The 144,179-nt window shown below is 35.7% G+C and overlaps 1 long non-coding RNA gene across 1 annotated transcript; it reads left to right on the top strand.

Annotated features, from left to right (window-relative positions):
* The first annotated feature begins 47,654 nt into the window (after window positions 1–47,654).
* Window positions 47,655–138,114, top strand: LOC112678636 (uncharacterized). Its single transcript, XR_007407202.1, has 3 exons — window positions 47,655–47,881; window positions 82,676–82,826; window positions 137,665–138,114. It is a non-coding gene; the product is annotated as an uncharacterized LOC112678636 (long non-coding RNA).
* The last annotated feature ends 6,065 nt before the right edge of the window (window positions 138,115–144,179 follow it).

The following is a 144,179-nucleotide window of genomic DNA, read 5'->3' as shown; positions in this document are numbered from 1 at the left end:
CAGAATTCTCAGGAGTAAGTAAAATTCCATTTCCATGTAGTTAAATCTACTTATAGCAGACCAGAAAAAAACATTAAAAGTAAGGGTAGGTTAGAGGAAAAAAGTGAGAACTAGTAGTGGGAGGAACATTCATTCAGACTCATGGAATTAAAATGATTTGAAATGCTTATCTTCAGATGTGCGGATCACTATTGTGATTCAGCTGGATAGTCCAAAGTAGTAAATTATTTTGTTTCACTTTTTCCCTTCATCTTGAAGTCAGTAATCACCCTGCACATCTTGTTGTGTATTGAGACTGGAGTTCAACAGGCTGTGGATTCGAAGAGATCACATAGGCAAACAATGTCTAACTGTAGAGAGGTGGCAAAAAAAATGGTACCTAAGAATTGGTGCAGCTGTTCATCATGCTTATGGAGATGATCTCTTACAGCTCTACCAATACCTCACTGGGTGGAGTGGAAATGAAGGTATTTTTATTACTTATGGTCATACTAACGTGCACAGATGTACTTATTAAGAGAAATGACTAACAATACGTTGTTAATGATGGAAGTAATGGGCGCATCCAAAATATCACAGTAATGGTGAGTCCACCCCTGTGCTCTCACTCCCAGAGTAACCACACCTTGACAATTTACCTCACTGCTCCCTTGCTCCTACTACCCAAATATCTAATAGTCCCCTCACAATTAAACAAATTAGCATGACCCCGGATTCCCTAAACTCTACCCATTCCATAATTTTACCAGCTCATTAAAAGTCAACCCCTTCTTCCCAGATACACAAAACCGTTGAAGTTTTCTACAACTTCCGTCACTCATACCCACTTCCAGTCTGTGAACAAGCACTATTGGCTCTGTTCCCAAAGCCTAGACACCCAGAATGCAAATTCTTTCTTCATCATCATCATTTCTTGACTGAATTTTTGCAAGAGCTTTCTAATTACATCGGCTCTTGCTCTCTTTCAATCTATTTGCAACACACAAAAGACTTTTTTTTTTTTTGGTAAACTATGTTTTGATTATCCCCTTCTTGACTCCACCCTTCAAAGGTTTCATACTGCCCTGAGAGTGAAAGCCACATTTCTTAAACAGAGCTGCATGATCTCATCTCTTTTCTTCCCTCAATTTACCTCAGATACATTGACTTCTATGATTATCCATCCAGCAAGCATGATCCTGCTGCAGGGTATTTGTACCTACTGTCAGTTTCCCCTCAAATACTCAGGTCAAATATCCTCCTGGAGTATTCACTCTCTTCCTGTAGGTCTTTGCTCAAATGTCACCTGATTGAAGAACTGACACTCCCCAGCATGATTTTTCTCCATAACATGTATCTCCATCTGATATAGCACTCATGTGTCCAGAGTGTCTAGGAGAGTATCAGGCACACTGTGTTTATTCAATATTGAATGAACGATTCTCTTCATGGAGAGTGAAGAAAAATAAAAATCTAGAAATGTTATCAGGTCTCAACTTGGCAAAGAAAATCACAGATTTAAAGAGGTAGAAAGTGGATAAAGGCAGAAGAAACACCAAAAAGAGAAGCTTTAATCATGTGCTCTCAGGTATGTCCAGAATCTTTTGAGGCTGCTGAATGGAAAGATTGACATCAGAGATCCATCACATATGATTATGTGTTATGGATATCTTTTTCTAAGCACATTGAGTATCTTAACCCTAGGAGGCAAAGACCATAGTCACCCCCCCCCCCCTTTTTTTTTTCCAAAAGTGAGGACATCAAGGTACAGAGACATTAAATTTGACTTGTCCAGTTTGCTTGGGTAGGAAGTGTCAGAGCTGGGGTTGAAACTAAGGCAAGCTGGCTCAGAACCTTCTCTCTTAAATAATATAATGTATTGCCTTGAATACTGTTGTGGCCAAGAAGACCCATGCCGGTCTCACTCCCGGCTTAATAGAATTTCTGGGCTTTCCAACCCAAGTAATTAATTCTGGAATTATTGTGATTGCTGGCCAAGCCCTGGCACCACTTGAGATTCTCTAACTCTATAAAACTCAGAGTAGATGATGGGTAGGCGCCTCTATAGCTTACCTTTCTATAAATGCAACATACATCAAGTCATGGATACTCAACTTTAAAAAGATACTATTCACAATGAGGATGGCTACACTCTTCAGTTATAAGCCTGTCTTTACTTAATCCATCTATTATAGAGTAAGACCAGGCCAATTTTGCATGTATCTTTAACCACCTTCAAATGAGAACTGCTGTATCTTGATGAGTTCTGAGATTTATATCTTAATACATTTTGCAAATCCAGTAGGATATCCCATAGAATTATAATGTTTAATATTCGTATAAGGTATAGATTTTATACTCATATCGTATTCAATATGCTATCCCATTAGTTTATACCTGTGTGTAAGTAGATATAGACAAATACCACAGATGTACACACACTCCCCCAAACATACATTCACATTTCTCCTGGGAGATACTTAGCAATGCATACAAGATTAGATACTGCTTTTGATGTTGGAATTTGGCCTTTTTTCTTGAAAGTTTATTAGCTAGGAGGAGAAAAATCTCTGAATTCAACTTGAGAAACTAAAAGTCTCTTTAAATTCAGTCTATGTTTTCTGAGTCTTAGAGATAGTAGAAAACTAAAAGTTTATAATATAATATGTTGATTTTCCATATGGCTAACCTGAGGCATGAGAAAGTTCAGTGACCGTGCAGAAGGCACACTGGTATTAAACAGCAAAAAAAAAAAAAAAAAAAAAAGAAGAAGAAGAAAGAAAAGAAACCAAACAAACAAAACACACATACACACACAAACTGCAAAAAACAAAACACATACACACACACAATATTGTGTTGCTTCCCAGTCTATTGCTTCATGTATGTGCATGGAAGAAGCAAAGACAAGTATTTATCTTAACTAAGCTGTAGCCTTTAGATAGATAAAGATTCTACATGGCTCCCTGGGGTCTTCTGTGTCACTATTATTGTGTGACATTGTTTCTGACCCCCTATTTTTATTCCGTTAATTTTTTTTTGTGTTTCTCTCTCTCTAAAATAAAACATTGACATTTAAAAAAATGAATATATCCAATGATAGTATGTTTTGAATGTAATGCAAATCCATATATACCGATAAATAGATAATCTCATTATCTCTACTACACCAATAGACGTTAATATTAAAACTCAGAATTGACCTACTTGGGGAAAGGTAAGTCAGGGGTTAATAGATGAAGATGAGCAGCATTTCCTCTTTTTCCACATCAAAAGTGGAAATATCCACTGTTTTCTCATTTTTTTCTTGCTTTTTGACAACAGTTTGTTTTGTGTTATTTCATTTTTTATATTTCTAAACTCCATCTTTATACTTTTCTCATGGAAAACACTTCACTTCCTTTGTGGATTAATAAATATTTTTAAAACCGAAGATGAACAAAGTAGTAAGTAAGCCCATTTATATGCCATCTGCCATAGTGTATTGGTGAGTATTCCAAGCTCTGAGGAGCTTTTAAGAAATATAAGCCCTTAATGCTAAGGTTGTTACTGTGTTAATAAATACTTTTCTATAAACTCAAACTCTGCAGCTGTATGAAACATCTTTTTATTTATTTTTAGTTTGAAAATTTTACTGCTGCCAAGAATCTATCTTTTATGATCATTCATTTTGAAAACATAGTTGGGTTAAGTCTTACTGCTTTGGTCTAATAAACAGAGATGAAAATGGAGTAGCTGAATGAAGCCCTAAAATCCTGACTTTTGTGTCACTTGACTCAGCCACCTGGTTGCTTACAAAGAGATCTTGACCTATGTCACAAAAGCATTGCGTGGAGATTAAATAATGCATAGCTGCAAGTGATTTGGAAGGGCACCTCTGGATGACTTTTGGGTGTTCATTTACCGTAGTTGCCTGTGAGAGGCCACTTGTACTGTGGTGTCAGACTTGACTACTGGCAGATAACCAATATACCTTATTTTGAGTCCAGTAGGAGGCCAGGGTTAAAAACAAAATCTCACTTAGAGATTGAATTATATTCAGTCTAAATAACAGTTGATTTTACAATTCTCGGATTTCCTTATTTGTTTCCTTCAAGGCAAAAAGAAGTTGGATAAAGTCAATAGATCTTCCTTATTTTTTTTAACTTATAATTTCACAAAATACTGAGGTAAAAGATAATCTTGTTGGCCTAAAGTTTTTTTTTTTTAAAGATTTATTTATTTATTTATTCATGATAGACGTAGAGAGAAAGAGGGAGAGGCAGAAACACAGGAGGAGGGAGAAGCAGGCTCCATGCCGGGAGCCCGACGTGGGACTCGATCCCGGGACTCCAGGATCAGGCCCTGGGCCAAAGGCAGGCTCTAAACCGCTGAGCCACCCAGGGATCCCGGCCTGAAGTTTTATTAGCATTTTTTTCTTCAAATGGGAAGAGGAAGTGCTTTGTTAACTTAATTGAAGTCAAATGCCCTTTTTCAGTGTAGACTCTTAAGATTTTGTCAGCAGATCATGTTAGCGTATATGTAAAAGCATATGGACAGGTAACAAAATGACTGATAAATGTTAATCAAACAATACAGCTACTTTAAAATTTATTTAGTAAAATCTAAATAAATTCATCTTACTACCAGTATTTTTTTTCTTCATCTTGAATTATGAGAAAAATTTGTTAATAGGGATATATTTATTTTATTGGAATATATTTGTCATACTTATTCTTGAAATAGGTTTTCAGTATTTAACAGGAAAAATTATTATTTTCATTTCACTCTGCCAATCCAGGCCCAGATACTCTTTATCTCATACCTGGGCTAATGTCACTGACCAATCTTTCCCTTCCAATCCCTTCTAGACAACATATCCACTCTGTCTTTTATTACCTGCTTATGTCACCTCCCCATTTTGAGGGGGTGAGGTTGAAAAATCCATAGTCTCACAGTGAAATCATTCTACAAGCTCCCTTTATGTCTCTGGTCAATTTTATCTTTTTCTGTGTAAAACCTTTCCTTCAGCCAAATTGTTTTATTAATTAACCTTTATACTTGTTAATTCAACAGCTATTTATCATCCACTATATATAAGAGCTTATTTCATGTGTCTGTGATGATTCAAAGGAAGGCAATAGCTCTCCATCCTCCTCTATTGTGAGTGTGCTCTTCCCCTAGCTAGGAGTTTCTTGCCTGCTCCTTTCATAGCTTCACTTGAAGACTTTGCTGGAAAGTTCAAATCTTGATCAGCAACTCTTCTACATGTATGAAGATTATATCATCATATTAGCAAATTTGCTGTTAATCCACAGGAAGCAGGGACCTTATGTTTATTTGTAGCTTACATAGGATCTTCCCAGCATCCTTTGTAAGAAACAATTTTAATAATTATTAATTGGAAGAAAACATAAGGAAGTAAAAGCACACATTTTTAGTCAGATACAAGTATGAATCCTGTTTGCACTGTCTAGCTATGTGTCCTTAGGCAATTTATTTAATCTTTCTTAGTGTTTTTTCCTCCTTTTATAATGGGAATGATAATAACTACTCCATAGAGAGCTGTGAGTGCTAAATATTTCATCACTTTTCCTCTTGATGATGAAGAGGTACTAAAATTAGAACTTGTGAATTTATTATTTGGATAATCATTTTTTCAAAAAAAGATGATAGAAGATTGCTAATCTATTCTGGCTTAAATCAAACATGAAGTGTCTTTCTGGTTTATATATATGCTTAACATTTACATATGTGTAACTGTATTATGGCTGATTTTCTTTGGACTGAAGTTATTGCCTCCTATAAGAAGATCTGATTTTGATATTTGGTGATAAATGGAAAAGCCAAATTTCACTTGGAAGTGTCATTAAGCAGTTTTCATGAGGCTGAAGATTCACTCATTTTAATCATAATTGCCTAGCAACAAACTTCTTAGCACAATATTAATGAGTTCAAATAATATCCAATTTTTTAATGGTCCCATCTGTGTTATACACTTCTAAAGTTTCTCAGGAAGGAGTGGCTCCACCTTTCTTTGCTGTAGAGCAACACTTGCCCGCCATATGCCATAGTCCAGGCAGTCAGCTTTTATAAACTGTATGTCCGTGACTCATCGTTGGAAACCATCATCATAGGAAATTAAGGTGCCAAACACTCAACCAGAGAAAGCCACGATGGTGGTTAGTTCTCCAAGTTACCTATTTCCTGAACTTTAACAAGAAATGACACTTTCAAAAAAAAAAAAAAAGAAAGAAATGACACTTTCAAGACTGGCAAACTGGTACAGACTGCATCTTTGTCAAGGGCCTAAAGCATCACAGTGCCAGAATCTTGTGCATCCACTTTAGGGCCTTATACGTGGTTTTCATAAAATCAGAAAAGATAGAAGCCTATGAGATAGAAAGCATCAGCAAATTATTTTGGCTAAGTAGGGTGATCAAATTATTTTGGTTAAGTAGGGTGATCAACCTATGGAGGGTGATCAACCTGAACAATTATGAAAAAAAAAAAAGAATAACATTTTTTTATTTTTATGCAATGAAAATTTAGCAGTTGATTGAGTGGGGTCATTATGGCTACCCATTATTTGCTTTTGTTAAACAAATGAGTTTTTTTTTTATTGTGGCAAAATATACATAAAATTTACCATTTTTAAGTATACAGTTCAACACAATTAGGTATATTCACATTGTTGTGCAATGATCACCATTGTCCATCTCTAGGATACTTTCATCATCCCATCCTGTGCCCCTGAAGCAGTAATTCCCCAAACCTCCATCCCTCCATCTCTCCATCCCTCTATCCCTCCCTTGCAACTCCAACTCCTGGTGAGCACTGTCCACTTTCTGTCTCTGCAAGTTCGACTACTCTAGGTACCTCATGTATTTGCTTTCTTTCTTCACTTTTCATCTCCTAAAGATCTAAATTCTTAACTTTGTTGTTTTTGGAAAGGTGGACTTGATTATGAACAATTAGCTGAGAGGCGGCCCAGCCCAATGAGAGCTCACGTGCCAGTCGATGGATCTGATTCCACCTTGAGCAGCAGGCCTGCGGCTGCCCTGGCTGGGTTGAGCTCAGTGAACCACGCCTCCCGAGGGGTGCTCCATGGGTTTACTTTAAGAGACTGTTAAGTGACCCTGCTGAGGAAACCTTTGGATCACAGATGCCCAAGCGAAAACATTTACCATTATGGTGTAATGGAAAGCAGATTTTAACATTCAGGGAAAATGTGATTTCAGAAATATTAAAGATCTTTATGTGGAAAAGGCATCTTTTTAACTGAGTCCCTGCAGGAAACAAATTTCCCCCTGGGTGTTATGTAACATAAGCATGGTTCAGGCTTTGAGGTAGGGTTCAGGCAATTTAGTGGGGGCGGGGCGGGGGGGACAAGCAACAAACTCATGATATCCAGGCTTGAACTTGAAAGAAGTACAGATGGAAAAAATATAGAATGATCAAAATTTATACAACATTGCTCTGATCAGGAAATAAGTTTATCAGAAGAAATGGTTTGCAAAGTATTTATAACTCAATAATTTAAAATATTCCCTTCTCCATAAGTTGCCTTTTAATGCTTCATTGCATGATAGATGCAAGGTACAATACTATACATAATAAATTCCTACAAAAGCCTTATCCTTTCATAATTATTTGAGTGTATAAAGAATAATGTGCTGCTCTGTAGAGAATACCGGGTTTTAATTTACTTAAGTGACTTTATCAACATATAAATTAGAAAAACATGTATTTATTTGTCCCTGGATCATCTCTCGGTGTTATTATCACTAGCAATAATAATCATAATATTGTATACACTATTTATAATTAAATAATTTTTTTCTTTTCATTTATAAAATGCGGAAGGTTTTCAACACCCATTTCTAAACATCCAGATGTCAATGCTAAGGTACTGAAAAGGCATTAAAGTTGAATTTTTATGCATTGATCTAACAGGAAGCAGTTTCCACTGATGTCAGTGAGGGAGAATTACTGGTTTATTCTCTGTGACTCTTCCCAGAGAAATAAACTGGCATTTATATGTTATAAACAGTCAAACAGCATCCTTTAAGTATAAAACTTTACAGTCAAATGCTAGTGTTTAGATCTGATATGAATTCTCTGATGAGCATTATGGTATAATGAGTAAAATGCCAGGAAAACAAAGACTTATAGGAAGAGAATTCCTCAAGGGAAACCAAGCTCAAAACCTTTCAATCAAAGCATCAGTCACATTTCTATCCTTATATTCAGCCAGTGGTATTGATACTGACTCATATTCGGAGTGAGAAAGAATATAACATTTGAATAACTGCAGGACAGACAATAAACCTTTGTTATGACATCTGGCTTTGAGTGTAGACTATGTCTTCGTGGTGGAGAAATCATCGGTTTGCAGGCAAAAAGGATTTGAAGAAACATCTTTGTCAAACGTTTGCCTGTATCTATTTCCCATCATTCCCCACACATCCTGCACTGTCTTAGAGTTTACAATATCAATTAACTCCTGTAGTTCCCACTTGGTACATCATATCCATTATCAAGCAAAAATGGCTCATTACTTTTAATCTGTTTCCTTATTTTTCTTTCTCTTTGAATTGAATTTTGACTGTAATGATCATTGGTAAAAATATCATCAATAATGTTTGCATGAAACATTAAAGAGACCTATGCCTTTCTCACAGACAGGCCAACATTCCAGTTCCTGTTAGTAAGAAATTTGAGTCCTGTTGGCAATAACAACCAAGCAGGGTGTGCAAATGTCTGTCGTCTCGCTTTTCAGCTATTCTGATTTTCTCATTGTTCCAAACACAACAATCTATTTTCTGTTTCCCACTCTCTGCTTTTTCATATTCCATTCTTTTCTCTAACGTGTTCTTTCTCCTCTTTTCTTCAGCGACAATCCTAGAAGTCTTTTATATCTGAACTCCTCTAAGAAGCTTTCTTTAATCATTTCAGACAAGTGTAATAGCACTTGAAAGATACATCACTACTTCTGATCTCAACTAGCTTGTGTGTTTGCATGAATAAACATACTTTTAAAAAATCAAATATAAACTGATTGAGGCTCAGGGATCCATCTTATTTTATCTCTCATAATATCTTTAATACTAACTTTTAGTATAGGATAATGAGGATTCCTCTTTCCCGAGGATACATCCTTCTTAAATTATAAGGAGTCTCTCTAAAGTAAGTATTCGGTTCATGTTGATTAAAATCCCAAATCCTTGTTAGCAATGATAGAAACTTCCATGATCTTATCTCTCTTCCCTCTCCAACTTCATCCTGAACCCACCATTGCTTTTTATGCTCTTGTGGTAAGGAATTGCATGTTGTAGAACACACACTGTTGTTTTGTTCTTTTCTTTCTTTTCTTTGGGGGCTATCGGTTTGCCATCTCCTTGTCCTGTCATTCTCTTCCCACTCACCTATTAATTCCTCATCCTTTTTTAAGGTTCAAGTCAAGCATCACCTCCTCATGAAGGACTCCATCCGCAAAGCCACACATAGCCCCCCCCCCCCCATCTGCAACATCTGTCCTCTGAGAGGAGTGCCTACAGTCTCCCTCTGTCAGGTGAGGTTTCATATGACACAGTATTCAAAAGCACTCTCAATGTCTCTTTTTTTCTTCTCTGGTGGACTGTAAACTCTTCAAGGAGAGGGGCTGACTTTTTACCATCCCAAACCCCTTGCATGTGCCACAGAACTGTCATGTGATAAAACAGGTAACAAATCCGAGCAGGAGTGAGGGAATAAGGGTCGAATGCTTATTTCTCAGGTAAATGATGATTTGCTGCCTACACCTGAACTTTTGCAGCATCTTTAAGTAGGTTAATAACTATGACCCATGAAGCACCTGGGTGCCTCAGTGGTTGAGCATTTGCCTTTGGCTCAGGTCTTGATCCTGGGGTCCTGGGATTGAGTCCCACATCAGGCTCCCAGCAGGAAGCCTGCTTCTCCCTCTGCTTATGTCTCTGTCTGTCTCTCTCTCTCTCTCTCTTTGTGTCTCTCATGAGTAAATAAATACAATCTTAAAAAAAATAACTATGACCCACATAATAAAGAAATGTGTTTTGAAAACTGTAAAGCACCGTCAAGTGGTGGTTAATATTTATTATGCAAGAGGATTTAGCAGTGGGGATTGATTTTTAGATTTACTTGATTATGAATATGCAAATCTTTAGGACAATTAGTGATGAACCCATCAGATTGTTTTTTGCTTAGTCAGACAAGTGGCCACAGACCTAGGCAAACCCAGATAGTCCTGAGCTATTTGGCTTTCTATTCTCCTGAGCAAGGAGATGAATGTTGTCACCTTCTTCAGCTGGCTGCATGTGGAATAGTTCAGGTTTCAGTCCCTTACCCCATGACAACTCCATGGGAGCGAGGAGAAACATGGTGGAGGAGCCCTGGAAAGGGAGATAATTGTAGGGTGAAGGCACCAACAGGGGATCCTGAGGCAGGGAGCTAAGATGTGGGTGTTGAAGAAAGATGGATGTATACCCAGAGATTGTTTTGCATCTCAAAATGTGCCACAGTATTCTACATTCTCCTTGAAACATTTCATGTATTACATTTTTTATTCCCTTTCACTTCCTGTTCTCCATCTCATTGGAGTTACATATAAATCTACAGACCGTTGCCCCTTTCTCCTTCTACCACTTCATTAAATTAAAAATTGGGAGTAGAGGTTTGCCATAGTGTTTTCCTGTTTGCCTAACGTCTTTTAAATCTATCGTATTTTTGTAAAAAGGTCTCAAATATTTGCACCAATAGGGATGGAAGGGGGTGCCTGGGTGGCTCAGTCGTGTAAGTATTAGATTCTTGATTTTGGACTAAGTCGTGATCTTGGGGTTGTGGGATCCAGCCCTGTATCCTTGGGCTCCATGCTCAGTGGGGATTCTGCTTGAGGTTCCTTCCCTCTCCCTCTCCCCCTCCCTCCACTCATATGTGCTCTCTCAAATAAATAATCGATCTTTAAAAAAAAGAAAAAAAGGAATGGAAGTAAACTTGCACGGATGGACATCTACACTCTAGAAGTGCCCCCAAAGACACTTGGACATGCATTGTTTCAGTGATTACAGTAAACCTACCAAAAGCAGTTGCAAGGACTCTTCTTTAGTACTATTTTCACATTAATTCTATTATTGTTTAAAAATAATTATAGTTCTCTAGTTATTTTAAACAGTTTGCTTAAAATAGTTTTTTTTAAATTGCTATTGTTAATTTCTACTCTGAAATGGGTATATGAAAAATATACATTTTATTTGGCCTAACAATTAAAATGCATGAATTTGCCCCTTAGGTTGTTCAAATGCAAAACCATTACTGTCCTTAACAATGTATAATTCTAACAAATTAGTGGTATTTTTGAAAGAAAATTGATCATGAGAAGTTTTTTTTTTTTTTTTAATCTGAGAATTTCCATTGGTCTTTGGCACATTTAACATCCATCTATTGGACAAGGGTCATCTTCTGTTTCACACCCAGCTCTCTCAAGTGGGTATCTTACCTTATCTTACCTTTCCTCCATGTATCTTAAAGAAAAAAGATGCAAAAAGAGAATGGAGTGACTGAGCATTCTTACCCTTCTTTGGTCTTACCATTAATTTTTGCAGGGGATGGTATGATAGCTTGTATTTACTCTCCTTTTTTTGTTTCTAGTTTTATTGAGATATAACATATAACATTCTGTAAGTTTAAAGTATATAACATAATTATTTGATATACGTATAAATTAGGAAATGATTACCACAATAAATTTAGTTAACATATATTATCTAAACACAGTTAAAATTTTTATTACTTATAATGAGAACTTTTATGATTGGTCTCTTGGCAACTTTCAAAAATACAAAAGTGTTATTAATTGGAGTTACCATGCTATGCATTACATCCCCAGAACTTATGTATCTTATAACTGGAAGTTTGAGCACCTTTACCCGTTTTTCTCACCTCTTACCCCTGCCTCTGGCAACCGTGAATTTGATCTCTTTGTTCATGAGTTTGGTTTCTTCAGATTCTACGTGTAAGTGAGATCATACAGTATTTGTCTTTCTCTGACTTATTCCACTTAATATAATGCCTTCCTGGGGATCCCTGGGTGGCTCAGTGGTTTAGCGCCTGCCTTTGGCCAAGGGTGTGATCCTGGAGTCCCCGGATCGAGTCCCGCATTGGGCTCCCGGCATGAAGCCTGCTTCTCCCTCCTCCTGTGTCTCTGCCTCTCTCTCTCTCTATGTCTATCATAAATAAATAAATCTTTAAAAAATATATAATGCCTCCTTTCCTTACTTGCTGATTTTGTTGTTTGCCCTGATTTAACAATGATGAAATGTTTATTGAAGATCAGTGAGAAAATCAAGACTAAATTTACAGATTGTCTCGCACACTTACAGTATGTCTCACAGAGCCACTTAACTAATCTATCTACTGCTCACACAATCCTAATGACACATTTGAATTCCAGTTGATTTGCAGTTGTATTTACTGAATTTGCTGGCTACCTGGACTTCAGAGTTAACAAAAATAATTTGTAAGCATTGAAAAAATAGTTGTCAGTCTTTTCTGCTTTTTATTTTTGCCAAATATGTTCTGTCCACCATGCCTCAGACGTTATATTTATTTATAGTTTATCCGTGGTGGTTAAAGTATCTGTGTGCTTTCCACTACTGGTTCAACCACCGCCTTGTTACAGGATTATCTTTATCTTTAATTCTGCTGTGATTAAATGTGATACAGCAGGAATGACTAGTCTTTTACTCTGTTCACAAGCGAATGTATGAACGACAAATGCAAAGAAAACAGGCTAAATTGTTATTGTGACTAAAACAATTTATTGTGTGGATACATGCATATTGTAATATTTTCTATGCCTGGGATTCCATCTACTTTCCTTCCTTTTTTCTTTTATGCATTATATGTCTCTATTTAGAGCCAATAGAAGATGGAAAAAGTTAGGGAAACATCAGTTAAAACTTAGGTCACTGACTGCAACAGAAGATTGGAACTATAAAAAATGATCATGAATTGGGGAATATACCTTATATTAAGTGAGTCAGAAAAGATCTGGAATTTTCCCAAAGACTTATAAGAGGCTGAGAATGTAGCCTGATTATAGGTGAAAAGAACTCTAAGAAGACAAACTTTTAGTTAAGCCAAAATGAAAATAGCTAAAGAATAATATTTTAGCCAAATAAATATAAAAATATTTTAAGAGTATCAGTTTCAAAAATAGATTTTTAATACATAAACTTGCTTGCTCAACATCTTCTTCCTTTAATGATATGGAATTTTATCTTACTTTTATTATTCTTCGCAAGAAAGTAAAACTAAAATAGATATTAAAAAACTAGTATCTTTTCTTGAGTTCATAACATGCAAATTAAAATATCTTAAAACTCAGCATTCTTAATTTTAAAGTACCATCAATAAATCAAACATTTATGTTTATTCTCTTATTTATATAAATTATCTTTTGAAACTAGTGTAAGCAAAATGTAGAGTCAAGCTTATTTTTTTCATAATAAGGTTCAAATCTGTCAATAAAAATATACAAATTATGCCTATTCTCTTTTAAGAAAATGATTTCATTCGAACAATAAATCAGAGTTATGCAATGCATTTATTAGCACTTGAAATATTCTAGTGTAATAATTAGCTAAGAAAAGCAATAGAAAAAAGAACAAGAACTAGTGAATATTTCAGACTGAGATAAGGTTAAAATAGCCTTAGTCCACTAACTCTTGTGATGCCTTCTTCTATTTTTCTTTTAAAATATGTATTAGTGATTCACAAAAACTAAAAATTCATATACGAAACATCCTTATTATAGAGTAGTGTATTGTAGTACACTGGATTTTCAAAAACACTGTCCTACTGATTGAAAGTATTCGCAAAATACAGGAATTTTTCCTAGCTACAAGATTAAGGAATTGGAGTTAAAACAAAACAAAAAGAAAAAAGCCTACCTACCAGCACTAGACAGTCAGAGGCAAAGGAGACCTTTATGAAAGGAGCTGTCTGTCTCACTCCACAGAAGACCAGGGTCAGAGGTCATCAGCATAGCACATGCTATGCTGTGTCATAATATAACAGTGCTTTGTTAATGGAAACATACCAATAGTCACAAATAATTTCCAACTTCATTAAATGGCAAAATTTCTCAGAGATTATCAGAGGATACTTATAGATATGGGAACATGACCTATGTCAGGTGTCCTCTTATAAGAGGGATCAGCAGCAATATATTTCAACGTGGAGTCTTTGGGATAACTGAGAAATTATTTTTCTGAAATCCTGCTGTATCGCTCATGAATGCTCTAGCTGCTGTTCCTGGCTCCCACTCTTATTCTTTTTCATGCAGAGCTGAAAAACAAATCACAACAGAAAATTTTTAGCAAAATGGACTTAATATTTCAATAAAAAGTTTGTAGAGTGGTATGGGCTTGAAGAAGATGAAAAGAGAGTTTTCATATGCAGGCCAGAAATAAGAAGAGTAGTTATCAATAAATGCAGCATCTGAATCTAGTCCAACACTGAGTTTTGAGTGTGATACCAGTTTATAAGTCTTCAAAGAGGTGGGGGGAAGTACATGAGTTGACCAGTCCTAAAAGTAATGCTTTTTTTTTTTTTTAAGATTTTATTTATTTATTCATGAGAGACAGAGAGAGGCAGAGACATAGGCAGAGGGAGAAGGAGAAGCAGGTTCCCTGTGAGAGCCTGATATGGGACTCGATCCCAGGTCCCGGGGGATCATGACCTAGGCCAAAGGCAGATGCTTAACCACTGAGCTACCCAGGTGCTCCAGCATAAAGCATTTTGTATAGAAACCTCAAATGTGCATTTCAGTCTAAATATGAAGACTCAGAGTCAGTATTTTATTCATTATTTGTTATCACATACTTTTTTAAATTACAAAAACAATTATATATTCGTTTAAGACAATTTTCCCAAAAAGTATTATATGATTTAAGTGAAGAATTCCTTTAAGAAACTAAAGAACAATAAGAGATCTTTATAAAACCCAAGACATGTAGCCAAATGATACATCTTGGAAAATATATAGCTTGAATGAATTTCTTATCTGAAAATTTATATCAGTATCGACTCACGGAAATGTATTTTATCCTACAGGATAAAATCCAATATCATCATATTATTACAATTAATTTTGTTCCAGTCTTGGTCATTAAGCGCTCCTACTCTAAATTTCAATGAATATTTTAGGAACAAAAATAAATAAATTAATTAGTTGAATGATTCATTCAAGTAACTAGAAAAAGAGCAAGAAAGCCATGAAAAATGTTTAAAGGAATTAATAACAAAATAGTAATAACAAAATAAAAACAAAATGAACAAAACTAAACACAGTACTTTAAAGAGACAGATACATTCCATGTTAACTAATTTTTAAAAATAACATATAGGTTTAAGATAGAGAAGAGATTGAAAAATCATGTGACTACTAATTATAGTCTGTATCAGTAAATTTTAAATACAATACCATATGAAAATTTTTCAGATACATATTATCACATGAAATTAGGTCAAACTGAGAAACCAGAAGAAACCCGTAATAATAGCAAATGTGTTAGAAATCGTACATTATGCTTATACAAAAACGTCTCCTTCTCCATGAGATCTAACCTGACCACCATATTTAAAATTGTAGCCCACTTTCTCACTCCCTCTTTCTCAATCTCTTAGACGTTATCCTACTTTTTATCCATTACTTTTATCAACTTCTTACATACCATATTTCTTACTTATTTATTATGCTTATTGTTCACGGTTTCCCTTGCTAAAGTGTAGTCTCAAAAGTTCAAAGCTCTTTGTCTATATTGTGCACTGATATATCCCAAGAGCCTAGGCCATTTTTCAGTATACAATAAATATTCAAAAGTCTTTTCTGACTAAAAAAAAAAAAAGATGAAACATCAAAAATATTCCCATTAAAATGGAAAAAAGATAAGAAGAATATTATGCTACTATTATTACATATTACTCTGTAAGTTCTAGACAATTGAGATAAGACTAGAAAAATATGCATATATACATCTATAAAGCAATTCATATATATATTTATTAACTTAAAAATATAGTTAAAATGTTATATTTAAAATAGTATTATTCTGTATGTTGGCAAATTGAACACCAATAAAAAATAAATTTATTATTATAAAAAGAAAAAAAAAGAAATAACAATACCAATAGACTACAGAATTATGCCCAATGTGAAGAAAAATACAAAGCTTTGGTGAAATACATGTGAGTAAAGTCTTTAATAAAATGTTCAACTGTTTCTGGATCAGAAGATAAAATTTGGTAAAAGTTTCACTTCTCTCCAAATTAAAGACATTAAAGAAAATTCCAATTAAAATCACAGTATGATATTTCATGAGAATTAGCAAGATTATTGTCAAATTCATCCAGAAGAGTAGGTAATAGAAAATGTATTAAAAGGTAAAGATACTAAGATGAATGAAACTACCTAATATTTGAAAAAACACACCTGAAATCAAATTTAGAGGATTTGAAATGAAAGTACATACTGATATTTAACATGCAAGTGTAAACAAGTAAAAAGACTCACAGACAAACCAAGCCTCAAAATGACTGTCTCACTTTGAATTTCCTCCTAAGTAGCCATGTTCACCACACAGCCCTTCTTAAAGAGGTGGCCAGATTTGGAACTGCATGAACTCACCACCCCTTCCCCGTTGCTGGTTAAGCCAAAGGTGCACCTTTAATTCAAGGACAGTCAATTCTTAGGCAAACCTGTGCCCTATGTATGACACGAGCATAGTAAAATTATGCATGAGGTCAATCAAATTCTCTCTCCTGGTATATGGAACTAGAAAAAAAAATGAGTTAATGGGGGCAATAGAGGGCGGCAACTGAAGCTAATTAGATTCTGGGAAGAAAAGTCATTTGACATCGTCAAAATGAAAACTGTCCTGTGTGTGTGACATGAAGGGGCAGAAATCGAGAAATTAATAAAGAAGTTGTGGGGAAGAGAAAAGATATTTTGAGGAGGGGATAAGGAGGCTGGAAAGTAGATAGTAACAGGAAATGAAAATCAGAGAACAGCAGGGGCACCATGAAAAAATAGCAAATGACCCATGAGAGATTGAAAAATACGCATTCATTAGAAATTCCTTTCTTTCCAATAGAGAGAGATCAGTAAACAATAGCCCATGAGCCAAAAACAGCCATCTTCCTATTTTTGTATTATTTACAAAGAAAGAATTGTTTTTGCAATTTTCAGTGATTTAAAAATCTAAATAAGAATAATATTTAGTCATAAAAATGAATTATACGAATTTCCAATTTCAGTGTTCATAAATAAAGTTATTAGAACATAGGCACACACATTTCTTTATGGACTGTGTAAGATTGTTTTTATGGTACGATGGCAGAGTTGAATATTTTGGAATATTTGTATGTGGTGATTACACCCCTGTGCACTGATGTACTACAAATAGATGCGATGCAGTTAAAACTCACAGTATTTTAAGCCATGGTGTGTGATAGGACACCAAATATTCAAAGATTAAATATACAAAATCTCATAACAGACCATTATTAACAGATAAATATTTGTCATTTGCAATTGATTTTGATGATAGGGAACACTAACTCTGAATCTCAACTAAATGCAATGCTACCCCTTCAGAAAACAATTCCATTCTTCTCATTAGCCAACTAGTGTTACAAACAGTTGTATTCCAGAATTGTTAAATTTTACATTTTGTGGAAATTTGTTTTCCCTGTTATGTAAGTACCCAAATATTTTCAATTTTGACTTGTGTCTACACAACCCTAAATATTGAACAAAAAAAAAAGAGCTTTTTGTGCCCCTCTTCCTGAAAAACTTTGTGAATGTCTGATCTAAAGGATTCTCAGCTTGGATTTCCATGCACACGTATCCTTACAAGGTGTCTGTGATGGTGAATTTTACGTGTCACCTTGTCTGGGATGCCCAGATAGTTGATCAAACATCATTTCTGTGTATGATTGTGAAGATGTTTCCACCTTTAGTTCAATTTAGAGGGAAGGGACACATATTGATTCTATTTCTCTGGAGAATCCTAAGACAACATCCTCCTTCATCTGAGACAAATTTAGAAAATTTTCTTCTTGAGAAAAATAAACCAGTAGGGGGTGCCAAAAATGTTTAAAATGTTAAAATTTGAAGCAAAATTTATTAAATGAAATTAAATGGATAAGTTCATATTAAAAAGCAGTAGTTACTAATGAGTACTGGTCCACACATTCTGAGTTCCAAAGATCATAAATCGACTCTTTCTGAATGCTTTGGAGATACCCTTTGGTGTGCACCGTGATCTTCCTTGCAAAACATGTGCTTCTCTCACAAGGTACCACAACCACTATCTCCAAGGGATTCTGCTCTAGAAATTTCTTCCACCCTTGTCACTGCATGATAGTGATGAGCAGCAGAGATAAGAACACGTTTTATAATTTGTTACCATGTCCATGTCAGTCTTAACATCACATTTAAAGATGTAAATATTCTTGACAATTATATTATTTTCTTCTTGTGTGCCTAGTTGAGACAGAGACTGATTTTCATATTTTACTTGTCAGAAGTTTCAATATGATCTTGTCTTCTACTTTCCTAGTTGATATCTTCATATTTTTCTGGTCAACTAAGAGGTACTTTTCTTGTTTTTCTGCACAGCTTGTAAAGTGATTTCATTGATTTTATCAATGATTTCTAGGGATCTAGAACAGACCTGGAAGACTAGCAGCACGGACTCAAGTCTATCTTAAAATGGAAATTTTGGGGTGGATTTTTTTGCTCATGGAGTATGTTAGTTTACCCACCAGACCTCTACCTCTCCATAAAACGTACAGTGGTCTTTATGGAGTTCGTATTATATGCCAGACACTCTTTCCATGGTCTAATGATTGAGGAAATTGAAAAATATCAGAGATATAGGTAGAGCAATAGAGATGCAGATTTATATATATTATTAATATTTCAATAAGAGAATTAATAAAATAATCTGGAATCACAGAACAAGGAATAGCAAAAGGCATGGATGAATGTCTGCGTGTGAGCAGTATGAAATGTTAGGCTCAGTACCTTCCCTAGACATTACTTTTTACCTCTTGACACTTGGTCATGGGTCAAGTGTTCATCCAAATCATTTTATTTCCAGTTGAATCAGAATTCTGGAAGCACTGCCAAGTTTGGAAAGCTGCCATAACTTGAAGCTGTCAGAGTCAGAGATATAGATTCCCTTTTAGCTATGGCAGTGAAACCTGCTGCCATGTGGCATTCTCATATTTTCAGATGGTCATTCAAGACATTAAGTGAAGACCTTGGTGTTCGGTTTATCTGCTAAAGAACCAGACGTCTTAAAACCATAAGTCACTTACACTTTCTTTGTCCCTGAGCATTCTGCAAAATTTCTGGATCATTTTCCTTTTCCAGTTGGTCCTATGTTATGCTTTGTTGTGCTGGCACTATCTCAGTCTTATATAACGGGTGATGTGATATCTACTGGACTGTCGTGCTTCCTACCATATTATCATGTTATACACAGAGAGGCTGCCCAATTAATTCATAGTGATTCATTAAAAAAATATTGCTGACTTGTCTGTGCATTTGAGAACACTTCTGAGAGATAGTGTAAAGGCAAGAAGTAAGGCAGAAATTGGATCCCCAGAAACTCCTTTTTTTCCCCTAGATTTCTTTTCTAAATAGAAAATAAACTTTAGTAGTGACTCAGCTTCATCTATGTACTTAGAAGTGGGAAATAATCCTCACCTTTACCAGTCTGACAGCTATAATCAACTGCCAGGTGCCTGTACTAGGGAAAGTTGGTATGTACGGACCTACATGTCAGGGAGGGCCCAAAGAAACCACTTACTCATACCTGGAACAGGGGCACTCCAGGAAAGCTGGTGAGTGGCTATTTCCAATTCTAAGTTTCTTTTCATGTAAAAACAATAATGATAGCACTAAATTAAGCATCCCAAGTCCCCATGCTATAGTGTTGAATTGCAATGAACCTGGTCTCAGTGCCTGCGGAGTGATGGCATTCCCCAATCTCATTACTGGAATCTCTGCCTTGTCATTTAACATTTAGCGAAGCATGCGATGTTGCAGGTGGAATTTTCTTTCAGTTTAAATACATGACTGTAGCAGCAAATGGGAGTCCTCTTTACCTGTATGAGGATGGATAGAGATATTCATTTATTTTTTTGCATATATTGGGCAAATTTCCTTAAGTACCTGTTTTATGCCAACATGATGCCATTTGCTAAGGGAGACAAGAGAAGTGTCATTTGTGATCCCAAGTCTAGAGATGTTAACATTGAAATCTTCAATTTTATCTGAAGTCTCCCTTAGCCTAACTTCTTATTGAGCAATAATAATAACATGACATTTTTTTTTATCACTTTTCATGTTCCAGGCATGATGCTAAGCATCTTCTAAAACCAGGGCATTGATCATATTATTATCTTTAAAAAGAAATAGAATTTAACACATTCAGAATCCGAGTCTGGGAGAAGTTGTCCTTGTCCAAAGTAACCCAGCCAGTGAGTAAAATAATACCATAGTAAGTAAAGTGATAGAGCCACAGCCTCAATTCAGGTCTGTTTTACTCAGTGTCATTTGTTTTCACTTCTCTACTGCCTCCCAAGCACTAAATTAAAACCGAAGTTCCTGCATCTCCAAAGTAAACCGTAAGTCAAAGCAAGTAAGGGAAAAGATCAATTAGAAACACCACAATGCCGGCCTCTTCTACATCAGAGGCTAAGGAGACATAGATTATTCTCTCCTCATTTTTTCACATATAAATCTTTTTCAAGTGTCTTTCCTCTTTATTTTGACTATGCTGTCCTATTACAACAGCTTCCTGACTTGTTTCTCTGCCTCAGATTTCGTCCCCTAACCTATCCTGTGAATTACCACATAATGATCAATCTAATATACTAATCTGACCATGTCACCATTATGTAAAGAACTTATAAATGGTTTTCCATCATCTGATCCAGTGTCCTGCAAATGGCATGGGATTTAGCCTGAATACTTCATCTCCTGCCACTCTCCTTCCTCCTCCCAGAGGCCCTGGTGGTACAAAAACGTATATTTTCCACACACATCATTCTCTTCGGTACGTCTTTTCCTTATTTTCTCCTGAGATGCAGTTCCTTTCTCCTTAGATGTTTAAGGAACTCCATATATTTCTAATACATACAGGGCACATCACTATCTTAGCACTTCCCACGTGGGAATAAATAGACCTATTTTTGTTGGGGGTTCTCTCTCCCAGCAAACTTGAGGCCATGTCTTTTTCATATTTGAATCTTCAGTGCCTTGTCAAAGGCCTAACAATAAATGTCCATTAAACAGAATTAAAGCAAGCCGACAGCAAAAGTAATCAATCAACCTAAGAAAAACAGAAACAAAGCTATTCCTAGTTTTTCTGGTAGAACATTAAAAATGGCTTTGACAAGTAAATTTGGTGAGAATTCAAAAGATCTGGGTTTACCACATCTTTGCATTCACTTGTTATGTGATCACTGACCAACCACTTAATTTTATCTGAGGTGAATCTCAATTCTCTAATTAATTACATATTTGCAATGGATCATCCTTAGATGTTCTTTCAGGCATGAATTCTCTGGCTATCGTTCTAACTACCCTGCACACCAGAAATGACCCTTCAGGAGCTATTATTATTTAGAGGCTACATATATGAATCAATATAAGATCTACACATCAAGACAAAGTGAAACATAATAAAAATTCTGTTTTACAGACCAGAAGTGCTCCCCTGACTCAATTATTTACCCTAAAATGACATGCCACTAGGTAGAAAGAACTAAGTAAGAAAATGTGGGTAGAAAATTGCAACCCAGCACCCTAGCTAGAAAGCAAATCCTAAACATTGGGGCTATATCATAGTCTTAATGCATTTTTAATGTCTTATCTCTGTTAAATTACAAAATTCAACTGAGCAAATTTAAAGATCAAATTGGCTCTATTCAATGATTCATGAATCAAGTAGCATCCCATCTAGCAAATAGAAAGGAGCTCCACTGAACTGTAGAAAGAGAAATATTTTTTAAAGTCAGAAAAGGGGTGGAAAAAGGAAATTATAAGCAAAGAATTGAAAGCATTGTTTCAGGCAAGGTCGCCCTCCTAAGGAGACCTGGGAGTAGGGGGGGTGGGGAGGTTACCTCACTTGTGCTGACCAAATAATTCCATGTTGACTGGTTAAAGGTTATATTCCTGGGGGTGAGGGGTGTGCAACTGGAGTTAGGTTAAGTATTAAGTCTTGTCCTGCTGTCCTGGGGTTGAGCACAAGCGACTCCATTTTGGGTCTGCTGTCTTCTTTTGAACATCTTACTCTACATGCAAAGTGTTCAGAATGGTCCTATGTTCTACCTTTCTACCCAATGAGCCTACTGAAAGCTTATGGAGGTGAAGATTCTGGAGCAGCCATCCTTGGCTCCAAGAAGCTCTGCTTCCTCAGTGAAAACAAAGGGTTAGCTTGAGAAACAACATTAGCTATGGCACTGGACTCCACATAAAAAGATCCCTCATTAGTGTGGCTGGGCTGTTGGTTTTTCTGGGGCTGGCACAGCATTAATCTCTTTAGCTATACCATACTCAAGTTACTGGTGTTGGAAAGCTGTCCAAGCAGTTTACAAAAATAGCAACACGTAGCCTGCAAGAGTCATACATACTGTATTTCAGTCAATTCCCTTTACTAAGCAGTCTAAAATTGTAGTCATAGAATTTGGGGACTTTATGGGTCGGTTGAACAAAGGAAATAAAAATTCGTTGTCGATTTTTACATTGTTAAAGGTTTAAGGCTTTGGTAAAGTGGGATTTGGTCACAGTCAGCTGGCTCCTGAAACTAGAATCCTTTTGACGTTATTAAGAATCAATTAAGCATTGTTCCCCTAGGTATTGCCTTGGCCCCTTGGCAATTTATCCAGGGTTTGTACATTCAGAGTCTCTTTGTAGGTGCAGTATAAATGGGTCTGATTTAGATCAAGGATAGTTTTAAAACTAATGAGTGGATCTCAGGGACAGACTAATGAAAAGCTTTACAAGAAATTTTCTCAACTGTCCTCTCTGCGTGTGCTCAACTTTAAAGCATTTAGCGGTTTCCACCAACCTTCTTTAGAACAAAGTGACAAAATTAAGGGCTGTATTTATTAAAGGCCCAATAAAAATTACACTACATTATACAAGTGTAACTAAAAATACACAATTTATGGTAGCATTGAGTCTCAAATCTATCTTCAGAAAAGGAGACACTTGGTTTTGCTCTAAGAAATTATAAAAGTCATAATTAAAAAATCCATTGTTGAGGGATGTGTTAAAAGCAGATCATGGGTCTCAGCTTGTAGTGAATTTATTTTGAACCTCCTGAAGCAGACACTGCAAATTTTTACATTCTAATGAGTGAACTAAAAACATATATTTCAAAGCAAATAGCACTCATAAATTACATTTATGACACATGAGGTTGCTGACTGCTGTGCAGGGAGCACAGAGTAATGGTGCTAATATGCACTCTAGCTTGATTTTCTCAGTTCCCAACATGCTCTAATTCCACACTACAAATCTTTAAATGGCAGTTATATTTTAATTAATGTGATTATGTGCTGCCATTAGCAAACCCTCCCCCAGCACATTTCTCCTGCCAGGCCCATGAATGCCAGTAAACCATTAACATAAAAGGGCTGTTTGCTTATTAAATTCATCTACACAAATAGGCAAGGGTTGCAATTGTTGATTTGCCACTGAAAGAACAGAATGAGAAGGAGTTGCTCGGTGCCTGGCAGTTGCAATTATCTGGTGTAATTAAGTCTAATTTATAAAGCCCCCCTCAAATGAGAAAGTAACAATTTTTGTTAATTAACAAGAGCATTTGTAAAGCTCGTTAACTCCATCATTCACAGTCCGCCTGGAAAAATGGGAGCATATGGCTATTAGGATGGGACATGTTGCATATGTGTATTTGTGCATTAATCTGTTTGGAAGGTCTAATGATTGAAATGGGAGCTAGAAATGGATGTTATATTACTGAGGAAAGAAGATCTACTGTTTTCATTTATCTTTACAGCAATGTGAGTGCTTTGTCATTATCTTCTGCATACGGTTTCATTATTCTGATACAGCACTCTACATTGCCTCATACCCTCGTGCCCATAAGCCTGCAGGGTACAAGAGCACTTATCTTTCCTGATGACTGTTGAATCATTTAAAACAAGTTATTAGTGAAACAATTAAAATGATATTGGTTCACAATTGTATTTATAGCTGGCAGGCATAATGGAACATTCTGAATAGCAGTTGGGGGTTCTCAGAATGGATGGAAAATGCTGTTAATCAGAGACAAGAGAAACCTCTAAAGAAAACCTAAATTGCAAGAGCACATTAATTGTATTGGAGCATTTCATTTAATTGAGAACAAAGGGAAGGTAAAAATCATATTATCAATGTTTTATGAACATGAAGAAATAGGAAAATTACTATGTCATTTGTCACATATCTTCTATTGGAAGTGAAAATTAAAAAGGCAGTATTTAACTTTAAACAGAGCGGGCCAAATGTATCATGTTGTTACACATTTTTAAAGGGAGCTCCAAAATAAAATATAATGAACAAATTAATAAACTAATAAACACAGAGGAAGCCATTGGGCAGTACACCCTCCACACACGGGAAGATTCCAATGAAATTAGAGATTGTTAAATGGCTATAAAAGACCATGAAGGTGGTCTCTGCTCATTTCCATTCAGAATTCTGAAGAAATTGCTGTGATCGGATGATCTGCAAGAAGTCTATAAGTGTATTAGTTCATTCTTGCCTTTAGTGGTAGAAGTTCCCCGAATCTATCAGAGACGATGACAATATATAGGTAGGTGAATAGCGAACTTCTCCTCTCATATAAACTAATTCATTTTAAACATGCCTTGACTGGCACCATGGGTGGGAACAGTCAATCACACCAGGCGGTGTGCTTATATGCTTGAAGGAAGCAGAAGTGGAAGGCTAGAGTTGGGGTAGGGGACAATGAGAATGAAGTTGCTTGGACTAAACAAATCGCAGATTATAGTTTTCTTCTAATCAACCAACGCATTTGGGAATTTCGATTTCTTCAGTGAAGGGCAAGTTCATTAAGCCAGAGTGAGCTAGCCTCTAGTAGAAATGAGTTTATTCTTAGGTTGTATTCCAAAGTAGATCGCTTTACTGCTATCAACAAATAAAATCCTTGCTTGGGCAGAACATAAATATAGAAATTTCAAATAGCGTAAATATAGCGCTAACCATGGACCTAACCACTGTGGCTCCAAGATGGCCATTGTGTGGCTAAGCACACCACAGATAGGGAACAGAAAATAAGGTTTTATATACAGGGAGAACTTAAAGTGAATATTAAAAGAGGAAGTTGAGTTGTTAAACGAGGAAACATTTTATTGCCTGGGAAGGCCTGAACTTGTTATAATGATTACATCACAAAATCACAATTTAAGGAGACATGAAGGAATGTGGATCTTAAGAAATACATCATAATAGTAACGACTAGTGCTTACAGAGTTCTTACTGCACACCCAATGTTGCTCTGAATTCATGAATGGACTTTTAAAAATTATGCAACTGTCCTTCAAGCAATTCTATGAACTATGAATATCCTCATTTAACAGATGGGGACCTTGGGTGTAGGAGGTTGATGTAACTTACCTTATGACACATGGGCTAGTCACTGGAGAAAATCCTTTGTCCATTGATTAGACAGATTGTAGTCCATTACATTGAATATTTGAACTTCCATATCGCTTCTACTCACATATCCTCTTCCACTGAGAAAAAAAAAATTAAAACATTCCTATGAAGATTACCCCATACTTGTTTTTCCACTTCTGAAATGACAAGGCAAATATAAATATGTTGACTTTTCTAAAGATAGAATAATTTGGTGTCTTAGATCACATCAACAGTTAAAATAGCATTGTTCTGGCTCCTCTGTCTGCTGACTTGCAGAGTGAGCCTGGTGGCCCCTGGAGAAAGGGCGGTGGGAAGGTGATGGAGTGTAGGACTGGACTGTCCCTCAGCTTTTTTTCTTTTGTGGTTTTCTTCAATTTCCACCCCTGGCCCCCCAGTTACACAGAGATGCCTGGTCCCCTTGTAAAATTCCAGTTTATGGGGAAAAGAACAAAAACATGACTGGTTTCAGGAACTACTTGTTATCCTATAGTAGATTGGAACCGGTCTAAGACTATTACTATTGCAAGTCTTCTGACAGCATTATGTGTCCACTTGACTCTTACAGTAAGTACAGTTTATGAACGGTGGTTGTTGGCCTCAGTATTTCTAAACTGCAACTCATTGTACCAAATAATAAAGAATTGATAGTGAAGGACAATAATTAATCATTTTATTCTAAAAGCCTACAGAAAAGATCTAATTATTACATTTTGTTTAGTTTTCTTTTTTAAAAACAGTTTTATTTATTTATTTGAGAGAAAGAGAGGATGCATGTGTGTGTGTGTGTGTGTGTGAGAGAGAGAGAGAGAGAGAGAGAGAGCATGAGCGGGGGGAGGGGCAGAGGGAGAAGCAGCCCCCCCCCCCCCGCCCCCGCCAAGCAAGGAGCCTGACTGGTCATGATCCCAAGATTCTGCCCTAGAAGGCAGACACTTAACCGACTGAGCCACCAAGGTGCCCTGTTTAATTAAGTTTTCAACAAAGATCCCATTACATTTTTATTTTATACACAAGAAGGTAGGGAAACTTTTTCATACACTTCATGTAAATCCATGATAACAGAATAAACCTTAAAGACCTTCTTTATAAAGTTTATGTAAGAAAACAAAATTGAATATGAAATTATGGCCAATCTATTCATTTTGCAAGTTTATCCCACTTTGAAGTTCTGAGGCCCAATGTTTGATGAAGAAAGGCAAATTAGGGATGCCTGGGTGGTTCAGTGGTTGAGCACCTGCCTTTGGCTCAGGGTGTGATCCCAGGGTCCCAGATCGAGTCCCACGTCGGGCTTCCTACATGGAGCCTGCTTGTGTCTCTGCTTCTCTCTCTCTGTGTGTTTCTCATGAATAAGGAAATAAAATCTTAAAAAAAAAAGACAAATTAGTTATACATAAGTTTCTTATCTATGTGTGCCATTTCATTCCATTTCTTTTACTTAAATTATATATAGTAATATATGTAATTTAAGATTATATATTATACATATTGTCTTCCCAATCTCAAATTACAAAGAATCATTACAAAAGATTTAATGACACGAAAGTGTGAAGTTCAGAGATGAAAGGAAAGGAAGGACTAGTTTTGCATGATTGTCTTGTTAATCATAATATCCATAGTGACACAAGCAACAAGATACGGATTTAGTTAAAAATGCTGACTAAAGAAAGCAGTGAAAACTCTCAATACATGTGTTGTTAAACACTGAAGTGTGTTATCCTCAGAACTTGTTAAATTTCTTAGTCTCAGAATTTTAGTAATAGTGTAGAATTACTTGTATAGTCTTTTATGAATCCCAGAAGAGGAAATTAAATAAAGGAGACCTCCTCTACTCCGAAGAGTTTAAGAAATATTTATTAAACTCTACATATAAAAGTCATCAGATAAAATGGAGTAAATTCAAATGCATAGTTCAGCACCTACTCACACGTTAAAAGTTCCCTAAATATCATACTCCATTGCAGCTTAAAATACATTTTAACTCTTAAAAGCCTATCATTATAATTGCTCCATCACTGGACAAAAGCTTCTGGCATCGAAAAGTAAAATCATATGCCATTGATTTTCTCACTGTATAAAGATCAGTTTACACAAAATGATTAACAAAACAAATAATAGCCCACAGATAGACATTTCTCTTCTATATAATAAAACTCAGTGTTTTAGTTTAATGGAAAATTGTAGTCACTGCTTTGTGACAGTATCATAAAAATATGACTTGCAAAGTGTATAGCAAAACCCCCATCAACTCTTCTGTACCCACAAATATACCCGTATATGTACACAGTTACTATAAAACCTATTTCAGGCTAATTAAAAGTTTAGCAAAAATTATATTTCTCGAGATAGTTAATGAACATAAGCTGAATCTATCATTGCCCTCCAGCATCTTTTCAGCTAGTGGTACTAGATGCTCAGGACTAAATTCTGGTTAACACAATGTTTTGTTGTTGTCGTCGTTGTTGTTTGTTTGTTTTTAAGGATTTTAATTTATTTATTCATGGGATACACAGACAGAGAGGCAGAGACATAGGCAGAGGAAGAAGCAGGCTCCCTCCAGGGAGCCTGATGAGGGACTTGATCCCAGGACCCTGGCTGGGATCATGACCTGAGACGAAGGCAGATGCTCAACCACATGAGCAGGTCATGTGCTGAATTTTAGGTCCCTCTAGTTCAGAATTACTGAATAAGGAGAATGGAGGGAGTTAAGAAGACTTACCTTTCTTAAGAATAAGCTTTATTCTGCTAATTTAGAGAGACAGGGAAGAGCAAAGGATGGGAGGCTGGAGTAGAGTCAAGTCGGAACCAGAACTGCAGGACTCCCTTACTCTTTACAATCTGAACATTCCTGAATATTTCTCTGGCTTCTCCATGGCCAGAAAAAGCAGGAACAAATGAGGAAGTCAGGAAAATTATTGTCTGGTTATATCAGTAAGGGGTCTTTCCTAATTGATAGTGGAATTCAGGGAGGTTTCATAATGAGTCCAGTTCAATTAAATTTCTGGATTTTTAGTCATGTGAAAGCAATGTCAGACTCTACTCTCTGTCTTGAGAAAGGTCTTTCAAGTTTCTCTGGCCTGTTCACATGCTCCCGGAGCAGTTGGTTACCAAGTGGGACATTCTTTTTGGCAAAACTCCCTGAATTCCTTTGTTCCGCTAACTTCAAACATCATTTTCTAATTGCATTTAATCCAATTACACCCCATCTCATGTTCCTACAATCCTTGGGCACTACCTAAACTTCTAGCCCTCCAGTTCCTGCCTGCTGTTTTCTTTCCCATGCCCGCTGTTTCTTTGCTTCGTTTCCCCCTGCTTCTGCTTTCCTCCCTCTCCAACCTTCACAAGGAGCTTTATACAATACAAAATAGTCCTAGACTCATCCAGAACTAGGTATTTATCACAGGATCCAAAGGTTGGAGAGGCATTCTGTCACTTCCCAATTGCCAGTTTCAGGCACACATGCAGTCGCAGGTGCCTACCTTCCCAGCAGTCTACCTGCCTTCCCTCCCGGCTACCATCTTCTATTTTCCTGCTAACTGCTGTGAAATCCTGTTAAGAATTTACATGGCCTTTTTCAATACCCAGGCACCATGCCCTATGACAATATTCTTCATGCAGGTTATCCATCCAGCTATCCGTAGTCATGGCTCTTAACTTTTGATCTCCCCTGCTATCCCCACCCACCCCATCCACCCATGCACTCACAGATGCTGGGATTACACACTCAGTTCAGCTTTCCATTTCCACGGGTATATCAGGGATTTGTCATGTAGAGATGCCATCAGATCAAAAAACTTGAACTCTAATTCCTTAATCTTTATTCAAAGCTGCTCATCATCGAAATCATTCTGACTTTCTTATGCTCTCACTTACATGGTGCCATTAACCATCTCTGTTTCCCATTTTTCCTCCCCACAATTTCTCTACACACCACAACCCACTCATCAGCAACCTCTCATTCTCACATCTCTACAAGGTTAGACGGTGGTGCTCAGGGGTATAGGGATTATAAACTACCCTTTTCTTGGTTTATGCAAAGTGTGCCGGAAGGTAGTATAATGAGGCAGAGATCGTCATTGATCACCATAAAAACTTAACACACTTTATGCAACTTCTTTGCTCTTATTTCCAGCTCCAACACATGTTCGAGTTTGTCCCTGGTGCAAACTAATGGAACCGTGTACCTATCATTCCCCCACGTCTACAGGATCTCCTCTTCTGAACTGCACTTATAAAACACTGTTCTAGATCAAGTACCCAGGCACCCTTTTCATCTTACATATCTCTGCTACTGAGTGAGCTGTTGGAAGAACACCATAGCTCTGAAGATTGCCCCCCTACAAATTCACATTTCCTAACCTTCTCTCTGACCTTTTAACTCTAACACTTAACTCTGTTAGTGTATTGTAACAGCAGGTTGTTATTTATTTATTTATTTATTTATTTATTTATTTATTTATTTATTTATTTATTTTGAAAATAAAGGTACTTAGATTTTGACTGGAAAATGCCCATCTCTCTGCCTACATCCTTGTCTCTGCCGTCCAGGGCCAAAGGACAAGATGCCGTGCTTTCTGTGTAAAGCTAAGTCTTCTAGCTTCCCTGCTCTTCCATCTTCAGCAAGAACAGGGTTACTTTGCTGTCTCTCTGTCTTATCTTCTTCCCATATGTTATACACACAACCCTGTCAAAGTGATTTTCCTAAAACAGAAATCTTATCCTGTCACCACTCTCCTAAAATCCTCTCCAACAGCCCCCTTTACTCTTAGACTGAAGTCTAAATACTTCAACTTCACTTTCAAGACTCTGCATTGCTTGATTCCAGATGTCTCATCTCTTACATACTGACCCTTGCGGTTGTTTCCTCCTGCCGTAGGACCTTTGCGTGGAATCTTTTGCCTAGAGCAACCTCCATATCATCTACCCAGTTCTTTACTTGATAAAACAGCCACTTCACCCTCCCATGAGCCAATCCACTTTCACCCTTACCTCAGGTTTCATTTGATCCTTCAGATTTCAATTTAGACTTCTACTTTCTTTAAGAAGACATTGCTGAACCTCCAGATTTGGATTAGGTAACATGCTTCCTTGAAATCCTATATTATCCCTAACATAGACTTTATCACAGTGTGTTCTGATTTTTTTTTTTTTTTTTTTTTTTTTTTTTTTTTTTTTTGCTTACTTGTCTATGTTTCTCACTGGACACCAAGCACTATAAGGTCAAGTACAACATCCATTTTTTTCACTGATTCTTCTTAGAGGCCAAGTGTTACTATCTGAAACATAAATATTTTATGAGCTGAACAGCAATAGAATTGGTAAGATTATAGATCTAAGAGCATACGTAGATAAGCAAGTGAAATCTGAAATGATGCACAAGAACATATGATTTGCTTTACAAAGACAACCAGGAATGATACACATGTGATCTGAAAAAAATTGAGGTCATTTAGAATTTTCTCCCAAAATAAACAAAAAACAAAAGACATTACAGAATCAAGGCAAATGCTACCAAAATTCCTGATTCCTTTGGAATTACTTACTGGTTCTGGACACCTGGATGGATCAGCGGTTGAGCATCTGCCTTCGGCTCAGGTCCTGATCCCAGGATCCGGAATTGAGTACCGCATCAGGTTCCTTGTGGGGAGCCTGCTTTTCCCTCTGACTATGTCTCTTCCTCTCTCTCTCTCTGTGTCTCTCAGGAATAAATAGATAAAATCTTTAAAAAAAAAAAAAGGAATTACTTACTGGTTTATTTGCAGAGAAAGTAAAGAGTGCTCAGATTAAGAGGACAGCATTTGTTTCCATAAGTTTACCACAGCTTGACATGAATTCAGGCCAAGTTAAGGGTTTTCTAAAGAAAATATTCTTAGTGTCTGTAGATGATGAGAATCCAGCATACCTATAGGCTGCGTAAGAATTCAGAAGCATGGAATGAAGATATTTCCAAGTATGGTTAACCATCACAAATATGTCCCTATTAGTTTCTACGAGGTATAAGGGAGGTGGAAAATGCATATTATTATTATTATTATTATTTTTAAGATTTTATTTATTTATTCATTAGAGACACAGAAAGAGGCAGAGACATAGACAGAGGGAGAAGCAGGCTCCATGCAGGGAGCCCGATGTGGGACTCGATCCTGGCTCTCTAGGATGACGCCCTGGGCCGAAGGCGGTGCTAAACCGCTGAGGCACCCAGGAATCCCCTGTGTATTATTATTTTTGACTGCTTGACTGTGTTTATTGACTACATAGACTAGTTGAACAAATTTTTCTTCTGTTTTTGTTCAACACATTTATGTTGTTTATGTAAAGTGATCCTTCTGTATTCTTTCTAACTATATATTTTACTTATTAAGTAGCAACTATACTAGACCCAAGGTCTGAGGCAGAGAAGACATAAAGAGCCAAACTTGCTTTTGGACTGATTTCCTTCAGATAGAATGAGCTAGCAATCTGGTAGAGGGCCCAGAACTGTTTTTGCAAGAGAGAATCACAGGTAAAGCTAGTGCTCTCTTGAGGGTGTTTGAGAAATACCTATTTAGTTGTATAGGTTAACTAGTGGTCACCAAAAGCTTTTATTTCACGTCAAGCATTTTAGTTACTTGGTGCTTCTCAAACTGCATTAGGACTGAAGAGGCAGGATACAAACCTATCTGTATCCCAGGTTATAAAGTAAATGAAACATTTGGGCATGATGTCCATTATCTGCCAGAAAATACACTAAAAGGATTGGATTTACAAGGATTTCTGTTTAAGTTCTGTAGAAAAAATAATCCTGAAAAACTTCCAGTGTTTAGCAAATAAAACAATTAATTATAAATATTTCAAAGTGCCTAACTCCTCATAGCCCTTCTCTTTAGTTAACTCTTTCCTGTTTTCTTTTCTCTTTTTTTTTATATATTATTTATTTATTTATTCATGAGAGACACACACAGAGAGAGGCAGAGACATAGGCAGAGGGAGAAACAGGCTCCCCATGGGAAGCCTGATACGGGACTCGATCCCAGGATCCTGGGATCAGGACTTGAGCCAAAGGCAGACACTCAACCACTGAACCACCGAGGCGTCCCAACTCTTTCCTGTTTTCATTTAAGAATCATCCAATACTTATGTGTAGGTTTTTCCTGCGCATACATCCCTGATTGCAAACTTTTGAGTTCTATGTTTTTTAGAAAGTCGCAAATATTTTGAGATTTTATTATCACTATCATGTCTCTTTTAGTAGCATTATCCTGACAGTTGGAGAGGTCACAAGTATTTTGTATTTATTAACAATTTTTTTCATTTCAGGTCAGGATTCAAAAATTTAAAGACCACTATCTCTTTTTATCTTATGCTTAATTATTTTGATAGAGTGTATTATTGGTAAAATTACACACACACACACACACACACACACACACACACAAAAGAGTCAGCTTAGCCAGTGTGGGAACAAAGATCTGCAGTATTTAATTCAATAGTGAAGCCCTAGATCAGGGTAATAATTATATCTATGAAATTATGCTGTGTGGTTGGCAGCCACAAGAAAACAGTAACACACCCTTACCCTTAGATAGCCCGGAATAGAATGTCCTTAGTGTCTGTATTTTAAGTGAAATGTATGGGCAAAGGCAGAGGCGTAAATATGGACTTGCAGCTTCTAGTAAGTTCTGTCTCTCCCCAAATTATTAACATAAAACAAGTGACTTAAATATCAGCCAATATAGCACACGATTAGTGGGAATGGAAATTCACCCACTGTCTTTCTGAAATGGCTATTTCCTCCGGCACGACCCTTAAATCCACAGTTCTCCAAAATGTTGCTTGCATCAGGCACTAGAAGTTTGAATTACTGGCTGAGTCATCAGGTCACAGAGACCTCAGATAGAAATTTCTGTTGTTTATTTAGAAAATGAAAGAGATTTGTTGAAATATGGAAATTACAGTCTGTCATTTGCAGGAAAGTCTCTTTGTTTTAGGCATTCTGAAGAAATATGCAAGTGCTATAAACAACCTAACACTAAAATTTTTGCAATGCCACAATTCAGAGAAATAATAAAATGTAATTGATAGGCTCAGCGATTGTGAAGGAGCTGTTGTTTGTGGAGGGGCGTTTGCACCACAAGGTTCTATTACTGAAATAATTTACTTTTATATCTGGTGCTGATGTTGGAATCTGTACATTTCTGGTATAAAATAACTTTAGGCTTTTTAAATATATTTTATGTTCAAGTAAAAACCAGAGAAGGAAGCTTTGGTGTTCCTAAACCACTCTGGATGTCTTATATTTCCTTCTGTTCGAAGAGTGCACCACAGTCTTTCAATGCACAAGGAAAGACATCTTGTGCTCGAATACTCTTAGGCGGTGGTGAGAGCACACAGCCAGCCAGGACTTCCCAGATCTGAGTAGTATGTTGCACTGCTTGGCTGATGGATGCCAACACACACAGCTCCCTAAATCACCCCTACTTTTAATATCCAGGCTCTGCTGAAGGGACTGGGCTGATGTGAGCCTGAATCCAAGTCTGCCCCTGTTGGATTCCATTCAGCTGCAAAAACGAACATGTAACAGCCACTGGGGATGGGCTTTGCTTATATGGGAAGTCCTCCCAGCCGCTGCTTTAACTCCAGTGACCTTTTCTCCAACACTTAAGACTGCAAGGAACTTGAGCGATGTGGGAGAGGGGGGAAAAACAGTTTTTAGAATTTTGGTTGGCAGGGCTGCAAGCTACTGAGACCATATGAATTTTGCAACAAGAGGCCAACTCTGATTGCTGAGGCTTACTCCTCGTTTCTGCATAGAGAGCCTACACGATGATACTTTTTTTTTTTAAAAGGATATTTCTGATCACGGTGGTACACCTGTTCACATGCCTTTTTCTCCCCTAAATTAACAAGTTCCTCCAGCACTTCTACTCCAGTAGAGACAAGACCTAACTCCCCTTTAAGATGCCTTCGTGTTACTGAAGACTGGATGCTTACTTTTGGTTAGCTAATTGTTGGTCTGTAAACTTCCAACATTTCTCATCTTACCCGTAGTGAAAAATAAAACCTCCATGGGAAGCTAGCACATACTTAGGAGAATGATTGGTTTCTGGCTTGTCAGCACTTTAGCGGGTGGGGTGCAAACAAAGCTTTCCCTTTCACTGGAATTGAGTTCTTGTTTGGCTTCTGGCCCACTCTACAGATAACCAAATAGAGGCAAGCACACCACATCCCAGCACAAATCTGGATATGGGAGGTCTGCAATAGGAGGCAAGGATATGTAGCGTTCCCTATCACAACTCTGGAATGCTCGTTATTTTCAGCTTTCCTGGCTGAGTATATATAAGCACCGGTTAAAGAGTATCCTGTGTATTTAGTTCTCTTGAAAAGTCACTAAATAGAATTGAACGCCACTTTTAGTAAAGTAAGTACTCTCATAATTGTTTACACCACAAACTAAAATTCACAACCCTGAAAAAATATGAAAGCTGTGGCTGCTGTTTTCTTTGGAAGGAAATTCTTTATTTCTCAACCTTAATTTATTACAAAATAAGTTTGGATCGTTAGAGAGAACCAGGAATTATTTTAAATCCCAAGAGGAAACATTTCTTAAAAGAAGTTTGTTCTTTTGTCAGTTTGCTACATAAATGACTTCTAACCCTGCTTTGTAAGATTTAAAACATCTTTTTTTTTTCTCTTTTTGTATGATGTTTTGAAGAAAACAGAGGTTCGCTTCCCTATTATTCAGTCTGATGGCTCTATTCATGTGCATTTAACTTGCATTTAGCAGATAAAAATGGAACACATTGGTCCTAATTTATTTCAGGTACAAATAAGTTAACAAGTTTATAAAAGAGCAGTCTTGATCCTACTGTTAGATGAAGCAGTCTTCAATTAGGATGTACACAATGTCTCGTGAGACACTTTTATATAAGCAAAACACCTACTATTTGGTGTCTACTGAGTGCTACGGCTCTCTTATGTGGTGGCTAATCAGTTATTACAAAGTGAATTGAATCCTCATACACTGCAGAAATATTTTGCTGCAGAAAACTTCCTAATCTCTAGAGTCTACTGGTTCTTGATACTCCTGAAACATAGTGACCTATTAACCTCCAATAGATGGGGTAATTTTTACTCAAGTAGGGGAAAATAGGATCCTCTCAGCCAATATAGTAATCGACACTGGTAAACAAGCAGATAGGAAAATGAAAAGATTGGCTCAGAATATAATAGCCCCACGCTCTGTGTATAAATCCTATATAGATGTTGATGGCTTGATTTACTTCCCATATCAAAAGCAGTATCATTCCTAAAACAGTTTTTGAGTCTTTAATGAGTGGACTGAGCTAAGATGATGACTTAAAAAAAAAAAAAAGAAATTTAATGATTTTTACCTTAGGTCTGTTATGTGAAAACCTACATGAAACCAGATGAATGTTCGGTAAACACTCTTTACCAGAGGAGAGTTGAACTAAAAAGTGATGATGTCTTAATTGCCAACACTGCGGTCTTAAAAAATAGCAGTGACGAGTTTAAGAGAGAATAACATTTCAGGATTAATGCTTTAAATTAACAACTCACAACTTGGTAGACTGCATTGCAATCTATCATGTTGAAGATAGGTGAGGCTTATATTCAGGGATACCTCTTACATTTTCTAGGATTTCTTGGCCTTATTAATTCAAATCTTACTCTCAATGCATGCATGCAGCCAAGATAATTATGAGAAGGCAAGATCAAAGCCAGCATATTATAGTCCTATTCCATTTTCTGCTGATGTGAGTGATCTGCTTCTCCTTTGATGTTGTATGCTTCTACAGCGAAAGTACAGAGGATAAAAATACTACACCATGTAATCTGGCATTTATCCCATGAGAGCAGAATTCCAAATTGTGACACATGTCAAGAAGTTAAAAAAAAATAACTTAAAAGAGTCCTATGCTTTATAAAGTGACATACTCTGCATTTAAACACCATCGAACATCATTTTCCATTACAAATTTAGTCCCTGATATAAAATTCAAAGAATTTTTGTAACTTTAGTAGAAGAAAATAGTTACCATATTTACTAGCAATTACATTAAATGTGTGCCTGAGCCTTTATCCCACCTAATGAGGGCAGTTGAGAGGAAGCAGACGCACAGCGTGCACACGCATATTTGTGTTTGTACATCCACTCCAGGACTCAGAGTCAGTTAGTGTGTACTCTACACATATATCCAGCTGGTTTTAGTTTGCTATGAGTCTTCTATCACCTTAGGTCATGAGGTTGAGCAACTGGCAGATCTCTGAACTAGTTGTTGTTGATTAGAGAAACGGAGTTCTTGGTCTATAACATTATATTTAACTTAAATATTCTTCCTTATGTTCTTTTGGGTACTAACTGTTGCCAGTCGGATCGTACTGTTTCTGACAGTGTCCTTTCCTGTCCTAGTTCACTCTTTGGAAATATGTTAAATGTGTGTGTGTATGTGTGTGTGCACACACATGCGCACACATGTGTTTGGTTTGCTTACATGTACATGAACATAGAGACAGCAGTATTACTTCTAAATTACCTTTCCTAGAAAATTAAATTGAATTCTTGCCCTTCTGGAGGAAAATAACATTTTCCAGTCATTCCTAAGTTACTAGTTGATTCTGGTCCATTCCATTTTGGACTCTGGCCCTTTGAGCTACCATGATCAGACATAAATGTTTTGTCAGGAAAATGGAAAATTGTTTTTTAGAGGCTGTCACCTCTAAAACACAATGTTCAATACTTAGAAAACCAGTTTGATAGAATACCACTTAACATGCACACTTCACCTGCAATCAAAATCAAAACTATTTTTTATTTTGAAAAATAACGGCTTTCATCTTTCCCATGAACTAAATATTCAAGTACTTCGAATGCTAGAATGATTGTAAGAATCGCTATGTAAGAAGACCAAACAAGTCTATTATATATATATAATTTCTTGCTTCTGCCTTCTCCATTATTGGAATGAGCTCCGAATAATGTTGAATACAATAAAATAAAGATAATGAAGTATAGTAGAATATGTCATGGAGAAATACCGCTGGAGATCTTTGACATGATATAGAATGTGACGGTGCTAGAGTACTAAATATGAACATATGTCATGATGACTTTTGGAGATCTTGACATAGATCTCTGACAAAATTTTAAAGTACATTTTTAAATAAATTCTTCTGAGATGATGTGAAATAAGTGGTGAGAATCACATTTTGTCAAAAAGGGTTCAGTTAGAGCCAATTATGTCTGTGCATTCTCAATTCCTTTGAGTGCTACAATAAGAAAATACCATTTTTCTCCATTAATTAATTTAATCCTGCTCATTTTTGGCCCATTGGGTGTCAAAGAGGAAACATGAAGTTTTACTTTTCATTCACTGGGATCGCCCCTTCCCTCACTGGTTCCTTCTTTTCAGTTTCCTTATCCAGGTCTTCCTCATTTTTCCTCGCCTCCAAACACTGGATTTCTCAGATGATAAGTGTCTGAGCTCTTTAGTTTTCTATCTGCAATCAATCCCCAGGTCATCTCCCTTACTCCTACAGCTTTAATTATCACCCAGATGCAAAAGCCCATAAGTTTCTACCCCTAGCCCCAGCCCCCACTCTCCAAACCTAGAATCATATACTCAACTTCCTTCTTAATTGTTTCTCTTTGGCATTTATATTTCCCTGTCATGTAACTGTTGCGCCATCATTATGTTTTTGTCCCTGTTCTAAAGTTTAGATAAGAATGTCTTAACTAACTTAATCCTCATAATAACTTCATGAAGTTAACGATATTATTATTTTCAAATCATAGGTAGGAAATCTGGGATGTAGTTATTTGCTCAGGTTTACACAGTTAGAAATAAATAACTCGAATTTCACATACCCCAGATATAACTCCTGATTTCTTCTCTCCACTGCTTATTCTTTGCCAGTTGCCCTCCATCCATTCTGCCAATTGCTTCAAAGTGCTTGGATAAATCTAGATTTTTCTTACTGTTTAGCCCACCTCATCCAAATCATCAGCAAACTTTGTTCTGACCACATCTCAAGGCTAACATCATCATTCTTCATCTGGACTATTGTAATACCCTCCTAACTAGTCACTTTGCAGCCAGAATAATCCTATTGCAATAAAAGAAAAATCAGTGACTTTTATGCTCAGTGTCATCTTAGGGCTTCTCATCTCAGAATAAAATGTGACATCCCCAGTCCCTCCTAAAAGATCTTCACAATTTTGTCCCATGTGACATCTCTGACTCTGCCATAACTCACTTCACCCTCCTCTACATCATTTCTTTGGATCTCAAAGTCGTTTTTCCTCATGCACTAACCATAGTAATGAATACCTTATCCCATCACTCTATGTTCTTTTTTTATAAGCCCTAATTTCAAATAATGTGCTCCTTAGTATTTCTTTATAGCCCTCTTTCCCTATTATGACACAAATTCTAGGACTATGACTTTTTACCTTTTCTATTATTGAACTCTGGATGTCCAAGCTGTGTTTAACACTAATTATCAATAAATATTAGGTGGTCAAATTAATAAATAGGTAAAATAGTTCTGAGAATAGTCCCAAACCTACTAGTTATATCATTATTATTATTTTTTTTTTGAGAGAGAGTGCAAGTGGGAGTGGGGTTGAGGGAGGGGCAGAGGGAGAGAGAGAATCACAAGCAGGTTCTGTGCCCAGTACCGAGCCCAATGTGGAGCTGGATCTCATGATGTTGAGATCATGACCTGAGCCAAAATCAAGAGTTGGGCAATTAACCCACTGACACACCCAGGTGCCCCCAAACCTACTAGTTATTATTTCTATGGAGATATACCAAAGTATAGTTAGTATGGTAAATTCTCTGGAGGAGCCAACAAACTTGGATAGGCAAAGGGACTGGCATGTTAATAATGTATTAACAGGGGTGCCTGGGTGACTTTGTGGGATAATGATCTGTCTTTGGCTCAGGTCATGATCCCAGAAGTCCCACATCAGGCTCCCTACTCAGTAGGGAGTCTGCTTCTCCCTCTGCCTCTCTCCCTGCTTGCTCTCTCTCTCATCTCTCTCAAATAAATAAATAAAATCTTTTTTTTTTTTAAGAATGTACTAGAAAAGTAATTAATATTACTTTAAAGGATCATGATTTTAACTATTAAAGCAATTTGAGTTGTTATTAAAATTTATCTCATCTGTTTCAGTTTGTACATGTTTGTGTTCCCAGGCACACTCTGGCTTTGTTTCATACTCATTTACCTCTTGGCTCCATTCAAAAAGTTTGTCCTTATATATTATGCTCTAAATTAAAATTTGATGATATCCTTTGCTTAGTACATTTACTCTGAGTGCATGAAGTAAAAGAGATTCAATTTTCCTACTCCTTATTGTTACTAGAATATGTTATTTTATTTCATGGGGCCCACTGCTGTCTGCCAGAAAGGCTGTAAATCCCAGTCTCCCTTGTAAGTAGACAGGGCCAGATGACTATGTGCCAGTGAATGAAAGTGTTGTGTGTGTCTGTCATATGTGACTTTAAAAGAAATGTATAGACCATTTGTGGAGCAGACTTCTAAATAAAAACGAAAATTTGTTTTTTATTTTTCCATAGTAATACATTTGTAGCCGGGAGGGAGATGCCCCAGGCAGACACTGCCTTGCCCAGCCTTAATCACTTCCAAATGTACCCATGTAATGATATTCTTGCCAATAAAAGATGAGTGAAATGACTAATATGTGTCATTTCTAGGTCTAGGACTTGAAAAATTGCTCATGTGTTCTACTGTTTCCCCTTTGTGTGAGCTTCAAGGTGGACATCTCTATGTTCCAGGTGGAGCTGTATAACCTAAGACTACGAATGATGAGGAAAAACATAGAAGGAATCTGTGTCCTTTAGCGACTACGGAATTGAAGAACAGCCAGCTAAACTAACTTGGAATGATGTATGTGAGGGAAACCCAAATCCTTATTCTTGTGTATTTGGGATATAACAGTGGCTTAGATTTTTATCCTAAATCATGCACATTTTTTTTATTAAATCTTCCTTCCAGTTAGAATGTGAACTTGGAAGGTTGGAGCTTGAAAAGTCACCTTGGACAATGAGATAAAAGCTACATGTTGATGACATAATATCCAGATTCCTTTTACTCTTGGAACACATAAGAGCCCTGAACTGCTTATGCTCAGACTTTGTTCATTTTGTTTATGTGAAAGAGTGAAACAGTGGCTTTATTTTATCAACTTCAATTTTGGATTTCCATCACTTGAGCTAAGTGTAACTCTTTTTTTTTTTTTTAAGATTTTATTTATTTATTCATGAGAGACACATAGAGAGGCAGAGGGAGAAGCAGGCTCCATGCAGGGAGCCTCATGTGGAACATGATCCCAGAACCCCAGGATCACACACCTGAGCTAAAGGTAGATGCTCACCCACAGAGCCACCCAGGTGCCCCGAGCTAAATGTAATTCTAATTAATTACCGGGTTGTAATCCCTACTAACTGAATTATTTGCATTCTGTCAATTAGTATAGAGCTAGTTCAGAAGCAATTCTGCTGTGGACAAGACGGTTGCTTCCAGTCTGGATATCAGTACATTCTTTATTATCTAAGAGAACATGGTTCTTCTCCAGGCAGGCCTTCTTCATGAGCTATTATGTCACATGTACAAATGAGTGGGTATTGTTATAAACCTGAGATACAGGAGTTTTCATTACAAAGTTTCCATTTATCTTGTTTGAAGAGTTGCCTATTTCTTTCCTGTGATATCCCTAGAAGATAAATTTGTTGCAATAAGATAAAGGAAACTCTTCATTGAAAACCACAGCAAACAACTCAGGTCAGTTTTAAAGTATATTTTCTACATCCCCACATTATTACAGCAGGTCCAATTAAATTTTAGTCCTCAGGGACCATTCCTGCTATTATTTTCTAATAGAATGCGGTATAATATTATCTTTGAAAAAGTTTCTGTTTAAATTGCTATCCTCTCTACTCCACTCCGCCTTTACTGCCTTTATGTGGAATCCCTCTGAAGATACTGAAACTGAATAGTCTCCAAATTCATGTTCTATAGTTTCAGGCCAAAACCTGGAATTTTTATTAAGGAACTGCCTTTCAATCCATCCCATTTCAGAACAAATTCCTATAGCTATTATAAAGAAAGGAAGAAAAAACTGCAAATTGATGGCCTGATATCTATCTGGAATAGGCCTTCTTTTTTTTTTTTTTTTAAGTTATCAAAAGAAAGTTGTGGCCTATTGCCAAAGTCTGAGGCAATTAATAATTGAATGTATTTTGAAAATAGTAGTAATATCTGAGACAATTAATAATTGAGTGTATTTTGAAAATAGTAATAATAGGTAATACTGATGTGCTAAAATAATTTAAGCTTAATGTGAATAATTAGGACTAATAGTTTGTGGCACTTAATTTTCTGAAACACTTTAATAGCAATTATTTCATTTGGTTTTCATAGTTTTATGCAGCAGGATGAACAGGTATTACCATATTAGACATTTTCTTTTTTTCCTTTTTTTTTTTTTTAAGCTATGTGACCTACCTAAGGCTTCTATAACTTTAGCAACTGTACAGAAAGCATATAGCAAAGGTAAGGCTACAGATTCCAGAGCCTATCATCTTCCTACTCGCCATATAGTTTATAAATTAAAAAATATTTAAAATATCTACTTGGAAGATTGCATTGCTGTCCGTAGACACATAAAAAAAAATGTGCCAATTCATGCAAATATAAAATAGTTGAGAGACAAGGGTTAATAAAACGTTGTCTGCTTCACTGGAATACAGGCTGGTAGTAAAAACATGCTTCTTATTGAAGAGATGAAAGGTTTTAGTTAAATGTTTTAATGAAGCTCGTTTTCGTTTTTGTTTTTTTTTCCAATATGGCTTCTTCTAATTCAAAATTTGGCTTTACCTTCAAAGAAAACATCCAGTGCCAGAAGATAAATCTATACTGGGAAATATTGCTTATAATTGTCAGCACTGTTAACATTATGACCACAAAAAATGTTTCACCTATTAGATTTTAAGTGAGAGAGGCCATGTCTTTTTATATGTTTTCTTTTTAAAACTGAAAATTTAGTGTAGAAGAATCTTTTTGTTGAACACCAATAAAACGAGGGATAATTTTCTGGCCTGTGTCCTAACAATGTATTTTGAAAATCATGTGCTTTTGAAAAGTCTGAGGCAGTCAGTCATCCTGGTACCTCAGGATCTACGTGTGGCTGGATGCTTAAATATTTTTAGCAAAGAGCCTACTCGGTATTATTTTAAAAATGATTTTTTTTTGTTGTTTTTCATTAAAATTTAAGTTTTTAACAGAACTTCCTCATCCTCTGCTAGTGTAGCCACCTTATGTAGAGAGCTGGTTTCTTTTTCTTTCGTGATTATTCCCATGCCTAGTGAATAGTGATTTCTTGAAGGAACTCATCTGACACAAATGCCTTAAATATTATCAGTAATTCCAGGGAACGGAAGGAAGTTTAAAAAGAGGGTAATTGAAGCAGCTTAGGAATCACTGTAAATGTATGAAAAATATGTATTTTCCCCTTTCCCTGAGTAAACTGCACAGAAACCTACATAAATGGTGCATAAAGCTTTCATGACTTCAGCCCTAGGCTACATATTTAAGTGGTCCCCACTGTATTCACATATAAACAGTGGCACCATATATTAAGAATCACAATAATAGCAAAACAACTATAACATTATTAGCATGATCTTATTTTTATTTTTATGGCTTCTTGACTAGTTTGACAACTACCTGCTGGCTTTTAGGAAATGCCTAAAATGCCAGTTATACATACTTTATGTCGGAGAAGATAGACAGGTTTAGTTTTACTCCTGGGATCATCCACAGGAAAGCTTCTCAGACAAAAATTTGGGTCTCAAGTTACAATGAACATTCCATATCCAGGCTTCCTTGTTATCAATTAACTCAACTTACTTCTTCATCAATTTTTTCCCCCTTCAGTCTTGATGGTTTTATGACCTAGACCCAGGCAATACCCTTAGGCGGTCCATGTGATAATTGACACATTTTCTAACACGGTATAGTGATGCCCAAGTCACTGCTTTCAGGCCGTGACTTGAGCTTATTGGAGTCTGCAGCAGGGGCTCCTTTTATCCTCATACATCAGAATCCACTGACAGCTCTCCCATGCAGGGACCACGCAGATCTCTCCCCCAGGAAAATATATGCAAACACATCCAGAACATTGTAATGGTTGCTAGGCATCACAATGGTGACATCTTTATGATAAACACAGTATGCAGAAGAAGGTCTAATAAAAGAATAACAAATTATTACATGCAAAGGGCAATTTTACAAGATTAACGGGAATAATAAATTACTACTAGAGTCAGAATACCATGGTACCTTTTAAGATATTTCACAGTGGAGACAAAATGAACCGGCCTATAAAAACCCAGAGAATGTAGGAGGGAATAACAAATTGCTTTTCCACATTTATGAAAGATAGTCATGAGACTTGTCTTATAATACAGTGAGTTCAGCAAGTAATTAATGGCAAAATAGGGTTACGCACGTACTTCATGCTACGATGTTTATTATTCTTTTTCATAAGGCTATTGTATGTCCACTAACATTGCAATCTGTGTACTATTAACTTAGTCAAAATCTTGTAGGATTTTATTTCTAAAATTATTTCAATACATATAAAATATTACTAGTAAATTCCAGGACTCAAATATATTTTCTAACAATTAGTTAATATGTGTTTTTAACAGGGTTGTAGGAGTTTGGGTGTTTCTATAAAAGGCAATGAATTGTTTCCCTTGATGATTTCGACCAGATGTTCAAGAGATTAAAAGGAAAATGTTTCTAGATTTTCATATTTAATTTACACTTCCCTTTTATTTTGAAAAATAACCAATGTTTCTTACTTTTTCTTACCTATATATTACAAAAGAGAAAAAAATTCTGTTACTTGAACTTCGGAGATACGGCATTTGCAATATATAGAATTATTATTTTATTTTGTTAAAAAAAACAGTAATTTTCAGACATTTCCAGTGGTGAATCTAATGTTTTCCAATAAATAAAAAATTAAAAGAAAGGATAGAGGGGATTGAGGAAGGGAAAGAGGGAGAAAGGGACAGAGGGAGTAGGGGGAAAGAAGACAGGAAAGAAAGAAGGAAAAAAAGAGGGAGCTAGGGAAGGAAAGAAAACCATGAGACTTTCCAAGTTTGACGCCCTCCCCAGACATTCTGATACCTAGAACTGAAAAGTTGAGCATCTATTAAAATACTTTTAGAGGCGTTAGGGTGACTCAGTTGGTGACGTATTGGACTCGTGGTTTCAGTTCAGGTCATGATCTTAGAATTCTGGGATCCAGCCCCAAGACGGACTCCCCAGTCAGGGGGTGGTCAGCTTGTCTCCATTTCTCTCTGCCCCTCCCTATGCTGATGTGCGCTTTATCTCTGTCAAATAAATTAATTAATTAAAATATTTTTAAATAGCTGCTTTAAGTTATGATTCATTGAGCACAGATAATTCAACTAGCCTTAATGGTGAGCTATTTGTTGCTGTTGTGGGTGAGTCATTGGACTGGAACTTGACTAAGGACAAGTTGAAGTAAAAAAAAAAAATCTATATATATATATATTTATTATATATGTATGTATATATATTTATTATATATGTATGTATATATATATTTATTATATATGTATGTATATATATATTTATACATTATTTTTATACTTTTTGTTACTGCTCATGAATACTTGAGCTGAGGAATGTATCCTATTTATCTCCTTCCCACCACCTCTTACAGCTCTTTCTACTGTGGCTGCCATGTATCAATAACTTATAAATAGGTGAAAGTATAAAGAATACACTTTTCCAAAAGCATCATACTTCCAGTACTTTCTAAAAGGATGGACTTCATTCGATCAGAATAATAAATATTCCTTTTGACTGATCTTGACATCTCCTCCAGGTGAGTTTTCCACTACTGACAGTGCAGTGTTTTAGGTGGAAGGGGGAAGTGGTTGAATTATTATTGATAATTACTGGGAATAGATTGGAGAAAAAGTTGGGGAGTGAGGCATTGAAGGGAGGCATTGAAATTCCTCAAGAAGAGTTTATGCATCTTCCTCTTCACTTGGATACACATGAAGAGAACGTGGAAGCTAAGTCAACTTGAATGTTTAATGAATACTATTAGATATCTATATGTGGGGGTCATTCATTTTAAAAAACCTGAATTGCTTTTTAAAATATCTTGCAAAGTGTTTTATTTATCCTTTCTTTAATGCTCTTCCATGTTTATGTAGATCCAAGTTTCTGACTTATATCAGAATACCTGTTACATATGTGAAATTGTAACCTTGAGACAACCACTAATTAAACTTCTATTTAGCCAGATATTACCTCAGTTTTGCACATGTTTCTGAGAGGGCTGCACGCACCGTGCTTAATAGTGCATACTGTGTGGCCTGTTTTCAAGGATTCTTTTTGAATACGAGTAATTTTGGCTCTTTTTCTTTCTAATTTGGTGACTTGGATGAGTTCACCTTTGGGTGTCCCAGTTTCCTCATCTGTGAAAACAAGAATAATCACAGTTTATCTCAAGGACTTTTGTGAAGATTAAAAGAATCATTGATAACATTTAATTCACTTAAAACAAAGCCCTATCTGTCCTACACAGTCTCAAGAAAAGAACTCCTTATGAGAACTGTTGTCTTGACTTCAAATGCATTAATTTCAACACTGGGGTCATCCAGGCTAATAAAAAATATTTCCATTTTTCAAAAAGACTTCATTCATTCATTCATTCATTCATTCATTCATTTATGAGAGAGACACAATGAGAGAGAGCACAAGCAGGAGGAAGGGCAGAGTTTCAGGCTCCCCACTGAGCAGGCTGCCAGACAGGGGCTCTATCCCAGGACCACTGGAACATGACTTGAGCTGAAGGCAGACAACTGACTGAGCCACCCTGGTGCCCCTCTTTCCATTTTTCTATGAGTGAGGAAAAAAGCATACAGAATCACCATGGGATGCACTGACAAGGATATGAGTTTCTTTTGCTTCTGAAGTTGTTGTTATTGTTGTAATACATTTCCACTTAAAAGCATGTTATTTAGCTCTGACTAATAAGGAACCAGTCAGTACATATTAATAAAAAATATGACATTATTATGTAATCAATTCATCTAGTAGATGAAACACTTCAAAGTATAAATGCAAAAGGGAAAATAGCAGGAGTTCTTGATAGAAAAAAGTCAAGGAGAGCCACTGGGCTATCTTTTTATTAAAAAAAAGAAATTTTTGAAAGAGGGGGTTTTAGGTCCTTACAACCCTATCCCCTATGTTAATACCTAATGAGTGGTAAGCCCGTGAAGCCCAACCCATTTTTACTTTTTTTTCCTATAATTTTTTATCCTTGGCTTGGAATAAAAAAAAATATTCCACTGACATCTGCACACAAAAAATGTCTTTTCAGCTTTTATTTCTATAAGACAGTCTATCCATTTTATAGTAATTAAATATAACCGCAATCCACGGATCAGTGAAAAAGATCAATTTTTAGGTATATAGTAACTGTATCTTTACATATTATCATAGTAATGCTAATATGTCATATTTATAGGGTCCACTATCTAAGAAGTCAAAGTGTTTTATGAATATTATACCCATTAATCCTATGTGACAAGTATTACTATTCCCAGTATACAGATGAAGATGCAACAGTGAGGCTGCTGTGCCAGCAAAAGAGTTTCTTCTGTCTTGTGAGAGAGAAATGTGTATCATATTCGAGACTTTTCCATTAAGAAAGCCTTGGAGACTGATTATCGTTCTGGAGGAATGCAGAACAGCCATAGGTCAATGACAGTTTTTGAAGTTCTTGGAGCCAAGTTAGTCTTCCCTTGAAAAGCTGAGGCAAGGTCCATGACTTTGTTACTTACATGTTATTACTGTTCTGAATTAGCAACAAAGTAGACATTAGTGGATTTCTCAGTAATCTTGCTTTATTAAAGGAGGGCATTTTTTCTTAGAGATCTTGCTCCCTCAACTTCAAGTAATGGACACAATATCTTCCTTTGCTCCTTGGATGGGAATTAACGAAATTGGTGAGATGCAGCTCACTATGGGACCTTTTCATTTTCATCTATATGCTTTGCCTTTCACCAGACCTCTGATTTCCAGGTTAGTTTCATTATTTTTGGGGTTTTGTAAATTTTGGTCTTTCATTGGATTTTTGATCTGTGGTCTTTTTCTGGCTTCACTCTTACATATTTTTAGATCTTTGTAGATAAATAAGGTTAAGCAGATGGAACTCTTCCTCTAAGAAATCACTGAGTAAATAAAAGAAAGAAACATCAGTTGCAGAGAAAAGGGAGTATCAAGGACAAAGTATCAGGTTCCTATTACTTTATAGATAGTTGGGATAGACCAACACTTTTAATTATGTCCAAAGAGGTAAAAACTTGAAAATAACCCTTTTCTGTAGAATGAAAATTCTCATGTGAACTCTGCTTCATATTGGTGTCTAGTGTTAATGGCTATGAATAAATATCAAACTTATGGGAAGATCATTCTAGGGCAGCCCGGGTGGCTCAGCGGTTTAGCACCTGCCTTTGGCCCACGGCATGATCCTGGAGACCCGGGATCAAGTCCCATGTCAGGCTCCCTGCATGCTTCTCCCTCTGCCTGTGTCTCTGCCTCTCTGTGTTGTGTCTCTCGTGAATAAATAAATAAAATCTTAAAAAAAAATCATTCTAGGTGAATTTTTAAGTTAAAATTGATAAATCTGACCTTGCATATTTTACTTATTATTTATCTAAAGATTTCTCAATATTTTTTCAGAATTAACTAATTTAGCACCATTATGAAAAATAAGCACTGCATTTTTATTGTGGCTGAATATTATTGATCTAAAATAATAATAAAAATAGTTTTCAGATACTCAGTATTACTTCAGAAGATCATGTATTATTTTCCAGTCTTTCTTGGAGTTTTGATCTGAACTTTCTATCTCTAATTCTACACCTAACTCTGCTTGAATCATTTATCTCTTATAGTACTGTCTCAGCACTTGATATAGTTATGCCCAATGATATAGAACAGTATTTTTCCCATGCACTACTAGTCACACAGCTTTCATTTCCTTCCTATTTTTGACCTCACACCTCCATCTTTGTACCAATAGAATGCATTGGTATTGATGTCAATATAGGTGGCAAGTGAGCACAAACATTTCTTTATCTCTGGGAATCCCCTAGAGGTCATGTAGGGACATAGACAAAAGGAGATTTCTTGTCCAATTTGCTACGTGAATTTGGAAGCTTCAAGATTAGAATTCAAACATTAAACAGTAAGCAAGACTGAAGCAAAAATGTAGTGGACTATCTGGAGTTCAGGTTTGGGAATCAGCTAGAAGTGTTTCCTGAAGGAACAGAGAAACTCAGAGCTTCATACCCATATTGGATAAAAGTTCTACCTGTAGTCTAGGATTTATGCAGGAACAGAATGATTATTGTTTGAGAATGTGGAATAAGAATGAGGAGTTGCAAGAGAATGAAAGCATTTTTATTACCAAATGATTTCTTCTCCATTATTACTGCTGAGGAGGTAGACCATGCCTGAGAATGATGAAGGACTTTTTAATCAGTGAAGTCCTTTACAGACAGAGATCGCACTGTTTTTCACACCATCATCTCTTTATGAGTGTTACTTAATGTCAAATAAAAAGAGGACATGGAATCCACAGAGAGCCCTGTGGTTAAAATTTGGTCCTTGCAAAAGGGACATATTAATTATAACAATAATAATAGTTACCATCTATTGAGTAACTATGTGCCAGGGCTAGGCACTCTATTTCCATATAAAACCTAATCAATCCATTTCAACGACCTTGCCAGACAAGTGATATTATCATCTCTATTTTATTGATGGGGAAATTGGGAAAGAATATGTGACTTTCTGTAGATCACACAACTTGTAAGTAGTGTCAAAGTTCTCGGTCTTTCCTCTAACCTATGCAATTGGCCCTTATCTATCTAAGCGTAGTCCTAAGAAATGGTTCAATTAACTTTGTTAAAAGGATTTATTGAGCACTTGCTATATGCCAGACACTGTGCTGCATTTCTGATGGTGGAAGTAAGGCAGTGTTAGAACCACTGAGAATCAAGGATTCTAAGGGGAAAAAAACTGACAAGCAGGAAATAAGAATGCGTCATGATAAGGGTTGATATGGAAACACATGCTTTGTGTTAGGGGCACAATCAGAATGATTTCAAAACGAGGCATTATGCATAAAAATGTAAAAATTATATATTCTGGGTATACAGTAAAAAGAATGAATAACAGAATCAAATGTTACAGTGTGTTTTCACTTTTTTGACTGAGATATTAATTGGGCATGGTGAGTTTGATTAATATATCACTATGGTTTGAAAAAAAAAATCAGCTAAATCCAACAGCCAAGTGGATTATTTCATTGCCTGCTGATCTAACGCTCACAAAGACTGGTTTTGTTTGGGATGTGGATACAACATGACAATCCTAGCTGCTAATCAATTAAGTGCTAGATAGTTCTCTTTTTCTTAATTTTCTATGTCTCAGTTAATAAAAATCTCACCCTTGGTTCTATTCATTTCTCATTACCTTCTTTTTCTAAACAATCTTATCTACATACACACTGCTATCTCCCAAATTTATCTGTAGCCACTTCTCTTGAAGTCCATGAACCAATGGAATTCATTTACTTTTCCCATAAATTCCTTTCTCTATAGTCATAAAGCTAGTTGATGACACCATAAGTAGCCAAATCCCCATCCAGCAACGACTATTTCTTACTCTACCATATTTCATATGATTCTAAGATGCTAGTAAGTAACGATGTTTTTTTAAATTTTATATTGAACAAAAAAACTGTACAATTAGCAATAATGCAATGTTTTCTTCTTACTTAGAATACTTTTATACTTATTTTTTTCATACTTACAAAGGTATTGATTTTATCAATTCATTTTGCACTTAAAATATGAAGAAAATAATTTGTTCAAGATACTTTTAAAGCTATTTAACCTTCAAAGTACTACTTTTTTTGAACTGCTTTGGAACCGAGAATTGTTAATGTCTGTGTTTTAACACTCAGTTGGGTCATTGGTGCTGAGCTTTTAGGCCAGCTTTTAAAAAAATAATAAACTTTATTTTTTAGAGAAGTTTTATATTCACAGGAAACTGAAATGGAGAGTTCAGAGGGTTCCCAGGCCCCACACATACACAAGCTCTCTGACTGTTGATATTCCACACCACAGTGGTACATTTATTACCATCTGTGAACCTATATTGACAAATCATGATTCTCCAAAGTTCATAGTTAACATTAGGGTTTGATAATGGTGTTGTACTTTCTATGGATATTGACAAATTAGCTACATATTTCCCATCATTATAGTAACGTACAGAGTATTTTCACTGCCCTAAAAATTCGCTGTGCTCTACCTATTATTCTTGTCTCCCTACTAACTTGTGGCACTCACTGATCTTTTACTGTCTTCATTATTGCCTTTTGCAAAATGTCATATAGCTGGAATCATACTTATGTAGCCTTTTCAAATTGGCTTCTTTCAGTTAATAACATGCATTTTAGTTTCCTTTATGTGTTCTCATGCATTGATAGCTCCATTTCTTTTTAGCACTGAATAATATTCTATTGTCTGGATATTTCACAGTTTATCTATCCATTCACCTCCTGGAGGACACCTTGGTTACTTTCACGTTTTGACAATTATGAATAAAGCTGCTATAAAATCTGTATGCAGGTTTTTGTGTGAACATGAATTTTCAACTCATTCATTTCAACTCTTGAGGTAAATACCAAAGAGTGTGATTGGTGGATGGTCTGGCAAGTGTATGTTTAGTTTTATAAGACACTGTCAAACTGTCTTACAAAGTAGCTGTACCATTTTGCATTTCTACCAGCAATGAATGAGAGTTACTATTGTTCTACATCCTTGCCAGCATGTGGTGTTCTACTGTTTTGGATTTCAGACTAGAATTCCACTGGATGAGTAGTGGAATCTTATTACTGTTTTAACTTGCAATTCCTTGATGACATTTGATGCTGAAAATATTTGCATGTTTATTTGCCATCTTTATATCTTCTTGGTGATGTTAGATCTCTCTTCTTTTCTAATATGTGCATTTAATATCATGGATTTCTCTTTATGAACTGCTTTGCTGAATCTTATAAATTTTGATAATTTGTATTTTCATTTAGTTCACAGTATTTGTTAATTTCTCTTGAGATTTCTCTTTTGATCTATATGGTATTTTGAAGGTTTCTTATTGATCTCTAAGCATTTAGGAATTTTCCAGCTGTTTTTTTCTTATTGATTTCTAGTTTTATTCCATTGTGGTTGAGAGCATACATAATGTAACTTTTATGCTTTTAAAAGTTAAGGTGCATTTTAGGGCCCACATTGTGGTCTGTCTTGGGGAATGTCCCACCTGAGCTTCAGAAGACTGTGTCATGTGCTATTGTTGATGAAGTAGTCTACTGATGTCAATTATATGCCGTTAATTGGTGGTGCTGTGGAGTTCTTGAACCAGCTATTCAGTTATGAACTGAAGCTCAGAAATAGTCCTAACATACCGGATCTACCAACTTACCATGCAACCATTTGATTCCTAGGGTTTATGTGAGTTCTTTGGTCTCTGGGATCTCTCTCTCTCTCTTTTTATAATAAATTTATTTTTTATTGGTGTTCAATTTGCCAACATACGGAATAACACCCAGTGCTCATCCCATCAAGTGCCCCCCTCAGTGCCCGTCACCCACTCACCCCCACCCCCCGCCCTCCTCCCCTTCCACCACCCCTAGTTCGTTTCCCAGAATTAGGAGTCTTTATGTTCTGTCTCCCTTTCTGATATTTCCCACACATTTCTTCTCCCTTCCCTTCTATTCCCTTTCACTATTATTTATATTCCCCAAATGAATGAGACCATATAATGTTTGTCCTTCTCCGATTGACTTACTTCACTCAGCATAATACCCTCCAGTTCCATCCACGTTGAAGCAAATGGTGGGTATTTGTCGTTTCTAATGGCTGAGTAATATTCCATTGTATACATAGACCACATCTTCTTTATCCATTCATCTTTCGATGGACACCGAGGCTCCTTCCACAGTTTGGCTATTGTGGACATTGCTGCTAGAAACACTGGGGTGCAGGTGTCCCGGCGTTTCATTGCATCTGAATCTTTGGGGTAAATCCCCAACAGTGCAATTGCTGGGTCGTAGGGCAGGTCTATTTTTAACTCTTTGAGGAACTTCCACACAGTTTTCCAGAGTGGCTGCACCAGTTCACATTCCCACCAACAATCTAAGAGGGTTCCCTTTTCTCCGCATCCTCTCCAACATTTGTGGTTTCCTGCCTTGTTAATTTTCCCCATTCTCACTGGTGTGAGTGGTCTCTGGGATCTCATTTCAAGACTCTGACACCTATTCATCACAAATTTCGTTTTGGTAATTTTTATAGTTGATTATGATCAGGCAATGACAACTGTTTAAAAACTGTCCAGGCTTGCAAATGCCAACAGAGTGGACTAAGTATTCTTGCTAGTGCAGTACTGAGAATTATCTAGTAGATTCTCTATAGATTATCTGATTATATGGAGATGCACTCTGTGTTTTTCTTTCTGTTATTTAGGCTATTATACAACTCTTCTGGGGTAGATGTTTAGTAGTTTAAAAAGAATAAAAAGCAAGTGATTTGTATCCATATAAATAAAAATTCATTTTGTCCAATAGAGATAAAATTTCTACCTCGTTGAAAAGATGAGCTTACTCATTATATTTTATTGCTTTAAAGTCTTTTAAAGCAAACCAATTTTGCACCTATTAGCAAATTTATTTTAGCATTCTAGATTGCTTACATATATATGTTTTTGTCTTCACAAACTTCTCTGAACTGGTTTTGTATTTTGTTTTGATTTCTTCATCAGCTAATAAATTAAATAAATCTCAGACATGTATTTATTTTAAACTTGCATGTAAGTCATGACATTCCAACCTTTTAAGATTATACCTTCACATAATCAAGTCATGATACCCACCTGTGCCTCAGTGATTATAAGACACCATCCATTGTAAGATTTCAGAAATTTTAAAATGTAAGTTTGTGCATCTTAACATTGGTGAGTATGATAATCATAAAGTCATATTAATCTTCCTCCAAGTATCCCTTGAGTATATCTTCTTCTTTTAGTTCCCACTACCTTTGTGTGAGCTTCTTTGCTTCATATCTGCATTTTATTGATAACTTTCTAACTTATTTCCCTTCCTTTAGCTTCCATTCAATCCAGTCCATCCTTCACTTTGCTGCCTTAAAAATGATTCTGAGCCCAAATGCTTATGGTACACTGCTGTTCCAAACTCTGAAATGATTTACCTCTTGGTATTGTATATTCAAATCTTCACATTTTAAATCCTATGTATCTTCTAACCTCATCTTTTCTGTAACTAGTCTCAGATTTTCTGACCTTCTTAGAAGTCATTCACTGACAGTATTACTTTCTAGTTAGAGATTCTTCAAGACTCTACAATCTTATCAGTGTTTCATAATACTCAGCATATACATACTTTTTCATCTATCTGATTTGTATTTCTAAAGTTAACTTTCTTGTAGAGGCTTCTGAATAGCTAGCTGCCTTAAGCATTTCTGATACATGTTACCCTTTGGACAAAGAGTTTACTGAATTCCAGATCATTTACTGGAATTTTAATAAGGCTTCATTTTAATAAGTAAATTTATTAAAATTTAACATTCATGTTCAAAGACAGTAATTATATATGTATTCTGAAGATGATTCCAAAATCAATTAAAATAATAACTGGATCTGTTACTTTTCATTCTATTTTGTATATCTAGTGTATAAATTAAGAATATTAAAAAAAGTTTGAATGACGCACAGTAAAAATAAATTGTTAGTATTTATTAGTGTTTTAATTTGAGCTTTTCTTATAGCCTAAGCTTAAATAGACATAGATATCGACATAGGAAGAGACATAGAGATAAGTGTGTGTGTGTGTTTAAAGGGTCATGCATTCACAAAACCTTCACTTTAGACAGGTTTTAGTGTTGGCAAAGAATGGAGTTTCTCACATTAAGTGGAATCTGATTAAGTAGGGAATACATTTTTTAAATTGTTTTTTAAATATAGAAAACATGTTTATTGTAGATAACTGGGAAGCAAATCACAAAGAAGCTTTATTTGAAGATAAAATAATTTGTTCTTTATATTTTAAAACTTTTCATTAAAAAAAGTTATATGAACAAATCTCTTAATCGACACAATGGTTTCCTAGTTCTCTAATTAATAAATTATCGAAGTGGAAACACAAATGCCAGAAAAAGCGTGTGGGAAGGTCATTGTTCTTTTAGAAATATGAAGAAGTATTTTACATGTAGCCTGTAAAACATTTCATCTTGCAGATTTGGCTTTTTTGGAGCAGTTCCTGTAGGCAAGGATGCCTATTTTTATATATTTAACAGTTCATAACCTATTTAACAAAAGTTTAGCTAAGGCAGTCCATGGATATATCATACTTTTTCTATCTCTTATTTTCTTATGTTATATATGTAAGAAGGATTGGCTATATTTGTTATAAACCTTAAATCACTCATTTATTAGAAATATTTAAACAACACACTTTGTTTCTACTTTTTAGAACTCATTTCACCCTGCTCTTCAACCACTATTTATACCCTGAGGAGAACACAAACAAGAGCAAACAAACAAACAACAAACCAACCAAAAAAACATCAAAGCCTATGCTGCTCATTGAAAATGACTCTATTTCTTCTAGACTTACAGCCATCTCTTTCAGCTATCATTATCTCAGCCCATCATGAATTTCTGCTCAGGCATTTATTGATTCTTACCTTCAAGCTTCTCCTTCCCTTTTGTCTGACAGCTACTGAAATTTTTTGTGAGTTTAAATACCACGTTGGTATAAGGAAGAGATGTCTATTTCTTATGCTGATTTATTCTGAGGTTATTCTTAAGTAGTCTGACCCCTGAAATTTTTTTACTGGTATCCATTAAAATATGACTAGATCCACCTGATTTTTGAACATGAGGCTAGCGCACACTTGCAGTCCACAGTCTCAAATCATGAGGCCCCGATTTTTCCTACCTTCTCTCCTAAAAGGCAAGTTTTCTTTCACTGTTTCTGTATCTCTCCTGGGGCATATGGGACTCCTTGGATTGCCTAGATCAGTGTTTTTGATGGTGTGAAAGCAATTGGGAATAAAATCGCTCAGCACAAATCAAGACAGTGGTACCAATTTGTAACAGTAGTTATTTTATTCTTACCACAGTGAACCAGTATTTTGCAAATGACTGGTTACATATGCTTGGGTAAAACCACCAAAGTACAAGATAGACCAATGGATTTTGATGGAATAGTGTATGGTTAAGAAACTACCACTTGTAGAGTGTTGGCATAGTACCATAGAAAGATATTCATAATTATCTAAAAAAAGTAATTTACATAATCCTGTCATTTCCATATAAATGTCTGGATGTGGCTGGGTATTCTTTAATGCCATTAACATATCATGAGAGATACTGTTGACTGCAAAAGTAGATATGGGAAACCAGCTGTCTTCAATTATGCCAGAAATTAGGAAAACTTAGAAAAATGTAAATCAGTCTTTCTTATTACTTTTTGAAAAGTATTGGTGTTTCCTGTTAACATTAAAATTTTGTTTGAATTTATAGTATAGTAAGCAGTAGATTTTAAATTTTTGATAGAGTAAATGTTATAACTCTGTGGGTTTCTCAATAATTTGTAAAAGTATAAAGTTGTCATGAAATCAAAGAATCAAGAGAACCTCTATTCTAAATACCACATATAAGCAGGGGACTGAGGTGCTTCCCAAACCCATCTTGACTAGGCTATATGCTTTCTCTCAATCAATTCCATTCTGGAGAATGAATTTGAGCACTCACATGAGCACCATATTACTCTCAGAAGCAGAAAGCTATGCTTCCTCATTTAGGCTTTTGTACCATCTATCTCTCCCCAACACACATCCAACTTCTCAATCTTCTCTCTTTCTCTTCTGAATGCCCCCCCCACTCCCTCCTCCATTCCAACAGGCTGTAAGTATTTTCTCATTCTTGTCTGCAAAATCAAGTTTTGAGACAAATTTATGGTTGTTATATATTTTTAAGGATATAATTATAAAAGTTCATTTTGAGACTAAGAGCTTAGGAATGAAGCAATGACCTTCACTGTTCTAAATCATTTTGGTACTCCTTTTCCTGAGTTAATGGGTATCCGTCATGGGTCTTATTCTTGCTGGTTAAAAGATTATAGGAGGAAAGAAAGTATAGGTGTATCTTTGTACATGCATACATACAAAATAACTTGAGTGACATGTCAAAAAATTATGTCACTATAATTATTTTTTCACTACATGGTGTGCCTTGTTTTAAAAGAATTTTTTAAATTTTATTTATTCATGAGAGACACAGAGAGAGTGGCAGAGACATAGGTAGAGGGAGAAGCAGGCTCCCTGTGCCGAGCCCAATTCGACCCTAGGACCCTGGGATCACACCCTAAGCCAGGGCAGGCACTTAACCACTGAGCCACCTGGGTGTCCCCGTGGTATGCCTTTTTAAGTTTAACCATCCTATGGGCCATTTTCTCTGTGGTAACAGCATTCTAATCTTTTATCTTTAGTAAATGTCTTCATTTATGAAGTTTTAGGCTGAGCGCTGTTATGGTCTGAACTGTCTTCTCCCTTCCCCTTCCTTCCCCAAATTTATATGTTGGAGTCCTGAAAGTCAGAACCTTAGTAGCTCAGAATGTGCCTTTAAAGAGCTAATTAAAATAAAATAAGATCATCAGCGTGGATCCCAATCCACTGTGACTATTGTCCTTATAATAAGAGGAGATGAGGACAGAATATGAACAAAGGAAAAACTTCGTGAAGACAAAGGGAGAAGATGTTCATCTACAAGCCAAAGAGAGAGACCTGGAAGAAATCAACTCTGCTGACCCTTGATCTCAGGCTTTTAGCCTCCAGAATTGGGAGAAATACAAACTTAACTAGTTATTCTATGTTTTCTGTGGGCTTGGGCTCAAATACTGTTTTTTGCAGGAATATTTTTCTCAAATCCCAGTTTATTTATATGTTTACCTTATTTGCTACTGAATCATTTCATATTGGACTTCACTCATTCTTTTTTCATATTATTATCTCATTGGACTGAAAGTGATAATTCACTTGATTCTATCAATCTTTACCAAAATATCCTTGATGGATGGATTCATATTTTATTTAACTCTGCATTATCAATAACTTGTACCAGAACTAACTAAACGTAAATAATCAATAAATATTTTTTATATTGAAAGGATACATTTCAGGGCATAAAAAGTATATAGTTCTAGAGGAAAAATGTGAAATCTTTAAAATAGACCAAAAGCTTACAGGTTATCTTTACAAGGGAATAATTGATGTTTAGCAGGCCCTTGAGGTTACCTGGTTTTATAAGGACTGTTTTATTATTATTATTTTTAACTGATCTGTTTAGAAGTTTTTAGAGGTAGTAGTTAACTTGTGTGGGGCTGATAGTGATACAGATGTTCCTGTTCATAAAGATGCAAGTGAATTTTTTATGGTAGAAATGCAAAAATGCTTTGATCCCATACTCCTTGCCCTAAGACAGGATTTCAGACATTGCATTTCATTGCTCATTGGATATTAAGCAATTATGTATCTATCTGTGAATTATTTTAAACTTACTTGATTGTGTGCATATCTTCAGATTTATTTTGCATCTTAATTTTTCACCTATTAATGAGTTAAAATTTTGAAATATTTTATTTTATAGTTGTATGCATTTACTTTTATTTATTTATTTATTTTTTAGATTTTTATTTATTTATTCATAGAAATGCAGAGAGAGAGAGAGAGGCAGAGACACAGGCAGAGGGAGAAGCAGGCTCCATGCAGAGAGCCCAACGTGGGACTCAATCCCGGTTCCCCAGGATCACACCCTGGGCTGCAGGCGGCGCTAAACTGCTGTGCCACCGGTGCTGCCCTGTATGCATTTACTTTAAAAAAAAATTCTTTAATAAAACAAAAATTCTTTAATAATAGTAAATAGAAATCATCCCTATGAAATATTACGCCAGTTCATCCAATTGAATCATAGTTCATTTTCTCTTTGCCAATTTTCTAGTTTTTAAAAATTTATTAAGAAGATAAACTTTGTATTTTCTCACTGAACAACCAATAAGAGATGATTTTAATATTATATCCTTCCTTCTTTCTTTTTTTTTTTTAAATATATTATCTTTATTTGCAAGAGACATTGGACTCTTTTGTATTACCTGGCCATCATAGGGTTACTAGCACTTTCTTTGCTTTTGTTCTTTACAGTTTTCTTTATATATGAACTGAGTCATTTGTGTGAGGCACTTTCTTTAATGCATTATTTTGATCAAGTTGTTAGTGTACTATTATCTTGAAATCTTCTTGTTTTAGAATATTTTAATATTCTTTTATAATGGTTTGATTAGATTATATTTGGCTTAATTAGAAATGTGAAATCAAAAAGGATGATGGCAATGCTCAAACTTTACTTCAAATGATCTTACAGTCATTTCAAGCAGAGGTCAAAGAAATAAACTATAACTCATTAGCCTGGGGCTGTGAGTGATCTCTTGGCCATACTGGAAATTGGCAGCCCTTCTGCTTTTCGTCCTTAAGGATTTTGAGTATTAAACTAATTGTTAAATATACCAAGTAGACTGACAGTAAAATAACAGGCTTTGCTTACATGTATAGAATAAAAAAGGCTATTAATTTCACAAAGGACCCTTTTTTGGTTAATATTTACAAGCAATCTCTGTGTCAGTAACTTGTGACATACCACAGAGAAATCTCTAAAGTATAGATAGTCTGAACCTTTTTTGTTTCCTATTCTACAGAAATGATTTTAATGATATATCAAGCAATTATATAAAAAGATCCTTTCTGAGAAAGAATAAAAACACTCTACATATTTTATTTATGGTGAGTGATAAACCTGTTATTTGGAGCACATAATTAGCTGCCTTAATAAGCAGAGTATCTGCATATTGATATTTGAACCAACCTTTTTAAAAAGTAATATTTTGTTAAATTTTTTCTTTAGTTTTATTCTTCTCAATGTTTAAATGTTCAAATGCCTTTTCATTTCGATTTCATGGGGCAAATATCCCTGGTTTGATTCAAAGTTCTGTTCTCAAAATTTATTGAGCACTTTTCTGGATTCAGTTGAATACCTGTGCTAGGCACTCCATAGAACAAAAAGATACATAAACCCTGTTCTGGACTGCAAATACTTCGAGTGGATTACTTTGATAAAGATTAAATGATTGAAAATAAAAGCCAATATGTTATATAATAAGTTAACTTTGTCTAGAACACTGTTGGGAACATACTCATCATAAAATGTATAATTCAAAGAGACAAAGAAATGGAAATATTCAGTAATATATGTCAGGTAATGAAAAAAGAAACATTTTAATAATAAATAATTTCAGAAGCATCTCTTCATATGTCCCCAGTCATGTGTATGCCCTTCCTGGTGCTATCTTCATATTTTGAAGTGTTTCACATTTTGTATTCATCATTGTATGTATCAATTTAGGTTTTTACTTTTCTGTCTGCCTTGAGGTTCTTAAGGTAGTGACTCTTACATACACCTCCGTATAACCATTGTCTAGTCCAGTCCCTGACACAGTGAGAGCTCGTTAATGGTTTTCAATATGAAATAAAGAATGTTTTGTTTTTTGTCACATCTTAGACCAGTAGATCATGTTGCTGGTTGTTTAGTAATATTGGGATTATAGCCTGAATGAGATGTAAAAGTTCATGGACTTACAAAGGAGATAATATTTATTTTATTTTTTTTTTTTTATTGAAGTTCAATTTGCCAACATATAGCATAACACTCAGTGCTCATCCCGTCAAGCACCCCCTAGTGCCCGTCACCCAGTCACCCCAACCCCCCACCCACCTCCCCTTCCACCACCCCTTGTTCGTTTCCCATAGTTAGGAGTCTCTCATGTTTTGTCACCCTCTCTAATTTTTCCCACTCATTTTCCCTCCTTTCCCCATATAATCCCTTTCACTCTTTCTTATATTCCATATCCATATGGATACAATGGAATATTACTCAGCCATTAGGAGATAATTTTTTTAGGAGATAATATTTTTTAAACAAATCTTAGTGTATTACTTTTTCATCACTGCAAAGGTGAATTACCAAAACTTAGCAGACTCAAGCAATACCCATTTGTTAGCTCAGTTCTGTAGGCAAGAGGTCTAAGTGAGCTCAACAGAATTCTGCTTAGAGTCTCGCAAGGCTCCAATCAAGGTGTCACCTTGAGTAGGTTTGTAGCTAGAGGCTTAGGGAAGATCTACTTGCAAACCCATTCAGGATGCTGACAGAACCACTTCCTCATGGCCACAGGTCTCCAGTTCCGTCATCAGATAGGAGCACTCTCTGCTCCTAGATACCATCAACATTCTTGCCACCCACAGTCTTTCTACATGGCCCTTCCATCTTCAAAGCTACAGCAGAGCATTGAGTCCTTCTTGCAGTTTAAATCCCCCTGACTTCCCTCTTTTACCACCAACTGGAGAAAATGCTATGCTTTTAAAGGTCTCATGTGTTTGGATCAAGCTCAGATGAATAATTTACCTTATAGTTCATTTTCATAGGAGTAACACCATGGGATGAAAGTCATGAGCGCCATCTTAAATTTCTGTGTTCCACAGAGAAGTACATGAACTGTCAGACAAGAACTCATTTAAGAAAAAAGTGTGATAATTTAACTATTAATTTTTTAGTCAGAGATGACTAAAGGATATATATTTTTTAATATATAAAGGATTCTTCCCCAAAGGCCGGTAACATTTTACAGTTCAATACATATCCTTTAAAGTAAAATTAAAATGTTTGAGTAGGTTGTACTATGTACTTGACGTTTATACCCTCCTCCCTCAAAAATCATATACTGAGGCCCTAATCCCCAGTGTGATGGTATTTGGCAGTAGGCTTTGGAAGGCAATTACATCATGAAATTGGAGCCTTCATGAGTGGGATTAGAGTCCTTGTAAATAGAGGCATAAGAGTGGTAATCTTTCTCTCTGACATGTGAGGCAAAAGTAAGAAGGCTGAACTAGGATGTTCCAGCCTTTAGAACTATGAGGGATAAATATTTATTGTTTAATCCATCCAGTATTTTTGTTATAGCAGCCAAAGCTGACTAAGGCAGATTGGAAAGCCAAAATGTAAAATCTTCTCATAAGATCTGAAGACTCTCTTTATGCCCTTTTGTCCAATCATTCCAATCAGGTTGACTTTCACAGTCAATTACTGGGTTAAAAATGCTCAAACAACACACTGACCATATGAAACCTTAGGATGTAGATTTCTTTCTTCTGAAAGAAAGAATAAAGTTACTGAACTACAGAAGTTCTTTCCTTTTATGTTAATGTGGCCTTTTTCTTTTTGTGCAACATATTCACATGCATATATTGAAGTACATGTTTTGAGAGCTATTTATGGTAATGTCAACATGAATTTAGAGTTCATTTAAGTTTCAAATTGTTTTGTATGATTTCTTAATTGTATATTTCTAAGAGCCATCGGCAAGCCTGAAAGTCCCTTTGGCACAAAAAAATATTATAAATATATACACATACAGACATGTTTATAGGTCCACTATTACAGTGTGGTGACATTTCATTATACCATCATTCTGGGAATACCACAGATAAAGTCAAGCATGTGATTTTGTTGCAAGTCTCAGTGTCTTTTACTTTGCTTACAAAATAAAGAAGGTGGTTCAGAAATATGCTATATTATCCCAGTATCTTTTTTTCAATGGTGGACTTAAATTTTTATGAGAAAATTTTACAATATTTTCTAAAAATTATCAAATATTAAGAGATTTTTCAAACAAAGTTTGGTGGGATTGAAAATAATCAGAACTACTTTCCAATTAAGTACAGGAAATACTTAAGTATAATATCTGTTATATGAATTGTCTAGTAGGAGTAAAAAATATTTTAATGTTAAAAACACCACAACGTGGGATCCCTGGGTAGCTCAGCGGTTTAGCACCGCCTTCAGCCCAGGGCCTGATCCTGGAGATCCCGGATCGAGTCCCACATCAGGTTCCCTGCATGGATCCTGCTTCTTTCTCTGCTTGTGTCTCTGCACCCCACCCCCCATCTCTCATGAATAAATAAATTAATTAATTAAAAAAAAAAAACACTACAACAAACATAGCTTGAATTTTGGCTCTTCATCCCTCACTGATGCTGTGGTATCTGAAAAGTTCTTAACTTCTGTCATCTTTAAATTTCTCATCTGTCAAATAAAAATAATAATATAGTTTATTTGTAGTGATATTTGTAGGATATAATATATATATTATATATATAATGTATTATATATATATATATTATAGCGATATTTGTGCTTTATAGTGATATTTGTTGGATAAAGTAATACATACAAAATGCTCCAGGTAGTATAAAGCTTCACAACTGGTGGTAAATATCAATTGTTTTTCCTTTTTAAAAAAAATATTTATTTATTTTAGAGAGAGGGAGAGAGCATGAGTGAGGAGGACAGAGAGAGAGAGAGAAAGAGAATCTCAAGCAGACACAGTGCTCAGAGCAGAGCCTAACATGGGCTTGATTTCACAACCCTAGATCAGGACCTAAGCTGAAACCAAGAGTCAGATGTTTAACCGACTGGGCCACCCAGGACCCCCTGTTTTACCTTTTATATGTTCATGGATAATATGAGAGGAAATAACAAAAAACATTTTTTTACAAAAAATATTTTTTAACTCCTAAACTGGATGAAAATAAAAGTGACTTTTTCAGTATAAGGAAAATGATATTTTCCATGAACTCTAAGGTAGTATATATAATCCATATTGAAGAGGACAAATAAATTAGAATAGAGAGCATATTGTCTGTAAATGAAGGTCTTAAATCACTAAGTTCCAAGAAGCTGGCCATATATCCTAAGGTGAGGGTGGGTGTAGAGGTGGGGGCAGGATGTAGGAAGGAATACACTTGGATCTGTAAATGGCTTCCTTGGACCTGTGTATTTATTTACATAAGAGAGAATATGGTCATCTTATCTATGTTTCTTTCTTAAGGTCTGATCTGTTTCACAGAGGAATGGTGTATTTCTTTCTCAGTTGTGATTTTTTCAAGTCCTTTCATGATTTGATTTTTCTCATATACCAATCAATGTATTTGTAGTTGCTATCTTCCCATTTTTTGGTTAAGTTGGTTCATTCAGTAGATATCTTAAATATTATTATTATTATTTTTAAAGATTTTATTTATTTATTCATGAGAGACACAGAGAGAAAGAGAGAGGCAGAGATACAGGCAGAGGGAAAAGCAGGCTCCATGCAGGGAGCCCGACGTGGGACTCAATCCTGGGACTCCAGGATCAGGCCCTGGGCTGAAGGCGGCGCTAAACCGCTGAGCCACCCAGGCTGCCCATCTTAAATATTATTATTATTATTTTGAACCACATTTAAATTTTGGATTTGGGCTTGTACCTGCATCTTCTGTATTAGGTATATTTAGTTGTATTAGGTACATTTAGACTTTGGGAGTTTTCTTTGGTTTCAATGAATGTCTACTTTGTAGATTCAGTAGACCCCATTGACTGCTGTCTATTTTGGGTTTGTAGTTTGATTTAGAATTGTGTTAAATTCATGCTTTGTATTTGACATCATTTTGTATTATTTTGAAGTAAATTATTTAATTTTTTTGAAATCTGGAATTTTGAACATTGTCTGCAATTTGTAATATAACTGATGTGAAATACTTGAAATACAGGATGACAAGAAAAATAAGCCAAACCCCAAACCAATTAAAACAAAGAGAATATGGGGCACAGATCACTATACCATTGTTGAATTAAAAGAAATGAATTCTGGGGCACCAGGGTGGCTCAGTGGTTGAGCGTCTGCCTTTGGCTCAGGTAGTGATTCTAGAATTCTGGGATTGAGTCCTGCATCAGGCTGCCCATGGGAAGCTTGCCTCTCTCTCTGCCTATGTCTCTGCTTTTCTGTGTATGTCTCTCATTAATAAATAAATAAAATCTTAAAAAAACTAATTCTATTAAGAGATTTCTTCATGTTTATTTCAATCAACACATATTTAAAAATCCCCTTATTATCTTTCAAATATTTTTATTGTCTATATTAATCTGTTTCATGTATATTTGGATCCATTTCTATCATGACCTACTGTGAAATTTTTTTTTCTTAAAAGCATAAGATTATAAAACTGAGAGACATTAAGCTTTTAGAAATAGGTTTCACAAAGTTAATGTACTATTTGCCCATTATACATGCTATATCTTAATTTTTGTTTTTTTGCTTTAGTTTATGTTTAAAGCTCTAGCATTCCAAACTCACGTTGTCATATGTTTGAATGATTGGCCATTAGGTAACATTAGCAGTGGCAACCTGTTTAATTAGGAAGTACTAGATTATAATCCAAAAATTGTGGCTCAAAGTTCTAACCAAACCAGGTTGACCTAGGGAAGGCTACATTTTTGTCCTCAACTATCTCATTTCCAACTGGAGATAATAATGATGTGTGCTGTTTGTCATATAGTAGATGTGAGGGACAAGTAAAATAATTGTGCACATCCATTTTGCAAATTGTAAAGCTCTGTATAGATATTAGTAACTATTAGCCATAGTTTGGCTAGGTATCTTCTGTGCACTGAACTTCATGGCTGTTGAGAAAACTGGCTTACAAATAAGAACTAGCCAATAGACTGATCAAAGACTCATAATCAGAAATATATATATATATATATTTATTTATTTATTTATGTAAATATATTTTTACCATTTTGATGGTAATACTCATACAATCATTAAATTACTCATCCCAAATTACTTGCAATAAAAATATTTGTCTTTTAAAATTATCTCTACTATATCTCTATAAATAAATCAAGATTTGTGGCTGTAACTAGTCAATCTTCACTATGGCGGTGAATGCTTCTTGACCCAATATATATAACTAGGTAGAAATAAATCTCCAATATCTCCCAAGATGCTGTGGGCATGAGGGAAGTAATATCTGTGAAACCAGTTTAGATAGACTCTTGTGATAAAAAGCATTTTCTGAGTATTAGAAGGATAATGAAAGTACAAGAACTATACTTCATTTCAAAACAATAGAACATTTCTTCAGTTAAGTAATTGTTTAGATCTTTTGGCAAGCAAAAGGGAATACAGGAACATAAACAATTTTAAATCAAACTTTCACTCAGACTTAAGTTACGTTTGAATCCTGATTATTGTCAATGAGCTCAATGATCCCAAACACTAAATTGAAATAGGATGCATGATGAGGAACTTGTTTTATAGTTTGTGATACTGGCTGATACATATAGGAAAATGTTAAAATATTATGAAAAAACCTTAATTAATCAATTTCTATCTATTAAAAAAGGAAGACACTATATGATTTTCTCATTTATAATATTTATCCATATATGCTTTTCCTCCATCCACTAATGTGAAAACTTTATACGACACTCAAAATTGTATTTGAGCAGGGAATATTATATTTGTTTCTTACTAATGTAGTAGAAAACAAAATCTCATGGCTCTGTATTAATTATTTTTGCATATGAATTTCTAGTAGAGATATGCTTATGTTAATAAGGTTCTCTTCAATTTTAAGTTATAGGTTATAATAGTTAAAAGACTCAGGTTTGCCTGAAGAATGCCAATATTAGACATTTTGACCAGATTTGCAGTATTGGATTTAATGCATTTCTCAGTATGTACACTGTGCTATTGGAACAAAACTCATGAGATATTTAGTAAATATACAGGATGTGTTACTCAATTTCCTAATTACGTGTTTGTCTACAAGAAAAAAAAAAACTATTTCTACAGATGATAAGCATTGGTTCTCTAGCCTGAGATTTGATTTTCTTCTCACAAAGAAAGAAATAACTACAGTTGAGAGAATGCTTCTTTATAAGCATCCTTGTAAGGAAATGAGAGGTATGAAAATGCAGGAAGGAATATGCTCTGGAAATCCCGAATGAGTCATTCTATTATTTTTCTGAAATTCAGCCAGCATTGCTCTGATAGGCTCAGTGCTTTTCTCCCATAAATATATCCTATTCGTGATAAGAACCATGAAGTTCTCTACATCAAGTGCTCCTTACTAAATCCAACGAAATGAACCTCTTTGCTTTCCATAATATTATTGTGTCACTGACGGCAGCTCTTTTTATAACCATTTTATATATTTTCTTCATTTGAAGTTTTGTAATTTTTTTTTTAGCTGCCATTCTTGGTATTGTATAATGTATCCCAGAGAGAAAACAAGTCTTCTTGAGTCTCTCACCATGTAACATAGCCACTCAGACCCAAAGAACTGTGGATGTTCACAACAAGAAGAAACTGACTTGAAACCTATGTGGCAAAAATATCCGAAGTTTATGGAAACCTAAATAAAGACACAATGGTGTTGATACCCTACAGAACTTTGGCCTAAAATGGGATCGGAAGCTTTCACATGAAAGCAAAATGTTACTATTTCTATATCCATACATAGCATAACTATTCTGTGTTTTCAATTACTGTTATATTTGGAAAAAAAATAAATAGCAATATACACTCAGCATAATAACTTTATGGAATTGCATTTATGGTTGCAGTCACAAATAGTGTAGGTTGAGTTATAAAATATTTTTAATGATTCTTTCCATGATTTTGTGAATGAGTTACCACAAAGGTCAAATTTTCTGGTAATTATCTTTTGAATGCCATAAGAAAGAGATTTGGTTATACTTTAATCAGACTGAAATACTAGGATTTGATCAAATAAATTTAAATTTAAATTATGTTTCTTGAAGTTTTCCTCTAAAAGTATCTCATTTAATAAACAGATTTTTCAGTTACCTTAAACTTTACATATTCAATTTAGAAGAAATAGAAATAAGTGCTTCCTTAAGACCTGTTGAGTCCTCATGAAAAAGAATATATATAACTTCTGACAAAGCAGAACTGAGATCAAAAAACTTTGAGCAGAAAAGTTATTTTTATTTTATTTTAAAACGTTTTGGAATTTTTTTAGGGAAAAGGAGAGAGAGATAATAAATAGGGAGAGGCAGAGGGAAAAAATCTTAAGCAGGCTCAGCACAGAGCCCTGAAAGGGGCTTGATCTTACAACCCTGAGATCATGACCTGAATGGAAATCAAGCACTCAACTGGCTGAACCACCCAGGTACCTGAGAAATGCTATTTCTAAACACCTTTGTACACTCCTTCTCTCTCCTTACCCATCCCAGTTTCCTCCTCCAAACTCTTCCATTTGACATACAGTATCACTTCAGTACCCAAGAAAATTGGCCAAGTTTCCACCACAGTTCCAGTAGAGGTGATGGTCAAATATTGCAGAATTGATGAGTAATGGAGACTTTTATTTCTTTCACTTTCAGATTAAGTGTAGATAAGATTGTAGAAGGATTAGATAAATAAAAAAGTAAACTAGCAAAAATTGATATTTGGACTTAAGTGCATTTAAATAAAAGATTCTAATTGACGTTCGTTTGCATCTACTTTTTTCCATGTAAAGGAAATTGGTGAGCACTTTTTTCCCATAAGAATAACCTGTACAAAAAAAAATTGACATAAATCTCCACTTATTTTAAAAATATTTAAAAGAAATGATATTGAAATAAGTGAGATCCCTACATTTTTTACACATGTGGAACAGAAAATGTATTGGAGTAGAGCAAGTCTGAAGGCGAGTATAAGCACTGATGATAGTACATGTGACAGATGATGAGTCTGAACCAGGGCTGTAGTTGGACAGTTGGAAAAGCAAAGGCCGATTGAGGAATTTTTAGGAAAACTTTGGCATAACTTCATATTTAATTGAATGCAGAGGGTGTGAGTAATTAGGGAGACTAACATTACTTCCAGGAGTATAACTCAGGGTTATTGATGCATAAAGTAGGCAGAGAAGGTGTTAAGGGGAAGGGTGGTAAGGCGAATTCATGATTTTGGCTGAGGTGTGTTGACTTTTTGGGTCAGGACTTTTTGAATGTCTAACAGGTAAGGAAACACACACACTCTGCAATTTGCTACTCTGTAGAGATATTTTTCTGAAGAATATCTTAGCAAGCTACAGAGATCATGGGAACTTTTGTTAAGGGACAAAGCTGCATTGACACTTTTGATGTCATGCTGCAGTGAATAGTATATGATTTAAAGTCACCATACCATTTAAATAGTCCTTTGCCATTTCCCCGCAGTGTGACTTCAGCAAATTGAATCCCTGAGTCGCTGTCACTTCAGAGGATTATTGTGAGGACCAAGTAAATGAACATGTTAAAATACTTCCTAACACGTAGCAAATGCTAAAGTGTTAGTGTGCCCTTTCCTATTATTATTCTATTATTCTTCCAATAGACTCTACCACTGCTCTTCTCCTCTCTTCATATTGCGACCACTTGAATCATTCTGAAGGGTATCTTGGCCTCCTCTCCCCATTTACACAATTGGTTCACTCAACAGTTGTGTTTTGCAAGCCCTGCAGGGAATCCAAAGCTGCTTTAGACTCTGGGTATAGAGAAGCGGTGCTTCCAATTAATCTTCCATACCGATAATAGCAGTTATTGTTTTAAAAATCAAAATTAATTTTGTTACGTAATGCATAAAGACCTCTTCTGTCTTCATGGTGCCTACTACACATTAAGATCTAAATCCCTAACCAGGCATCAGAAGGTTTTCATAAAATCTGTCTCTAATGTTCCCAACAGACCTCATCTACGGCTCATCCCCAAATCTCCAGATATCCTTTCCAAACTATCCTTTAGTAACACACTTCACCTCACAGAACTTATCTTTTATGAACATAATTTCTTCTGCTGAGTAGTCTCGCTTTTGTACGGTATTTCTTATATTTAAAGATCTGAGACTCCAACTTGGTATTTATTTATTTATTTATTTATTTATTTTAATTTTTATTTATTTATGATAGTCTCACAGAGAGAGAGAGGTAGAGACACAGGCAGAGACACAGGCAGAGGGAGAAGCAGGCTCCATGCACCGGGAGCCCGACGTGGGACTCGATCTCCGGTCTCCAGGATCGCGCCCTGGGCCAAAGGCAGGCGCCAAACCGCTGCGCCACCCAGGGATCCCTCCAACTTGGTATTTAGAATATGTCTACTTGGTCCTCCAAATTTACTAATTCTTTTTAGTGTTCCATAACTTCCACTTTGTACTAGGCATGATTTTATTTTATTTTTTATTTTTTATTTTTTTGATTTTAGATATGTGTTCCCAGACCACGTTAGGTGAAGCTCTCATTGCATAAGGTCTTCCCCTGTAAAACTTAATACTAAGTTGCTGATCTGAACACATGCTTTCTGCTGGCAGCCAGCTATCAGAGAGAAATAAGAGCTGAAGGCACAGAATTTATATCAAAATCACCAATTAATTAAGATTTTTTTTTCTTTCCAGGGAATATATTATGCTAATGCATGTTTCTCCATTTTAACATAGGAATGGTGGGTGAAAAAACATATGCCACCGTCCTCAGAGTTTGTTCATTTGTAAGTATCCATAGAAGGTGTTTAGTAGGCACTCAGAAATGCTTTCCTGGACCTTAAAAATAGGACCGGGAGGAAAAGGAGCTGATGAAGGAAAGAAAAGGGAACATTTAAGAGAACCCTGATTGCATAGCGTCATAGAAGTTGAGGGAGATTTCCAAAGAAGACATTATCAAGAATACCAAATGTTTGGTAAAAGATAAAGGATTTTGAGGATCAGGAAAATCTGGGCATCACAATAATAGGGATAACTAGGAAAAAGAAAGTGGCATTGCAAGAGAAAGAAGGAAAAATACATGGATCTGACATCGACAGGAAACAGAAAAGGTGTGAAGGAGGAAGGAGCGGGGCAGGACATCTGGTTTGGGGGTGATAGTTGTTGAGTAGCCTTGAAGACTCAGAGATTTCTCTAGGTCACTTGAAAAATGATTCCTCCCCCCAAAAATGACCCAATATACAAGTGTCATGCTCAGTAACTACTGTGCAAGTGTATACTGGCCTCCTTTTCTTTTTTTCTTTTCTCCTTTTCTTTAATCTACCTTTATCTTTGATACAGAACAAAACAAAAGCCTTTATTTCTGAATTGCCACAGCCTTTGCCCTTGAAAATCTCTATGCTCTGAAGAATTATGTAAGGCTTTAGTCAAACATCTGCTTTTTATTTATCTTTGTTTATTTAAGTCCCCATTTTATTATTTTATAAACAGTAGCACAGATAACGAAATTATGGATGGTTATTTTTGTTGGAGAAGAGTTAAACAGGGCTCAGCAAGAAAAATTTTAGCTGTCAGGAAAAGTTTCAAATTCTCCTCTTTTGAGAAAAGACTGGTTAATTTTCATTTACTTGAGCAGAAAACATGTTTTCTCCAATTTTTACTTGAAGGCAGTAGAAGGTTGCCGAGGGCTTTGTAAGCATTTGATAGTGCAGATTTGGTGGAGAGAACACTGCTGTGCTGAAATACAGAGGGATATTTAAGACTGTAATGGGACTGTGCCTCTATCTGGCAGTGTTTAAAGGCTGGTAGGGACATTCTGGACTTTCTAAATTAAAGTAATTACACTACCATTTTAGGATTTTCAACGTACATGCTTGGGGTTGTTAAGAAACAAAAATCAGCTGAGTAAATTTTAAAGATCTTTTTGGCTTTATTCAATAATTCATGAATCAGGCAGGATCCAGGATAGCAGATAGAAAGAAGCTCCGGGCAGCTGTACAAAATGAAAGACTTATAATGGCAGAAAGGAGTGGGAACAAGGAAATTATACTAGACAAAAAGGAGACTGGTTATGGCAAGATCACTTTCCTTAGGGGTCTCTTCAGGCAGAGGACCTAACTAATGTTAACCAGGGGATTCCTGGTTGACTGGCATAAGATTCCATTTCTGGGAGAGCCAACACTAAGTTTAGTGACTTAGCATAAGTGACTCCATTTGGGGCCTGTTGTCTTGTTTTTAATGGGGTACATTGTTTTCCCAACTCCTATAGTTTCCATGAAGAAGGCTGTTCTCTCATTTTCCTGGTCATCAGCTACATTCCTAGTTCTTCCAAGGAGGTGGATAAATGACCGGGATTGATGAGTTTGGGAGAGGAATTAGTATGTGTGGCTTAGGTATTTGCTCCCACTTTTTTTCTGGGAGCTCATCCATGCCAGAAGTTTCTGTAGATGAGACTACCACATGGTCTGGCAGGCTTTCTCTTTCTGGGACTAAGTGAACACATGAGTTCAATTCTTCAGCTCAGGATTAAGAAGCCCATTGTTTTTGAACACTTAGAATATACCCTCAAATTTAGTAATAAAGGTAAAATTTTTTTTTAATTTTCCACCAATATGTTTGTCTCTGTTAATGAACTCAAAACTCACACTGAGAGGTACTTGCTGTCAGTTGAGGATTGAGAAGATCAATTAACATTCTTCACTAGAAAATGTCTTGATGATAAAGTAGACAGTTGATATTTATATGGTACTTATAACAATCCTCACACTGTGATTTCACAATACTTTGCTCCATAACTCTACTATATAATTTATCACATTGTTAAATGGCTAACTTATTTATTTCTTATTCATCTCTATGTCTAGTTCTTAGTTCACTGACTTGCACGTAATATGTGCTTAATGATTATTTGTGAAATATATAAATGAATGGAATTCAAAAGATCTTTAGGGAATATCAATTCCATTCTCTTTTCCATAATTGGAATTTAAAAATAACTAAAAAATAAAAATAAAAAAATCAGAATATGAAACTTGATATCTGACTAAAAATTGTAACACTAATAAACATTTAGGAATTTTTCCATAATATTTGTCATATTATGAAGGAAAACAAATCCCATATTTTACAACTGATTTGTTATTTTATAAGTATTAGGTGTGAATCTGAATTTTAAAAAGGGACATTTTAATTAGATATAATGATCATGAAGTAGCAGAGGCAGAAGACCATGCTATTAATCCCAAAATAGAAAAAAAAATGACATGCAAATCAGAGCAGCATGATGTAGACCTTAGTAAAATTATTATTGTTGTTGTTAGTATTCTTGTAAATAAATGCTATCACCAGATGCAATGAGATTTGTCATAGTTTAGGGCTTAATTCAGACTTAGAACTAAACATTAACCACGGAAATTATGGCTAAAATGAAATTAGAAATAGAACTACAAAACCCTGCAACTATTTAAAAGATGAATACAAAGTATTACATCCTTGAATTTAATACCAGTTAGTTTAGAACCTTCAAAGAACTAACTGGTTTTTCAATGGAAGCTATACACACATCCTTGCAAGTAGTTTTTGAATGATCAGAACCTGCATTTTCCAAAGGAACTTGGGTGCTATGCAGTTGAAATAAAGAAACTTGATTTGAAAATTATGAGTGAGATTCAAAAGGATTTTTCACATTTTTCAAATATGAAGTCATAAGTTTATACAAGTTACCTTTGAGGCTAATGCATATTTCAATTTGTCAATCAGTTACTATTACATTTCAGGGTACATAGTTTTGATGTACACCAAAACACTTCCTTTCCTAAAACCAGTGTGGGAAATAAGGGGGTTACCATTAATATGACCAAGAATTATTGAAGCCATGGAGTCTCATTGCAAATACATTTTTTTCTTCGCAAAATGCATTAACTGACGTGGCCAATCACAATTCACATGACTAGTATTTGCTCTTGATGACTTGATGAATATTTTAATAAAGTTATGTTGAATAAGCAAATTGAAAAATATATGTCAAATCCATTGCATTAGAGGCCTTTGCTTTAAGTTTTGGCATTATTTAGATGGATTAACCTGTTTCACACAAGGTGATCTACCCTGCATGTGCAATTTATAACCTCTACATATAATGTATACATTTTCATGTAATAATAAAACACAAAATGGCTCTACTATGCTGCTAAATTCTCCCAAATAGATGTATTCATCCTGGGGGAAAAAGAGTGAATATGATCAAGCATCCTCATACTAAAGAAATGTTAAATACTATCCTCATAGCCAACTGGCAAAGTGGTTCTTTTTCTCCAAATACTTCAAGCATCTATTACAAGTCATATTGTCAGATTCCAATGAAAGACTGGAGATTTCAAAACCAATTTGCAAGATTAATAATTGAGTGAATTACTTTATAAAATGTAAAATCACATGCTAAAACAGAAGAGAAGAGTGGCATAGTCATTAAGAGCTATTGCAGGGCAGCCTGGGTGGGTGGCTCAGCGGTTTAGCACCGCCTTCAGCCCAGGGCTGATCCTGGAGACTTGGGATCGAGTCCCGCATTGGGATCCCTGCGTGGAGCCTGCTTCTCCCTCTGCCTGTGTCTCTGCCTCTCTTTCTCTCTCTCTGTGTGTCTCTCATAAATAAATGAATAAAATGTTAAAAAAAAAAAAAAGAAGAGCTATTGCAGAGGGTGTATATTTACTTTCTACACTCTTGGCAAATTCATGCTTTTATTTTCAATGACGCTGCATGGTCCAACCTTCCTGATATCAAAGTTCTCAGAGGCAGTAGGAGCTTATTAATAAAATGATTTTTTGTGCACCTGTTTAGGCATCTGGATTTGGGAATAGTTTTAAGGTTTTGAAGAAATGCAATCATCTAGTTCAACCAGTGATACAATAGATCTTTTATTAGTGGCAAGACAGACATTTCCATGGGACTTTTGTTTCCCATAATGAAAGCTTTAAATACTGTCTTCTTTTCCTTAGAAATTTAAGTTTTGCTGGAAATGGACTAAATAATTCAAGAATATTTTTAAATGTCAAGCTTCAGAAATCCCAAACTATTCATTATTTTTCAAAGCTACAATTATATTAAACAAGGGGAAACCTGGCACCAGTGTATCTTTTAGCAATATAGTTTCGCAAAAATCAAATTCTTTTCTTTACAAGATTGCTAATGGGGTTTATGTTAAGTTATAGGAAAGTAATTTTTTACCAATATATAATCCTGGTGAAAAGCACAACATATTTTCTGCACTGACCTAAGTTAAATAATAAATACATCTCCCTTGCTTTGAAGTATTTTCCTTCTAGAAATTCTTTCCAATTACAGAAGTTTGAAAAATTCAGAGTATAATTTGCCAAGGCCTAGTACTCTGTAGGTATATCCTACCATTGATAAAGGTGTAAATTTCTACAACCCAGGATTGTCTTTCTCAAGGATCTGGGAACCATCCTTTTGAAATACAAGCATCAAAGAAAAACACATAGGACCCCTCTATCCTAGTTTCTGAGAAAGTGGGGGCAACAGTTAGTAAACAATGACAAACCTATCCACTGCATTCCTCCAGCACTTTTCCATTAGCCCACTCTAGTGTTTAAATATCATCTGACTTTGCAGTGCTTGGGTGGTTCAGTTGGTTAAGATTCTGACTCTGGGTTTCAGCTCAGCTCATGATCTCTGGGTCATGATCTCCGTGTTGGGAATGGATCCCCATGGAGCTTCATACTCAGAGAAGAGTCTGCTTTCCCTCTCCTCCTCCTTTCGCTGCTCCCCTTTGTCATGCACACACACACTCTAAAATAAACAAATAAATAAATCTTAAATAAATATCCTCTGATTCTATGTTTCAGCAGAATTGAGTTCAATCTTTCCTATTGTAATAGACTCTATCTTCTATTTTAATAGTCTTGCCTAAATAAAATTTTCCTTGCCTGTTTAGTCCAGTGTAATTTTTCTTTTTGCACACATATCCAGCCTTTGTGGCCTGAAAAGAAGGATGCAGGGCTTGATATATACTAGGGAATAGTTAACCTGTCCTCAATCTTGCTTCCTGAGAAGTCACAGATTCAAAAAAGGCTCTAATTTAGTCATAGAATCACTCTATAGATGTTGGGGCATACAAGCACTTTGTTACTATAGAGTTTTAGTTTTGAATTAGGCAAGACCTCAAGGAAGAGAAGTATAAAGGATTCAGGCTTGAAAAACTATTGCCTCATTGATATCCAAGAAAGTATAAATCCTGAATTTAAGGACAAGAATAAAATTTATTATTTTATGTCTTAAGAAATAGTGGGTTAGGGCATAATGTACTTATGAAAGACGCTTTATTTTCACCTTATGGCTTATGGGATGAATTAAGTTTAATTGTGATATGGGACTTGAAATAATAAAAAAACTTTTTACTTGTGCTGGTATTATTTCTTTTTGTCTTTTTCAAACTGACTCAGTGGATTCCAAAGTTTAGATGGCAAACAATATATTACAAATTTGGAACGTCAAGGAAATAGCCTGTAGAAAATAAAAATCTTCTGTATATTTTTGCATTACTGACCCATCATTTCAACTTTTAGAATATGGTATTAGGAATTTATAATAGGATACTAAGCAGGCACCAAAAATAATGATATATATTATACAGATTGTAAGATTGTAAATTCTGATATATATTCTAAGTGCAAAAAGACAGAACACACACTTGTGTCTACATGTGACTACATGAATGTGTACATCATACTTTTGTGTGTGTTTGTGAGGTGTGCACATATGTATGAAGATACATGGGAGATACACAAGGAAATGTTCACATATAACTTCCAGGAAGTGGTTCTCAGAGTCAAAGAAGAGGAGTTAGAATTTCACATCTCTTATTATACATCCTGGTGCGCTGTTTCATTTTTAAGTCAAGTTTATATATGTTAATCATTCTTATTAAATGCAACAGTTTATAAAAAGTAAATTCTCTGTCCATAAAGTATTAAATGCAGAGATGATAATTTTAGGAACAAGATATACTATTCTACAATAATATGAAGAATATATGGTGACATGCAGTGAACTATATTTCCTCTATAATTTTGATCAATAAGAGGCATCCCCTTTACTTGTTAGAGGCTTTAAAAAGACAGGGATCCTTTGGTGTGCATGACAAATGAATCCGTAGCAGGAAGAATATCTTGCATAATTTAAACTAAGGTCTTGGAATTTCACTTCTATTGTAGGACACTAGTTCATATCTGGACCATCAATACATGTCAAGTGATACAACTGACAACTGTATCTTGAATCTCAGGATTGAATAACAAATAGAGATATTCTATTGCCTGAGACTGCTGGAGCATAGTACTATTTACATAGAGACACCAGAAATTAATCATTTAGATAAAACCAGTTAAATATTCACACCTTTGATTACTGCGTTTAAACATTCAGTACGGTTTAAGGCAATTAGCTTTGCACATTTGGGGGAAATGGAAAGTGTTGTGTCTTGGGAAGGGCAGTGTGGGCTTGTTAAAGAATCCATGACATATGAAGAGAGTTAACCTAAGTCGTATGCACTGAGCGTGAAATAGGAAATGCAGCGCTCAGAGCCACCCGTTAAGATCCTCTTATCTCCCTGCAGACGGAAACTGAACTTTACGTGTTGCTGGTGCTAGTGAGGCAGCCTACTATGTTTATCACAAATGGGGGCTGGGAGTCTAGTTAAAAGGATTTTATACTCTTTTGGCTTCAGCACAAAACCAGCTGCAGAAATAACCACCGCCACCACCCCCATCACCAAACAGAATCTATTAAGCACCCACATCCACATGGATTCTATCAAAGCCAGGCTAATGGAAATCAACTCCAAATCCAGCCAGTACAAGGATAAATGAACAATTTTTATCCTGTATCCCTATGTTTTTTAGAATACCTTGATTTTTTCAGGGTTATGACAATATCTCATATTGTTTGTTCTTATATTTCATTTTAGAAATGGAAGCAGCTCTCAGGCTGGGGAATTAGACAGATGTTAACCCATATGCAAAAATCGTTGTTTGTAAAGAGTTATTGACATTTCAAAGTCATGAGACAATTCACTCTGTTTAGCTAGGTTGGCTTACTTGGGGTTATATTTAGTGAAAGCCACAGGAAGATTAAAATTTTCCTGTCCTTTGCCCTTTACTCTTCACAAAGTCTTAATGGAAATATTTTATTCCTGATGGCAAACCCTTGGTTTCTCTTTAGACAATAGGTTTGGTTCAAGCTCATATTTATCTTTTCTTTAAGCTTGTAATCCTCCTTTTCCAATGCATCTTGATCAGGAGCTTGCCCTTCAGAATGCTAGATTCCAGGTTTAAATGCCTATTGTACCTCTACAGTATGTTACAAATGAGTTGACACTACAATTAAAATGAGGCCAGATAGATGTCTGCAGATGGAAGGTCTCTTTATACTAAGTTCTCTTGACAGCTGATGACATCATATGAGCCATTTCCAATGATTTGAATAATGAGGGGGTAGATCTACCCCTGAATCATGTACTCCAAGTACCATTCCAGATGCAACTCTGATTTATTCAGGAAATCCTGGAATATATGGTATAAACTATTCTTGCATATTTTAAAAAGAAAGGAAAAAATTACACAGAAGGAAGCTTTCTTTTGATATACTTTGATATACCTAGGAATCGTAACCCAGCTATATAAGAATCCTCAAGGAGATCACTGAATATTCTGAAGTGGTGGTTTTGAGAATAAATGGCCATCTCTGGAATTGCATTTTTGAAAACTAAGACTATAATTCCATGTACCAAAAATACAAAGTAGATAACTCAAAATGTCTTTCATAGGGATGCCCTATTAGATGGGAAAATGAATTCAAGTCAAATGAATCCTGTTTCTTTCATGCACAGGGATTTTCACAGATTAAAAATTAATCAAAACTTTGGAGAAATCAGTTTGATGAACTCAATACCTCAAGATAAATTGTTAGCTAAAAAAAGAATCTTGCTATTTGTGAAAAACAAAGTGCCAGAAATGTTATTAGAGGTTTTAAGGATTTCAAAGCAATACTTTGGCATCAGTAATCCCAAAGAATCCAGACAGTATTCTGAACTATGTAGTTTATATCTAAGTAGAACTGAGATTAAAGATGGAAGAGAAGTATCAAGGAAAGGAGTCAGTTGGATCCCTAGTATATTTCCATTAACAAAAGACTAGGAGATATCGCTGAAATTTCAGTAAACTTACAAAGAATGAGCAATTGCTGTGATCCTATTTTTGATCTGTTCTCCTGGCTTTTAGCAGCTTCACTTGTTTTTCCTAAAATTATCCTAATCTGTAAAGTCTTCTGTGTCTTAATGCAGAGAAAAATGTGATGAAAAACTTTGCCTAAGCTACAGACATTCCTGTACTTGGCTCTTCTATCAGCACCGGCCCTAACCTAAACTTAAGCCTAAATTTTGCTCTGGAATAATTAACGGCACCAGCACTAGAGATGTGCTATTTCTATTATAGAAGAAAAACATAAGGGAGAAGGCCTTTTGATCTAGCCCTTTCCTTCCTCATAGGATCACCTAACAAGATGACAACTGCTTATCTTAATGAGGACAACTGCTTATCTATTGTGACCTTGAGGCAAGAAGGGTAAAGACATAATGCCAACTCTCCAGAGACGCCAGATGGAAGACTGGACAGAACTAGAGCCCTGATGATGTCTTTGAACCACTGAATTAATCCTGGAACAGCTGACCTCCAGATTTCTGTTGACAGAAATGGTTAGGCCATTGATATATCAAGGTTTTCTGTTCCTTTTAATCAAAAGCATCCTTAATTGATATACATAGCTTCCCACTAATTAGAATAACCCTTTACATGGCATATAAGATCTCCCATGACAGGACCCTGAAGACCACATTTCCCATCACTTTCCTTTATGTTCAGGGAACACTATCTTTTTTTCTGTCTCTTCTCAGAAATGCTGCCTCAACATACATAATCCCAGTAAGACCAGTATCAAGTGTGCATTAATTACCTCTGATATCTGGCTCCAACCCAGGGAATCTCTAGCACATGGTAGGTTCTTGATAAATACTTGATGATTGGATAGATGCATAGGGCTACTGGTTGGTTCTTCAAAGAATATGATAGACAATAGTAATTTAAATAGTTTAGCCCCTTGGAGAATCAGACCTCAGGATAACAAGGACTGAATCTGATGCTTAAGTGAAGAAATTTAATTCCTATCCCATAGTGTTTTCCTCCTGAAAATGAGTACTCTTGTCAAATCAGTGAGACCCTATCATGTTGGCGTTATATATCCTGATTTCTTTCAAGCATTTTTATGTGTATACATTATGTCCACTACCAAAGAAGTTTGAATCACTCTGCTTATTTCACTTGTTATTTGATTGTGTGCTAAACCAATCAGTATAATTTATTTCAGTAACATTGTTATGAACTTTCCCTTTATTAATTTATTTCTTGTGAAACAGTATGGCATCTTTCCATTAGCTCTTATTTAAAAAAATAAAGTTGCTGCATTATAATAATGTGAAAACAAATCTTACATCAGAATTTTTAAACTGTGGTATATGGGAAAATTATTCAATTAATACTAGAAAAAAGAACAACGTATAATGGAAATAATGGCATTTACCAGTTAGATTTTGTTAGGTATATCAGTTGGAAATTGAATTTAGCTGCAGGTAAAGGAGACCCCAGTATAATAGCATAATGAGATTGGGGTTTTGTTTTTCTCACATAGCAGAAAATCATTTGCCTGTTGATGTTGTGTCAGGGGCTCATGGATGTTAGGGACCAGATCTAGGATTCCCTTGGGCTTTTTCTTTCGGTGATTTTGTGGTCAAAATGTGGATGTTGAAGCTCTGGTCTTCACTTTCACATTCTAGTCAGGAATAAGGGTAAAGAAATCATATTTATTGTGAAATTCTCAGGGGATCTCCACTTACATCTTATTGGCCAGAACTGGATCTCATGATTACACCTGCCCACAAGGAAGATTAAAAATATGTGTTTCTGGATGTCTGCAGGAAATCACAGTTACATTAATTATAAAGAAAGGAAGAATGGTATCTTGGTGGATAATTTTGCCAAAGTAGTTATTTCAAATGGTTATGTGTGCCTGACGGCCACATTACTAGTATCACCCTGAAACTTTGTCATACTATATAGATGTACACTACAGGTCTCCTTCCTTCCACGGAAACACTGTACCATGGAGAGAGAATGAAAATGTTTTCCCTTTTGTTTACGATCAAAGAATGTCCTCTTGATGAAATGAAGTTTGCTATTAATTTCTTGTGGAAGGAAAACCATCCAAAGCTAAGAACTAACAGTTACACAGTTAATTATTCTTTGGCATGTGGATATTAAGGTGGCTCACCACTGTTTGTTGAAAATACAGTTCTTTCCCGATTACATTATCTTGACATCTTGGCATCCTTGTAGAAGATCAAGTGTCCTTAGATGTATGAGTTTATATCTAAACTCTTCATTGAATTCCATCAGCCCATATTTTTATCCTTATGCTAGTATTGCACAGTTAATGATTATGTTTGCTTTTTGGTAAAATCTGAAATCAGAAAGTAAGAGTCTTCCAACTTTCTTCTTTTGCAGGGCTGTTTGGTTATTTTGAATCTCTTAAGTTTCCATAAGAATTTAAGGACCAGTTCATCAATTTCCGCAGAAAAGGCAACTGGAATTTGGATAGGAATTGTGTTAAATGTATATATAAATTTGGGGAATATTGCCTTCTTAACGATTGCTTTCTTCCAATCTCTGAATGTATTTCCATTTATTTACATCTTAAATAGTTTCAATGATGTTTTGTGTTTTTTTCAGTGTGCAAGTTTTATATTTCTTTTTACACACATATTCATAAGAATTTTTTGGTGCTATTATAAATAAAATTATATTCTTAATTCCATATTATGTTGCTTATTATTCATGTAAAAATAGAACTATATTTTCTATATTGGGGCTGTATCTCACAAACTTGCTGAACTTGTTTATTAATTCTACTAGTAATTTTTTCGAGTGTGGTATTTTTTGTATTAGATTACTCAGAATTTTCCACATTACACAATCATGCCATTTGCAAGTGCCATTTTCAATCTGGATGTCTTCTAGTTCTTCTTTCCTAATTGCCCTGGCTAGAACCTTTAGTACAGTGCTGAACAGAAGTGACGAAAGTAGAGATCTCTGTCTTGTTCCTAATCTTACAGGAAGTATTTTCAGTCTTTCTCCATTAAGTTTAGTATCAGGTGTGGATTTTTTGTAGATGTCCCTTATCAATTTGAAGAATTCACATCTATTCTTAGTTTGTTGAATTTTTTTCCTATCATGTGTATTGGATTCTGTTTAATTTTTTTCTACATCTATTGTAATGATCTAATCATTGAGGTTTTGTCCTTTTTTTCTAGTAACATGGTGTATAGATTGATTTTCAGATGTTGAATAAACCTTGCATTCTTAAAATAAATCCTACTTGGTCATGGTGTATAAATCCTTTTTGTATATTGCTAGATTCAATTTGGTAGTATATTGTTGAAGATCTCTGTAAATGTATTCATAAAGAATAGTAGAGTCCAGTTTTCTTTTCTTGTGATAACTTTGTCAATATTACCAGGGTAATACTGGTCTCATAAAATAAGTTGAGAAGTGCTTTCTCTTTATTTTTTTAAAAGAAGATGTGAGATATATGCTTAATTATTTTGAAGCATATGATGGAATTTACTAGTAAAATACATTTGGTTCTGGATTTTTCATTGTTGGATTTTTTTATTATTATTACTATTCTGCTTATCTGTTATAGGCCTATTCAGATTTCCGATTTCTTCTTAGGCCAGTTTCAGCAGTCATATCTTTTAAGGAGTTTGTCATTTCATGTGGATAATCTAATATGTTAGCAGACATTTGTTCATGATATTCCCTTATACTGTATTTATTTCTATAAGGTCAGTAGTAATGTCTCAATTTTTATCACTCATTTTTCTAGTTGGTTTGGATCTTCTTTCATTTTCCCTTGTGCAATTTTTTTTTTTTCCGTAGGCCCCATGCCCATCATGGAGTCCAACATTGGGCTTGATCTTGGGACCCTAAGATCGAGACTGGAGCTGAGATTGAGCATTCAATCTATTGAGTCACCCAGATGCCCCTTTCCTTGATCAATCTAGAAGAAAAATGAGTTAATGATACAAAGGTAAAGTTTAAAATCTTACCCTCAGTACAGAAGGAGGCAAAAGAAACTCACAAGATGGTTAAGTTTAATGATATGAAAACAGAGGAAATTATATAACATGTATACTTAATTATTTGGTTTCTCAAAAAAAGAGGACATAAAAAAGTACTGATCTTAAGTATAGAAAGCAAACATGTCTGACATAAAGAATAAATGAAATTGCAAATTTAATGTGATTATCTCTACCAGGTAAAATCAATGAAAAAAACACTGAGATATATCAATAAATATGTATTGTATTTGCACCATATGACAAGTACCTACCTTGTATATCAAAAATAAGCCAATCTACATCTCATTTATTATTCACAATAACCTTACAAAGTATAAATTATTTTTGTTATTTTTGACAAAATTCTATTTTCCAATGAGAAAACAGATTATACATAGAATCTAAAAAGGCGATTTATACAAACAGACAGTGGTTTCCATGGGCTGAGGCATGAGGGAAATGGGGAGATATTGTCAAAGAAGACAAAGATTTAGTAAGATTTTACAAGATTTAGTAAGTTCTGGGAATCCGGTCAATAATATGCTGACTATAGTTAAAAAAAAAAAAAAAAAGGAAAAGGAAAATGAAAATGAAAATGCAGAGAGATTAAAGAACAATTACCATGGTCAGAAAGCTGGAATGAAGCAATGCCAGGACTTTAATCCATAGATGACTTTCTCACTCTTGCTTTGCTATATTTGGTAAATACATTTGTGATTCTTACCCAATATTTAAATATTCATATACATAGCATTTTATATATTTGGTCACTGATAAAAAATAAGATTGTACATATATATATATGTATATATATGTTTATATATATGCATGTAAAATGAATAATTCAGCAAGTTGACAGGTTTTACTAGGAATATCTGCATATATTCCTGATTATACATAATTATGAACTTTTATCATAGAAGTATTTTGGGGGACACCTGGGTGGCTCTGCGGTTGAGCGTCTGCCTTTGGCTCAGGGCATGATCCCGGAGTCCTGGGATCAAGTCCCACATCGGGCTCCCTGCATGGAGCCTGCTTCTCCTTCTGCCTGTGTCTCTGTCTCTCTCATGAATGAATAAATAAAATCTTAAAAAAAAAAAAAAGTATTTTGGTATCAGTGAAAAGTAAATGTTTTCTCTTCTTTTTCTAACTTAGGGAAGATGAAGATGTTCAATTGAAGATCTTTTTTTCTGCTATTTTTTTCTGCTATTTTTCAAGGTGAAAAATAGGAACACTATGTCCAGTAAGGATATGCCCCGCTTTCCACCTTTTGGTTTATGCAGTTTACCTGATAATTGAGCACAGACATATGAAAGTTTGGACATCAACTATAGCTTGGGGTGAAGGAGACAAATATTTCATGTGAGGAAACCACAGACTCAGCAGCAGATGCCTTTTTCATCCTTGGCCAACCCCTTCCCCCCCTTCCGAAACATGTGTTTGCATTTTAATGAGAGTAGATACATAACTTCCCAGGAAAAGACTACAGTAAAGTAGGGTCAAATAAGCAAAATGCTGTATGAGTTGCTGGGGAAATGTCTAGTGACAGGAATAGATAGTGCTTGTTGATACGTGATTGTTGTTTAAGAGGTGTTGTAGTCATGCTGTGAGCCTTTAGCAGAGGTTGAAGAAAGCAGCATGATGTTGGAGCATCACTTTTAAGTGTTCTTTCCTTCAAATGGCATCCCCCATCCTCTTTAATTCTGGATTTGCATTTTACTGTGGTGTTGAATGGTTTCATTTGTAAACGTCAAATCTGGGGCCAGAGTGTATGGGTGTGACTAGCAGGGCCATCCTTAGCAGCCGTGTGACTTACCTCTCTGTGCTTCAGTTGTCTCTCTTAGCAAGGGCTGCCGTGGTGCTGAAATAAGTTCAACCATGTGAAGAAGTCAGAGTAGCGCCTGGTACAGAGTGGGGTCACAGTCATGTTAATGTTATTGCTACGATTATCCCAAAGCTAAATTTCTTCAACGCTACTTGCCAACTAATCTCCAACAAGGTATTAGCTGTTTCAGTTAAGGTGTTTATACTTAAGGGTATTAAAACTTAATTAGGTGACTCCTGAAGGTTAGAAAACCTTCAAAGTCTACTGGACAGGACATCTAATTGTGGAATTTCAGACACTTTGTATCGGGCCCCAGGAGAGGAAGCATGGCTATTGCAGCAGCGTGCAGTGCCTGGCACCCCCCAAACGACTGTGTGTGGGCAAATGTTTTCTCCATCTGTGTGTAATAGAGCTCCAGAACAAGGAATCAAGAGAGAAAACAAAACCTAAACTCCAGGGAGGAAGTGGACGCAGACTGAGGCAACAGCCGGGGGATGGGGAGGTAGGGGGAGTCTCATGACAGTATGGCCATCTTTTGGATACTCAAGCTGCTTACTGTAATGGAGTTGTGACATTCTTCCTTTGCTGATGAAACGGTCTTGATTTGTGGTTTCACATGGCTTCTCTGTGAGCCTACTTGAAAATCTGGGAAGGAGTGACTCCAGTCTGCTAAGTCTGGTTACAGAGCAGACATTCGATGAAATGATCTAAACGAGAGACGTGTGCATGCAGACGATGAACCTCAGTGACCTCTGACTATCCTCCAGTAATTTTATATATGTAAGGAAGCTACACGAACTCTTGTGAATAGCAACCAAGCCAACAGTGAAAACAATGAAAGAATATGATGAGACTTTTATTCATCTCATGGCTATAATAATGAATTTGTGTCTGAGCTGACTGCTGGCAAGTAGTGCAAGTTAAAAAGAAATCAGAAAGAAGTCAGAAGTCAAAAAGAAAGGAAGGAAGGAAGGAAGGAAGGAAGGAAGGAAGGAAGGAAGGAAGGAAGGAAAAAGAAAAAGAGAAAACTAAAGAGAAGAAAAGAAAAATGGTGGAAAAACAAACCTCTTGGAATAAAATACTACAATTAAAACATTAGCGGAATGGGGGTGTTACATCGCTCCCCAGCTCTATGTGGAGAGCATTCACTTAACCTGACAAAATGACTAAGGTTGGGAGGATCAGGGAGGGGAAGTCTTGACTGCCGTTCTTTGGCCCTTGGATGGCAAAGGTTATGCTCTCTTCCTTTGAGTTATTTCCTGCCATTTTTCTCCTGATATATGAGCCATTTTGTTCAAGACACTTTCTGTAGGCTCCCTCTAAAAGGATTTCTAGTAACCTCCACTGGCTTGTGGTCTCTCCCTTGCTTCCCCCGGAGGAAACCCCTTCTTGAAATCTGGGAAGAGGCAAGCAGGGGTGCACCCCCCCCCTCCCCCCGGCAGTGGTGAATGCCAGGCTGTTCTTAAAGTGTTTCCGAGAGGCCAGATGGAGGCTGTCGGTTGTCATAAAGACTACCTGTTAAAGAGCGCTCCTAATTAGCTAACTGACTATCTGGAGAAAGCTCTCATGGTCTCTCTGTGCCTGGTCATTATTGAGTAAGCTACTGCTGAATGAAACAAATGTGTTCTTTATAATGATGAGGTCATTTCTACGCTTATTAGTCTTTAAAGCGAGCTGTTTCTTAGAGAACAAAGTTGGATTTGAGAGGGAGAGAGGGAAGATGATGACTTATACGAAGAACAAGAGAAGGAGCTTTTGTGAGTATGTGCCCACATATTTTATTAAAAGTTTCAGTGGCTGCTTCCAAGAGCAAGGTGTCTGTGCCTTTAATCATTTTCATTTTAAAAACAGAGCCTTGTATTTCCACATCTTCAGCTGTCCCAGAGGGCAGCTAGGCCAACTTTAACAACATTAATTTCTCTTTATGACAGGACTAGTGCTGCCCCAGGTCTTCAGAACTGCCTAAAATGTCTGGAAAAGTAGATAATGAAGAGGATATTAGAATTGTAAACAAGAACAATTTTGTAATAAAAACCATATATTTTCTCCATTGGACTTTGGGCTTAATACTGCGGCAGCAAAAGTGTCACGAGTCATAATTTGTTGATGGCTACTGAGCATTAGTTACAGTCAGAGCGTGTGCATAAAGGGCAAGTCCTCCTGGCATCCCATTAAAGGAGATCTCGGATGGGTAATTGCAATTTCGTTGTTCTAATGTGTCTCTTTCATTGGGTTTTTCACTGCCCTACCTGATGAAAAGAACTTGTGTATGAAACTCAGGCTGCTCACGGAAGCTTTTGCCCTTATGCACAGGTATTCGGCACAAGTTTAAAGGATTTATTAATGGAGCGTGTGAAAGGATCACCCTACTAAAAGTCAAGGGAGACCCATGTCCAGCCCTGGATTGCCTTCAAAGGTTTGGGTAGGAGCCTGATTGGAGCATTGAAAAAAAGAAGCACTTCCCTTACTGGTCCATGTGTCTCCAGGAGCACATCCCTGCTTCTATCATCTGTTTGTCCTTGATGACAGGGTTTATGAGTCAGACACGATGGACTAAGGAACTGTAGATTTTCCCCAAGAAACAGTCTGCAAGGAATGTGGGAGCAGAGTGTAAAATGTAGGCATTATTGTCTGTTAACATCATAATCGGCATTATCTTCTGACAGTGCCCGGCAGCTGAGAAAGTTCATACTGTGCTTAACCTTTTGTCTTTGCCTCATCCTTTGTTGTCCTGCTTCACTCAAGAAATCGGAACACATAATCCCCAAAACATAACAATCCACAATAATATGGTTTTTGTTTGCATTTCGTATCTGCTTTTATTGTACTGAGTGGCCTGTGTTCCGTAATCTATTCCCTGAATGTCGTTTTGCAAGAGAAACAGATGCACAAAGCCTCTCAATTTCTATGGGGATCTTTCCCTATTGAAGGTAATAATGAAAATATTTATGTTTTCAATTAGCCAAAACTTATTTGCACATTTGTATGGTTTTCTCTTCAAAATTGGCAAGAGTATAATAGCATATGTCTCAAAAGACAGTCTTTCTAATGAAGTGTGGGGTGAGATGCCAAATACTTTAATTTTGAAGTGAAAAGGGAAGGCACGTTGTGTTTTATGAAATCTTGTAAAATATTACGATTTCAAAAATAAGGCAGAAACGTTTCGTCTGCATCTATTAGTTATCCGATTCCCCTTTCTCGCAGCCAGGATGTGCAGGGAACGGGCTGCATCCTGTGGTGTGATCACGTTAGGTGTGGGCGTCTTTCCGATGAGCTGGGGTGGTGGGATCCTGTTCTGAGCTCACTCGGCCTCGGTCCGGAGTGAACAACAAAAAGGAGATCTCTTCCATCAAGTAGGCACCTGTCCGGAGGTTGGGGGGGAAAGTCCTCATGTGGATTTAGCCTAAGAGAGCACAGATAACCACCACCTTGCCTTCTGTGTCTAATAAGATGTGAAAGGGGGCAGAAATAATGAGTATTACATTGTATTTTTCATGTAAAAGCCTGAGAAACAAAACGTCCTGAACACTGGCAGTGATTCCAGTCATTTTCAAATGAAAAGGGCTATTTGTTTCCAAATTACAGCAGCCACTGGAATGCATACGTTTATGGCTCAGAAATCCTCATTTTGTGAAGTAAAATTACCTTTCAGTAATTTAGTCACTGCAGGCTTTCTCCTGCTGACTGGTCAGAAGCTATCAGATAGCTTGCAGCTGCAGGCTGAAGCCTGACCATTTTTTTTTTTTCCCTAGGACAGGCAGTTAGTTAGTAGAGCCATCAGTACGGCATCTGTCATCCTGCTAGGCCCAAATTGTTTTCTATGATGGATGTCACAGTCTGTATGATCAAAATAGAAGCCCTGCTGCTTTTAATTGCAAAATCGGAGTACTTGCACATTTGTTATTATGCCGAGGTTATTACCTCACACAAAATGAATTAACAGGTGAAAATAATTGATGAGAGGAGTCTAGGGATTTTTAGCCTCTTCAAAGAGACTTTGTAATTATGGCATAATGAATGTTCTGAGACATATCTGTGGGGGGCAGCATGAGACCACCAAAGATCTCTCCAGATTGATGATAAATTCGACTGAATTCTACTGTAATACTGCTTAAATTTACTTAGCAATTAGTTTAATAGGCCTACATGATTCATGATAACATACTGAGAATTTTTAAATAAGTTTGTCCCATCAATCTATAAATTAAGCTACTTACCTGCGCTTTCTTCCCGAGGTGATGGAAAATGTGAACGAGTCAGACTTTCCGAAACAAAGGTGACAGGATAGGGGTTTGGGTTTCAGAAATACCTGACTAAATGCTGCTGGCATCTCAAATCATTTCCCTTCCCCTTTTCCAACAGCTTGGGAAAAGAGCCTCACCAAATTTTGTCCAAATGCAGTTTTAAGAGTTCCCAGCACATAAAGACTCTGCATTTGTCCCGTGAAGTAAATCGTTTAAACATTTTGCAAGCTGAAGTAATTGCTCTTGGCTTTCTGACCACTCTTCCATTCAGACTTGGTTATATTTCAAATTCATTCAAGCCCCTGAGTGCATCCAGAATGATGGAGTCCGGCCATCTTTCCCCTTGCTTGTGACATCCTGAACTACACTGGGGGGCAGGGGGGTAACTCTATCATCATGAACTTCTCTGCAGAGTCGCTTTGGAGCACAGAGGGCATTTTCCCTGCCTTAACCTGGTGCAGTCAGCAGCCTGGGACACTGCTTTTCATCCCTACTGCCTAAGTCGGTATGGGATGGTAGTTGTAGGACAGATAACCTAAAAGGCGCAAGAGTGGAGATTATTAGCAAGTGGCCTAGGGGACCATGCAAAGGAAAGAAGAACAAAAAGATCTATAACTGAGCTCATCGTGAGCATGCTTCTTTTTAACAACTACATACTATTCACAAACTGTGTGCATTCAAGCCCCAAGGTGATTCTTTTAAGCAGCGAAAGCTGACAATTAATAGTGGGTACGATTATGAGAAACACGCATAAAGGAAACCTTGAGATTCAGATAACTTTACTGAAAGTAAAGAGAGAAAAAGAAACAGAGGGCAGGACTGTAGCTTTTGAGGAATTATAAACTCAATAAAGGAGTCGCATGTTTAAAAGCATCTATATTCATTTTTTTAGGTGACAGGAAGCTTTATCACAGATTCAAACTAGATTGATTAATCTATATTTCCAGAAGACATGCATTATTTACCATTGTTCTTGTTCCTTGTGTCACACACACACACACACACGCACACATGCTTTCCTGCCCCAAAAGTAAGAAGCATCTATCTAAAGCAGCTTTCTTTTCTTTTTAAGGTAGTTTTTAATGACGATTTGTTGTTGTTCTTATCCTGAGTTTAAATGGAATGCATATTTGAGGTGTGCAATCACTATTAAGGAATGCAGTTGATATTGAGGTGACTTTTATTTTAGGTTTATAGCATTATATGTAATATAAAACGTGATATTATATATTGGGAGAGATATGTAGATATAGATCATTCTTTGCAGATTTACTGCCAGCACTTTGGAGTTAAGAGTATATAATATCAAAAGATCTCAATAACAGGAAGAAAAAAAATACCTGGCAAGCAAACATAATGAATGCAAGGCAAGTAGCGGATTGCCCCACATGTGAAACGGACTGTGGTAACTCATATCAGGCTGCATGTCACTCGCGGAGGCATTTTTCATAAACCTTCACACGCCTGCATTTATCTTCAGAATAAACCCCAAGATGAATTCTCCAAAGACATTAACGATAGATAAATGCTTTTTAAACAAAATAGTCTATTTGAAAAATCTGTTACAAAGGAAGGAGGGTGTTATACAATTGGACTTCAATTCTGTCATAAACGATGGCCCCAATCTGTGGTGGCACTTTATTGTGGTCTTAACTTTAATGGAGAGCAAAACAACGTAAGATTCACAGGTTAATGCGGCACAATCTTGATTCATGGAGATTATGCTGGATTACTGTTATGAGACACAATGGAAAACACTCAAGGGATTAAAAAATGCAGGTAACACTGCGAATTTCTGAAAGGAATTCATGTTAATTATGGCTGGACACAGTTTTTGAAATCTGATTATTAAAGACAATTCAAAAATCTTCATAGCACTCACCAAAGAGCAATAGATGACACAATTTAAATTTCACGGTAAGCTATCCAAACACAAATAGATGTGTTCTCTACAGAAATGAAGAACAGAGGGATTGGGTGTGCTTTATGATAGCTTTGTGACAAATGACACATACATAGAGTGCAGTGTAACTGACTCTAAAGCAAATTCAGCTGCTTTTTTCTTGTCTCTTCTTTTTTCTGTATAATATGTACAGAAGTACAAATGTTTAGACGGTGTCTAGTGACTACAAACAAAGAGTGTTCAATGCAGTGTGTGTGTTTACCAAAGAAATTGTGTTTTAGATGGGAAAATCTGATGCTCTTTTTAACGACTGTAGAATGTGAAGTAGTAAGGATAGGGAAAAGACTATTTGTTTTATTCATGGGCCATTGCAGAATGATTCTCGTGTGTCGTAGGGGATGGTGAGCTCATGGAGTCTGAATCACTGACTTACCAGACAGATCTGTTTCCAGGAAAGGAACAGATTTCGTTGATAATTAAATGAGAATGCAAATAATTTCTTTGATGATGCTGGAATTTTGGTAGCATTCGTCGCTGCTAGCATGCTCTGAATTCTGTGTAATTAAATGGAATTGGATTTTGGACCTGGCTTTATGAAGACGGCACTGGTTTCTGAGTAATACCCCATTCAAACACCTCACTCTGATGTATTGCGTTAATAGATCATCAGAAGCAGTTGTCATTCCAATGATGTATTAGTGTAATACATGAGAACGAGCCTCACTGATGATGTATTTAGTACTCACAAGATGGCAGTGTCCAAAGAAGAAATGGGCCCACTAAGGAAGCCATTATAATTACAGGGTGAAGTCAGTCAGGGAGCCAGGTTGGTGTGTTGGTGCCCAAGCTCTTTTAGGACACTCTTGCTAGTACGATGAGAAAGAGCATTATTTTCCCAGTTCAAAATAATTTCCACCAGTGAACTGCAAGATAATATACACACGTCTGGTTACCATTCAATATTTTAGTGCACGTCAATGTCTGTGCTGGGAGAAAGCATTGTGTACTGTGAGTGCTGGCTTGTGTGGGGGTGTGTGTGTAGGGAATCTCTCTTAAGCAGGATTTTCTGGGATGATACTCAAATATATTATCGTAACAGCAGTTTTCCCACTGATAGTTTCTGCCAAAGGGGAAGCTTTTGCTAGTAAGTGTCTACATGCCACCAATCATGGGCACAGCTTCTGGCATTAGCTGGAGAGGCAGATATTTTAAGTAAAACATTAAACTTAGGTCTGACTGTCATACATTTTCTGCTAATAGAGCTTGCAACACCTACTATAAATGTAGATGAATTAGAGACTCCCAGTGACCTCTATCTACCTCCTGCTGTGCTTTTTCTAAAAGGGTAAGAGAGAGACTTTTAAATGTTTATAACATAGGGCTAAAAAGGCTTTTTTATGCAATGGAATAGCAGTTACTGTTCACCTTCTTACAGCAGCTGATTGCATCATAAATAAAACAGTAGGGCCAGTCATCCCAGCTGTGGGATGGATGTATCCGGAGAGCCGCCAAAAGGCATCAGTGAAGGAGAGGGAGTTTTTCTTCCCAGGATCTGGGCTGGCCTAGACTGGAGGTGTCACTGCCCATCTGGGAAGGAACAAGAGGTGGAGGGAACCCAGAAGGAAGGAGAGATGATAGCTTATACGTGGCATTTCCTTCCCTGGAAACTTAGTGACTGAGGTATTGTTTGAAAGAAGTTTCCTGCCCCAACCCCCCCGCCCCACCCTGTTCAGGAAGGCGAAGCAGCAGGGGAAGGGAAGGCTTAGCCACAGAGATCTCAAGATGCTGAGGCAATGCTCAGTCCCCCTTTCCTGGCCAGGCTGCCAGTGGCTTCCTTAGCCTACATTAAATGACCAACTTAAAAGCAGGAGACGAAATTTGGAGGGGAAACAGCACAGGCGGCATTCTTTTTATTAAGTGGCATCTCTACTTTCAGATATGTGATCATTTTAAAAATGTGAGACAGCCGAGTCACTTTATGGTTTACGACTAATAAATAGGAGTTCGTTCAGGGGCCCTTTGGACCACCTCTGTTTTGTCTAAAGGCTTAGGAAATGTTATGGAGACAATGCATCACCTGCTTTAACTGACAAGAAAAAATGATGTTGAAATGCTTAATATATCTAATCCTTTTTGAGAATGATGATTTTATGTAATGCCCATTAAAATATGCATTCTCCAGAATGACTATTGATGACCCAAACTATTAACCCCTCATACTCAGTTCTATTTTAGACTCGTTAGTAACACTGCTGAACTGCTGAATGATTATTTCAGACAATGTAAAGTTTTCCTTACATCTAGGAACTAAGGTTTTGGGATATAGACTTGAATCCAAGGGTGAATAGACACGAGGTAGATTTTTTTAAATATATTTTTTGCAGGTCCATAAAACACCAAGAGAAGTCATGAACGTACACTCAAGATTATCATACTATACCTAGTCACTAATTATTCTCTGATATAAAAATGACTTTTTACATTAACAGAAGGCAGTTTTGCTAGGCATTTAAACACACACATGTATTCTTACTTTTGCCTGAAACGTGTATATAAAACAGATTTAATCATTTGTATAGAGAGTTTCAAAATTCCTTACGTTGAAAATGTACATGATTAATGCACGAAATGTTTGTGATAGACTTCCACATCATTAAGGAAAATGTATTATCATGTTGGCACAAAGGTAGGCAACAGTGATAACAAAATTTAAAAGAAAAACTCGGGATTTTCTTTGCTTTAAGTAATATACACAATTTAGACACTGCTCAGACTTCCTTTCCCTCCCTGTCTCCCTTCCTGCCTCCCTCCCTCCCTACTCCATCTCTTCCTTCCTTCCTTCCTTCCTTCCTTCTTTCCTTCCTTCCTTCCTTCCTTCCATTAACTAGATAGTAGTAATGGACAACAAAGGTTAGACAGGAATATACAGTAACACCTTCAAACTGGGATGACCACAAAACAATTATTTACCTAGGAATGTGAATATTTCCTAAATGCTACATAGTTGCAAGTTTGTGTTAATATTTCCATATATTAAGATATATTTTCTATATACAGGCACAGTCATAGTCATTGAGTAACAAGGATATAGATTAACTGTAAAATCAGCGATAGGAAAATTCACCCTTGGAAAATGCCAATGTTCTCAGGAATACTTTTAATAGTAGGCCAAAGAGAAAAAAAAGGGGAGGATATGGGGATGCAAAAAAGCAGAAGAAAGGTTAAACTCAGCCAGTTATATGAAAAGTGAACTGTTTGGGATCTTGGAGCTTTTATTCTCACAGTGTAAGCATATTCATTTTAAGAATATTTCCAATATTTTATTAGAATGAAAGAGAGCTACAAACATTTTACATGCTTTAAATTGCAGTAAATAAAAACAAGAACCAGAATCCTAACAGAAAAATGATTTCTGACCTTTCAAACATTGTGGTCTGTTCAACGACATCTAAGGTAGTGGAAATCTAAGCTTGTACCTGATATTTGTTGCACTGTCTAGGAAGTAACAGCAGCCAGAAAATCCAGAGATCTGTACATTGCAGGAGGCAAACAGTGTGACTGGAGTCATTCCAAATGGCTTGTAGTTTCTTAAAAATTTCTTTTAAAATATAAATGAATTAAATACACCATGCCAAATTATTTTTTTCCCTGGGGAAAAGCTGTTTAATCACTTTAATATCTGCATTACTAGGGTAAAAGATGAAATTGTAATCTGAGGATGAAACCTGAGGAGTAAGTTCCTTTGTACTCATTGAGTCAAAAATGAAAGTCTGGTTTTGCAAGACACAAATCTGCCATTTCACCTGATGCCAAGGTAAAGAATTCCTCATCAATGAAGCCATTATTCAGATTTTGCTAAAATTTCAGCTAGGGTTCAAGCTGACTTTCTGATAGTGATATCTCTTTGCTTAAATAGTTTTGGCACCTAATAGTCTCCATAGACTCTTATTTGTAAACCCATTCCACTGAGTCCCACTGGTTTAACAGCTGTAACGATGGTTTACCAGCAGCACGTGGCGGTTCTGCAACGATCACAACCATGTCTTCATCCTGGTTTCCTTCCCATACCTTATCTTCCACTGTTTCTCTGTTCCTCTTTTTTCACCCATCTTTTCCTCCCTTTCTCCCCCTCTCTCTGTCTCTGTCTCTCTCCCTCTCCAAATTCTACAGGAAAGAGTCTAGGTTACCCTCTTCTTTGAGCTACATAAATGTCACCTTTTCACTTGATGGAAATTCGCCTCATCGCCTTTCACCATGTTTTCAGGTGTCTGATCGCCTCATTCTGGAAATGACTATTTCCTTTACTTTTTTACATGAGGAGTTATTTCTCCCATTACTAGCCTTCACCTTCGCAGATATAAAAACCTAATTGTGCATTGTGGTACAAATGAAATCCGAAATTATCAAGTGCAAAATTAGCATTAAAAAATCATAAGACAACAAACAATAGGGCTTTTATGTGATTTTTGTAATTGCATGAAACTAGTTACTCTGGCAATAATTGTTTGTGCTTCATTAACATGCAAAATGGTTTTATAGACTAACCCACACACAAAAGAAACCATTTTTGATGAGAACTGTGCTTTGTTTAATGTTAGACACCATTGTATTTGCTTTCCTAATATAACAGTTCTAATTAGTACCTAGCACTCATCCTGAGTTTTTCAGCTCGAACACTCTGAAGGTGACAATCGAGTCACAATTCCATGGCACTCTTTGTCAGTACCTGTCAAAATATAGCTAAGCCTTTAGGAGTTGTGATCTAAATACTGAGTAAAAAAAAAGTTAATAGTCCAGAAACAATATGTCTCTAGGTAATTTAAAAAAATAAAATTGCACATTAGCCCTTGCTTAAAAACATAATACCATTAATGCTACCCAATTAAATGCAGCCCTGACGAAACTAGATTTGTCCTAATAATTTCTCAGCATTGTTTTCACCATCTGACCTTTATACAAATGCATACAGCCTGATTAATTTGATTTTACCTCCCTGTTGAGGTAGCCCAGATAGATGACTATCAAAATTTTAAATCAACTTATCTGTACATGCACTCTTTTTAGAGGTGATTAGCTGTTCATCTTAAAAGAATGGAAATATATATATATATATATATATATATATATATATATATATTCCTGAAGAAGTGACCCTTCTTCAGGAAAGAATGGAAATATATATATATATATATATATATATATATTCCTGAAATATATATATATATATATATATTCCTGAATATATATATATATATATATATATATATATTCCTGAAGAAGTGACCCTATTAGACAAAGACTTTGTGACTCAAAGCATCGGGAAAAGTCCCAATTTGTTCTTCCTTGAGAAGCATCCAGGTCCCCATTAGGGGCATGTGTCTAGTTAGGAGAGAATGAAGACTTTAAGTCACAGAGAGGATTTCCCAACTGTTGTTAAATCCCATGTCATCCTCGTAGAATTGACTCTAAGAGACTACAGGGCTATGGAGAACTAAATTTATTATGGGACACTGGGCCATTAATGGGTGTTGACCACCCAAAACATACCAAATCTAAGACCTGCTACTTTCGGGAAAATGACACAAAAGGGAGACTGATTTAAACCTTTATCCTTGACTGGGTTCATAAGAAATATGTGATTTTTTTTAAGAGGCAACAGATTGATGTCATTTCCCATTCCCCCCAAGTTTTTGAAACAGTTTATAAAGACATTTCAGATAAATTAGTTAGGTTTTGTCTAAAGAGTTGTTGAATTTGCTAATTTTGCAAAAATGGGTTCATTAAATTTCTTCCAAATTTACCTGGGATTCACCTATTGGGCAGAGGCCTGTGGATTTAAGAAAGTATTTTTCAGTTGTTTCAGTTTGCTTCTCTTTAAAACCCAACACAAATTGCTTATATTAATGTCATGTCATATTTAAATAATGGTAAATAAAATAAATGTAAAGTGATTCTATTATTTTCCTGATTCTGAGTCATTTGGATCCTTGGATTCTGGATCATTTATGACAAAATATTTAAAAAAATCATGTGATAAACATGTGAGTCTTTTTAAAAAATTATTTATTTTAGAGAGAGAGCATAAGTAGAGGAGCAGAGGGAGAGGGAGAGAGAATCTCAAGCAGACTCTGCGTTCAGCAACAAGTCCAATGGCGGGGCTTGATCCCAAGACACTGAGATCACAACCTCAGAGAAACCAGGAGTCAACTGCTTAACAGCCTGCACTACCCAGGCACCCCTGTATGTGTGAATCTTAAAGACATATCCACTTACCTGTATCCTAGAAGATTTTAAATATAAGGAGCCTTGAGTAAATTAGCCACACAAAAGAATTGCTGGTCCCTTTTCCCCAAAAGAAACTCTTAAGGGAATTGTCTTCCAGTTTAGTTTACAGAGATAAATGTCAAATCCTAATCCTAATCTTTTCATGTTAATGCCCCACACTACAACTCTACTCTTATTTTTTCCTACCACCTTGAAGTCATCTCTAGTCTTTCCTAATTTTCATAATTCAAGTGTTACACATGATGAAAACAAAATTCCTCATCTCTCCCTTTAATATTTTGGACACTATAAAAATTTTTCCAAGAGCTGATAATTTTTACCATGGAGAACTTAACATCAACAAATCAATGAATTGTTTTGAATCACCTACTTCGGAATGAAAGTCAGTGAACAAAAGTTTTGATAGATAAGGTAATTGACATATGAATATACAGTTCATAAATTAGAAAGTTAGAAGGAACTTTCTATTTTAAAAAGATTTTATATATTTATTTTAGAGAGAGAGAGAAAGAGCAAGCAAGGGAAGGGAGAGGGACAAGCAGACTCTGGACTAAGCATGGGGCTCCTGGCAGCAGGGAGTGGTGTTGGACATCATGACCCTGAGATTATGACCTGAACCAAAATCTGGTACTTAGCCAACTGAGCCACTTGGGTGCCCCAGAAAGTAAGAAGGATCTTGAAAGTTTTCTGTCCACCTTCCAAATGAGACATTTATAGACTCCAGCTTTTTGGATAGAGAGTTATTAAGCTTTTGCTTGAAAATACCCAATAGGGAACCCATTACTCTACTCTGTAGCATCCTTGCATGGTTTTTACTCTAAGATATGGTCTCAAGACCCCTCTCTGTCCTTCTCTTCTGCATGTTCTCTAGTTTGTCAACTATTCTCTTAAAAAATGGCTTTCAAAACCTTCCTTTCTCTTTCTCTCATCCTTCATCTACCATATCTATCTGTTATCTATCTATCATCTATCTATCTATCTATTTTAATATGTATCCCATGTTCAGAGAAAGTGCTGGATTTGGAGTGATATATTGGGACCTAATCTTGATCCTAAAGTAACTTATAAGTCAGTAGTGGAAAATGACAAGTAAAGAACCATGTTTCATTATAACTGTGAGCAATAGTCTATTGGATGAATAATAATAATAATAAAAAGCAGAGACTTGATTTAATGCACACAGAAAATAAGTTAGGGGAACTTCTCCTTAAGAAAGAAAAAGAATTTTTTTTTTTTAGAACTGAATAATGTAAGGACTGAAACAAACAAATTTTACTATGTAGAAGACTGCACTGTGGTTTTTATATTTTTCTTACTACATTATAAAATAAAGGCTGTATTTGTCCTACTAGCTAGTATATATATTAGACAATCAATCACTATCAAGCAAGGATCTTGTGCTTACATTTTTGTAGTGACTAAACTTTTGAGTCATGACAGACTAGACCTAGATCCAGTCTACAGAAGTCCCAGGTAATTCATTTTTAATTTGAGGAAGTATCTTATATATGTTTTGAAAGTCTTATTAAATGTAGTTGTAGAACTCTGCATTTACTATGAGAGATTCATCTTAAACTTAGTCTAAGGTTATTCTGTTTGGGATTTCGATCCTCTTTTTTTCCATAGCCCCTATCATACTCTTTCTTCAATCTGACTCATCCTGTATTGGATCCTCTAGATTTCCCCAAACCCTTAAATGCAAAGAATAACCACAGCGTTATCAGAAAATATTCTAAAACAGATGAAAACATGTGGCTGCTTCTTTTGGAATAGATTATTTTTCATTCACTAATAATAAAACTTCTCTAATTTTGTATCCCAATCCACCTCATGGTAATATATTCAGAATGGTTTTTTTTTTTTTATGACAAGGAGGAGGAATCATTGCTAACTTAGTCCTCCTGAATAGCCCACTGACAAATATAATGACATTCAAACACCCTTCTATTCTTCATTCCAGCAATATTCAGACCTCATCATCAGCTAAATCCAAGCAATGTGTGTGTTTGGGGAGGGAAGGTGGTTTGCAACTGGGCAAATAATCAAAGCAGAGAAATGAATACAACCATCTGTATGGAAATTGGTAAACTGCAAATTGGTCCCCTAACTGGGATTAGGGAACATACATGTTTTCCCCAGTTCTGCTTCTTTCCCAGAATTTCACATACATCAATAACAATGGCTTTTACTTCCTTCAGCTGAAGATGGAGAGAGAGATGCTTTAAAGTTGTCACTGTCAGGAAGGGTTTGTCCTGCATAGTTATAAGCCCATTATTTAAAAAAAAAAAAAATGAAGGCTTGTTTCCTACAGTGAATTTAATACTTTTCTTGCTCTATATTATGGTGACAGTGCTGAAAAGTAGTATAAGAAAAAAGTGAAAAAAAGAAAAAAATAGGAATGGATCTTTAAAACTTAAAATCGCATTGTAACCCTTTCTTATATGACAACTGTGCTGGAATCTTTACCTTCCAATGTAACCTTTAAAAGCACGACTAGAACCAAAGAATATTTGATAGTCTTTCCTTTTATTTTCCTGTTCATTACTATTTTTTCAGAAATCCTTTATGGAGTCTCCTAGGACCCTAGTGTAATACAATTAGATATAATTGGATTAGGATCCCCAAAATACAATTGTTAAAAATGCACAAACTATAAAGACACAAAACAAAAGAGGCAAATAAAAGTAGATGATCTTTTCTGAGTGATTAGTTCTAAAGTTTATTATTGATATAAACCTGAAATACTGTTAATTTAGAGTCCTAAAAAGCTCTACAACCTTTGGTAAACTATATACAATTGGGCTATAGCACAGAAAAAAAAAATCTAAGATTCTATATGAATTTTTAGGATATTTTTGTCTATTTTAAAAAAATGTAAATATGTTGTTAGTTATTTCTTCTTATAAAATGTGGACTCTTTCAATTTAAAAGAAAGAGATGGAAGCCAGGAAGAAAAATTCTTGAAAAAAATTTAAATTTGACTATTTTTTTCCTACTTGTTAAGTATGGATATATGAGCAAGCTGATTGGTTGCAATCAGCAACAATATTACGTTGGCATCAAATTTTGGTACAACATATTAAAACTATTGTGATGGCTTGAGTGGTGACTTCTTAAAAAAGATACGTTCAAGTCCTAACACCTGGTAACTGTGAATGTGGCCTTATTTGAAAAGAAAAAAATCTTTGCAGATGTAATTAAATTAAGGATCTCAAAATGAGATTATCCTGGACCAATGGAGTGGCCCCTGAATGAAATGGCAAGTATCCATCAAAGAAGAGGAGAAAATTGGAGACAGAACAGTAGGCCATGTGAAGCTGAAGGCAGAGATGGGATCAAGGCATCTGCATACTAAGGAATGCTGAAGATTGCTAACAGTTCCCAGAAGATAGGAGGGAGACAAGAAAACAAATTCTCCTTCAGCACTTCCAGAAGGAACCAACCCTGCTGATGCCTTGATTTTGGACTTCTGGTCTCCAGAACTGTGAGAAAATAAATTTCTGTTGTTTTAAGTTATCAGGTTGGTGTTAATGTATTGTGGCAGCCCTAGAAAATGAATACACTAATTTTCATAATACTAGCATTCAGGTACCACACACAGCTTTCCATGTGCAAATTAGAAACAGTCATTTTTCATCACCATAAGTGTCACAGAAAGCAACAGACCAAATCCATAAATGAAAACAAAACTAACAAAGGAAATAATAACTCCAACCTTACAGTAAGTTGTTTAGCACAAAGGAATGGAAAGTGACTGGGTATCAGGGAATCTCCACTTCTGATGTTGCTCTTTCTCTTTTAAATAGACACTTTAAGAGCTATTTCAGGTTCGCAAGAAAATAGAACAGAATGTAAAAAGAGTTCCCATATTTGTCCTACTTCCCATCCACCCACCCACCCCCCACCCCCACACACGTACAGCCTGTCTATTAACATCTGCACCAGAAAGGTAAGTTTCTTATAATACCACATCAACCTAGATTGACACATTATTGTCATCCAAAATCCATAGTTTACATTAGAAGTCACTGCTGATGTTGTGTACATTCTTTAGGTTTAGACAAATATATAATGACATGTATCCACCATTGAAATATTATCTACATAAGAGTTTTTCTCCTTTAAAACTCTCTGTGTTCCAGCTATATTCATCCTTCACCCTCTACCCAATCCCTGGCAGTCACTGATCTTTTTACTGTTTTCATAGTTTTGCCTATAATGTTTTATAATTGAGATCACTTAGTATGTATGTAGTCTTTTCAGATTGGTTTCTTTCATTAAAGTTTCCTCTATGTTGCCTCATGGCTTGATAGCTTATTTCTTTTTAGCACTTGATAATATTCCATCATCTGGATGTACCATAGGTTATTTATCCTTTCATTTACTGAAGGACATCTTGATTGCTTCTAAGTTTTGGGAATTATGAATAAAATTGCTATAAACATCTGTGTTCAGGGACACCTGGGTGGCTCAGTGGCTGAGTGTCTGTCTTTGGCTCAGGGCATGATCCCAGAGTTCTGGGATCAAGTCCCACATTAGGCTCCCTGCAGGGAAACTGCTTCTCCCTCTCCCTGTGTCTCTGCCTCTCCCTGTGTGTCTCATGAATAAATAAATAAAAATTTTAAAAGAAAACCAAAAAAAAAATCTATGTGCAGGTTTTTGTGTAGACATGTTTTTAATTCATTTGGGTAAATACCAAGGAGGCAGATTGCTGGATATTATGATGAGAGTATCTTTACTCTTTTTTTTTTAAGATTTTATTTATTTATTCATGAGAGACATGGGGGGTGAGGGGAGAGAGAGAGATTGAGAGACAGAGACAGAGACAGAGACAGAGAGAGGCAGAGACACAGGCAGAGGGAGAAGCAGGCTCCATGCAGGGAGCCTGACGTGGGACTCTATCCCGGTCTCTAGGATCAGGCCCTGGGCTGAAGGCGGTGCTAAACCGCTGAGCCACCCGGGCTGCCCGTATCTTTACTTTTGTAAGAAATTGTGAAACTGTCTTCCAAAGTGACTACCATTATGTAATCCAATCAGCAATGAATGAAAGTTCCTGTTCTACGTCTCTTTTATCAGAATTTGATGTCATCAGTGTTTTTTATTTTGTCATTCTAATAGGTATGTAGTAAATTCGTATTTTGTTTTAATTTTTAATTTGCAATTCCCTAAGTATATATGATGCTGAAAATATTTTCATGTATTTATTTGACATCTGTATATCAACTTTAGTGAGGTATCTGTTTAGGTCTTTTGACTATTTTTAATAAGATTGTTTTTTTATTGTGGAATTGAGAGTACTTTATATATTATGAATAATAACCCTTTATCTCATATATCCTTTCTTAATATTTATGCTCTTTCTGTGGCTTGTCTTCTTATTCACATTGTCTTTCCAGAACAGAAGTTTTTCATTTTATTGAAGTCCATCTTATCAATTATTGATTTTATGGGTCATGACCACGGTGCTGTATCTAAAAAGCCATTATCAGATTCAAGGTCATCTTGGTTTTCTCCTATGTTATCTTCTAGGAGTTTCAGTTTTCCATATAAGGTTTAGGTCTATGATCCATTTTGAATTAATTTTTGTGAAAGGTGTAAGGTCTGTGTCAGATCTATTTTTGTTGTTATTGTTTTTTATGTGGATGTCCAGTTATCCCAGCGCTATTTGTTGATGAGAGATATTGGTCTGCAGTTTTCTTATGATGTCTTTGTCTGATGTTGGTGTTAGATAATGCTAATCTCAGAATGAATTAGGAAGTATTTCCTCCATTGTAATCTCGGAAAGAGGTTATACATATTAGCATACTATCTTAAATATTCGTAGATAACCTATTTTTAATCACTAAAATGGAATTAAAATAAAAATAATATACATACAGAAATAGCATAGAAATTTAAAATATTCTTTTCAGTAACGGGTTTCTTTTTTTATAGCAAATACCAGGATTTATATTTAAGGACTTTACAATGTGATTCATGGAAAAGGCATATTCCAGCTTTAGATAACAAATATTACTTACAAAATGTAAGTAAAATAAAAATGTATGATGTATTACATATGCTGAGAGGAAGGTAATACTAAAGGAAAGTAATATTTAAGCCCATTTTGAACATTTCTTTTGGCTATCTTTTGAAAAAAAAAAATAAATCTCTGGAAATACACTTACCTTTGTAAAAATAGGCTATTTTTTATAACTGGAAATAACCAGCAGTCTGGAATTCTCCATTATGGAAAATGATAAACTTTGAAAATTAGATATGATTCCATGCTTCCAAGACTTTTATTAACTCATTCTTGAGGCCTGAAGCCAGGTGTGATGTTCTAATGACTGCTGAATCATTCCAAATTAGTTAACATCAATAGATTTATTATCTAGTTATTTATTTATCAAAAGCAACAGTTCAGGAACACTAACATGGTTTATAAGATACACTTTTTTTCCCCCTTGAACAAATATATCTAGTTTCATGGTGAGGGAAACTCCTAGATAGTATAGACTTATGAATAGCCAATGTCAGAGAGTAGAGTGACCATTTTCTAAGCATAAAACTTTAATATTTGTCAAATAATTTGAAAATTAACAGCATGGATAGAGTCCTTTAATAGCTCTTGCTGAAATTAAATAGAAGGCTCAGCAGGTCTCTGTTTATTTCTTCTCATTATGTCACACTAAGCCCTTATATAGCTAAGTTCAGTTAGTCTTAGAATAATATTGCATTAAGTTGTCATTTTCAATATACCACAACTTAATTAATCATACACATATACATGCATAATACACTCTAGATACAACGTAATGGGGATGTAATTCAATACTTGTGCATATAGAACTTGCATTTTGTAGAGGGATGCAAGAAAAGATTTTTTAAAAATATCTAATTTCAGGTAAGAATTATTTCCATGGGAAAATAAAGTTTGTTAAAAAAAAAAAAGAAAAAGAAAATAAAGTTTGTTAAGGAAAGGAAACCTTTAGTAAAAGTGGTGGTGGTGGGCACATTTTTATCCAGCTTATAGAAAAATGTCAATGGGGATAATTCTCTGATTATGTGAATTTGAGCAGAAACCAGGATAAAGCATGGTTTTGAGAGATGAATTTTCCTAGAGGAAGGAATGTCCAAGCAAAATAAATAGTATGAGCCTTGGGTCAAAGTTACGTGGATTTTTCAAGGAACAACAGGAAGGTTCAGAAAACATGGTACAAGATAAAGACATACAGGCTCAAAGAGCATAAATAAGACATGTAAAACCATGTAGACCATTGTAAAGAGTTTGGATTGTGCTCTAAGGAAGCCAGAAAACTATTAACAGGCCAAGAGCAAGGTGCAGAATGATCTAATTTATGATTTGAGAGGATAGCTCTGACAATTGAACTTTAAAATTGACTCTGGGTAAGAGAGGAGGGAAAAGGATCATTTAGGAAGTGATTTCAATAATCTAGGTGTTAACTGAAGGAAGTCTGATTATAGTGGTAGGAGAGAAGCCTAAGAATTGGAGAATTCAAGATGGATTTTGACCCTAGAACTGACAGAATGTATTGATGCCTATTGATGAATTAGAGGTAGAGCATAAAAGAGAGATCAGTTATTGATAATTCCGAAGTTTTTTACCTGAGATATTGAAAATTGAAAATTTTACTTACTTGCCGTGATGGAGCAAACTGTTAGAGGAATAGGGCTGGATATGAAATCAAAAGTTTAGCTTTGGAGATATTAAATTTGAAATGTTGAATTGGTTGCTTGGTATCCATGCATAAAGTTTAGTAGACTGTTTAGTGGAATTTCCAGACTATAAATATACATTTGAGAGTCACCAGTGTCCAGATGGAATCTAAAACCTTGGGTCTAGGATTACCCAGGAGGCAATTGACAGAAAATAGAAGCTGGAGGACTAAACAATGGAGATCTTATATATGTGTAGTTTTTTGACCAGATGGAGCCAGGTTTTTTGGAGCTTGAAATTTCACAATTTTTGCGATCATTTTTGAGAAAACTCATAGGCAATTACAAATACAAAATCAAGTACAAAATTCTGAAAGGTGTTTATTAAGATCAGAAACCCCAAGGCTCAATTTATTAACTTTATGGTAAATCTGCTCTGTTGGAGAGATGAAGGAAAAGCAGTAAAGCAGACTAAGCAGTGGCCAACATGTAGGAAGAAACTAAGAGAAGGTGGTATGCCTGAGCCAAGTAGTGAAAGTGTTTCAAGGAGAAAAAAATCCACTGGTTTAAATTCTGATGACTTCACAAATAAAATGAATATAATTTATGGACCGTTAGATTAGACAGCATAGAGACGTTGTTGAACTTGACAAAGAATGCTGTGGGTTGGTGGGCAGCGGAAAAATCTTGACTAGGGTGGATTTAGATAGATATATGGAGAACAAATATGGAGCAGTGAGTTTTTCTGCAAAAGAAGGAGATATATGGGACAGAGTAAAAGAGAGATATGAGATCAAGGGAGAGTTTTAAAAAGGGTTCATATACATGTAGTTTGGCCAAATTGTGCTTACATTTCCTGAAAACAACCTATAATTGCACTAACATAAGATTAAAGACCTAAAAGCCCCACCCCCCTGCCTTTTTTTTTTTTTTTTTTTTTTTAGAGTATAGCTCTAAACACTAATTCTACAAAGACTAAAATGTCAATTTTGGGTGGTAGGGATTTTATCTGTTGTCTTTCTTTTTTTTTTTTTTTTTTTTTTTTTTACTATGTTTTCAACATCCAGAAATTTCCCTAGCAGATAGTAATTGCTAACTAATGAGTGAGTGCTAAGGCTTAAACTAGAAGTTTTTAACAGTGGAGTCCAAGGTAAATCATAAATAAAGACAATTAGGAAAATTGCACTGGAAATAAGTTTAATTCTCTTATTTACTGCGGAGACAGACACAGAAAAAAGAGCATGTTGGGAGAGAGTAAATTCTCACAAGGGTGAGTTTATGATTTGACTTTCAAATACAGGCTATGAAGAAAAAGAAAAGGCATTTGGTGAGTTCATTAGAACAATGAGCTGTTGTGGACACTAAGATCTTTGGTTGGATATTTTTAACTTCTAAATTAAGGAACATCAGGCTATGTAAATTCATGAAATATCAGGCATAATAACCACTTGTATAATTTTGCTAGGGCTGTCATTACCAAGTACCACATGAATTTTACCATCTCATGGCTGTGGAGGCTAGAAGTCCAAGAATAAGGTGTCAGCAGGGCCATGATCCCTCTGAAGACATTAGGTAAACATTTATTCCATGCCTCTATCCTCACTTCTGGTGGTTTGATGGCAATCTTTGGTGTTTGTTGGCTTGTAGATTCATTACCATGATCTGTGGACTTCACATTCACATAATATTCATCCTGTGTTAATGTGTATCTCGAAATTTACCCTTTGAATAATGACATCAGTCATATTAGAGACCCACTCTATACAAATGTGACCTAATCTTTTTTAAAAAATATTTTATTATTTATTTATTTATTTATATATTTATTTATTTATTCATGAGAGACACAGAGAGAGGCAGAGACATAAGCAGAGGGAGAAGTAGGCTTCCTGCAGGGAGCCTGATGTGGGATTCCATTCCAGGACCCCAGGATCATGACCTGAACCAAAGGCAGATGTTCAACCGCTGAGCCACCCAGGTTCCCCCATGACCTCATCTTAACTAATTACATCTATTTCCACCAACCTATTTCCAAATATGGTCACATTCTGAGGTGTTAGGAATTAGGATTTGAATATACGAATTTTGAGGGGAAACAATTTAACTCATAATACCCTCATTTAATTCAATCTTTGAGTTGGATGGAGGGGGCTACAGTGTATGTCAGATGAAATTCAGTAATGAAGATGCTATTACTTCAGTATTTCATCATGACTGGTATGGTTTGAAGGTATATCTTTTGTATTAGTATGTGTGATAACAATGGATCATAACTATTTTTATTTAAGCAGACTCATGAATAGTTCTTGTTATTTTTGTGGAAAACAGCCCACATATCAAAAGAGACTACATTAAGATTTTTTTTTTAAAGATTTTATATATTTTTCATGAGAGACATGGAAAGAGAGGCAGAGACATAGGCAGAGGAAGAAGCAGGTTCCCTGTAGGGAGTCAGAAGTGCGACCTCCTGTAGGGAGGAAAGGCAGCAATGACCCCAGGATCTTGGGAGCTGAAGGCAAAACCTCAACTGCTGAGCTACCCAGGTGTCCCTACATTAATACTAAAAAAAAAAAAAAAACTAATCCATTACTCAAAAATCCAGATATTACAATAATAATAAATTTGTTTACTTAATCTTGGGATATTTTCGATTATTGTTATAAATATAAAATACCTTTCATCTCGTCTTACTATTGAAGCCCACTTTTTTTGAACTAAGTCAGTTGTGCCTCCCTATGTCCCCTACATTTCCTATCAAAAATTTTTACTTTAATAAATTCTGATCCATCTTTATTGCTTCCATAAAATTTTAGAAATGTCACTTTTTGCATTGATTTAAATAAAATTTAAATGGAAGTTAAAGCAAAGTAGAAAGGCCAACCAAGTTTAGAATAGAAATAACAATTTCTTCCCAGATCATTAAAAACTAGTAAATAATAAATGTATGTAAAGGAGTATAGAGGAGATAAAATACTATAATGTCATATAGATTGGCATTTCTGTAAGAATTTCAAAATGTCTTAGTATATTGACTATTTCCAGGCAAAATTTTTAAAAAGTTATTTTATATAAATTACATTGTTTATTGCCAAAAAGGTATATATGAAAACTGAATTATAAATTAACTCACAGATAGGAAACTAAGTATGTTCACTGTCATATTTTTTTAAAAACAATTCTTTCTCTTTTAGTCAGATAAGGCAGAAATAGCACACTTAATTAACAAGGATTTTGACAGTTGATGGCAAGACAAATATTTAGTTTGATGTGGCCTGTAGAATTTCAGAATATTATTAAACTATGCTTATACAAAGGACAATGTAACTTTTTGCAAGGACACCATCCAAAGCAACAATCCGTCTTAAACCCTTTGCTTCAGAAATTACAATGCTCCAGAGCATGACTTATTTTGACCAGGAATTAGTTGAGGGATTGATGCAAGAATCATCACAAATAGAAAGAGTGACAGGAACTGATCTTTTGGGGGTCAACAGAGTTTTGATGAAGAAGCCTGTGATGCTGTCCCAAAAGGGCAGCATCCAGACTAAAGGTCTCCCCGTTTGGTCCTCTCTTTGATCTTTTGATCTCTACTCAGTATTTCAATGTCATTACCTAAGAGTCAGAAAGAAAGGTCATTTTTTCCCCTTAAAATTTAAAATCTTAAACTTCAGTCTGTCTTCATTTCTCTCTTTTCTCTGTGGTATCAATTTATCTCACCTGGTCCGTGGTAAGTCCAGAATTCTCAAACTGGCAATAATGTTTTATATAAATTTAGACAAAGAATTCCAAGAGAACTGTATCAAACAGTGTCTCATAGTTGTTAAAATATTCATGGACTTTGCACCCCGATAGAACCTGCTTCTACTCACAGCTCAGTTTCGATTTAACTAGGTGACTGGATCAATTGCTTAACTTTTCTTCAGTTTTAATATATGTAACATGGAATGACAATATCCTCCATTTTACACTCATTCTGTACATTAATCCTCATCTCTCACAGATGTGTGCTTTGGGTTAACAAAGAAGAAGCTTGTGATTTTGGTAAGGAAAAAATGAAAACATTTACATTTTCTTACATCTGAGCCTGTACTTAGGTGATTTTTATAGCAACCATATAACTCTAGTCTCATGTTTAGTTTGCAAATAAATGTTCCGGCATGAACATCTCTGGAATTGAAAATTTGCAAGTTACTCTAACGATCCAACCATGAAGTACGACTTTAACTCCCATAGTGCATTCAGGAAGGGCCTCATTTGTTGTCTACTCGGGAGTACTGGAATAGTGAGGAGGAAAGGCAGAAATGACGAAACATTAATGGCAAAAGGAAGAATGATATGGATAAGAAACAATAAGTGACACTCTACTGAGATGAAAGGGCTTGGAGATAGCTCTGAACTGTAACTATCTTGTGAAAAGAAAAGCCAAATGCAGTTTGCCTCACACAGGGAAGTAGACAAGTAAGTTAGAGAGGCTGGAGGTGGAAAATGGTTCTGGATGAACACCAAGTTCAAATTTTCAACCAGCAAGGAAGAAAAAATAGCACCACTGGGCATATGACCAAGGTACTCTGCAACAATTTCTGAGGATAATGTGAGTAAAAGGAATAACATGATTCATGACTCACAACAGACTCATGCATATTGCTTAGGTATGAATTTAATCTGGGTTCTTTTGACAAAGGACTTCATTAGTTTCTTCTGGATGACATCAAAACTTCATTAGCTTAGCATATAATCTTCAAGAACTTACTATATTAGAAGGATGTCTTTGGAGATCTTTTCTCATCTGTCATCTTCCTTGCTTTTTTTTTTTTAATTGAAGGGCAATTAACATACAGTGTTATATTAGTTTCAGGTGTACCGTATAGTGATTCAACAGTTCCATATAACACCCGGTGCTCATCAAGATAAGGGTAGTACTCTTAATCCTCTTCACCTGTTTCATCCCCCATACTGCCCCCTCCCCATCTCCTTCCCTCTGGCAACCTGATGGTTGTCTCTACAGCCAGGAGTTTGTTGTTTTATTTGTCTTTTTTTTTTTTCCTTTGTTCATTCGTTTTGTTTTTTAAATTCCACATATGAGTGAAATCAGATGGTATTTGTCATTCTCTGACTGCTTTACTTTGCTTAGCATTATACCCTCTAGATTTATTCATGTTTTGCAAATGGACACTTGGGTTGCTTCTATAATTTGGATATTGTAAATGATGCGGCAATAAACATAGGAGTGCATATATCCTTTTGAATTGTGTTTTTGTATTCTTTGGGCAAATATCCAATAGTGCAATTACTGAGTCATCCGGTAGTTCCATTTTTAATTTTTGAGGAACCTCAATGATGTTTTCCTTAGTGGCTGCACCAGTTTGTATTCCCACCAAAAGTGTATGAGGGTTCATTTTTCTTTGCATTTTCACCAACACTCGTAGTTTCTTTTGCTTTTGGTTTGAACCATTCTGACAGGTGTGAGGTGGTATCTCATTGTGGTTTTGATTTGCATTTCCCTGATGATTAGTGATGTTGAGCATCTTTTCATATGCTTGTTGGCCATCTGTATGTCTTCTTTGAAGAAATGCCTGTTTATGTCTTTTTCCCATTTTTAATTAGATCATTTGGTTTAGGGGTGTTGAGTTGTATAAGTTCTTTATGTATTTTGCATGCTAAGCCTTTATCGGATATGCTATTTGAAAATATCTTCTCCCATTTAGTATGTTGTCTTTTAGTTTTGTTGAATGATTCCTTTGCTGTACGAAGACTTTTATTTTGATGAGTTCCCAATAGTTTATTCTTCTTTTGTTTCCCTTGCCTCAGGAGACTTATTCAGAAAAATGTTATAACTGATGTCAGAGAAATTACAGCCTGCACTCTTCTATGATTTTTATAGTTTCAGATCTCACATTTATGTCTTTAATCCATTTTTAGTTTATTTTTGTGTACGCCATAAGAAAGTGGTCCAGTTTCATTCTTTAGCATGTAGCTGTCCAGTGTTCCCAGTACCATTTGTTGAAGAGACTATATTTTACCCATTGCCCATTCTTGCCTCCTTTGTCAAAAATAATTGACCATATGGTAGTAGGTTTGTTTCTGGGTTTTCTGTCCTGTTCTATTGATACATGTGTCTATTTTTGTGCCAGCACCATACTGTTCTGATTAATACACCCTTGTAGTATAACTTGAAATCTGTAGTTGTAAGATATCCAGATTTATTTTTCTTTTTCAAGATTGCCTTGGCTTTTCAGGATCTTTTGTGGTTTCATACACATTTTAGGATGGTTTGTTCTAGTCCTGTGAAAAATGCTGTTGGTATTTTGATAGGGATTATATTAAATCTGTATGTTGCTTTGGGTAATGTGCTTTTTAGCAATATTTGTTCTTCCATTCCATGAGCATGGAATATATTTCCATTTGTTTGTCTTCAATTTCTTTCATCCTTGTTTTATAGTCTTCAGAGTACTTTCACTTCCTCAGTTATGTTTATTCCTAGATATTTTATTATTTTGGTACAATTGTAAATGGGATTGTTTTCTTAATTTCTCTTTCTAGTGCTTTATTATTAGAGTATACTAATGCCATGGATTTCTGTTGATTTTGTATACTATGATCTAACTGAATTGGATTCAATTTGCTAACACTTTGTTGAGGATTTTTGCATCTATGTTCATCCAAGGTATGGGCCTGTAGTTCTTTTTTTTTTTTGTAGTGTCTTTATCTGGTTTTGATATCAGGTAATGCTGGGCCTCCTATAATGAATTTGGAAGTTTTGGAAGTTTTCCTTCTTCTTCTGTTTTTTGGAATAGTTTGAGAACAGATACTAACTCCTCTTGAAATGTTTTTGCAGAATTCATTTATGAAGCCATCTGGTTCTGGACTTTTGTATGCTAGGATTTTTTTTTTTTTGATTATTGGTTCAATTTTATTGCTGGTAATCAGTCTGCTCAAATTTTCTATTTCTTCCTAATCCAGTTTTGGGAGGTTAGATATTTCTAAGAATTTATCCATTCTTCTGGGTTGTCCAATTTGTTGGCATATAATTTTTTTTATAATATCTTACAATCCTTTGTATTTCTGTGGTGTTGGTTGCTATTTCTCCTTGGTCATTGCTGATTTTGTTTATTTGAGTCTTCTCTCTCTCTCTTTTAAATGAGTCTGGCTAAAGGTTTATCAATTCTGTTGGTCTTTTCAAAGAAGCAGCTTCTGGTTTCACCAATCTGTTCTCTTGTGTTTCTGTTTCATTTTGGTTTTAGTGTTTTGTTGTTGTTGTTGTTGTTGTTGTTGTTTTAGATTTTATTTATTTATTCATGAGAGACTCCCAGAGAGAGGCAGAGATACAGGCAGAGAGAGAAGCAGATTCCATGCAGGGAGCCCAACGTGGGACTCGATCTTGGGACTCCAGGATCACTCCCTGGGCTGAAGGCAGGTGCTCAACTGCTGAGCCATCCAGGGGTCCCTTGGTTTTAGTTTCTATTTAATTTATTTCTGCTTTAATCTTTATTATTTCTTTATTTATACTGGTTTTGATTTTTTTTGTTGTTGTTCTTTTTCTAGTTCCTTTAGGTGAAAAGTTAGGATTTTTTTATTTAAGACTTTTTTTGCTTCTTGAGGTAGGTGTGTTTTGCTATAACTTCCTTCTTAGAACAGCTTTTGCTGCATCCCAGAAATTTTTAGATCACCATTTTTTTCATTTTCATTTGTTTCCATGTATTTTTTATTTCCTCTGATTTCTTGGATGACCCATTCATTGTTCAATAGCATTTTATTTTAACTGCCATGTATCTGTGTTCTTACCAGATTTTTTTCTTGTGGTTGATTTCAAGTTTCATAGGTTATGGTCAGAAGATGCATAGTATGACTTTGATCTTTTTTAATTTGTTGGGACTTGTTTTGTGGACGAATATGATCTGTTCTGGAGAATGTTCAATGTGTACTTGAGAAGAATGTGGATTCTGCTGTTTTAAGATGGAATTTATCTGTTAAATCCATCTGGTTCAATGTGTCATTCAAAGCCAGTGTTTCCTTGTTTGTTTTCTGTTTGAATGATCTGTCCGTTGACATAAGTGGAGTGTTAGAGTCTCCTACTTATATCATATTACTATCATTTACTTCTTTTATGTTTGTCATTATCTGGTTAATGTATTTGGGTTCTCCCTTGTTGGATGTATAAATATTTAGAATTGTTATATCTTCTTTTGGATTGCTCCATTTATGATTATATTGTGTTCTTCTTTGTCTCTTTTATAGTCTTTGTTTTAAAGTATAATTTTTCTGATAAATATATCACTACCCTGGTTTTCTTTTCACATCCTTTTGCATGATTAGTACTTCTCAATCCCTTCACTTTCAATCTGCATGTCTCTTTAGGTCATTAAAGAGTCTCTTGTAGGCATCATACAGTAGTGTCTTGCTTTTTTAAACATTGTAATACCCTATGTCTTTTAGAGCATTGTATTCATTTATGTTCAAAACAATTACTTATAGGTATATACCTATTGCCATTTTGTTACTCATTTTATGATTGTTTTTGTATTTTGTCTCTATTCCTTTCTTCCCTTGCTCTCTTCTCTCATGATTAGTCGGCTTTCTTTAGTAATATAGTTGAATTTCTTTCTCTTTATATTTTGCATATATATTACCAGGTTTGATTTGTGTTTACCAATAGGTTTGTATATAACATCTTCTGCATATAGTAGTCCATATGAAGTTTGTTGCATATGCCTTGTTTTTATGGCTGAGCCACTTTTCCTTGAGTCCAGTCATCTGCAATGGCTCTCTTTGCCTCTTGTGGGCAGTGTTTTGTCCCTGTAGTGTTAATGGGTCAGTCTGGGATCATCTTGGGCTTGAGGTGAGTCAGATCAGGCATTTTCCAGAGACACAGTAGCTCCAAACTACAGAACTCTTTCCCCATGTTGTCCCCTGAGAAGTTTTTGCTGGTGGGTGGAACTTGTGATCAGATGAATTGTCTCCCTGCAGCTTCCCTGGGCCTGGTTATCTTCCTCTCTGGGACAGGAGTTATTTTGGGACAGTGCTATCTTCCTTTGGTACTGCTTACACTGCCAGGTCAATGACACCACCATGGATGGTTTCCAGCCAAGAGCATATTGAAGGGGACAGATCTGCAATATGCATGAGGCAGGACATATTACCAAATTAAGTACTAAGTATTGGCACCTTGCTGGTTCCTTCAGGTGGCCCTGGTTTAAGCTGGGTAGCAGTTTGGAAAATGGCACCTGCCACCTCATTTGTTCCCCACCTCTCCCAGAGCTGAGCCCAGTGAGTTTTAAAATTCTAGGTTTAAAGTCCCACTGGTTGTAAAAAGTCACAAAATTTTCAAAGCCAGTGTAAAAAGGATTCATTTTCCCACCTGGGCTCCCTGGTGTGATAGTATGATTTTCTCCCCTTTCTGTGTTGCTGGTGTCCTTCCCTCCCACTGACAGTCCTGTGGTCTGTTTAGTTCCCCCCGGGTCTCTGCCCTTCCTACCCTCTTCAATGTGGACTCATCTCTACATTTAGTTGTGAAGTTTGTTCTGCCGGTTTTGGGGTCATTTTCTGGGTCATTTACACTGATGTGAGTGTTATCTAGCTGCATCTGTGGGACAAAGCAAACTTAGGGTACTCCTGCTCCACCATCTTCAACCTTGCTTGTGTTTTAGATCCCAAAAGTTTTGAGTAACTTTCTGTTTCCCAGAAAATTTCTTATTATCTAAAGTTTCATTATCCTTTTTTTTGAACTATTTCACCTTGACCCTAGTATATCAGCTTAAAGACTATTCCATGCAGAAGCTTCTCTTGACTTCACCAGGCTGATTAAATCTCCCATTATTTTGCACTCATTCAACATAATACACATCTCTGGGAATCCTCAACCTTCTTATATCAGAATTGTTTGCATGTTTATTTCCAGTAGAATTTAAGCCTCTGTGGGCAGACCCATCTTCTCCAGCGCCCCTCTCTTCTTTTCAATCCATAGACCAGCACAGTGCCTGATACAGTTAGTTTTGTCCAATGATGAAGAAACCAGAGAGATGACTGCTAATGAAAGACTGGAGGCAATTTTGGAACACAATAGACATTCAATTTTATATAGAATATTTCAGGCACGTACTAAGTGATTGTTAAAAGTGACTTGTGTCTTCTACCTGATGACCTCAATCTAAAAATGTCTGAGATCTTCTGGTAGCCCCAAACATCTATCTAAATATGACTCAATATAGAAGTCAAAATACGATGTAGTGCTTTGCACTAAAGTATTCGATAAATGGCTTTGACCCATGGTGTGAATACATAGCAAGAGTAAATTAATGAATGAATTCATTTCCTCATAGTAAAAAACAAATGGCTTTTATATTCCTTTTCAGTTCTGATTTTAAATTGTGGCTCCCAGAGTCACATAACTACTAAAAGTAGTTTTAAATATACAATCCTGTTAATTTGGGATGCTTTATTATTTTTTTAACAGATGATTTTTATAAATATCCTTGATTTGTTGATGAGAAAAATAACATTTTCTGTGTGATGGTCTTTTCATGAATTTCTATAGAAGCTTCTACCTGAAATCTCTATCTTAATCTCTTTTTCTTTTTCTCTCTGGGGAGCCATTCTTCTAAAAGACCTACTTCTACTCGAGAAACAATTACATTTAACAAAGGACAAGGACTAATGCCATTACCATGTATATCCTTGTGCATCGACAACTAGAAAATCATAGTAGATTTATAAACAGTATTGCTGTTTTGCACTGTAGGAAACTTGCAATTTAGTCAAGATCCACATTTAATTCCTCTCCTTATATTCAGATCTCAGTTGTATTTTCTCCTTGGCATCTTTAAAAGCTATTTTATACAAAAGGATTCTATTAATAATGAATCAGTCTCCCTTTATACCTCACTATAACCCCAAGATTGCTTTAGATAGGTAAAGAGATAGGTAGCACCATAGATAAATAGAAGAAATAATAGCATTGTATCATATGATTTGTTACTGCATTGAAGATTATATCTTAAAACTTATGACAAGGAAGCTTTGAATGAGTTTCCAAGGTCATAACCTTATGGTGCTGAAAAATATATACATAAGATTCAGCGTTCTTACTTTATTTTTGTAATAAAATATTCTTTTTTGTGAAAATAAAATAACATATCTCCTATATTTTTAAAAAGTCTGCTCTGATGATTGTATATGTATGTTGTGGAGCATGCTTCCATCAATAATATATATTACTTTTTCACAATGGATTTTATATTCAAACATCTTGATAAATGATTAAATTGAACATACGCATTTTTCTTTTTTAAGAGGTTTGAGAACAACACAATGAAATTTTATAAAAATACTATTATTTAGTGACGTACAACAGCCTATTTTTATAAATATATACGTATATAGCTCATGTAAAATTATCTATACTAGTTCCACAGAGTACTGGAGAGGTACCATGGTGAAAAGTACAAAAATACTATAATAACAAGTCCAAATTTAATTTATTCACTTAAAATTTTAAATAAATGTACCTTCTTATGATAGGTATCAATTCTGGAGATAACTATATGAGGAATTATAGAATTTTTTTCTGGAAATTTCTTGATATTTTAAAATGTGTTCTATCCTCAAAATCAAGACTCTATTCTGTTTCAAAACAGAGGTTTAAAATCATTATCTCCTACAATCTAGTAAAATATGGGGTAAAGGAACTGTGTCCAGGTCTTGGTATTTGCTTACCATGAAATTTGTGGGAACCCTGAATGATTCTTTCCAAGAATATTCGAAGGGGTGTTTCAGAATCAATCACTCCAAGTTTATCTTTTTCCCCCCAAAAAACTAAGGGTTATTTAAGGGCTAAATGGCTGCTATTCTTTGACGTTCAAATTTTAGGACAAAAAACGTATTTAACATTTTGTGTTCTCCCCCTTTCCTCCCTTAGTGATGAAATTAAAATCATAGGGAGTTGGGGGAAATGTTGAATTCCTGAGATGGCTAACAGGTGGAAAAGTCATCCTAACAAAAAGTAAATATGCGCTTTTTATACTTATGGCTAACACCCTAGAAGAGTTGGCACTCTGTCCTACGGCAGAATAAATTAACACTGATGGAAACTTCACCCTTTGAACATCTCATTCTAAGTCAGTCTTGATTACCAGTTAGTCAGAAACTTATAAAAATAAGCCCCAAAGTGGCAACCAATAAGTTGCTTATAAGAAGTTGTATGGAGGTAGCAGAAACCTGTTTGCACTGAATGTCTCAGGCGGGTAATGTGTGGGAGAGTTACTGATTAATCCCTGGATGGTCCCTGGGAAGTTTCCTGATTAACCAAATTTGTTGGTGCAGGGCGCATACTTCAGCTTTTTAACTGTGACAGCAGCTGGCAGCGTGCTACAAAGAACGGACGCAGTAATCACCAGCTCGCTCTGTGAAGGCCAAAAGGAAAACCTCTTTAGATGAAGCCCCGAAGGGTTTCATGCCTCAGAACTGCTAAGATTCTGCAGTTGGAATGATTTTAGGGAAATTTACCAGGAAAACTTCATTATGAATCTCTCACACACACGACATCCCCCGAGAAGCTTATCACTGTTTGTCAACTGCAACAGAAGGCATAATGCTTTTTTATTAATAGGGTTCTCTTTTTTTCCAAAGGGATTGTTGTAAAATACCATGATTAATTGAAGATTTCTTTTTACTTCTGATTTGCCTGATTGACACAAGTAACCCTTATTAATTTCCCCAGATGCCTAAAGCAGCAGTGGCAAAGGAACACAAGACGATGCATTATTTATTCTGATATTCGGTGGTCATTTTCATCCTCATCACAAGTATTAATTTAATGAGGTCACATTATCATGCTGCCCACCAACTCTCACATGCAGAGTGTTGTTGATAAAACTGATTAAACTCTCTAGATTAAGCACACTTACACAAATTCATGTTCAGATACTTAAAACTCTTACCATGCATCATACCATGAATAATGTGTCTCCTATTACCAGTTGCATTAAAAAGTGGTAAAACAAAATGACTTATGTCAAAAAGTTAGAAACTCTCAGCAAATGCATCCTATCTCTAACTGCTTGCTGCGTACAACAACTTGACAGTGGCAGCTTTAAATTTTAATGGACTTGATAAATTTTTGCTTCACTCATTTGTTTAGAGAGCATAATGTTTTTATTGATATTTTTTATAGATTTTAGCCTTGCAAGACTCAGATACAAAAAAACCGCGTGTCACTCTGGCAATTATATTTTGTTAAATGCTGTAGGTCCTACTAAAATATGTTATTAGTCTTTAATAAGGTATGAATTATATTTCCATCCATGGAATAAATTATAGATCTCTTCCATTACCTTCATGGGCCCTCATGTTTAGCTAATTAAGTATACATACATTAGAAATATAGTACTTTAAAAAAAACAAACTAAATATTTCATTAAAGATAGACTATGGTTAATTTCTGATGACTAAAATTCATGTGGGTAATACTGTTTATTTTCCTCAAGTAGAAGCTCCAAAAGACGTGTTTCAAAATTTTCGGAGTTATTAGCCATAAATCAGATAGTCTAGGGTTGTGCCGATTATCAGGAAAGTTTAAATCTTTTTTTGAGGAACTTAGAAATATGGCTTCCAATATTTTTTAATTGTATCTATCCTCCATTCAACTCCCAGAATCAGTCTAAAAATACAGATCTAATCATATCACTTTGCTCTTATAAAACATTATTTGAACATTTTTTTGCCAGTGAAGAAAAAGTAATTCTCCCAAGGTATGACTTTTTTTTCTTAATCCCATGAGACTGTCTATACATTTGCCATTTACTCTTGTAACAAAAAGCTGTTGTTTACTTTTTCTCAATCAACCTAAACAGACCAGTTCATACATTAACCTCCTCCGTGACTCCTTATGGGCTCTCTCACGACCTGGTTTGTCTTTATGACACCAGTGCTCAAAAGAACCTTGAAATAGATTTTATATGATATCACTGCATTGTGTTTCTTTGTGGTGAGCTAGCACTGACTCTGAATTTCTCCAGAGAGAGTAGAACTGTGCATCTACAGCATCCAGGACTGTGCCTGGGAAGGGTGAATATATGGATAACTGAATAAATAAATGAATTATTTCAGGCCATTGAACATCTGAAAACAAGGCATAAGACTTTTATTGAAATTTATCACAAGATCACACACAATTCATAGAATGAAGAGACTTAGCACTAATATGGAATCTAATAGGAGGCTGGCTGCTTCTTCATCCTCTGGAATGCTACAGTCTCCCCATTACAGGATAAATGGTTCCAAGCTTCCTGGTAGAGTCCAGATAAAAGAAAATCTAGGCTATCAATCAGTAAGAAAAGATAATCAGAAGGGATAGTGGGGCTGGTGATCTGGAACTATGAGCCATACTGGAGAATCCAGAGACCCAAGAACTCCAAGGCAGAAGAAGAGTGTGTGTCTCCTTTGTTCTCCCAGTAGTGTGCCTAAGCTCTCTTTCCAGGACCTAGTTGAAATGGAACAGGATCATCGGCTATACAAGGCAGCTGTCTCACCAGGCTACATGCACTGTAAAGACTAGAACTAGGTTTCTTTCCTGTCACTATTTCTCTCCCTCCAAGCTGATTTTGTTTTTAATGTATAGAAGAGCACCTGTATTTGTTGAAAAAACCATGTTGAATGTTTGCTAAGAGCCAGGCCCTGTTGAGACTCTTTTACGTCATCCTCAGGAGCGCCATTTGAGGTGGGTACTGTTCTTTTCCTCACCTTTTGTATGAAAACACGGAACATACATACATTGTCTATGTAAGCTAAATCAGGTGATCTTTTTATTTCATATGTCTATATTTGACTATTTTGTAAAGCTCCGAGTCATGCTACCCCTTATACCAATAGGTTCTTAGCTTCCAACCAATGTGCCCCAGTTATCTGTGGTCATCTTTAAGGAAAAGTTCCCATTACTCACCCATCAGTATGTATGCTGTGGTCCTCATACAGTTTGTGCTTCCCTTCCCTCCCTGCTTGTTACTTGTTCATGTGCACCGTTGCTGCCACTGCCCATTGTGAGGAGTGTCATCTCTGGATGCTTTCAAAACTTTGAATTCCCAGACCGACAAAAAGGGGCCAGGTTCAGAGTGGAATGAAGGGAGAGGCTTACAGGGGGATTGGTGCCGTTCTTTCCTTTCACTGGCTAGCTGTAATCATGGACCCTTTAGGGGCTGAAACTGAAAAATGGATGGCAAGTAAGCAGACATAGATTTACACAATATTCATTCATTTAGTAGACATATTCTAAGTATCTACTCTGTTCCAGGCATTATTCTAAGCACTTGGGACATACTCCTAGACAAAATTGACAGCAATTTATACTATTATGCATTTACACCTATACTAGTGTCTTGACTTAGGGTTCATGGGATTCTGGTAGCTGGCCTCTATTGATGGTCCAGACTCAGTTCCTGGCTCTCCGACACACAGAGCCAGTATGTCTTATCAATTTCTTATCGATTTCTCTGTGCCTTTGCATCAGCAGCAGGCTCCAATTTTCTTTGTCTTACTTGTCTAATTCCTTCACTTGAGAAATTTAGTGTCACCCTTTTTAGATGATTTACCTCAGTTTCTACTTCTAGGATTCCCATAATTTTTACCCTGTTAACTCAAGAAGCGTGAAAGAAAGAAATTTCTAGAGGTGGGGTGACTATTTCTGCATGGATTTAGAATAGAGAGGTCATGGTGACCCCAATGGGGGCTTTTTGTAAAGTCATCGTGAAAAAATAATCAAGTTTTCTCTAAATTTAAAAAGAAATATACTTAAAAATAGACAAGTTATCAATTATTTGTCTGTATAATATCTATATCTATACAATGAGTAAATTGCCTACTTTTCTCTAGTTCATCAACTTCATATGAAGTTCTAAATGATTATAATTTGTTTTCATTTACCTCTTTCTACATAGATGTGGGAACAATCCAAAGTCTAAGAAGCTACCTACGTCCTTACCTCACATTTGTTCTGCAGTAATCAGCAACATAAAAATCTATTTAGAAAACTATGATTTGTTAATACATTTAATAATTGTCTATACTTCAAAAATATATATTTATATGTACTTTGACATTTATATATATGCAAATGTTATTGCTTTTTTATATATTACTTAGGTTTAATTTTAGTGTAAATATCACTCAGGAATCAGTTAAGAGGTGCTCGACTGATAGTTTCCATTTGGAAGAATAATAAGGGTAATGAACATATGTTGAATATTTGCTATGTGTTAGGCACTGTTCTAAGTGGATTTACATTTTTTAAATACACATACAACTGTTCTATGAAGTAGGAACTATAACTATTCCTATTACAGAAATATAATGGAGAAACAGAAAGCTTAAATGGCATGTCCAAAGTCACAAAGTAAGCAAATGACTGGCAAGGAGTTGAAGGAGTTACAACCAGGCTCTGCTATTAATGTTACTCCCTAGGAGGATGTGCCTATAAGAATGTGTGTGTGTGTGTGTGTGTGTGTGTGTGTGTGTGTGTGTGTGTTGATTTTGATGAGAATATAACTTTTATTAATTTCAAACCTTTCAAAGTAATATCTCCTTTAATACTAAAATCACCATTTTTGTGAAATGTTTTACTCTGCTCAATGCTAAAAGGGAATCTCATAACTCTAACTATTCAGCATAAGAGCCCACAAAAAATTTGACAACTCATGTACTATAATATATTTATATTTGTTTTTCTATGTCTTGCCTCAAGTGGATTGCATCATTATTGATTTAATATAAGGTTATAGAGGTTGACTGGATTTTATCAACCACATACATAACTCTATCTGAATCTTGGAGAACAAAAGAATATATACATTCCTATTTCTAAAGCAAGTAGTGCATTGAATGGCCTTGAATTAATATTTGAAAAACTCTCTCTTTATCTTTGAAGAAGAGTTGGGATTCCAAGCGTCAGAGAAGCTAGGATTCAGATATGACTGAAAAAGTACTAAGGCCGACACACCAGTGACATATCATTGAATTTCAATGATTTATTATCATACGTTTGTAAGTAAAAGGTTATCTCAACAACAGAGTTGGTCCACGATCTGGGGCATATTGGAAGCTAATAATTTGACACTCTTACAACTGACATTCGTTTTAGGTACACAGCGGAGAGGCTGACCACAGCTTGGGGGAGGTTGAGAAATGTATACCTACTCTCCCTGCAGATCCTACTCACAATACTAAAGGTCTTTAGTCAGCTGACCCATTCTCATCAGAATGTAATTTAGCTACTATCTTTTGTTTCTCAAAACTCCCCATGAGTGCTTCACCTTCCACTTAAGGAGCAAATGAAAATTGCCCTTTTATCTATACGCAAATATGTGTTTACACATGCACATGTCCAAATATGAATATAATATATTATCTATCTATCTATCTATCTATCATCTATCTATCTATCTATATCATCTATCATCACCTTAAAATTTCAAAGATATTTTCTGTAGTTCTTAACTTGGCTGATCTACTGCCTAATCATGCTTGCCTTTTGTGATGCATAAAATCCCATAAATGGCTTCCCATTGCTCTTAAAATGAGATTCATACTCTTCACTGCAGCCTGCATAGCCCTGCATGATCAGACCTCTGCTTGTCCCTCAGGCCTCTACTAATATGATTCTCTTTTTGGTCACCAAACTCCAGACACTTAAGCCTGTTTCCCTTTTTTAGATACTTTGAGCATTTTCTCATCTTCTAGCCCTTAAACATGTCTTTGCATCTTGTGAGAACTCACCATTGTTTGATTTATCAAACCCTTTTCATTGCTTAGGTAGGAATTCAAAGACCACATCTTCTGTGAGACCTTTTTAACCCATCACACAACTAGTTACTATAATGGGATAGTAAAAATAGAATTAATACTGTTTGAAATTGTGTTCACTTCTTCCCTTGTTGATTTATTTTCTAACCGCCTGGGATGGTTAATTTTATGTGTCAACTTGACTAGGCTGTGGGGTGTTCTTGTATTTGGTTGATCATTATTTCTGGGTATGTCTTTGCAAATATCTCTGAATGAGATTAACATTTGTATTAGTAAACTGAGTTAAGCAGTTGGTCCTCCTCCTCAGTGTGGGTGGGCCTCATCCAATTTCTTGAATAGAACAAAAGATGGAATAAGAAAGAATTCGTTCTCCCTGCCTGACTGTCTTTGAGCTGGGACATAGGTTTTCTCCTGCTCTTGAGCTACTGGAACTTATGCCATCAGCATTTCTAGATCTCTACTTTGTTGATTACAAATCTTGGACTTAGCTTCCATAATCACATAAGTCAAATCCTTATAGTATTTCCCTCATTGCCTCTCTCTACTTACATAGATATATGTAGGATATGGGATGTTATATATTGGATATGTGATATATATCACATATATCACATCACGTCCAATATATAGGATATATATTCTTTTCAAAGATGTTCAAAGAATTCCACATTTTTAAGATTAGTTTCCGTTTCCCTAATTACTAGAAGCATTATGATACTATTTTTAAAAACTCATTATCTAACCTGGCTTATTTTATTTATATTTTTTGTGTATGTGAACACGCCAAAGTCAATTAGTAAATTTTGATATAATATTTTAAAACTTTACTAGGATTGATTTTTCCCCCCTGAAGTCTGTATAAATAGCTTGGCAGGAAGTATCATGCTCAAATTTTACATGAAATATTTTACTACTTCTTTCCTTTGAAAATTCTGTAACTTCATTGAATGATTAAATCTACCAAAGAACATATTGCATGTAAAAATGTATTACAGTCTCAATGCCAGTAAAGGAAATCCTGCTTCCCTGTTCGCCTGCTGCAGTGAGTTCAGTGCTGGTATAAACATTTGACTCCCTGATGTCTATTTAACTGTAAATAGGAGCCATATGTTTTATACTGTAACAAAGGAGCTTCTTGTTCCTTGGTCTTTAATTAAAAGATAATTTCAACTGCAAAAAAAAAAAAATGTCCTGTTGGTTCTGTTTCTCTGGACAACTCAGATTCCTATATGACCTTAAGTAGAATCTAAGCTTTGTGAGAGAAATACCTTCTATGCCTTAATCACAACTGGCTCCTTGGCCCCTGGTGGAATGTTGACCACATAGTAGCTGTTCAATAAATAGTTGCTGACTGAATTAATGTTGTTCATGATTGCTGCAACTTTGCAAAATACCGTGGTTTCAAGGGAAGAGAAGTCCTTACCATGTACCTTACAATTCATAATGAGTTGTTCCTCATGGTCAGTTAGTCTTTCAAATCATCCATTCCTTTATCTCTGAAATAGAGAAAATAATGCCATGCTATTTATATTTACTTTAGTTCATTCAATATAAAATTTGAGGTGGTTTTAAAAACTCATGGTACTATGTTATTTTATAAATAAAAATTAAAAAAGAAAGATAAAGCACACAATCTAGGAAGAGGTAAAATGAAGGTAAAACTGGAAGATTCTAAGTTTAATAGCTACTTAGAAAACAATTTTCTATGTAATCTCATTTTTATTTTGACCTTTAAAATAATTCATAAATATAGTGGCTAAATAATAATAGTACCTGTCCCATGATATTCAGAATTTTTTTGGGGGGTGGTGGATGAACAATGTTGAATAAAATAATTTATGAGAATGGACTTTGCAAAACAATAAATACACATTTATTATTATTGGCACTACATATGGGTTTTTTGAATAGCCTTCTCCATATATTTTATTTCCTTATTTTATATTACTTACACAACTATATAATTTTATTTTACTCCAATTCTCCTTTTCATATACAACTGTGATATCTACCTAAGCAGATTATAGGAGGAACAGGAGTTTTCTATAATTGTTTTCTAGGGCAGCCTGGGTGGCTTGGCAGTTTAGTGCCACCTTCCGCTCAGGGCGTGATCCTGGAGACCCGGGATCAAGTCCCACATCAGTCTCCCTGCATGGAGCCTGCTTCTCCCTCTGCCTGTGTCTCTGCCTCTCTCTCTCCCTCTCATGAATAAATAAATAAAATATAAAATAATAATAATATTAATAATAATAATTTTTTTTCTTCATGGGACACTCTTCATGCTTAGCATGTGATAGAATCTGAGAACTGCTATCAACACATTTAGAACTCAAGATAATTAAAAATTACAGAAGGGATTTTGTACATTTTGAAATATCAAAGACAGAGTTTATATCATTGAGAGAATGTTCCATTTTTCAGAGTTGATGTTTCCTTCTTGTTTGATAAAATATATTAATTTATCTCTCCAGTTTCATGAGTTGTTTAGACACCACTCATAATGAGCCCATAACCTTGTCCATAGGAGCACCCTACTACCACAAAGAGATGGTTTTTGCAGTCTTCTGTAGAGTTGGCAACTTGCTTCATGACTCAGAGGAGACTATCAACAATATGGGAACAAAAAATTGAAACACATGTTCATAATGTGTTTTACATATAAAGTGCTGCATACTTTAACTTATCTGGAAATCAAGAAAAAACTATCATGAAGTTTCCCAACATAAATGGCTTTATCATATCCACAAATCATGTAACTAAGAATAAGGGCCAAATAATTAGCTTTCAAATACACTTTTTCTTAGTTTATAACTAAATGAATCTTAAGTTTTTATTGGCAAGGGAAGTAAAATTCAACCCATACTAAAAACAAACAAATTTTTTTTTTTTGAAAATAAGTAAGAAATCTAGTTCTGATGTGTTAAGTGTGACTAGGAAGTTATATTCAGGATGCAAAATCATGTTTTTTTGTTTTGTTATTTATCTATTTTTCCAATCTCTACCATACAAATTAAAATATATCTAATATTGAAATTTCTTACAATATCCCCCAGAAGAAAACATTTTTCTCTATGGATATATTATAGAGCAGTTAATGAAATCTCTACTAAAATGGTTAACAGGGACACCTGGGTGGGTCAGTCAGTTAAGTGTCTGCCTTCAGTTCGGGTCATCATCTCAGAGTCCCTGAGACTCTGTGAGCAGGTCTCACTGCCTGCTCAGTGGGGAGTCTGCTTCTCTCTCTCTGTCTACCCTCCCCTCACTCATACTCTCTCTCCCTCTAATAAATAAAATCTTTAACAACAACAAAAAAATGCTTAACAAAGTACGTCTAGTTAAAAAAAAGTTTTAAAAAAGAGCTTTTTAGCATATTATAACAACATAAATAGAACCTTAAGACACCAACATGAATTATATTTTTGAATAAATGTTAAAAATGAGAAAAATATCCTAGTGTATTTGAAGTAATTATGGGAATACATGTTTAAAACTAACAATATTAAAATCAACTAGTAACCCATCTAAAATTTAGACCTGCATTTAACATAAAAGATTTTTTAATCTTCCAAAACTGTCTCTTCGTTTACTGAATTACTTTTGGATGAAACTGTTAGAAAAAAAAATAAAAAGTCTACTTAAAATGGATGAAAGATCTAAATGTGAGACAAGAATCCATCAAAATCCTAGAGGAGAACACAGGCAACACCCTTTTTGAACTTGGCCGCACCGAATTCTTGCAAGATGCTTCTATGAAAGCAAAGGAAACAAAAGCAAAAAAGAATTATTGGGACTTAATCAAGATAAAAAGCTTCTGCACAACAAAAGAAACAGTCAACAAAACTAAAAGACAACCTACAGAATGGGAGAAGATATTTGCAAATGACGTATCAGATACAGGGCTAGTATCCAAGATCTATAAAGAACTTATCAAACTCAGCAGCAAAGAAACAAACAATCCAATCATGAAATGGGCAAAAGACATGAACAGAAATCTCACAGAGGAAGACATAGACATGGCCAAGAAGCTCATGAGAAAATGCTCTGCATCACTGGCCATCAGGGAAATACAAATCAAAACCACAATGAAATATCACCTCACACCAGTGAGAATGGGGGAAAATTGACAAGGCAGGAAACAACAAATGTTGGAGAGGATGTGAAGAAAGGAGAGCCCTCTTGCACTGTTGGTGGGAATGTGAACTGGTGCAGCCACTCTGGAAAACCATGTGGAGGTTCCTCCAAGAGTTAAAAATAGACCTGCCCTATGACCCAGCAATTGCACTGCTGGGGATTTACCCCAAAGATACAGATGCAGTGAAACGCGGGGACACCTGCACCCCGGTGTTTCTAGCAGCAATGGCCACGATAGCCAAACTGTAGAAGGAGCCTCGGTGTCCATCAAAAGATGAATAGATAAGCTGTGGTCTATGTATACAATGGAATATTACTCAGCCATTAGAAACGATAAATACTCACCATTTCAACATGGATGGACTTGGAGGGTATTATGCTGAGTGAAATAAGTCAATCGGAGAAGGACAAACGTTATATGGTCTCATTCATTTGGGGAATATAAAAAATAGTGAAAGGGATTAAAGGGGAAAGGAGAGAAAATGAGTGGGAAATATCAGAAAGGGAGACAGAACATGAGAGACTCCGAACTCTGTGATAGGGAGTTATGGAGGCAGAAGGGAGTGGAAAGGGAGTGGTGGTGGAAAGGGAGGTGGGCGGGGGGTTGGGGTGACTGGGTGACGGGCACTGAGGGGGGCACTTGACGGGATGAGCACTGGGTGTTATGCTATATGTTGGCAAATTGAACTCCAATAAAAAAATACATACAAAAAAAAAGAGACCAAATTGAACTTTGTATTGGAGACAAAGTTCCAACTACTTTTAAGTGCTTTCATTATGGGTAAAATGACCACCTGGTGCACTTTGAAAGGACACTCCGGAGATTGTTGGTAGGAAAGAAGACCCCTGTGAATCAGACTAATTTAGGCTGAGCTTCCTCTGGAAAAAAAAAAAATCCCACCAATTTTTTCCTTGGAAATAATGAAAATGACTTTGTGGTTGTGTGAAGCTATAATTCTTCCGTGAGAAGTCAGAGTAAACATCTGATGGCAAAATTCATAAGCTAATCACTTTCGGTCTATTTCCTTTGGCTTCACCCTCTGTTTATATAGTGGTGTGAGGGTTTCAGTTACTGCTCTGTCTGTGAAGTTTAGCCCCGTTTATGTAGAGTAGCTTTAGAAAATAACAGAATGAGTATCCAGTGTCAGATGACTAATGTGCAATAGACAACTCTCTATGTAACTACTATAGGACAAAAGCTATAAATATCCATCCTTAGCAGTACCTTCCTTCTGTAAGACAGCAATATCTGACCACTGAGTGACCATGCCACTTAATGTCCAAACTGAAACACTTTTCAGAGTGAAAGTGGTTGGGACAAGAGTCATGAATCAGAAGAATCAGGCCAACTGAAACACCTTACTCAGGCAGCACTTTTGGATCACTTTGCTTTCCTCTTTCTCTCTTTTTTTCCCCATCAGTTTTCAACACTTCTATCTCACACTGTGTTTAATGGCATATCTTCCTACCCGGCTGTCAATATCATGCTATCATTTACATTGGAGGTACAGGATTCAAAGCTAAAAATGTCAATAAATGTATTTTTGCAGATATGTACAGAGAAAAGTTCTTTTATACTCGGCAGTTATACTGAACGTGGAGCACTCTGGTCTTACACAGAGTCATTATCATCCTAAGATTACCACTTGTACCGAAAGGGTCACAAGAAGCTTTATGGCAGTAATGTATAAGATCTGAACTCTCTGATCCTTTTATCTCTAGAGAACATATGTGTTTTTTTTTACTGTAACTACTGAAATTATAGTCCATTAAAAATTAAGCATTTAACATAATCATTAGCAGCCATTTGTAAAGGATATAAGTGTCTAGCTACATTTCAAGACTGAGATATGAATTGTGTAATATACTAACTAAATGCAGAAAGTAGATATATTTAGTTTTGGAACTATAAAAAAATTAATGAAAATGATATTTATTAGGGAGCAGAAGTGACATATCTGACAATTTCACCAGTAATATTTGTTTTTGGATTGGACTCCTCAAGTGTCACACAGTTTTGTTATTTTGTTGGGGTTTTTTTTGTTTCCCACTTTATTGAGATATAATGGACATATAACATTGTGTAAGTTTAAGGTGAGCAACGTGATGATTTGATGCACATATACATGGCAAAATTATTACCACAGTAGGGTTAGTTAACATCTCCATCACCTCACATAATTACATTTGTGTGTGTGTGGTGAGAATATTTAAGATTTACTCACTTAACAACTTTCAAGCATATACTAAAATATTTTTAGTTAGTAGTCAACGTGCTATACGTTAGATCTCTAGAATTTATTCATTTTATTTATTTTTTTATTCATTTTATTATTGAAAGTTTGTACTCTTTGATCAAGAAATCTCCATTTCCTTTAATTAAAGCGATTGTGATATACAATACTACTACTAGTAAAACATTATTTAATATGTAAAAAATCTAGTTGGCTTAAAATCCATATATATGGATATATATGCATACACACACACACACACACACACATATATATATACACACATATATAGGTACACAAACACTTTATTTGGTTTCATGTCTACATATAAATGGAGTAAGAAGTACAGTTCTCAGATGTGGCCTCCTCCCTATTTCTCCTATTATTAACATTTTGCATTAGTGAAGTAAATTCCTTAGAATTGGTAAGTCAATGCTGATATAATAAATACTGATGTAATATCAGTAACCAAAGTCTATTGGTTACACTTGTGCTGCACATTCTATTAATTTGACAAATGTATAGTGACATATATTCACAATTACACTGTCACACAGAATAGTTTCACTGTCCTCCACCTGTTTTTCCAAAGAGTTCATAGTAATATTACCAATAATATTCACAATACTCAATGCAATTGCCTTTCCCTTACTTGATCTTCCAGCAATGTGACAATGAATCCTTGACACATTTTCTTTACTAGGCCTTTAAGATCACATATTCTCTTGTTTTCTTTTTCTATTCACTATTTCTCAGCTTTTGCTGGATTCTCCCCTTCTCCATCGTCTCTTAATAGTGGTTTTTCCTAAGTAAGGCTCTTTCTTTGTTCCTATGTACTTCTTTATCTACACGCATCATCCTGGTGATCTCATCCAGTCTCATGATTTTTAAGAGCATATAGATGTTAATAATTTACTAATTTATGGCTCTAGTCCAGACTTCTTCCTCATAATCCAGACTCATATATTCAACTACTCCTTTGATGTCTCAACTTGGATGTAAAATAGATGTTTTAAATTAAAGTAACTGATGATGTTCATTCTTTAATCTGTTTTCCCAGCATTTTACCAATTCAGTTTGATGGCAAATCCATTCTACCAATTGCTCAGCCCAAGAAGCTTGGAGTCATCCTTGACTCCCCCATTTCCATCATATCCTATACCCAATTCATCAGGAAATCTTACCAGTTCTAACTTTAAAATACATCCAGGATCCAACCAATTTCTACTTCCTTCACTCCTAATACCTTTTTCTGTGACACCAAGATACATGGACTAAGATAAGCTCTTTTAAAAACATTAATCTTCATTTTGTTTTGTCCATTGATATGTCCCAAGCATCCAAAACAGTGCCTTACACTTAATGAACACTTAATACATATTTATTAAATGAATCCCTTATTGTGCTTTAATTTTCCCCATGGCTTTGACACTATTAATATTGGAAAAGCATATGTACATGGCATATGTACAGTCCAAGCATGCCATTAGTAAAGGACAGGAAAGATTATTGTACAATATCATTGTTTTGTTTTGTTTTTAAAGATTTTATTTTATTTATTGATGAGAGACACAGAGAGAGAGAGAGGCAGAGACACAGGCAGAGGGAGAAGCAGGCTCCATGCAGGGAGCCTGATGTGGGACTTGATCCCGGGACTCCAGGATCACACCCCGAGGCAAAGGCAGGCGCAAAACCACTGCACCACCCAGGGATCCCCTGTACAATATCATTGTGATGTATTATCCTGTATATATCACAATAAGGCAAATTAAGGCTGATGTATTATAATGTGAACTATTTTTAAAAAGTATTTATTTATTTATTTATTTATTTATTTATTTATTTATTTATTTTAGAGAAAGAGAGAGAGTGAACATGAGCAGGGGTGAGGGGCAGATGGAGAGGAAGAGAGAGAATCTCAAGCAGACTCCACAGTGAGCTCATAGAGCCTGACCTGGTGCTCGATCCCATAACCCTGAGATCACAACCTGAGCCAAAATCAAGAGTTCATTGCTCAACTGACTGAGCTATGTGGGCACTCCTATAATGTGAACTATTAAAAGCAATGTGGGTATTCAGAGATAAGGGTAGAGGAATAGAAATAAACTGAGTTTCTAGATTTTTTCGAGGTACATAAGAATTACGATCGGTCTCCATTACAAAGTAACACCTCTTATAATACCCTCAATTCCTTACTACTTTCTCTCTCTCTCTTTCTTCTCTCTTTCTCTTTTCCCTATTTATTTCTTTCTATATGTATGTTTTCTACTGTTTCTTTAGGATTTACAAATGTGAAACATCTACTGGTTAATGGTATATTGGCAGTTGTAGTTAAGAAAAGCATATTTTAAATGGAAATGTTTACCATTTTCCTAAGAATAAATGCATAGATTTTGCCTGTATTTTAACTTTTAATTTATTACAACTCATTAGATATTTGACAAAACATGTAGGATTTATTTTTTTTTAAGATTTTATTTTATTTATTCATGAGAGACACAGAGAGAGAGAGGCAGAGACATAGGCAGAAGGAGAAGCAGGCTCCATGCAGGGAGCCCGACGTGGGACTTGATCCCTGGTCTCCAGGGTCATGCCCTGGGCTGGAGGTGGCTCTAAACTGCTGAGCCACCAGGGCTGCCCTGTATTTTCTCTTTTAAAATTCATTTTGGGGCATCTGGATGGCTCAGCTCTAAGAGGCAAGCTCTTGGTTTTGGCTCAGACCATCTTCTCATGTGGTGAGATTGAGCTTTGAGATAGGTTTCAACATCAGTAGGGAGTTTGCTTCAGGAATCTCTCCCTCTGCTCCTCCCCTCACTCATTCACATGTGCTCTCTCTCTCTAAAAAAATAAATCTTTTAAAAGAAAACACATTTTATGTATCAAGAAATAAACCATTTTGGGGGCACCTGGATGGCTTAGCCAGTTAAGAGTCTACCTTTGGCTCAGGTCATGGTCTTGAGGTCCTGAGATTGAGCCCTGCATTGGGCTCCCTGGGCTTCTTGCTCACTGGGAAGTCTGCTTCTTCCTCATAATATGCCCACCCCACTACTTGCATGCTCTCTCTCTCTCTCTCTCTCTCTCTCTCCCTCTCTTAAATAAATGAATAAAATCTTTAAAGAAAAGAAAGGAATCATTTTTTCAGGAGTTAAAAGTTCTTCCCACGTATCAAAATCAGATTCTAGGTACCAGAATGCTTGACTTTCTAGTCATCTAAGAGAGATACAGGAAAAAGGTTTTATCTCAGTTTAAGTATCTGGAGAGACAGTTGTTTTCTTCTTTAAATTAGGCTAGATGGGCATTTCCTTCCCTTCTTGTGTTATATGCAGCCCTTGGAAGTACATATCAGTGACAGATCACTGACACTACACAATATACAGAACATTTTTATAACTACTTACTTGAGAATTTCTAATTAAAGTTATAAAAGTAAAAATTCATATAGGTTTTATTAGATAAAAATGAAATTAATGACATTTTTCATAGCTCCAAATTTTAATTCAATTTCAAAATTAATTATAAATTTGGATTAATACACAATATAGAAAGATATGACTATTAGATGATTTTAGAATTTAAAATATTACAATAAAAGCAAAGAAGAAAAGCAGTATATTTTTCACCGTAAAATTATTTTTCAGACATAAATTTTAATAAATTTATTACTGATTACCACAGGTTATTATTGACCTTAGCATTGAAAAAAAAATTGTCACTAACACTTCAATCTCTATAATATCTGCTATCTTGGAATTGTGTCCTCTCTCCATCCTTCCTTCTCTAAGTAAATGTTTATTTACATTGTGATAAAGAATCTGTGATAAGGAAGCCTACAAAATAATGAGTTAGACAAACTTAATAGACTATGTACATGACAGGCACTCTATTTGATGGAAAGTCTGGTCAATGTGAGTGTACATAAAATAAGCAACTCTTCCAAATTAGAGGATCTGGGAAGGTTTGCAGTATATTTCACAGTAGCCAAGATATGGAAACCACTTTAGGTGTCCATTGATGGATGAATAGATAAGGAAGACATGATAGATATTATTCAGCCATTAAAAAAAGGAAATAATCCTGCATTTGCAACATAGAGTATTATCTACAAACAGCAGCAATGGAACTGAGTCTTGAGACATAAATAGAATTTGACCAGATAAGGAAGGGGTGAGTCTTCCTTGAGCAAAGGAAGTAGCTCTTGCTAAAAGAATCATGGCACATTCCTGGATTTCATCTTGGCAGTTTTGTACCATGGGAAAATAAGGGAGAGAAGAATGAAGAAGAGTTGTCAAAAGATAAATTTGGATGAGTAGGACAGGGCCAGATCATGAGGGTTTTTTTTTAATGTTTTGTGATAATATATATTCTGAAGAAGGAGGTTAAAGTTACAATGAAAACATATTATTTTGTGACTTCTGAAGTTCAGGAATCCAAGGGCAACTTAGGTAGGTATTTTTGGCCCAGTGTCCCTCATGAAGTTGCTGTCAAGCTGTCAGCTAGACCTGCAATCGCCCAAAGTTTTGATAGTTGCTAGAGGATCCACTTCCAAGAAGTCTCAGATCTCAGTTCTTTGCCACATGGCTTCTCTCTACAAAGCTTCTTGTGATATGATAGTTGGCTTCCTTGCAGTAAGTGATTTAGGACAGAAGAAGAACAACCAAGATCAAAATCATAATGTCTTTCTCCTCTAATCTTGGGGGCAGCAAACCATCATTTCTGCCATCTTCCATTGGTCACACAAACCAACCTTGGTATAAATGGGAGGGCATATGAAAAGTTGTGACTATCACAAGCAAGGGATCATGGGAGGACATTTTGGAGTTTGGTTACCAACGTCCTCAGGGACAAAATTAAAGACAGCGCAGGACAGATTTCGCACATTGGGAGTTGTTACAGACTGAATCATGTCTCCTCAGAATTTATAAGCTCTGATCCCTAATGTGACAATATTTGGAAATATGGCCTGTGAGGAGGGGTCATAGGGGTGGGTCTGTAGTCCAATAGGGGTGGTGCTCTTATAAGAAAAGGAAGAAACATGAGAGCACTCCCTCTCTCTGCCAAAGGAGGACACAGTGAGAAGGTGGACATTTGCATCTCACTGAGAGTCCTCACCAGATACTGACTCTGCAATGTGATCTGGGATTTCCATCCCCAGAACTGTGACATACAAGTTTCTCTTGTTTAAGCCACCCAGCCTGTGGTATTTTGCTATGGCAGCTCAAGCAGACAAATAGAGGAGGCAACTACAAAGAGGAATATCGCAGAAGCCAAATTAAGAATACATGTTGAGAAGGAAAATGTATTCAATAACGTCGATTGAAAATTATGTTGTTTTCGGGAAAGTAGGTGAGTTATTTACAGAAAAACTAAGATTTTAGATCACAGTCACATGCTCTGCTTATACAAAGATAAATGTTTTTTTCAAGTGGTAGATCCCAATTTGAAATCTTAACAAAAGTTTGAAATTCTTTTAAATTCCTCTTCCCCAGCTATTTGGCTTTTTAAAATTATTACATGGTGACTCTATGATCTACTAAATTTTAGAATGTTATGTATTCATTTGTGTATATATATTTTTTTTTCTCTGAAATTCTACGGTGTCATTAAATTTGTTAATTCCTGTCTCATTTATTCTGAGAGAAAAAGGTCTAAGCTATATATCAATTTAATGAAACATTCTCTTCAGGCATTAAATTCAAGTGAATATATTAGTTAGATTTTAATTATAAACAACAGGATACCTTTTGAAAATGGGACATTGTTAAGCCTATGTAGCAGTCTAACAACATTTGATGACCTATTTTTAAACTGATTTTAAAAATTAGCCAATTTTATACATTATAAAGTCTTCAAACAGACTAGTTGAATATTTTAAATGCTTTGATTTTCATTACATATTATACTTCTTCAGCTTACTGAAAAGAGGTAAAAAGCTTCAAACCACACCACTCTACTAAACAGCAGGTGTCAGCTCTAACTGCTTTGGAAAAATATTTAATGTATTCAGTTAATCGAATTCTTTAGAAAATGTTACAATCCTGTTCATTTGTCTTATGCAGTCCTTGTGGTAGATTTTCTTTCTTATTTACTGCACCCCATTACATTCTATGATAAAATTATATCTGTGATATTTCTGGTTTCCCAGTAAAATCAATTTTAGCCTTCTTCAGCCTTTCAATCATAATAAACCAAGTGCCTCACTAGTTCCATTTCCCGACTCCTAAAGTCACAGATCTTTATTCTGAGCATTCTGAGACTAGTTTGACAATTTTGGAAATTTTACTTGTCTCAAATTAACACACAATATGTGAACTATCTTAAAGCTCCATAGATGGGTGTACATCAAAATATGAAAATGATTGTGTTTTTCTCATGAGTTTACGAAGCAGATTAAATTGAAGAAACCATTAAAAACTATAAAATTTGGTCTGCAGCAGCCTATACCTGAACGGTAGAGGCAAGTCACCATCTTTTGTATGTTTGCAAGTCCAATTAAATAGGCATATTTGAGGTAATTTATTTAAGGAGTGTTTGCACTTAGTGTCATCTTATGCCAGACTTTTGGATTTTTGAAGAAATCTTGTTGTTCAAAGAGTCATAAAATGTGAATTAGTTCTTCTCTAGAAGGCAGCCAAGCCTTTGAGGACAAAGTTGAACATAGCAACATCTACATGTGTGGTTCTTGGCTTTGGTGCTCAGTTTGTAGAAATGTAGCAGAATTTTTTATTTTACAGTGATGCCTTTATTTTGTAAAAAAATAAATGATGATTTTTAAAAAGATTTTATTTATTTATTCCTGAGAGAGAGAAAGAGAGAGAGAGAGGCATAGACACAGGCAGATGGAGGAGCAGGCCCCATGAAGGGAGCCCAACGTGGGACTCGATCCCCACCAGGGACTCCAGGACCACACCCTGGCCCAAAGGCAGGCGCTAAGCCACTGAGCCACCCAGACATCCCAATGATGATTTTTTATGTTAGAATAGAGTGAGGGAAACTGAGGAAATTAACATGCTATTATAAGGTTATTTCAAATGGACACCTAACATGTAGAGTATCATTCCATCTATTTTAAAAGTTCTCTTCCTATTTCTGGTACACCGAAGGTGTGTGTGGCTGCATGTACTTAACTTATAGGTAAAGCACATTTCTTGTCTTATCAGAATAACGACCTGAAGACAAATTCATGGGGAATCTTAGTGGACTGAAAAGAGGTAAAACTGAATAATTTGGAAACTTTCAAGTAGGTTCAGTGAACTGAATAAGAAGCAGTGTTTCATCAGGAAATGAGCCTCACATGGTGAGGAGTTTAGACCTCCTATCTGCCCCATCCTCTTCCTGTAGAGAGTTAAATATAATAGTCTTTAAGAAAAGGAAGTTAAATCTCAAGGCTCTAGTAATGATTCTGAAGAAAGCACATCCTCCTCTACCCAACTGCCAACTCATTTTAGAATTATCCTTCACAATGATGAGGCTTAAGGGCAGGAAGGCACATTACCTTCCCTAAACACTTCTATTGTCTATTATCCACACTTAAAATTTCACCATTGTTATTTCATTCAGGTAGGTCTTGGAGGCTTTTAAAATTTATGTTCCATATAGAGACTTTCCCTCTGGAATGCTAAAAGGACTAAAAGTTACCTTCTGAGGTAGTTTAAGTGAAGTAAAGTTTTAGATATTAGATACACACTGTTCTATCCATAATGCTCCTGAAAGACAAATTTTGTACTCAATATCAATATGATTAGTATTAGCTTAGCACATCAATTTGAATAAGGTTTAGGAACAGGTTTTGTTCTGTCTCCCCTCCTCCTTACTGAGGTGCATAGTAAACTTAGACAGAATCCAATTTCTGGATGGCGGAGAGTCCAGTAACTTTTATCAGACACTTAGAAAAAAAAAAAAGAGTGAGGGAAGTAGAATTTTCATATAGTACTCTTTTACTACTACTTTAGAATCATTTTAATATGCCACATCGCTCCAATTGCTCTGCCCATTTCAGAGAGTTCTACACAGATTCATTTCCTATGAGAAATATCCATTTAAGATGTGTGACATATTTACTTTAGTCAAGAAAAAGCAAAGCCCCACATATGTAAGTCTAAAGTAAATAGAGTGTGTTGGTGCAAAAACAATCAAACTTTAAAAAAAATGGTGACCTAAAAATAAAGTCGATTTTGCCTCTCGTTTTCTTTTCACTGAGTGTTAAAAAGACCCTTATTATTCAATTCGAAATGAGTTTTCCATTTTATTGATGAATTTTATGTTTGGATGGCAGGACATTTTCAAAGTCAATTCAGTCAAAATTCTGATTGATTTGGATAAATGTGAGTGTGCTATATTTACTGTAGACAAATATGTTTTTTTGAATTATTATAATAAGGAACATTTGGATGCCAAATTTTGGTGCTGAAGCTTGTGGTTTCAAATAAATATTGTATATACTAAATATTATTTTATTTCTAAAGATTAAAAAATTGCCAAATTTTTTGTAATTAATTTACTTATTTCCCCAATAGTACACACCCTACTTATAAATGGGTATTATTAAAATTCTTAAACTTCAGTGAAAAGATTTTTGATGTTTTTGTTATATTTTTCTTGGATATAACATTTTCCATTTTATTCTGGAGGAATGTAATATTTAAATACAGTAATCAATGATTATTTATCACAAAAACTTAATAGTAAAAGGATATGGCACAGCAATTTGAATTTTTTAAAAATTTTTATTTATTTATTTGACAGAGAGAATATAAGCAGGGGAGCAGCAGCAGAGAGAGGGAGAAGCAGGCTCCCCACTGAGCAGGGAGCCTGACTCAGGGTTGGACACCAGGACCCTGGGATCATGACCTGAGCCGAAGGCGGAAGCTTAACCAACTGCACCCAAGCACCCCTTGAGTATTTTCATATATATATATATATATATATATATATATATATATATATATATATATTTTTTTTTTTTTTTTTGTATCTCTCATTTTGCACCCATTCCTATTTCCAATATGCTAGATTATCACCTCTTTGATGAACTATTTAAAGGTTTAATTGGCCTCTCTCTTCTTTTAGTTTTTGTACTTCTTTGGCAACTTCTCTATGCTTCTCAGGAATGAGTCTTCATTGTTTTCTTGAAATCTATAAAATATAACCCATGCTCTTTAATCTGTCAATAAAATTTCCATCAATTTGTTTCCATTTACTTTCTAAGTTAAAGTATTATATCTCATACATATGCTGTTTCAATTGAGTGTGTGTGTGTGTGTGTGTGTATGAGTGTGCATGTGTGAGTATATGTGTATGTGTTAGTATTCCTGGAGAATATTTTTCCATTTTCCAGCTCCACACAAGTTTTTACATTATCCCAAATGTCTACAAATATCTTCCCCTTTCTCTTTACCTAATTAAATTCTTCCCATCCCTTATGTTAGAGTAACTCTTGTGATGTGCTATTGCACATAAACACAGAATCTCGGTGGCTTTAATACAACTAAGACTTTCCTCTCCTTCAGGTAAGGCTCAGGTAGTTTGGGTAGCTCCCCTCTGTCCTGTAGCTATACCACCTGGAGGAGCAGATTACTTCCAGGCTATGAGGCAGAAAAGGAGAATGATGGAAGATCCTGACTGACACCTAATTGCCCTCACCTAGAAAATACACAAGTCACCTCCTCCCTTATCCCTCCAGCATGGTTCCATGGTTCCAATCTAAGTAAACAGGAAGCTAGGAGAAGCAGAGAAACACATGGAATATTTGAGACACTATCCTCATCAGTTCTATCAACACAGACACAATCTACTTCTAATATAAAAGCTTAACCCACCACCTAAACTTAAGGCAATCTTTTTCTCCTCTATACCAAATTCCTATTAAATTCCCCGGCCAGATCATAATGAATACTTTTTATTTTCAAAGATTTTATTTATTTATTCATGAGAGACACATACACACATACAGAGGCAGAGACATAGGCAGAGGGAGAAGCAGGCCCATGCAGGGAGCCTGACATGGGACTTGATCCCAGGTCTCCAGGATCACGCCCTGGGCTGAAGGCAGTGCTAAACCACTGAGCCACCCGGGCTGCCCTCATAATGAATACTCTTGAAGCATATTTTCTACTATCTTTTTTTTTTTAAGATTTATTTATTTATTTGAGTGGGGGTGGGGTTGCAGAGGGACAGAAAGAATCCTGAAGCAGACTTCCCACTGAGCATCCCAGGACCCTGAGATCATGGCCTAAGCTGAAATCAAGAGTCATCCACCTAGCTGAGGGAGCCACCCAGATGTCCCTCTGCCATCTTTTTACTTCAATTTTTTTTTTCAAAATTTATTTTCTTTCCTAAATGTATCATAAGTTCTTTGAAGGTAGAATTTATGTTTATAGCAACAATGTCCTGAGAGTGCTTAACAAGATGCCCTCCCTACCTGTAGTGGAAACTTAATAGGTAGTTTTTGCTAATTTCTCATTACAAACGGGGTCAGTGAATGTAGAATCATCTAATGAAACAGGACTTCTGTTGGACGGCAGGCTTCTCATGTATGACAGACATTATTAAGACCAATTATTGGGATCCCTGGGTGGCACAGCGGTTTGGCGCCTGCCTTTGGCCCAGGGCGTGATCCTGGAGACCCGGGATCGAATCCCACGTCGGGCTCCCGGTGCATGGAGCCTGCTTCTCCCTCTGCCTGTGTCTCTACCTCTCTCTCTCTCTCTCTGTGTGTGACTATCATAAATAATAAATAAATAAAAAAATTTAAAAAGACCAATTATCATTTTGCTCATGATGTTTCTTCTAAAAAAACCTTGGTCAAAGGACAAATTCATCTGAAAAAGGTCTTTAAAAAAGAGTAGATCACACAATATTTGATTGCACTTCAGTATTGCTCCATAGTCTCCACATAGCTTTGTATCCTCTATAGTTGCTATTAATGCTGTGACTGATGACAATAGCAACAGTTTTTTAATAGCGAAGTATGATTTTGAAAAAATTAATTACTTCGATCCTCAAAACAAACCTAAAGAAATGGAAGGTGTTATAATAAAGCACATTGCTTAAATGCGGAAACTGAGGCTCAAGGTAATTATGGAGCTTATAATTACACAATGTCAGCATTGATAAAGACCTCAAAGATGTTCTAGTCCAGTGGCTTCATTTACAGTTGAGGAAATCTCAGCCCAGGTGGGTTAAGTGACTTGTGCAAAGTGCTGCACAGAATGAGTGGATACAGCAAAATGAGAGCTCATCGAGTCCAGTGATATTTAGACTGCACTATTCCAGCTTTTATTTAATTAAGTGCAACCTCAAATATGCATTGTTTAAAAAAGCTATCTAAAACACCATCTACCTGAAATGGAGTAAATGTCAAAAGGACTTTGTAAATCATAAGTTTTTAATATCTTTTACTTCTTCCTCATTAAAAGAGAGAAATCTTTGGGGAAGAAAAAGAGAGAGCTCTCTCTTAGGTGAAAGTGTTCAGTATAAATCCTGAACCTTAACTATATTTGATTTTAAATTGGGTGTGCAGCAAGTATGTGAAGTTAACTACAGGCTTAAATTCTACTCAACATGTGACATATCTAGGAAATGCAGCAAAAAGAAAGAGAACAGAAGATATTTAGAACTCTTCTTAATATGGAATTGATAACAACCTCATTTGGTTTCCAAAATATTTGGTAGCATTCATTTTAAACTAGTAACTGCAATTCTACTATAAATTATTTCCACCATTATTTTAAAGCTAGAATACTGTTGATAGTATTTAATGTGAACACTCTCTATGTCCTAGATTCTGTAAGAAACAAATAAAATATGCAGTTCTGTTTCCAGGACAGTTTCATTTGCATTTCATTACACTTTTAACCCTCCATTTTTATTCTTTTAGAGGCCATTAAAGGGGCCGGTAATCATACCTTATATATTATAAACAACACTTGGGTCATCAAAGAGATCATGTAGTCCATTCCTCTGATTCTGAGCATGACAACCTTAGATCATTCAAGACTACAGTTACTTCTCTAATTTTTCAAGACATCAGGTGTGAAGATCAAATCAATAAAATAAAAAGTGAATTTCCTTGAAAGCTGATCTGTAAAAGAAATTGAGCTATATCTTTTAAGCAATCAAATAATTAGCGTTTGGTCTCAAGCTCACAATCAAAAGGTAAACTAAAAACATGATACAAGATGCAAAATAACATTTTAATAAAGCAATAGTTAAGTTATCAAGTGATACTCAATTTATTCTCAAATGATTGATTCAGGCAATGCATGCTGTTAAGAGTTCAGAGAAGGGGGAAATATATCCTGACATTCAATAGAAATTCTCTCTTACTGTAACTAAAGGCAATTTTATTTGACTTGGTCTTTTGTGATCTCTAGAACTGACAAGTTGCAAGTATCTTTTTTTTTTTAAATTCTCCCTATGTTAGATGTTACCCATGATTTCTGAGCCTTCCTTTTACATTTTCCTCTAGGTTTCAGTTGAGTACCTATGAAATGATCTATCTTGATTGATAATTATGCTTTAAGTAAATTTCCATGATACATTCAACTTTAATGGGAAGCTTGTTCCTGGCTCCTATGTACATACAGCATCATTAAATCCAGGCTGTTCCTTTTCATGATTTCCAAATCAGTTTTAGCCTTGTTTGAGTCTGGGTGGGCCTTTCTCACCTCGAATATACACAGTTCTTTCTTGAAATAATATGTGCTTTGACCCCATAGTTGTATCTTTTTTTGAAAGCGACTTGATTCAATTCTGCTCAAATATATTAATATTGCCGTTGCAAATAACTCACTTGGCAGGGACAAAAAAGTTCACGTGTCAATGTGATTAGAAAAGAGGTGAGGCACTGGAATAAGTGAGAGAGGCATTTTGGAATTAATCAAGATAAGAGTACCGGCACACCATATTTTACCCACACAAAAGCGCAGGGTATATGCAATGTATACTTCCCTTTGCCCTTATTATTTCACTTTGCCTTGTAATTGATAAATCATTCCTTTAATTAATCAATCCTATGTCTAGGCTACAAAATATTAGGTTGAATGTTCTTTTTGATTAGTTTCTTCTTGTATCCTAAATTTCTGAATCTACATAATGTTGAAGCAGGAATAGAAAGTATATTTTGTGTAGAAAGGAAATATTAAAGACTACAGTGTAAAAGGGGAAAAAAAAAACCTCTCTTGGTTATAAAGTCTTTTCATTGTACCACAAATCTGAAAGAAATACCCTTGAAATAATTTGAGGGATTTTCTTTTCCACTGATGAAATGTCTGTGGACTCAGTAACATGTGTCACTGTGTTTACTGTGTAGATTGAAATGCCTGTTCTTTATCTACTTCTCCAAGTCACTGTTATAAAGCAGAATTAGCAGCATAGAATAACACAACCAAATCTTTTCTAGCTGTTCTTCCTAGCTAAATATATTGTTGGAGATTTTCTGTCAGGGCATGAATCGATGAGGGTGAAAGAGTGAACAATGCCCTCCTCTGCCCAAACTTTCCATCATGTCATGTCTATCACACCCCACAAAGAGGGAGGAGACCTGATATGGAGTAGAAAAATATGTGTAGAATCAAGCCATATACAGCTGTGGATCTTTTGTGTTTCTTTCTCCCAGGTGCTAGTAGACTTCCTCCCGGAGGAAATAGTATCTCTCTTGGACACTGTGAAGAATATAAACCAACCATTTACACAAGGGATAACATAAACAAGCGAATATGGCATCAATCTTTAGATAAGATTTTATTTCCACTAAATTGTCCTGGATGTTTTTTAATAACACTCAAAATGGGCAAGAGTACAGAGAAACTGGATCAAATTTAAACTTAGACTACAGTTGATCATACCTAATATTAAATACTCTGGTGCCAGTGCTCAATCAAATGACTCCATAGCAATAATTATGTCTTTTGCCCTAGTTGTTCAAATTATATCGTTGAATAAGTTTCCTAGAAATCAAGCTGGGTATAACAAATCTGCTCCCAGGAGCTTAATCTGTGGTTGTTGCTGGGAAACAACAGAACAGTTGTTGAAGGGAAAATTAGAACCTGACTCACCCACCTTCACCTGTGCTGATATTTAACTATATTCATATCTTCTATGAATTTCCATGTGTTACGGAACTACCTATAATAATAGGTCATCCATTCATTCAGCCAATACTTAAATAGCATTCTTTTAATGCCAATCACTGTGGCAAATGATAAGCTTTCAACGAAAACTGCAATCCACTGAAAATGCCAATTCCTTTCTCTGCACTTGCATAAAAACAGACTGAGGGTCAGACCCATTAGATCTATGTGCAAGTTATGACAAGGTGGCCACCACAGGAAGAAAGAGCAGTAAAATAGGCAAGAAATGCTATATTTATCACAAAAGCTTTTGGGTGTTTAAATAAATGCTACTTTGAAAATGTAAAATCATTTTCCCATATTAGTATTAAATGATTGCCAGGAAGATTCTTTGAAGTCAGGAGAGTAAAAAAGGAACAGGGGACACCCCATGATTTCCCGGAGTTTAACAACTGATAATGGCAATTGGACCACAGACTTTTGAAGTATTACTTACACTCTTCATAAGTCACATCACCATCTCTTTGCAAAATATTTGAGCATTGAGTGTATGGTTTGTTTGCATATGTGTGTGTATATAATACATATATACAAAAGCTGTAGAAATTTATTTATTTTTATTTTCTTATTTTTAAATTTTCTTTTAGAAATATATTTTAATATGTCTAAGTATGTATCTATGCTTGCATTTAGAAAATACACTACACACGTAATTACTAGGAAAATGGAAATAAGAAAGCAAAATATCTGCTTTACAAGGTATAAAACTTTTATAATGAACTCACATATCAGAACATTCCACATTTAGAGGATATATTTTGAAAGCATACTGTCAGAACCTTACTGCTATTACTCTTAGAGCAACTTATGAGTCATTTCACTGGGTTTCATTATAAGAAGGTTTCAATTCTTAGTCGGAAAGAATATATGACAATTGAGATATGAAAATTTTTGTCGCCATGACCCATTCTTGGAAGAAAAACTAAAGAAAGTTGAGCAAGCCTTCTTAGTCCAGAAATAAACTTCAATGACCTTTCACCTTTTTCAGATCCATAGAAAGTGGCCCTCAGTTGCCTGCATAATCATGATGGATTCTAAGAAATATTTATTGGACAAGAAAAATAAGAAGCTGATTTGTTAATCATATTTTTGATACTAACTTTGATTCTTTGGCAATTATTTCTTTTG

This window comes from Canis lupus, chromosome 29 (genome assembly GCF_003254725.2).
Source record: "Canis lupus dingo isolate Sandy chromosome 29, ASM325472v2, whole genome shotgun sequence".
NCBI classification, from domain to species: domain Eukaryota; kingdom Metazoa; phylum Chordata; class Mammalia; order Carnivora; family Canidae; genus Canis; species Canis lupus.
Note: the sequence above shows the minus strand (reverse complement) of the source record. Positions and strands in the feature narration are given on the sequence as shown.